The 141884-nt window shown below is 38.5% G+C and overlaps 13 protein-coding genes, 5 long non-coding RNA genes and 1 pseudogene across 29 annotated transcripts in view; 9 read left to right on the top strand and 10 right to left on the bottom strand.

Annotated features, from left to right (window-relative positions):
- The window catches only part of LOC103413658 (uncharacterized), a 3965-nt gene extending 900 nt beyond the window's left edge, over positions 1-3065 (bottom strand). For 2 of the 4 annotated variants that reach the window (XR_003768592.2, XR_011575542.1), the window contains exons 1-4: positions 2620-3065; positions 1247-1308; positions 395-539; positions 25-116 (exon numbers count right to left, since the gene is read on the bottom strand). Coding sequence is in view for 2 of the 4 variants with exons in the window: in XM_029093107.2 (XP_028948940.1) it covers positions 96-116; positions 395-539; positions 1247-1308; positions 2620-2715 (324 nt within the window). In the remaining 2 variants the exon portion in view is untranslated. Of the gene's footprint in view, positions 117-394; positions 540-1246; positions 1309-2619 lie in introns of all 4 variants that reach the window. The other 2 variants (XM_029093107.2, XM_029093108.2) reach the window with 2 other exon arrangements.
- Positions 3066-17860: 14795 nt separating this feature from the next.
- Positions 17861-18924, bottom strand: LOC139191249 (uncharacterized). Its single transcript, XM_070811827.1, has 2 exons — positions 17940-18924; positions 17861-17874 (listed from the first exon to the last, which is right to left on the bottom strand). The coding sequence occupies exons 1-2, from the start codon at positions 18922-18924 to the stop codon at positions 17861-17863; spliced, it is 999 nt and encodes a 332-aa protein (XP_070667928.1).
- Positions 18925-35664: 16740 nt separating this feature from the next.
- On the bottom strand, positions 35665-36346 carry LOC139191311 (uncharacterized). Its single transcript, XR_011575315.1, has 2 exons — positions 36206-36346; positions 35665-36023 (listed from the first exon to the last, which is right to left on the bottom strand). It is a non-coding gene; the product is annotated as an uncharacterized lncRNA (long non-coding RNA).
- On the top strand, positions 36017-38069 carry LOC103449927 (cytochrome P450 71AP13). The gene is made up of 2 exons (XM_008389254.4): positions 36017-37152; positions 37278-38069. Exons 1-2 carry the CDS (start codon positions 36250-36252, stop codon positions 37887-37889), a joined length of 1515 nt encoding a protein of 504 aa, XP_008387476.2. The 5' UTR covers positions 36017-36249; the 3' UTR covers positions 37890-38069.
- Positions 38034-39790, bottom strand: LOC103413659 (uncharacterized). Of its 9 annotated transcripts, none has more exons than XR_011575311.1 (7): positions 39698-39790; positions 39492-39590; positions 39243-39300; positions 39055-39147; positions 38852-38936; positions 38540-38754; positions 38034-38099 (listed from the first exon to the last, which is right to left on the bottom strand). It is a non-coding gene; the product is annotated as an uncharacterized lncRNA (long non-coding RNA). The 9 variants fall into 9 exon arrangements; XR_011575308.1 differs by having other exon boundaries at positions 39243-39297; XR_011575310.1 differs by lacking the exon at positions 39698-39790 and having other exon boundaries at positions 38852-38898; positions 39492-39695.
- A 7430-nt stretch (positions 39791-47220) lies between these two features.
- LOC139191248 (uncharacterized) lies at positions 47221-48636 on the top strand. Its single transcript, XM_070811826.1, has 3 exons — positions 47221-47523; positions 47835-48331; positions 48465-48636. Exons 1-3 carry the CDS (start codon positions 47221-47223, stop codon positions 48634-48636), a joined length of 972 nt encoding a protein of 323 aa, XP_070667927.1.
- A 4767-nt stretch (positions 48637-53403) lies between these two features.
- On the bottom strand, positions 53404-53796 carry LOC108172928 (uncharacterized mitochondrial protein AtMg00810-like). The gene has a single exon (XM_017331153.2). The coding sequence runs from the start codon at positions 53794-53796 to the stop codon at positions 53404-53406; it is 393 nt and encodes a 130-aa protein (XP_017186642.2).
- A 1729-nt stretch (positions 53797-55525) lies between these two features.
- Positions 55526-57713, top strand: LOC103424467 (cytochrome P450 71AP13-like; annotated as a pseudogene).
- Positions 57714-57983: 270 nt separating this feature from the next.
- LOC139191310 (uncharacterized) lies at positions 57984-59835 on the bottom strand. The gene is made up of 7 exons (XR_011575306.1): positions 59623-59835; positions 59419-59514; positions 58983-59090; positions 58802-58897; positions 58520-58652; positions 58362-58437; positions 57984-58044 (listed from the first exon to the last, which is right to left on the bottom strand). It is a non-coding gene; the product is annotated as an uncharacterized lncRNA (long non-coding RNA).
- Positions 59836-61690: 1855 nt separating this feature from the next.
- On the bottom strand, positions 61691-63496 carry LOC103424492 (uncharacterized). Its single transcript, XM_029092280.2, has one exon. It carries the CDS (start codon positions 63494-63496, stop codon positions 61691-61693), a length of 1806 nt encoding a protein of 601 aa, XP_028948113.2.
- A 22650-nt stretch (positions 63497-86146) lies between these two features.
- LOC139191506 (uncharacterized) lies at positions 86147-87813 on the bottom strand. Its single transcript, XR_011575577.1, has 3 exons — positions 87750-87813; positions 86471-86607; positions 86147-86374 (listed from the first exon to the last, which is right to left on the bottom strand). It is a non-coding gene; the product is annotated as an uncharacterized lncRNA (long non-coding RNA).
- A 12863-nt stretch (positions 87814-100676) lies between these two features.
- Positions 100677-105223, top strand: LOC103431116 (E3 ubiquitin-protein ligase RGLG2-like). The gene is made up of 12 exons (XM_008369265.4): positions 100677-101012; positions 102399-102687; positions 102915-102999; positions 103075-103215; positions 103307-103423; positions 103512-103609; positions 103741-103820; positions 103898-104003; positions 104116-104243; positions 104349-104526; positions 104640-104696; positions 104786-105223. Exons 2-12 carry the CDS (start codon positions 102418-102420, stop codon positions 104864-104866), a joined length of 1341 nt encoding a protein of 446 aa, XP_008367487.1. The 5' UTR covers positions 100677-101012; positions 102399-102417; the 3' UTR covers positions 104867-105223.
- Positions 105224-106194: 971 nt separating this feature from the next.
- On the top strand, positions 106195-108059 carry LOC103431143 (aldehyde oxidase GLOX-like). Its single transcript, XM_008369287.3, has one exon. The coding sequence runs from the start codon at positions 106210-106212 to the stop codon at positions 107902-107904; it is 1695 nt and encodes a 564-aa protein (XP_008367509.3). The 5' UTR covers positions 106195-106209; the 3' UTR covers positions 107905-108059.
- Positions 108060-110653: 2594 nt separating this feature from the next.
- Positions 110654-112589, bottom strand: LOC114821206 (uncharacterized). Its single transcript, XR_003768646.2, has 3 exons — positions 112297-112589; positions 111289-111346; positions 110654-111010 (listed from the first exon to the last, which is right to left on the bottom strand). It is a non-coding gene; the product is annotated as an uncharacterized lncRNA (long non-coding RNA).
- Positions 112590-116095: 3506 nt separating this feature from the next.
- On the top strand, positions 116096-116431 carry LOC114820932 (uncharacterized). The gene has a single exon (XM_029092279.2). It carries the CDS (start codon positions 116096-116098, stop codon positions 116429-116431), a length of 336 nt encoding a protein of 111 aa, XP_028948112.2.
- A 676-nt stretch (positions 116432-117107) lies between these two features.
- LOC103424489 (putative pentatricopeptide repeat-containing protein At5g37570) lies at positions 117108-118865 on the top strand. Its single transcript, XM_008362572.3, has one exon. The coding sequence runs from the start codon at positions 117108-117110 to the stop codon at positions 118863-118865; it is 1758 nt and encodes a 585-aa protein (XP_008360794.3).
- LOC103424465 (28 kDa ribonucleoprotein, chloroplastic-like) lies at positions 117125-121726 on the top strand. The gene is made up of 4 exons (XM_008362549.4): positions 117125-119834; positions 119944-120045; positions 120959-121240; positions 121431-121726. The coding sequence occupies exons 1-4, from the start codon at positions 119394-119396 to the stop codon at positions 121494-121496; spliced, it is 891 nt and encodes a 296-aa protein (XP_008360771.3). The 5' UTR covers positions 117125-119393; the 3' UTR covers positions 121497-121726.
- Positions 121706-123911, bottom strand: LOC103424464 (protein-L-isoaspartate O-methyltransferase 1-like). The gene is made up of 4 exons (XM_008362547.4): positions 123518-123911; positions 122777-123047; positions 122446-122610; positions 121706-122115 (listed from the first exon to the last, which is right to left on the bottom strand). Exons 1-4 carry the CDS (start codon positions 123764-123766, stop codon positions 121865-121867), a joined length of 936 nt encoding a protein of 311 aa, XP_008360769.3. The 5' UTR covers positions 123767-123911; the 3' UTR covers positions 121706-121864.
- An 8959-nt stretch (positions 123912-132870) lies between these two features.
- On the top strand, positions 132871-136348 carry LOC103455060 (protein SIEVE ELEMENT OCCLUSION B-like). Its single transcript, XM_029093097.2, has 7 exons — positions 132871-133172; positions 133294-133398; positions 133601-134058; positions 134142-134251; positions 134348-134490; positions 134589-135068; positions 135477-136348. The coding sequence occupies exons 1-7, from the start codon at positions 132942-132944 to the stop codon at positions 136095-136097; spliced, it is 2148 nt and encodes a 715-aa protein (XP_028948930.2). The 5' UTR covers positions 132871-132941; the 3' UTR covers positions 136098-136348.
- Positions 136349-141884: the final 5536 nt, after the last annotated feature.

The raw sequence follows: 141884 nt of genomic DNA, 5'->3' as shown, positions 1-141884 counted from the left end.
TAAATAACGAAATTTATTTTTTACCAGGGGCGCAACGGCAGGCAACAGAGGAAGAGGCAGTGGGGTTTTGAGGGGGAGGATAATCGAATCGATTCCTAATCGAAAATCTTTGCTATCTGAATAAGAAAAAAACAACAGATTCAAATCAAGGACAAGCAAACCAAATTCAACCGATTAAAAAATCCGGGAAAATTTACCAAACCAACATTTCAAGAATAGAAAATTCCACAGAAAAGCCCCCAATATTTATCTTTTCTAATCCAATTCCTATGTTAAAACCGACCCGTGACAGTAAGAATCCACACGAACAAGCATTTGATCAACTCGGGGCACAACTCAGCAGTAAGCTAACATATCTGTTAAATTTAACGCGAAGAGCAAGAAATACACTCACAGTTTCAGTGGACGAAGCTTGCGATGCCGTGAGATTGCTGCAATTAGGGCTTAATAGATCCTGCTTTCGATTCGGGTTTGTCGAAAAGGAACGAGAATCGCTAGGGTTTTTTGTGGAAGCTTGAAGAGGGTGTGCAAGAGAGAATCTGAAAGTGTGAGGAAAGCAGGAGGAGAAAGGAGGGCAATGTTGGCAAATTGAAAAATTCATTAATGAATTACTGTTCACCTATGTTTTTTACAATAAGCTGTTTTTTCAAGCTGCTTTTTGCAGCTTCAAGTTTTTGGCTTTTTTTTCATCTTAAATATGTCAAATAAAGTTGATATAGAGTGTTTACTAAACATCAAAAACTCTTCCAACTTTCTTTGATACCCACTTTTTTAAAAATACCTTAATACCAAACCAGGGCTAAGGGGTGGTTTGGGAGTGAGGTGCTTAAAACAAAGCACCCATAAAAAAAAGCTGTGAGGGTTTTAGATGTTTGGTAAATTGAAAAAAAAAAGGCTTATTTTGAAGCTGCTGTGGGAATAAGCTGAAATCAAAGGAAAAAGCTGAAGCTGCTATTTGCAGCTTTGGAAAACTGGTTTTTTTTCAAAGCACACAGAGCTACAGTGCTCCTTTAATGAAAAGACTCACTATCAGACTGCTTTTTTTTCTTTCCAAAAGCACTTTTACAAAAAAGTTTACCAAACACTCTGCTGATTTATTTCACAGCCGCTTATTCTCACAGCACAGTCGTTTATTCTCACAGCAGCTTTTTTTCAAAGCACAGTAATACCAAATCAGCCCTAAATCATGCCTTTCATGTATGCATTTCTAATAGTAAAATATGCATTTTAGAAGAGGTTCACTCACAGATACTCCGTCATTGAAAAGCTGTGAAATAAGAGGGACGGAAACGCCGCTAATAATCGCACCTAAGCACATAAAGGGTCCAATTAATAAAACTCTACCATAACAATTGAATTTCAAAAAATGGACGTCAAGATAGAGAATGCACAAAGTAAAATAGAAAATGGACACCAAGAATTTACATAGTTCGGCAATTTATGCCTACAGTCACGGAACAACGATCAATCTTCACTATATGAAAATAACGAGTACAACAAGAGTAGTCTTACCAAGTCAAAGACAAGGCTTGTTGGATACAAGAAAGTATAACACACACTTTCTATCACTCTAAACTTCACTCACACAATGTGTAGTGGAACACTCTCATTCTCACTCTTGGAGTGGAACTCTAGCTTTGGACTTGATCCTTTGCTACTCACTTCTTTCTTGATTGGTTACATCACTATAACATCACACCCATATTTATAGGTGAGAGCTTGGCATTCTACTAGTTTCTAGTTCTTTCTACAAACCTCTAGCTTAGATAATCCTAGACTAACCATCCTACTTTGCATACTAGAATTTTCTAGCATCCATCCTTTATAATGAGCTGGACCTTTAATGTCATTCATCATGGGCTGGACCCATGGTATACCAACACAAGCTTGGAAAGCCTTTTGTCAACTGAGCCTTTTGTCTATAACTATCTGCCTATCCATTTCCAACTGAGTTCGATAGCAATTTGAAAACCTACAAATACAAACGTAAGCTTTTGTAGTGCAGTATTCTAAATTGGTTGCAACAATTCAACCAAAGTTACGTATTACGTGACTCTTAGTTCCTGTTACAGACGGCATATTTTAGAGGAAGAACTTTTAGAGGAAGAATTGTAAAGTTTTAGTTCATTATGCCCCATTTTGGCACAGCTGAAATTATAAAAAAAAAGTAGCTATGAAAAAAAGTGGGGTGTAAAATGTGTTTGATAAATGTAAAAATACGTGCTTCTTTTCAAAGTTCCAGTCAAAATAAGCAGAAAAATAGAAGCAGCATTTTGCTGCTTCTCAAAACCAGCTTTTTTTCAAAGTAGACGGATGACCAGTAAAGTTTAATGAAACTTTCTTAAACCCAGTTATACCCTCTTTCTCCTTCTCTGTGGCTGTATACTTTGAACTGAAACTCAATATCTCAAGAACCTCTCCCCCCCCCCCAAACAACAAAATCCAATTTAAGATTAAAATTTCCATAGATTCAAAACCCAATTACCAAATTCAGCTAAACATAAAAGTAAACCAATATTTGTGGCAATTATTTTTCAGAAATTAAAGACCACCGCCGATAGAAAAAAGTAGCAAAGCGAATGGAGAGAGAAAGAGAGAGAGAAAGAGTTTGACTCTGACCTTGTTGCGTACGGCGGATGATTGAGAAGAACGGGAGGAAATGCTGAAGGGGAGAAGCTTGGAGAGTAAGGGTTGGAGGTTGGAGGTTGGAGTCATCGCAGAGAGCTAGCCGAGTTAGCAATCGGTCCATCATCTCTACTTTCTCTTCATCCGACTTTGTCGCAGACGCCGATGATGCTTCCGCCATTTCTTTCACATCCCCTTTTTTCTTTTTCTTTTTTTCTGGGTTTTTTCAAAATTGATTGGATGGATTGGCTTATTGGAATCCGATCATGGAGTTGGAGAGATTCGGAAGCTCAGAATTTCTTGCTCTCTCTCTCGAGGGTTGGCGGTTTTGGTGATTGGGAAGGGGAGAGAACAGATGGTTGGAGGGGAGGGATTTGGATCTTGAGCTGTGAAATCCGCCGGAGATTTTGGTGATTGGGAAGGGGAGAGAACAGAGGGTTGGAGGGGAGGGAATTGGATCCTGAGCTGTGACCCAAAAATGATGAAGACTGTAGTTGAAATTATAAATAAAAAATAAAATAAATTAGTTTATCCCATTTAATATTATACCATTTTAGTCATTTAAAATAATCATAACAGTTTTACATAAAGTTTACCAAACACTTGAACATTGTTTTTTTTTTTGTTAAAAACACTTTTACAATAAAAGTTTATCAAACACTTAACTGCTTTATTTTACAGTTGATTTTTTTTTTACAGCAGAAGTAATTTTTTTTTAAAGCACAGTAATATCAAACTAGTCCTATATCTATCCATGATCATCAACAATTTGAAAACTTATATGTCCTATACATCGTCTTGTATTCTTTTTGTTATGATTATTTCACAGAAAATAAAAGATGACATAGAAATCAATAACTTAAGCAAGTCAAAGGAAAAGAAAATAGAAGCAAGGCAAGGAAAATGAAATTTGCGTTGGAATATACAAATGGAGCAATCTATGGCACACCTGCTAAGGAAAAGGACATTTGCGTTGGAATATACAAATATGAACGTAAGCTTTTGTAGTGCATAGTCTAAATTGGCTGCAACAATTCAACCAAAGTTGTTATTACGTGACTCTTATTTCCTCTTACGGACGGCATATTTTAGATGAAGAACTATAAAGTTTTAGATGTCTTACAGATGTCATATACATCGCCTTGTATTCTTTTTGTTATGATTATTTCAAAGAAAATAAAAGATGTTTTCAAGATATTTTATTTGAGTCAGATTCCCTCCAAATTGTGGAGGCTTTGAAGGATCCTTCCCCCAATCTGTCCTTAATTGGTTAGGTTGTTGAGGACATCAAGGCCCTCATCTCCTCAATCATGAAGCTTTATCCACCCACGCTCGATGCCAATCCAATGGAGGCTTGCTCGTGTCGATATCACATCTAGTCATGCTAGTGAATGGTTGGTTTCCCCCTCCGATTGTAATCGTTGATTTACTTGTCGAGGATTCTGTTCTGCCTTAATTGGCTTTTGTAACCCTTCGAAGTATATCTATCTACTATCGTTTCTCTCAACAAACAAAAAATGTAAGTCAAAGGAAAAGAAAACAGAAGCAAGGTAAGGAAAATGAAATTTGCGTTGGGATAACTATGGCACATCTGCTAAGGAAACGCCACCTACCCTACTAAGTAGGTTTATATAAACACACAAATCAGCCACCAGTTCCATTACTAGTGCCCAGGATTGCGGCCCAAGATGTGGAAATAGGTGTTACAAAATTAAAGTCAAGATACACGTTATGATCAATGAATGGCAAATTGGAAGAGATCCCAAACTATATGAACAACCAGAGGAGTTTGAGCCAGAAAGGTTCTCGAATAGTGAGATAGATTATAAAGAGAATGACTTTCAGTTAATTCCATTTGGTGCTGGTAGGAGGTTTGTCCGGGAATCCAATTTGCCATGGCAGTCAATATGATTGCCTTGGCAAATATCGTGCACAAGTTTGACTAGGCCTGGTGGAGCAAGCGGGGAGGATTTCGACATGACTGAATCTACTGGTTTAACCACACATAAAAAAGATCCTCTAAGAGCTGTTGCTATTCCATATTTATGTTGAAAGATTAAGGCTATAGCCCATATGCTGTATTGAAACAATTGATCAACTTATTTGTCTAATGCTGCTGCCGTAGATGTACCGTTGGAAAAAGACAGCTGCATTATTATGGTAGACAACAAAATTTCGGTGAAAATAAATGTTTACCAACACATTAAATCATGAATCAAGCCACAAATCAAGTCTTGATTCTTCCATCAATTAATCAAGCCCGCAATCAAGACCAAATTCATCTGTAGGCAAGGTTTGGAGAGCCTATAAATACGAGGCTCCAAGACAAAGAAACAACAACAACAACAACAAAGCCTTTTCCCACTAAGTGGGGTCGGCTATGTGAATCCTAGAACGCCATTGCGCTCGGTTTTGTGTCATGTCCTCAGTTAGATCCAAGTACTCTAAGTCTTTTCTTAGGGTCTCTTCCAAAGTTTTCCTAGGTCTTCCTCTACCCCTTCGGCTCAGAACCTCTGTCCCGTAGTCACATCTTCGAACCGGAGCATCAGTAGGCCTTCTTTGCACATGTCCAACCCACTCATTCCTAATCTTATCCTTTCTCAAGAGCCCACACCTCCAACGAAGCATCCTCATCTCCGCTACACCCATTTTGTGTACGTGTTGATGCTTCACCGCCCAACATTCTGTACCATACAGCATCGCCGACCTTATTGCCGTCCTATAAAATTTTTCTCTTGAGCTTCAGTGGCATACGACGGTCACACAACACGCCGGATGCACTCTTCCACTTCATCCATCCTGCTTGTATTCCTTATATTCTGTCTTTGATCGGCTTAGGCGAAGACCTTTAGATTCCAACACTTCTCTCCAAAGGTTAAGCTTCGCATTTACCCCTTCCTGAGTTTCATCTATGAACCATATATCGTCTGCGTAAAGCATACACCGAGGAATAACATCTTGAATATGTCCTGTTAACTCATCCATTACCAATGCAAAAAGGTAAGGACTTAAGGATTGTTGATGCATAAAATCAGTGAGGACTTTGGTACAACAGAAAGTATTAAGTTTGTGACCTTCGCTAGATTGCTCCGGTCATTAGTGTGGATAAGTATGTAAAAGGATAGAGACAGAAGAGCAAACACAAGATGTACGTGGTTCACTCAAATTGGCTACGTCCACGAAGTAGATGAGTTCTCATTAATTGTGAAGGGTTTACACAAGTACATAGGTTCAAGCTCTTCTTTAGTGGGTACAAGTGAATGATTTAGTACAAATGGGCATTAGGAAATATTTTGGGAGAATGATCTCCTTTTATAGAAGAGAGTGTCTAGCCTTGTTCTGACATTGACACGTGTCGTGTTGTGATTGGCTTCCGATGTTGACACGTGTCGCGCTATGATTGGCTTCTGATGTCGACACGTGTCGCTCTGTGATTGGCCTCCTGGTTGGAAGGGAAGCTCCTCGGTTGGGGACTTGCAAGATCCAAGCCGCTGAGTAATCACGAAACTTCTAAGTACCGAAGTGTGGTATCGTCTTCACTTGCCTTATCTGTCTCATAGGTAGATGTGGCATCTTTTATGGAAGTACTCTGGAAGTACTCTTCCTCCGTCCAAGGGTGGTATCTTTAACTGGTAGAGATGCACAAGGTAATGTATCAATTTCACTTGAAGTTTACTTGTAGTTTCAGGCGTGGTCAAGCACGATACAAACCATGTAATAGAAGTCCCCTAAGTCGCCGAGCTAGGGATCTGCTGAAAGAGGTGACAGACAAGGTAAGCAATCAGAGCTCCAAGCAATCAGTCCCAGATCAGAAGTTTGATTTCGAGTTTCGGCTGATTGTTCTCATTCTCCTTATCTTGCAGGCAGCATGAAAGATAAAGAGAAGAAAAGGAAAAGAGATGATATGAGATACTTTTGCTTTTGAAGAAGTAACTTTCCACAGGCTTATTCTTGAACTGGGCTGGAGGGTTTTCTGGTTACCTCCAGAGTATAAAGCTGATTGAAGAATTTGAGGGTCAAAACAAGTCCATCAAATCTAGAGTACGTTCGACCCAGCTGATATGGGATACTTTTGCTGTTGATAAAGTAGTGGAAGTATCGGCACGTGTTCTGTTACGCTTGTCTCCACATGCTTCTTTGTATCCTTCTCACTTGCCTTATCTGTTCCTCAGGCAGATGTGGTATCTAATGCGAATAATATAAGCACACAAATTAAACCCTCTTTTGATAATTGTAGCAAAGTATGTAAGTAGGGATCGTTCTAAACCGGGGATTAGGAGGGCTTGCTAAAACCTCTAAACTGACTCAAAAACAAAAAAAAAACAAAGTTAAAAATGTAAACAAAAGACTTTAAAACAAGAAAGTAAAAGGGGGATTTGGGTTTGGTGAAGTTGAAAGTAAAACAAATAAACTAAAACTTAAATAGATTTTTAGCTAGGCAGATTGTAAAACAAATTTGAGAAATAAGATGATGGATGGATTAGTTAGAGGTCCGTTCTTCACACATGACACACTTGTACATGAATCGATTTCCAATTGCTTTTCAATAAACTATGATGCTCAACACCCCAGATTGACCGTGATGCACAAATTAACCCTCAGATTTTCCTTTACTTATTTAATTGGATGAATGCATGCGACAATCCAAATTATTCTCTAAAAGTCCCCTATATGAATGCATAATAGAGATACAATCAGAGATCATTACGTTCAATGAAAATCATAAGTGTTGACGAGGCAATTGTAACTATGAATGCATGATACGTTTGCCAAGAATTCAATTAACGCGATTGTGACAAGCAACCTTCACTACTTATGAATATAAACTTGTAACAATTAGGTGAAACTCATTTATATTCTAGCATCTAATTTATGTATGAAAACTAAGTATGCATCCTTAATAAACATACAAGAATCAGTTATGAAGAAAATAGATAATTGAATTGCAATCACAACTTATCAAATCACAATTGGAAGAAATCAATTCATATCACAAGCATGTTCATGGCTTCAAACTTCCCCCTAACTAAATAGGGGTTTAGTTCCCCATGTTCACAAAACAAAGATAAACAGAATTATACATTGAAAACAAAAGAAAGAAAACACATAAACGTTCCAACGATCCATGTTGGATAGCAAGCACGTACAAGAACTTTCCTCTTCTTCTTTGCTGCAACACAAGGTTGGAGTGATGTTTTGAAGGGTTGGTTATGTGGAGGAATGGATGGGAAGGAGTTTAGATATGTAGGGAGAGGCAAGGCAAGGCTTGGAGAATGGTTAATTTCTGGATGCCTTCAATGAGGCTGCTGCCATGGGTATTTATAGGGAGAGGATGGACTTGTTTAATTCAATTTTCTGGTGGAAAACAAGTAGGTGACACACGGCATTGAAGTGGAGAATAATGGTGGGTTAGGTCTTGAATCATCCACTCAATTTCTGTGCACAATCTACTTATTTTCTGTTGAGTTGGGGATGAATCATCCACTCAAATGTCATGGTGAGTTAGGCATTGCATCATCTCAAATGTCATGGTGAGTTAGGCATTGCATCATCACTCAAATTTCTGGTGGAAAGCAACAAGGATGCACGACAAGGATATGAATTTCTGTGATTTTAGGGATGAATCATCTACTCAATTTCCTAGTGGGTTAGGTATTGAACAATCACTCAAATTTCTGGTGGAAGTGAGTCAATACCCACGGCATTGATGAATTTCTGGGGTAGGCATGGTTTTGAGTGAAATTTTGGTCAATCCTTCTAGAAACCTATCCCTTCTTGCAACTTGTATTTGTTTCACCAGATTTTTAGCATGTTCCTAGCCTCTTTTGACTTCAAATTCGTCCAAACTCCTTGCTCCATGCATATGCACTTCATTCCAAGCCCAATTTTGCTCCTAAAAGCTCCAAAATGCTCCTTTTTGCATACTTTGACAATAAAACCTGAAATTGCACGAAAATGACTTTAAACACTAAACTAACTAAGGAAAAACAATATAAATGCATGAGAACAAGCCAATTAAGTCGCATAAAAATGCTCCTATCAAATTCCCCCACACTTAGCTTTTGCTAGTCCTCGAGCAAAACAAAGAAATAAAACAAAACAAAACCAACAAACATAACCTAAACCTTCCAATGTTTGCCTTAGGGATTTCCAATGCACATGACATGTTAAAGATTATCATTCCCACAGATTTGAGTGAATTTAACACTTAAGCACATACTTAATCATAGTCACTACTTACTAGTTCACAATTAACCAATTAAAACAATGTTTTGAATGTAGTAACATGCCTTAGAGAATTCCCTCAATCCTTACAAGATATGCACTCTATTTTCACTCAGATTTTCTAACTACACACCCTATACTAGTTATATGTGAGAGAATTGATGTAGATATAAAAACGAATGCTCACATATATGTATCACAAAGAACGCAATTTCCGGAGTTAACAAGCATGTTTAGATATGATCTCATGAATGGAATGCTACTACTTAGATGCGAGAACCAGTGACACCATATGCTCATACCAAATTCAAACTCCACAAATTGAAACACATAACACTCAAGATAGAAGTTAAGGGTTGCAACGGGGCTTGGGGTATTGGTTAACAAAGAAAGGATAGGGAAAACAAACGTTCTTCAAGCATTAGTACGCAAAGTAATGAAATTAAGACTTAGAATTCACTTAGATTGCAGAAATTAACTTTAAAACACAAGGGGAAGACTTAGACAACTCCTTAGGGTCGAATTCATTGTTTTGGACCCTTACTTCAACAAACAATACTTTGGAACACTTTTTCACATCTTTTCAACTCTTTTTTTTTTCATACTTTTCATACTTTTTTCTTTATTTTATTTTATTTTATTTCTTTTTCCACGAATATTTTTTGTTTTTTGTTTTTTTTTTCTTTTCTTTCTACCCGTGCCTATGGCACACAATTGACAAAATAAAAACTTCCCCCACACTTGGTTTCTGCCACAAAGGAATTCAATTTGAATCATGCTTACTATACTTTAAGAACGAGGGTATGGATAGTCCTAATCTAGGCTAGGTGAGGGTAATGTGGGTTAACAAAGAAAAGGCTAAACAAGACTCAATGGGGTTAACACCTACAAAACATAATGACATAGGGATTCACGGCTTTTTGGCTAAGGTGGTGGTCACTACACAACTTTATCTTGAATATGTGTTATGTTAATCAATAACATGCTTTGAATGAAATGGGCATGAGTTCTAGCATTTGGAACTAAATGATGAAACGCCTTCTAAGTAGTAACCAAGCAAAGAATAATGAGATCATGCAACGACTTAGAAAACAATAATGCACAGATTATCAACTCTCCAAATAACGTTTAGGCTCAAGTCTCACAAGGTTGTAGCGTTTGTTTGAGTTCCTTCCTTCAAGCATGTTACAAAAACTAATTTTTCCTTTATGATTGCATGTGAATTCATAAATTATAACCACAACCAAGCATACACCAAAGAGTAAATCAAATGTTCATCCATGTTTATAACTCTCTTTAACAGTCATGTAATTAAAAACCAAATCCTCATCATTGTGTTGGAAGGTACCCTAAGACACAAAATAAACAAAAACGACTCAAAACACTCTTTTTAGGCTTTTCACAACAATTTTTCAAATTTTTATGATATTTTCGGATTTTTGTGTCAAAACACACTAAAACATTCCAAAATAGCTTAAAAACACTTAAAACAGCAAGGAACAACACTAGAAGTAATGGGTGATAAATTCCTACGAATTTCATGCAAAGAATTTCTTCATGCAAAACAATGGTTACCCCCCTACACTTAAATCAAACATTGTCTGATCGGATGATATTTATATATATTTTTACTTCAAATTCACTCGTCTTTTCTTAGTTAGTTCCTTATATTTTTGAGCTATTTACGTTATTTTTGTGTTTTTAGGATTTGTTATGCAAAGAAAATAAAAATAACACAAATGAGTTTTAAATAATAAAAGGAATAAAAAATTCAAGACAGCAGGGCAACAAAACAAGTGGTTGCACTTTTAAGTGCTCCGCTTGAGAAATATAATGATATTGTCACAGCCTTGAAGCTTACAAATTATCCTCGTGTCTTGGAATTTCTTGATAGTGGAACAAATAAAGTCATGGCTACTGTTATAATTCAAAGCATTATGAAAAATACAACTCATGTTTTAACTGCTGAGAAGGTATGGTTAAATCATTGAGAGTCCTTTTCTCCGAGTTTGCTTCTTAATGACATGGAATGCTATTTTTACAGGTTGAGGCATTATTTGAATTAATAAAAGGACTTATTGAGGATTTGGATGGGCCTCTTAATGATGAGGTTGATAAAGAGGATGGAACATGGAATGGCAAAAACAAAAGAAAAGAAAGAAGTTGATGGGAGACACGGACAGCACAAGCAGAGAAAGAAGAATAAGAAAATAAAGTTGATGGGAGACATGGAGTAATGGGAAAGAATAAAGCTTTGAACAGCAATAAAAATAGAAGAGGGCAACGTGAGGAAGGAATAAATAAAAAAAAGATGCTTTGGCAGCTGGAGGGCAGGTCAGGAGATAGAGGGAAGTTAGAGGGCGGAAAAGAATAAAAGAAGGAGAAGTAGATTGGTGTGAGGGGGTCTTGGAGCGGGAGAAGGGAGCTGCCCTTTGGGCAGCTCGCAGAGACGCAGGAAGGAGAGAGGTCAGGGGAGAAGAGAGTGACGCGGGGCAGGGGAAAGCTGCCTTTGGCAGCTGGAGGAAAAGTGGAGTGAGGACGGAGAGACAAGGCAAGTCAGCACGGGAATAGAGACAGCAAGGGCAGTCCAGATCAGGCGTGACAGCTGCTTTGCAGCTGGTCAGAAGGTAGAGCAGGTTAGAAGCGGAGCGGGGGACTGACGAGAGAAGGCTGCCTTTGGGCAGCTTGTGAAGGTCAGCACGCAGGAATAGGCGCAGAAAATAAGGAGGACAGAGTCAGTACAAAGGTGAGGACGGTCCAATACAGCGTGAAAGGAGAACGCAGACAGAGATCTTCACCTCTCTTTCGGTTTAATCTCTCTAAACTTCTATTTTATTTCTATTTTTAATAATGTGTAAATAAACTGATTTTGGCTAGAGGTTAATTCAAAGCCATGAATATATTTGTAATATGAATTGATTACCTTCAGTTGTGATTTCATAAGTTGTGAATTCAATTTACTTATCCGTTCGTATAAAAACTTATTTGTGTATGTTGGTTGAGAGTGCACGCTTAATTTACATGCATGAATTTGATGCTAGAATATAAGTGAATTTCACCTAATCGTTATGAACTTATATTCACAAGTAGTAAAGGTTGCTAGTCACAATCACGTTAAGTAAATTCTTGGCATAAGTTTCATGCAATTCATAGTAACAAGTGCCTCGTCAATGCTTATGATTTTCATAGAACTTAATGATTGTTGCTTGTATCTCTATTATGCAATTCATGTAGGGAACTTGTGGGGAATGTTTTGGGTTGTCGTATGCAATCATCCAATCCATTAACTTAAGGAAAATCTGAGAATTAATTTATGCAATTTATGGTTAATTTGGGGCATTGAGATTTACAATTATTGAAAGAACAACTGAAAATCAATTTAGGTTGCATATGTGTCATGTGTGGAGAAGAACCCTCTAGCTAGTCCGTCATTTATCATTTCACCTTAATTTCATGTTTTTGTCAATTCTGTAATTTAATTAAGTTTAATTTACTTTTCATCAAAACCAAACACCCATCCATTATTAAATTATATTATTTATTTAGTTTTCTTTATTGTTAGTCTTTTAATTTAATTTCCGTCCATTTCAGTTCCTAGTGTTTAATTTAATTGTTTTCATTATTTTGAGTCATTTTAAGTGTGTTTCGAGTTATTAGAGTTTTTAGCCTAGTTTTGTGTCCTTGAGTCTTATTTAATATTTTTAAGTTAATTTAATAGATTAGCAATCCCTCCTAATCCCCGGCCTAGAACGATACCCTACTTACATCTATACTACAATTGTCAAAAAGAGGGTTTAATTTTGTGTGTTAACTTATTTTTCACATCATTGTCCTCAATGTTTCAAGCATAAATTCACACAAACAAACAACGAATAAACATGACAAGTATGGCAAAGTAAAAATTAAACAGAGTAGAGTTTAGGAACGCAAATCTGGTTATGGAGGTAGATGATCTTGCTGCCTTTCCACAGCTTTGATCTTGAACTGGATTGGAATTGTACGGCGAAGCTTTGCTCTTTGGCGATGTTGTTGAAGCTTCTTGAGTTCTTCAACTCAGACTCCTTCTGCTCTCGAGTTGATTGTGCAGGCTCAATTCCTTATTTGTTCTCCAAGCAGATGTGGTAGCTTCTTTAGTTCTTCAACTCAGACTCCTTGTGCTGTGTTGAATGAGCAAGCTGCATTCTTCTCTGCTTGTTTCTTCTGCACGTTGTCTCCACATGCTGCTGGTATCATTTTCGCTTGCCTTATCTGTTCTTCAGGTAGATGTGGCAGCTTCTTTGGAAGTACATCAGCAGTGGAAGATGAGTACTCGAGAGCAATTTCTCCATGTCCTGCAGGTTAGAACAAAGACAAGGAAAAGGACATGGAGAATGCATGATATGAGATACTCTTGCTCTCTACCTTCATGATATGAAATACTTTTGCTCTTGAAGATTTGTTTGCAGAGGTATCCCAGGGGATGAGGAACACTGAGTGACTCGAGAGGGTTTGTTGGAAAGCCATTTCAGAGAGGATGAAAGGTTAAGTGCGGCTGAAAGTTGGGTGAGGCTGCCTCACTTTGAAGTTCAACATTTATAGAATTTTCTTAATGGCTGGGAAGGCATTGTTCCATTACTCGTGTCGGCAAGTCTGGGATAATTTAACAGTAGTTTTCACGTGCATTCTGCTTCTCCAGAAATATTCAACAGATTGCTCGTGATTTACGCAACGCAGATGTGCAGTTTGACAGATACTGACACGTCTCGATAAAGCAGAGGCCTCTTTAATATCCAGAATTTGCGCTTCGAGTTCTGAGCTTCATTGAGGGCAGAGATTGCATGTGACCAGTGCTGACGAGGTTGAGAGAAACAGATGGTTGGAATCGGTGCTTCGACAGACTGCCCGTGATTCTTGCAAAGCTGAGTTGCGTGTGATGGGTGCTGACGAGGCTGAGACAGTTGACGCTCTTCGGTATCTGGAATTGGTGGTTTGTGAGCAAGCCCAACTTTTGAGAAAGCTGGCGCCTCTTCGATCTCCGAATGGCTTTTTCGATTTCTGAGCTCACCTTTTCGATCTCTGAAATCCCATCGCGTGCTGATTTTTATAGAGGTATGCAGGACGTTCAAAGCACTCTTGAATTTCTGCCTGTAAAAACTCCCGTTTTGCACTTCTACGATCTTGACTTGTCCGATCTCCTCTTTCTTTAACACCTCTGAAAAATGTCTGGCCCTTCCGACCGTCGTTTTGACTTGAACCTTGGTGAAGGAGCAGCCCCTCCTTCTCCAGACAACATATGGCGCCCGTCCTTCATATCCCTTACTGGTCCTCTCACCGTTGGGGATTCGGTGATGAAAAATGACATGACCGCTGCAGTGGTGGCCCGGAACCTTGTCACCCCCAGAGATAACAGACTGCTCGCTAGACGGTCTAATGAATTGGCGGTTAAGGAGTCTTTGGCTCTTAGCGTGCAGTGTGCGGGTTCTGTGTCCAACATGGCTCAACGCCTATTTGCTCGAACCCGTCACGTTGAATCGTTGGTGGCTGAAATACAGAGTCTCAAAGAGAAGATTAGAGGACTCAAGCATGAAAATAAACAATTGCACAAGCTTGCACACAATTATGCCACAAACATGAAGAGGAAAATTGACCAGCTGCAGGAAACTGATGATCAGATTTTACTTGATCACCGAAGGTTTGTGGGTTTGTTCCAACAGCATCTGCCTTCGTCTTCTGGGGCGGCACCGCGTAGTGAAGCTTCAACTGATCAACCTCCGATACCTCCTCATTCCGTGGCCCCACCGACTTCTGAGACTCCGCCGACTACTGCGACTCCTCCCAAGCAGCCTTTGTGAAGGCTCCCTCTTGTATTATGCTATGTTTCTTTATTTCCCAGTTTGCTGTTTATTTTCATGAAGTTTAATGTCAAAAATCCCTTGCATATTTGTTAATGTTTCAAAATAGAAAATCATAACCAAAAATAATTAAACAAGCAACAACTCAAAATGACAAAAGTAAATGGAAGGTTTTTAGAAACGCAAAACCGATTGTGAACCGATTCATAGATCTTCTTTATTTGAATACATGGGTTGCCTCCCAAGAAGCGCTTGCTTTAACGTCGTACAGCCGGACGAAGAACCCATTCACTCCTCAATGGAGTCCACGGCATGCAAGGGAATGTCATCCACGGTATGCTCCTCAAAGTTCTCGTAGTACGGCTTCAAACGATGCCCATTCACCTTGAATTCGTGTCCCGTTTTCAAGCTTTGGATTTGGACTGCACCATGAACAAAAACATTAGTAATAACAAAAGGTCCAATCCACTTGGAACGTAACTTACCGGGAAACAAACGTAAACAGGAATTGAACAATAGCACTTTCTGCCCAATTGCGAACGTTTTGCCTCTAATCATCTTATCATGGAATGCCTTGGTCTTTTCCTTGTAAATGCTTGTGTTCTCGTATGCCTCGTGCCGTATCTCATCAAGCTCATTCAATTGGAACTTCCGGTGACTTCCCGATTCATCGAGGTTCATGTTAAACTTCTTGACGGCCCAATGAGCTTTGTGCTCCAACTCAACGGGGAGATGGCACGGTTTACCATAGACAAGCCGAAAGGGGGACATTCCAATGGGTGTCTTGTACGCCGTACGATACGCCCAAAGTGCATCATCTAACCGTAAACTCCAATCCTTCCTCATTGGCCCAACGGTCTTCTCTAGGATTTGCTTGATCTCACGGTTGGAAACCTCGGCTTGGCCATTAGTTTGAGGATGATAAGGCGTAGAAACCTTATGATTGACATTGTATTTCCTCAATAACGCCTCAATGGTCCGGTTGCAAAAGTGTGACCCTCCATCACTAATGATCACTCGTGGCATGCCAAACCTTGCAAAAATGTTAGTTCTAATAAAATCTGCAACCACTTTAGAATCATTAGTTCGGGTGGCCTTTGCTTCCACCCACTTTGACACATAATCAACCGCAAGCAAAATATATATAAAACCATACGAAGAAGGAAAGGGACCCATAAAATCAATACCCCAAACATCGAAAATTTCAACATTTAGGATAGAAACCTGCGGCATTTGGTCCCTAGCACCAATGTTACCCATTCGTTGGCATTTATCACATGTTAAGCAAAAAGTTCTAGCATCCTTAAAAATACTAGGCCAATAAAATCCACATTGTAATACCTTAAGGGCAGTTCTTTGTGTGCCAAAGTGCCCACCACATGCATATGTGTGACAAAAACTTAAAATTGAACGAAATTCAGAATCATGCACACAACGACGAACAATTTGATCCGGGCAAAATTTCCACAAATATGGATCATCCCACACATAAAACCGTGCATCATGCCTAAGTTTATCACGTTGGTGCCTAGTGTAAGTGCTTGGAATTCGTTTTGTCATCAAAAAGTTCACCAAATCAGCATACCAAGGCTCACTAACCTTTATGGACAGCAATTGTTCATCGGGGAATGTCTCCAAAATCGACAAAGCCTCCTCATTATGCACCATTCGGCTCAGGTGGTCAGCCACTACGTTCTCACTTCCCTTCTTGTCACGAATCTCTATGTCGAACTCTTGAAGTAGCAACATCCACCGAATTAGCCGTGGCTTGGCCTCCTTTTTGGTGAGCAAGTACTTCAATGCTGCATGGTCAGTGAAAACAATTACTTTAGTTCCAATTAGATATGATCTAAACTTATCTAAAGCAAAAACAACGGCAAGAAGTTCTTTTTCTGTAGTGGAATAGTTCATCATTCAACGTCCGTGAGGCATAGTAGATGACGTGTGGCTTTTTGTCCTTCCTTTGTCCCAAAACAGCCCCTAAAGCGTAGTCGGACGCATCGCACATAAGCTCGAAAGGTAGGCTCCAATCTGGTGGAACAATGATGGGTGCCGTGGTCAACAACTCCTTGAGTTGATTGAATGATGCCGTGCACTCCTTGGTGAATTCAAACGCCACTTCTTTTTGTAGGAGACGGCAAAGAGGTTGTGCTATCTTCGAAAAATCTTTGATAAACCTACGATAAAATCCTGCATGACCAAGAAACGAACGAACCTCTCTAACCGAAGTCGGAGAGGGTAAGTGACGTACTAGATCTATTTTGGACTTATCCACCTCAATGCCGTTTTCAGAGATAATATGTCCTAAAACTATGCCTTGTTTAACCATGAAATGACATTTTTCCCAATTAAGAACAAGGTTAGTTTCAACGCAACGTTTTAAGATCAAACTTAGATTATGCAAGCAACCATCAAAAGAATCACCAAAGACGCTAAAATCATCCATAAAAACTTCAATTATTTTCTCTACATAATCGGAAAATATGCTCATCATGCATCTTTGAAATGTAGCAGGTGCATTACATAAACCAAAAGGCATGCGACGATATGCAAACGTACCAAATGGACATGTAAAAGTGGTTTTTTCTTGGTCCTCGGGTGCAATGACAATTTGATTATAACCAGAATAACCATCAAGAAAACAATAGAAAGCATAACCCGCTAACCTCTCAAGCATTTGGTCAATGAATGGCAATGGGAAGTGGTCCTTCCTCGTGGTGGCGTTTAGCTTCCTATAGTGGATGCACACCCTCCAACCGGTTTGAATGCGTTGAGGAACAAGCTCATTCTCGGCATTAGTTACCACTGTCACTTCGGATTTCTTTGGTACGCATTGCATGGGTGAAACCCACCTACTATCCGAGATTGGATAGATAACTCCACAATCTAGAAGCTTTATGATCTCCTTTTTCACAACTTCCATCATGGGAGGGTTAAGACGGCGTTGAGCCTCTTGAGATGTTTTAGACCCCTCCTCCAAAAGTATGCGATGCATGCACGTTATTGGGCTAATTCCTTTGATGTCGGCCAATGTCCATCCAATGGCCGTTTTGTACTCCTTTAGCACCCTCACTAACTTGCTCTCTTCTAGTGCCGTGAGTGAGGATGAGATAATGACGGGCAATGTCTCATCTTCTCCCAAGAAAACGTATTTCAAGTGACTAGGCAACGGCTTAAGTTCAAGTGTAGGTGGCTGCACAACTGAGGGAAACAGTTTATTAGTCGAAACTGAACTTAAAATGGGTTTCAAAAACTTACCGGATTGTGATGGCAATGACTCAAGGGCAGCTACCATCTCAATGACTTCCTCACTAGGGGGCACGGCAATGGACTCCTCATTCTTGCCGTGGGGTTCCTTGGTGGCTGTTTCAATGTTTTTCATGTCCATTCCTTGTGCAATGACCAATTCAAGTGCATCGTCCTTCAAATTGTCAAAATGGTCCTGCGCCAAAGAATCAATTACGTCAATAGCAAAACATGAATGATTTTCATTAGGAAACTTCATAGAATCAGAGAGATTGAAATTGATAACTTCCCCATCAAATTCCATCGTCAAAATGCCATTAAATACGTCAATCTTCGTACGAGCAGTTTTCATAAATGGCCTTCCAAGGAGGATGGGCAATGACGGGGCATGGTTCGATTCGTCCATCTCAAGTACATAGAAATCCGCCGGGAATATCAAATGATTAACCTGCACCAAAACATCTTCCAAAACTCCCTTTGGATAGGCATTAGATCTATCGGCCAATTGTATGATTACCCCATCGTTTTTCAACTCTCCTAGGTTCATAGATGCATAAATTGAATATGGCATAACATTTATTGATGCACCTAAGTCTAGCATGGCAGATTCAAACCTAGTATTACCAATGATACAAGGAATCGTAAAACTACCCGGATCTTTGCATTTGGGGGGCAGTTTGCGTTGTAAAATGGCCGACACATTCTCACCTACTTTCACAACTTCCTTGGTCAAAATCCTCTTTCTTGTGGTGCAAAGTTCCTTTAAGAACTTGGCGTACCTCGGGACTTGCTTGATTGCATCCAAAAGGGGAATGTTGACTTGAACTTTCCGGAATGTCTCTAGAATGTCCTTTTCAGCTTCTTCTTTCTTTGTTTGCTTAAACCTATTTGGAAAAGGAGCATTCGAAGGAAAAACGTTAGTAGGAACTGAATTTGACACGTTCTTACCTTCCTTGGACGAATTGGATAGTTTAGGCCTACTTAAAGCTTGCGGCATTGGTGTGTCCACCCTTGCCGTGGCCTTCCCTTGTTCCTCCTCTTCAATTATCAACTCCTCCACCTCGTTAGAACGTGATTTGGAAGGTTGGGGGTCAGATCCTACTTGCTTCCCACTCCGCAAAGTTATGGCTTTTGCAGATTCGAAACCACCCTTTGGATTCACTACGGTTGAGCTAGGCAACTTGCCTTGCTCACGAAACTGCCCCATAAACTCGGCAATTTATCCCACTTGCTTCTCCAACTCATCCACCTTCTTGTCCCTAGTTTGCATGCTCTGCGCCATAGAAGTTAGTAAATTCAAAATCTGATCATTATCAATAGAAGTACCTGACTTCTGGGCAGGTTGTGCTTGGGGTTGAGTTGGTGCAAACGTCTTTTGATAGAAACCCGGAGGTTGTTGCCTAAATCCGTTTTGTTGTTGGCCTTGTTGGGGTTCTCGCCATTTGAAATTTGGATGATCACGCCAACCGGGATTGTAAGTATTGGAAAATGGGTCATTCCTTGGTTGGTATTGGTTGCCAAATCCCACGGCATTGAGGGTCTCCCACCCTCCATTTTCTATCAACTGTGGGCACTTGTCCGTAAGGTGGCCTTGCATGGAACACACGCCACAAGCTGCCACGTTTTGCACTTTTGGACCTTCCACCACCTGAGAAAGCAAAGTAGTAAGGTTAGCCATTTGATTTTGAAGTTCGGTTATGGCACTTACCTCATTGACTTGATGTGGTCGTGGGTTACTCCTTTGTCCAACGCCTTCGTATTGTTGAGCATTCAACGCACGGTTGGAAATTAAAGTCTTTGCTGCCGTGGGGGTCTTGTCCACCAAGGCTCCTCCTGCCGAGGCATCTAGTATTTGACGTTCGATAGGTAGTAGCCCCTCGTAGAAGTATTGCAAAAGAAGTTCCTCCTTCATCTGATGCTGTGGACAAGAAGCAACAAGAGATTTAAAACGTTCATAATAAGTAGGAAAAGATTCACCTTCCTCTTGTTGAATTCCACTTATCCTTTTCCGTAGGAGGATGACTCGAGAAGTTGGGAAAAACTTCTCCAAGAAGGCCCGTTTCATGCTTTCCCATGATGTGACGGTTCCGGGCGCCAATTCGTACAACCAATCATTCGCCTTTTCCAAGAGAGAAAAAGGGAAGGCTTTCATCTTCAAAATACTCCCATCGACATTGACGGGGGTCATGCTCGAACACACCACCTCGAATTCTTTCAAGTGTTTGTTAGGATCTTCCATGGACAACCCATGGTACTTCGGAATGTGGTGTAACAAGCTTGACTTCAATTCAAATTCTTCTGTCTTTCCTCGGGCTGCTGCGGGGTATTGGATGCATAGAGGCGCGGCATTGTCCAATCCCGAGGCTGAAAGTTCTTTGATTGTTCGATTGTCCACCTCCATGTCTTTTTCTGCCTCATTCTTTTCTTCAAATTCGTATTCAGAACTAGAACTAGGTGGACTAGGTTCTGGTACTTTCCTTTTCCTTCTCAAAGTTCATTCAAAATTGTCGTCAAACTCCGATATATGTGCACGAACTGGTTGAGAACTACGAGTCATAAACTAGTACCTGAAATAAACAAAATCAAATAAAATTAAAACTAAAATTAAAACACACAAAAAAAAAGAAATAAAAAGAAACAATGGGGATTTAGCAAAGTTGCTAATCCCCGGCAACGGCGCCAAAATTTTAATGCGAATAATATAAGCACACAAATTAAACCCTCTTTTGATAATTGTAGCAAAGTATGTAAGTAGGGATCGTTCTAAACCGGGGATTAGGAGGGCTTGCTAAAACCTCTAAACTGACTCAAAAACAAAAAAAAAAACAAAGTTAAAAATGTAAACAAAAGACTTTAAAACAAGAAAGTAAAAGGGGGATTTGGGTTTGGTGAAGTTGAAAGTAAAACAAATAAACTAAAACTTAAATAGATTTTTAGCTAGGCAGATTGTAAAACAAATTTGAGAAATAAGATGATGGATGGATTAGTTAGAGGTCCGTTCTTCACACATGACACACTTGTACATGAATCGATTTCCAATTGCTTTTCAATAAACTATGATGCTCAACACCCCAGATTGATCGTGATGCACAAATTAACCCTCAGATTTTCCTTTACTTATTTAATTGGATGAATGCATGCGACAATCCAAATTATTCTCTAAAAGTCCCCTATATGAATGCATAATAGAGATACAATCAGAGATCATTACGTTCAATGAAAATCATAAGTGTTGACGAGGCAATTGTAACTATGAATGCATGATACGTTTGCCAAGAATTCAATTAACGCGATTGTGACAAGCAACCTTCACTACTTATGAATATAAACTTGTAACAATTAGGTGAAACTCATTTATATTCTAGCATCTAATTTATGTATGAAAACTAAGTATGCATCCTTAATAAACATACAAGAATCAGTTATGAAGAAAATAGATAATTGAATTGCAATCACAACTTATCAAATCACAATTGGAAGAAATCAATTCATATCACAAGCATGTTCATGGCTTCAAACTTCCCCCTAACTAAATAGGGGTTTAGTTCCCCATGTTCACAAAACAAAGATAAACAGAATTATACATTGAAAACAAAAGAAAGAAAACACATAAACGTTCCAACGATCCATGTTGGATAGCAAGCACGTACAAGAACTTTCCTCTTCTTCTTTGCTGCAACACAAGGTTGGAGTGATGTTTTGAAGGGTTGGTTATGTGGAGGAATGGATGGGAAGGAGTTTAGATATGTAGGGAGAGGCAAGGCAAGGCTTGGAGAATGGTTAATTTCTGGATGCCTTCAATGAGGCTGCTGCCATGGGTATTTATAGGGAGAGGATGGACTTGTTTAATTCAATTTTCTGGTGGAAAACAAGTAGGTGACACACGGCATTGAAGTGGAGAATAATGGTGGGTTAGGTCTTGAATCATCCACTCAATTTCTGTGCACAATCTACTTATTTTCTGTTGAGTTGGGGATGAATCATCCACTCAAATGTCATGGTGAGTTAGGCATTGCATCATCTCAAATGTCATGGTGAGTTAGGCATTGCATCATCACTCAAATTTCTGGTGGAAAGCAACAAGGATGCACGACAAGGATGTGAATTTCTGTGATTTTAGGGATGAATCATCTACTCAATTTCCTAGTGGGTTAGGTATTGAACAATCACTCAAATTTCTGGTGGAAGTGAGTCAATACCCACGGCATTGATGAATTTCTGGGGTAGGCATGGTTTTTGAGTGAAATTTTGGTCAATCCTTCTAGAAACCTATCCCTTCTTGCAACTTGTATTTGTTTCACCAGATTTTTAGCATGTTCCTAGCCTCTTTTGACTTCAAATTCGTCCAAACTCCTTGCTCCATGCATATGCACTTCATTCCAAGCCCAATTTTGCTCCTAAAAGCTCCAAAATGCTCATTTTTGCATACTTTGACAATAAAACCTGAAATTGCACGAAAATGACTTTAAACACTAAACTAACTAAGGAAAAACAACATAAATGCATGAGAACAAGCCAATTAAGTCGCATAAAAATGCTCCTATCAGTATCTTCTATGGAAGCATAAGATGTTGAAGATGAGTACTCGAGAGCCATGCCAGGTAAGTAATCAGGTAAGGGGTTCCAGGCAGTCAGTTCCTGACTGGAAGCTTGATTCCAAGTGCTGACTGATTGCTCTCTTTCTCCTTGTCTTGCAGGTAAGAACAAGGCCAAAGGAAAAGACAGGGAAAAAGCATGATATGGGATACTATTGCTTTTAACCCTGATGATATGAGATATTCTTGCTCTGGTGTAGCTTATTTGCAGAGGTATTATCGGGGAGAAAGAAAGGTGAGTATTTCGAGAGGCTTTGTTGGGAGTGCCCTCTCAGATATGAGGAAGGGTTGAGCATTTTTGCAGGTCTGCCTGTCCGTTGAGGGTGGAGATCAACATATATAGGAGTCTCCCTAACAACAAGTAGTAGTGTTATTCCTTTACCCTTCTTGGTCATAGCACTGTAGTGGGAGCTGCCAGCTTCACGTGTTTTAACTCTGTCAGAGCACTTTGAAAAAGTGGTATATGGTATCTGGAAAGCTGATGTTGCGTGTGAAGATTACAGACAAACTTTATCCAAAGAGATCTGGCTTTCGAAGTTGAGAAAGCGATGCCTCTTCGATTTTCGAACAAGCGATCCTGTCGGGGATCTGGCTCTCGAGATTCGAAGAACAGTGCCTCTTCGATTTTTGAGAAAGCAATCCTGCTGGGAGTCTGGCTCTTGAAATTCGGAAAGTGGTGTCTCTTCGATTTTTGAGAAAGTAATCTTGTTGGGAGTCTGGCTCTCGAGATTCGGAGGGCGGTGCCTCTTCGAATTTGGAGCAAGCAATCTTGTTGGGAGTGTTTTCTCGAATGTGAGTAAAGGTTGGGCATTTTTGCTAGTCTACATTGCCACGGAGCACAGAGGTTGACACAGGTTCTTTCCAATTATCTAGCAGTGGTGCTGTTTCTTTACCCTTGTGGGTAATAATATGGTAGCTAAACCTTCAAAATTTATGTGTCTAAACTTTGTTAGTGCTGTTTCTTTGCTATTTTTTACCCTTCTTGGTCATAGCGATGTAGTGGGAGCTGCAAGCTTCACGTGTCTAAACTTTGTCAGAGATCTTTGGCAAAGTTATTTGTGGTACCTATGAGCTGATGTTCCGTGTGGAAAGTGGATGATTGAACAGTAAGATTCACGTGCTTTCTACTTCACCAGAAATCTTCGACAGATTGCCCGTAATTTTCGCAAAGCTGAGTGTGCATGTAACAAGTGCTGACAAGGCTGAGAAAGCAGGTGCCTCTTCGATTTCTGAAGCTCCGTCAAGTGCAGATTTTTATAGAGGCTGGCATTAAGTTCCAAAGCACACTTGAATCTCCACCAGTAGAAGCTCCCTTCTTGCACTTCTAAGATCTTGATTTGTTCGACCTCTTTTCTCTTCAACACCTTTGAAAATGTATGGCCCTTCCGACCGTCGTTTTGACTTGAACCTTGGTGAAGAGGCAGCCGCTCCTTCTCCAGACAACATATGGCACCTATCCTTCTTATCCCCTACTGGTCCTCTTACCGTTGGGGATTCCGTGATGAACAATGATATGACCGCTGCGGTGGTGGCCAGGAACATTATCACTCCCAAAGATAACAGACTTCTTTCCAAACGGTCTGATGAGTTGGCTGTTAAGGATTCTTTGGCTCTCAGTGTTCAATGTGCAGGTTCTGTGTCAAATATGGCCCAACGCCTATTTACTCGAACCCGCCAAGTTGAATCATTGGCAGCTGAAGTGATGAGTCTTAAGTAGGAGATTAGAGGGCTCAAACATGAGAATAAACAGTTGCACAGGCTCGCACATGACTATGCTACAAACATGAAGAGGAAGCTTGACCAGGTGAAGGAATCTGATGGTCAGATTTTACTTGATCATCAGAGGTTTGTGGGGTTGTTCCAAAGGCATTTATTGCCTTCGTCTTCTGGGGCTGTACCGCGTAATGAAGCTCCAAATGATCAGCCTCTGATGCCTCTTCCTTCTAGGGTTCTGTTTAGTACTGAGGCTCCGAGTGATCACCCTCCGGTGCCTTCTCTTTTTGGGGCTCTACCGACTGCTGGGACTTCTCCTAAGCAACCTTTGTGAAGACCCCCTCTTGTTTGTTTATTTTGACTCATGTATATGTACATATTAGTAACTTATCGAAGATATCAATAAATAAGCTTTGTTTCATTTCAACGTATTGTGTTAAATACACCAAAGCCTTTAACACTAAGTTCTTTGAATTTTTCTTTTGTTGAAGCTTGTATGTTGAAGCTTTGTGAGTGAAGCATGTAGGTTAAGGTAGTGTTCCCTTAATTTCTCGAGTGAGGAAAACTTCTCAGTTGGAGACTTGAAAAATTTAAGTCACTGAGTAGGGTCGGCTATATGACTCTTAGAACGCCATTGTGCTCGGTCATGTGTCATGTCCTCCGTTAGATCCAAGTACTCTAAGTCTTTTCTTAAAGTCTCTTCCAAAGTTTTCCTAGGTCTTCCTCTACCCCTTCGGCCCTGAACCTCTATCCCGTAGTCGCATCTTCTAACTGGAGCGTCAGTAGGCCTTCTTTGCACATGTCCAAACCACCGTAAACGATTTTCTCTCAGCTTTCCTACAATTTCGGCTACTCCTACTTTACCTCGAATATCCTCATTCCTAATCTTATCCTTTCTCGTGTGCCCACACATCCAACGAAGCATCCTCATCTCTGCTACACCCATTTTGTGTACGTGTTGATGCTTCACCGCCCAACATTCTGTGTCATACAGCATCGCCGGCCTTATTGCCATCCTATAAAATTTTCCCTTCAGCTTCAGTGGCATACGGCGGTCACACAACATGCCAGATGCACTCTTCCACTTCATCCATCGAGCTTGTATTCTATGGTTGAGATATCCATCTAATCTTCAAGACAAAGAAAGAAGCCAAAAAATCATTCTCACACTCAGATGCTAAAGCTCCCAAACTCTCAAATTCCCAAACACTTACAAGATTTAAAAAGTTATCTGCATTCTTTGCCACACTTGTGAAGAACCACCAAGCATCCATACAAGCTCCAATTTTTTGTTGTCTTCTCCCCAAGAAGATTAAAACTGGTGAACTAGCTAACTTATCTCTTGAAGAAAATAAAACGTTAAATTAGTGTTTGTTTCTTTAGCTGACAAGAATCTGTAAGACTGATCTTGACTATGGTGAACCAGGAAGATTAAATAAAACGTTAAATTAGTGTTTGTTTCTTTAGCTGACAAGAATCTGCAGGCCTGATCTTGACTATGGTGAACCAGGAAGATTTTTGTTGATGTTCCCAAATTTCTTTAAATTGACGTGCTGGAAATAAAACAAAATTGACTCATGACTTGATGGATCCAAATTTGCCCAACTATTCAAAGAATATAGCAAAAGGTAGTCAGTAATTTTTTGTTTTCTTGTGGGTTGAGGTTATGCGTGCACACGTAGATGATAATGTTATCTTTCTGACTTTATTCGCCCTGCAGCTACAAAAGGAGATATGTGAATAGTTCTATACTATCCAACCGAACTTTTGAACTCTCGGCAGATGTTTGCCGAAGAGGTAGAAAACTCAAAACAAAACATCAGTATTCGGAAATGATTAACCGAAAGGTAGGCAATTGTTCAACGCCTTTCTACCGAACATGAGTGAACTGTTTGGCACAAAAGTTTTGTCCAACAACTTAAAGACTTTCATTGGCAGAGGAAGATGTTGGATTAATGGCTGAATTATAGTGGGCCACCTATTTGACCCAATAACCCATTTAAAGGGCATTTTTTCTTTTACCCATGTGGAAGTCATAGGTTGACTCCTAGGGTTTAATTGGTAGCATCAGCTGCCTTTAGTTGTAGCAGAAAACAAATAGCAGCACAGAGAAGAAAAGAGCCACTGCCGTAGCCCCATTTCAGAGAAGGAGGAGTTGTTGCTCCTCTCATTGGTTAGCTATCACTCCATCAAAGTTGTATTTGTTGTATTAGCTTTGAGCTTTTTATAGAGAATAAATTATTCACAATATTTCCTTTTCTATTTGTTTCTTTAGTGAGTGAGAGTTATTGGGTGTATTGGGGCTTTGGGTTGTGAGATTGCCAACACTTTGTAAACTCTTATTTGATTGATAGTGGATTATTGGGTGAGCTCCTACTGCTCCAAGGACTTACTCCAGTTACACTGACTGTTGAGAAACCTCGTTAAAATCTTGGTGTCTTTTATATTTTGTTCCTGCATTCCATTTGATATATTTCTTGTGGGTTAGCTTAACTTGGTTCCAATTGGTTTGGTGCTTTCCTAGCACAACAATTGGTATCAAAGCACTAGTTGCTCTTAGGTACCGTCTAGTTGCTAAAGATATCAGACGGATAAGATGAGTATCCTTTTGGAAGCAGCTACGAGTTTGCAAGAACTACGGTGCAAAATGCAAAGTTCAAAGTGGAAAAGTTTGATGGCACAAACAACTTCGGGATGTAGCAATGTGAGGTCAAGAATGTGTTGGCTCAACAAGATCTACTTGCCGCTTTTGGAGATATGCCGGAAGCTATGTCGAATTTGGAATGAGAGAAGTTAAATTTGTGGATTTGCTCCACAATTCGGTTGTGCCTTGCAAAAACTCAAAAATATTTTGTGATGCGGGAGACATTGGCAAATGTGTTGTGGTAGAAATTAGAAAACAAGTACATGACGAAGAGTGCGGAGAACCGGCTACACTTGAGGAAAAAGCTCTACCGTTTCCAATACAAAGAAGGTACAAAAATGATTAGACACCTTGATGTTTTTAATAAGTTGATTGCCGATTTAATGAATTTAGATGAGGATATTAAGGATGAAGATAAGGTTTTAATATTGTTGAATTCCTTGCTGGACTCTTATGAGCATTTTCTTACCATTATTATGCATGGTAAAGAAACTGTGAAATTTGAGAATGTGTCAAATGCCTTGATGAATTATGAAATGAGACGTAGAGATAAGAATCATGATAGTATCTCTGAATCTTTATTTGTTAGAGGTAGATCATCAGAAAGGAGATCTTTCTCTAGTAAGAAAAAATCACTTTCTCGACCTATGGGAACTTCTAAAGGTAGAAAAAGTTTGGAAATGGATGAATGTACTTTTTGTCATAATAAAGGCCATTGGAAGAAAGATTGTCCTAGGTTGAGGACCAAAGGTAAAGTGAGTTCTGAAGCTAATGTTGCTGAGCTTGAAAATGATTTTTCTGATTTTGCTTTAACCGTTTCCTCATCATTTGATTGTGCTACTAAGTGGGTATTAAATACAGGTTGTACTCATCATATGACTCCTCACAAGGATTGGTTTTCAAGCTTGAAAGAGTTTGATGGGGGTGTTGTTTTCATGGGAGATGACAATCCTTGTACAACAAAAGGGATCGGTACAGTTCGTTTGAAGTTGCATGATGGCATGGTTAAAGAGTTGACTGGCGTTCGGTATGTACCGAATTTGAAGAAAAATCTTATTTCTTTGGGCACTTTAGAATTTAAGGGCTTCATGTTTCATTCAGATAGGCAGACATTGAAAGTTACTTATGGTGCACTTGTTGTGATGAAAGCTTCTCGATGTGGTCATTTGTATCAATTGCAAGGAAGCACCGTGACAGGTGAAGCGTTTGTAGTCTCAGAAAATATGGGCACATTTGATTCAGATACTACTAGACTGTGGCATATGAGATTAGGCCATGGTGGTGAAAGAGCTCTACAAGGGCTTGTTAAACAAGGTCTTCTAAAAGGTGTCACGACTTGTAAGCTTGATTTCTGCGAGCATTTTGTCTTGAGGAAGCAAATTAGAGTGAAGTTTGGTACTGCAGTATATCAAACGAATGGCATTCTTGATTATGTGCATTCAGATGTTTGGGGTCCTACAAAGACTCCCTCTTTGAGTGGTAGACATTGTTTCGTGACCTTTGTTGATGATTATTCTAGAAGGTCTTGGTTCTACACTATGAAGCACAAGAGTGAGGTGTTGAGCATTTTCTTGAGTTGGAAGAAAATGGTTGAGAACTAGACTGAGAGAAAGATTAAGATTTTGAGATCGGATAATGGTGGTGAATACACATCTGACCCTTTCTTTAAAGTTTGCAAAGAGGAAAGGATTGTGAGGCATTTCAGTGTTCGGGGAACTCCACAACAAAATGGAGTTGCAGAAAAATTGAATCGAACCTTGCTTGAGAAGGTTAGATGTATGTTGTCTCAGTCGGGTTTAAGCAAGACATTTTGGGCAGAGGCAGTTACTTATGCATGTCACATCATCAACCAGTTACCCTCAGCTATTGTTTAGGGTAAGACACCAATGGAGGTATGGACTGAAAAACCTTCTAATGATTATGATTATATTCATATTTTTGGTTCACTTGCTTATTTTCATGTAACTGAAAATAAACTTGATCCTGGAGCCAAAAATGAAGAAACTTGTCATCAGTAGAGATGTGACATTTGATGAAGAAAGTATGTTCAAAGACTCTGAGAAGAATGTGAAAGATGTCCAACAGGTGGAGCTTGAGAAAATTGCCTCTAGTACTTCAAATCCTATTTCCACTGATGTTGAAGCCACTACAAGTGAAGAAGTGGGAGACGAAGAGGATGTTGAAGAAGTTGAAGTTGAAGACTCTTTTCTAGATGAAGAGTAAGCTTCACCTCAAGAGTTTATTGCCAAGAACAGAGGAAAGAGAAATATTACCAAGCCAGCTCAGTATAGTGACTATGTTTCTTTTGCTCTTCCTATTATCACTGACGAGATTCCATCCAATTTTGAGGAAGCTATTGAGAGTGAAGAAAAGGAGAAATGGTGCAATGTCATGGGTGATGAGATGAATTCTCTCTTGAAGAATAAGACTTGGGAGTTAGCTAAATTGCCTAAGGGTAAGAAAGCTATCGGTTGCAAATGGGTATATGCCATGAAGGAAGGTGTTGATGAGAAAAGCAATGTGAGATTCAAAGCAAGATTAGTTGCTAAAGGGTATGCATAAAAGGAGGGCATTGACTACAATGACATCTTTTCTCCGGTTGTGAAGCACTCCTCAATTCGTATTATATTATTAGCTCTTGTTACACAATATGATCTTGAGCTTGTGCAACTCGATGTGAAGATGGCTTTCCTATATGGTGATTTTAATGAAGAGATCTATATGTGTCAACCTGATGGGTACAAAGTGAAAGGGAAGGAGAATTTGTTTTGCAAGTTGAAGAAATCACTTTATGGCTTGAAGCAATCTCCAAGACAATGGTATTTGAGGTTTGATAAATTTATGAGAGACCAAAATTATTCTAGAAGTCAATATGATCATTGTGTGTACTTCAAGAAGTTGCAATATGTGTCTTTTATTTATTTGTTGATATATGTTGATGATATGTTGATTGCATTAAAGAATGTCGAAGAGATTGAGAAATTGAAGAAACAAATGAAGAATGGGTTCGAGATGAAAGATCTTGGTGAAGCGAAGAAGATCCTTGGCATGAAGATGACTAGAAATAGAGAGAAGGGTTTGGTATGCTTGAATCAAAGACAATACCTTGAGAAGTTGATTCGGAAGTTTGGAGTTCATGATTTAACCAAACCGGTTAGTACCCATTTGGCTCCTCATTTTAAATTGAGTTCTCTACAATGTCCTAAAACTGATAAAGAAAAGCTGCAAATGAAAAATATGCCATATGCAAATTTGGTTGGTAGTTTGATGTACGCAATGGTGTGCTCTAGACCGGATATTGCTCATGCAGTTGGTATGGTGAGTCGATATATGCATAATCTAGGTAAAGAGCATTGGTATCCAACTAAATGGATATTAAGTTATCTCCATGGTACTCGAGATGTCGGTTTATGCTTTGAGAGGGATGGCTCTGGTATTGGTCACTTTGCAGTTGGTTATGTTGATTCAGATTATGCAGGTGATTTGGATAAAAGGAAGTCTACTACAGGCTATGTGTTTACTATGGCTAAAGGGCCAGTTTGTTGGAGGTCCATTTTGCAGTCATATGTTGCCTTGTCTACCACAAAGGCTGAATATATGGTAGCTGCAGAAGCTATAAAGGAGGCCATTTAGATACATGGACTGATTAGAGAATTGGGGGTTGATCAGAAGCAGGTGGAGTTGCATTGTGATAGTCAGAGTTCCATTTATTTGGCTAAGTATCAGGTTCATCATGCGAGGACCAAGCACATATATGTGAGTTATCATTTTGTTCGTGAAGTTGTTGGTGAAAGGGATATTATTCTCCAGAAGATTCCAACTAAAGACAACCCCGCTGATATGTGGACTAAGGTTGTTGGTGTAGCCAAGTTTGTTCATTGCTTGAACTTGGAGTTTTGGAGCATTTCCCTCGGCATGAGTTGTTCTCTTGCTAGTATTTGGGAGTGGTTTTGTATTGATTGTTGATTATGTTGTGTTGGCTCGTCATGGCTCTTTCGGAATTTGGCCAAGGTGGAGACTGTTGGATTAATGGCCAAATTATAGTGGGCCACCTATTTGACCCAATAGCCCATTTAAAGGGCCTTTTTTCTTTGACCCATGTGGAAGTCATGAGGTGACTCATAGGGTTTAATTGGCAGCAACAGCTGCTTTTAGTTGCAGTAGAAAACAAAGAACAGCACAGAGAAGAAAATAGTCACTGCCGCAGCCCCATTTCAGAGAAGGAGGAGTTGTTGCTCCTCTCATTGGTTAGCTATCACTTCATCAAAGTTGTATTTGTTGTATTAGCTTTGAGCTTTGTATAAAGAGGAAATTATTCACAATATTTCCTTCTCTATTTGTTTCTTTACTGAGTGAGAGTTATTGGATGTATTGGGGCTTTGGGTTGTGAGATTGCCAACACTTTGTAAACTCTCATTTGGTTGATAGTGGATTATTGGGTGAGCTCCCACTGCTCCGAGGACGTACTCCAGTTACACTGACTGTTGAGGAACCTCGTTAAAAACTTGGTGTCTTTTATATTTTGTTCTTGCATTCCATTTGATATATTTCTTGTGGGTTAGCTTGACTTGGTTCCAATTGGTTTGGTGCTTTCCCAGCAGTCTTCTGAGAAACAGAAACTAGACTTTGATCTAAACATTATACGGATCGTAATGTAATTGCTCCACCTATTATGGACGAAGTTGCAGTCGGTTTTAAGATACGAGTTCTCGACGGTGTAACCACGTACAACTTCAAATAGTCTCTCTGATCAAACAACATGATTAGTAGACGTTCTATTTTTAGTTTGGAAGGTTGGGCGTGTGGAGATGTCGGTGATATCTGCTTCAGAGGCCAAAATACGGAGATTTGTAAGATCATGAAATATGAAACCTACTTACGAGTATCTAAAGAGTATCCAAATCTGAAATCTTTGTATGTTTACAAATCCAAGCAAAAATAAAAGTCCAAAGTTTCATAAAATTCGTCGACGTCTGATTTTTCTACAATCTTGTGAAATGAATCCAAGATCTCTGTCACAAGTAATGGAGTTACAAGGCAATGCCAACTAGTTGAAAAGTTTTGATGTTCCTATTGTCTTGGAAATGATGTGGTTAAGAAAAATCAATGAAAGCTACAACTTACACATTTACAGGGTTATGATAACATACTCACTCTTCCTCCTTTACGTTGTTTCCTTATGTGATGATCCTATCCGCTCGGTACCTAGGATTCAGATGTTTATTTGAACAACAAACACAGACACAATTTCTATAAGTTTCCTAGTAGAGATTCAGGAAGAAGAATAAGATGCTAAGATATCTCCTACAAATGCTAGACTAAATGAAACCTCTGACTTTTTACAATTGGTCCTCTGCCTGGGAATTCAGTTTGCAATATCTGTTACTCGTGCACAAGTTCAACTGGGCATTGCCTGGTGGAGCAAATGGGGAGGGTTTAGACATGACTGAATCCAGTGTATCCTCTCAAAGCTGTAGCTATTCCATATTCATAATTGCCTATGTACGTGTAATGGCCTTCATATTTCATGTCTAAGGCTCAACGCCTACTATTGTCGCCTATTATGTTAGCATTGTCTGTCGCTATTGCCAAAATAACATAGCACAACATGCAGTGCCAAATATTATGAATGTGAATGTAGGTTTATTGAATTGGTTTTTTTGGAATTTTATGTGTTTTGCTTTGGGAATTTTAACTCAGGGTATTTCCTAGAAGGGTTTGTTATCCATGGCCGCGCGTTTTGCTGAAAAGTCAAGTTCAATCATATGTTCATGAGAACATGACAACAAGAAAATGACAGCTTTGTTATCTCATTGACTAGAGTAGAGTAGGGAAGATAATTTAGGTAGGGACCGTAGGGTTAGGTTTTGAGTGCTTTCATTAGAAGATTGCGGGGTACCTACAGTAACAACAATGGTATACCTTTCCTAAATTTTAGAGAGGGTAAAACTCAAAACCAAAACCAGCAAAACCACCTAGCACTTGGTCAATTGGTATTTCTCTTACTAACGTTGGAAGAAGTCCCCAGTTGAAATCTCTCATACCCCATAGATTGAAAAACGAAACAATAAAAGAAACACTAAAGAGGGGGAAACACCTGCACAATCTTCCTTTTACTGAATGAAAGCGTTGCATTTGTAATTGAAAATGGTGTAACAGAAAGAATTTAAGAAACCACTTACAGTTTATGTGTAAAAGGGAAAGCTCCCTTGTTGACACAAATTGGCTGCATCTAGGGTGGGACGAACATCACACAGTATTCATTATTCCGAACCTTGATTGTCATCTCGTGTACGCTAAGTGTCTCTACCAGAAAGGACAATTAATGGACTAAGAACTTTGAACTCGCATTGTAAACCAAGTCTTAGATCATATAGAGAGAACGTGCGCTAGTTGACATCCCCCAATCCCAATATCCCTTAGTTGACATGCCCCGATCCCAATATCCCCAAATATCAGGATAGGCACATGTTGGCCAACACCCGAGGGTGGTGAAGCCATTTAAAACATGCATACAACTAAAATAAGTAATCAGGAAGAGATACATTAATGTAGAACCGTGTTTAGAGCATACAACTACTCAAGAATACTATGAAAGAATTATTATAAAAAGGTATGAACAAAGGAATGGGTCCTACCTTAAGAAGACTTGAAGATCCCTATGCGGAATTGCCCTAACGCCGGTACTATATGCCTCAATTCTAATTCCTGAGGGGGCGCAAAAATAGAAAAGGTGAGGGGACCATAGATTTATAGTAATACTAATAATACGAAAACCGATTTCTTTCTAAACATACTAACCCCCTGTTTTGAAAACACATATAGTACTGCATATAGTAAGTTTTCTGAAAACTCTAGCATGCCATGAAATCGTTCGTAAAACAATGCTCATTAATGGTGCTATCGTCACCCGAAGGCAAATCCATAAATCTCACCAATATTGTACTCTCTAGGGGTATCATAGTCGCCCGAAGGCAATACCTATCCATCACCTGAAGGTGAAGTTGTACGACACTAGTTTCGCCAATAAAGCTGAGGGTATATCATAAATATCCTCAATTGTGTCATATGGCCATAGACGTTTACATACCCGTGTTGTGTGGATGTGTTGTATGATAACCCGCTAAATAAGCACCGAAAACATGCCTCAAAAATCTCATATCAACTTTGGAGCTCAAAAGCTTAAAGCCTCATCTCATAAATCCATGATAACTCATATTCATAAATCCATAAAATAAATCATATTTGTAATCCATAGAATTTCATAAACGAAAACCCAATATTCCATAACCTTTAGAAAAATGTAAATTCGATAAATCATAAATATTTTATAAAAGCAATTAAAATAAATCATAAATTCTCCGTAAACCATAAATATAGAAATCCATAAAACATAATAGGAAACATATTCGAATCATGAAATATGAAATGCATGCAAACCTAATATTTTATAAAAACATGCAATTAAGAAAGGGTCCACTTACAGATATTTTGTTGCCCGGGAGCCGCTTGAGTTAGCGAAGATAAAGTCACTTCCCATCGATGCACCTAATCACATATAACGGCCATTTAGTAAAACTCTGCTAAAACGATAGAATTTGGGAAAACGAACAGCGGATTTGGATTCGGCACGTCGAAAAACCTAATGAAGGACTTCGAGTTCCCTTACGCGCTGCCGCACTCGCCGCCACGGGACGGCGGCCCGATGGTCACGTGCCACCCCACATGCCACGCACCGAGTTGGGTCGCCGGAAAGTTGGCTGAAGGGTAGCGGACCCACGTGCCAACCGTGGAAACTGGGTTCTGGCTCGGGTCGGGTCGAATTCGGTCGAATCTGGGCTTGGGTTTGAAGGGTTGGACCGGGTTTGCTAGGTTAGGCCGAGTTAGGGTTAATGGGCCAAGGGTTTTAGGGCCTGGGTTACTAGGTTAAGGGATTGGGCCTAGACAATGGTTGAGTGCAGATTGGGTTGTGGGTCGAGTCGACCCAATTTCAGGTTGGATTCCATGAAGAAGAAAGCCGAAGCTTCTCAAGCTCCGATCAACCTCAAATCTTAACTAAAAATAGCAATCTAATATATCAAAATGAAACCTGAGAAACAAGGCGTCGGAATATACCTTTGGTTTCCTCGATAGTGGAAGGAGTTTGCCGGAAAATGGCTTGGAAGGCACGGGTCCTCGCGGGAAACTGGAGAAAGTTTCTCCCGAAGTGTTTTCTGCATCCACACGCATGATTAACTCCTAAACTACCTTAATCCAATACTAAACACAATCTATGGGGTTCCAGGGGTTTACCTTGGTCAAAGATTCAAGAAGCTTGCGGGAGTATGGCGAGGTGTTGTCGATGTGCTCCCTTGTACAAAGAGAAGCTAGATGAAGAGAGAGGGAGCTGAGTGAATTTGAGGGAAAAAAGAGTGATGGTGATGAGGTCATTGTTGTTGTTGTTTGTTTGCATGTGTGTGTGTGTGTCGTGCTCAAGAATGAAGAAGGAGAGAGTTGCAGAAAAGAAAGGTGAGGGAGAGTTCAAGAGTGTCCCAGAGCTTGAGGGAGGGAAGGACATAGGGAAGACGTGGGGTGTGGGCCCTACGGGTCATCAGAAAATAATAAAATAAGACAAATATCCCACCCCAAAATCTAGAACAGTGAATTGACTATTTTGCCCCTCAACTTAGAAATTCTGTAAAATATTCACCGTAACTCCAAATCCGATTCGCTTGCACCCACACGCTCATAGCAATGAGTACTACAAGGATATGACAAGAAAACAGATTTTACGTGACATGACATAGCGGTCAACAAAAGTCAACGTTTTTACCTCGATGGGTATTTTTGTAAATTCACATTTTAAAATTATAAGAACCGTAATATTTAGGGATGGGTCGTTACACTATTGCACACCAAATGTATTTATTTTGATGTGACTATATCGATGAATGCTGAATCATTCAAATCTCACACTATCACAGAAGCCGGTATTTCCTGAGAGAAGTTGCCCTGTGGAATACTTTGTTTCCCCGTTACCATTCCATATGCGTGTGGTAATTAGTATGTTCCTGTACTGAGATTATGATAAGTACTAACTGTTACGTCATTGCTAGAGGCATGCTTACTTTCAGGACCACATTGTATCACCATCCGTAACTATCACTGCAAACAGAAAAGAAGATAAGGATTTTTTTGGCATATTTGTTAGAAAACAAGGTGGAAAATATGAATGGTACAAAATAATTGAGGTGGCTTCCTTGCCGATTGATGACTACTAGGTGCTAGTGCCACCAAAAGCAAGTGTCCGTCTATTTAAATTGATTACTGCAACAGGGGGGCCATACCAGAAGCTAAAGAAAAACTCCGAGGCACTGAATTTTGGTTTCCAATGGCTCTTCTTCAATTGCTAAAGGAACCCTCTTTGCTTCTTGCATTCAGTTTCCTCATATTGTTGCTCAAGTTTTTCTTTAAGGATAAGTCAGGGAAAAGAAAACTCAAACTTCCACCAAGCCCTCCGAAGCTGCCTGTCATCGGTAACCTTCACCAGCTCAGAAACAAACCTCACATATCTCTTTGCGGCTTGGCAGAGAAGTATGGTCCACTAATTTACTTACAACTTGGTGAGGTCCCTACTGTGGTGGTTTCATCGGCTAGAGTAGCCAAGGAAGTACTGAAAACCCATGACCTTGCGCTATCAAGCCGTCCACAAATCTTTTCTGCCAAACACCTCTTCTATAATTGTACAGATGTTGCCTTCTCCCCTTACAGCGCTTATTGGAGGCATATCCGTAAAATTTGCATACTTGAGCTACTAAGTGCCAAACGTGTGCAATCTTATAGCCATGTTAGAGAAGAAGAAGTTGCTCGTCTGGTTTGTCGGGTTGCAGAATCTTATCCCGGCACCACCAATCTGAGCAAGATACTTGGATTGTATGCAAATGATGTTCTCTGTCGAGTAGCATTTGGAAGGGGTTTTTCAGAAGGTGGAGACTATGATCGGCATGGGTTCCAAAAGATGCTCGAGGAATACCAGGAATTGCTTGGAGGATTTTCTATTGGAGATTTCTTCCCTTCCATGGAGTTCATACACAGCTTAACAGGAATGAAATCGAGACTTCAAGAGACCTTCCGGCGCTTTGATGAACTTTTCGACCAGATGGTGACTGATCATCTCAATCCCAACAGAGAAAAAGAGAAGCACAAGGATCTCGTAGATGTTTTACTTGACATACAGAAAAGTGAATCTGCTGAAATACCTCTCACCATGGATAATGTCAAGGCTATTATCTTGGTCGGTGTAGACTCATGGTTGCTTAAATATATATTCAATAGCCGAGATATCCCTTATTACTTTAAATATGAATTCCACTTAGCTGTTTGCAAAGAAGCTAACAATAGGAACTGCTGCTGCTGCAGGACATGTTTGCTGCAGGAACTGACACAACTTTCATCACCCTTGATTGGGGAATGGCAGAGCTTTTGATGAACCCCAAAGTACTGGGAAGAGCGCAAGCAGAAGTACGAGGAATTGTTGGAGAAAGAAGGGTCGTGTTAGAGAGTGATCTGCCTCAGCTGGACTACCTGAAAGCTGTCATCAAAGAGATATTTAGATTGCATCCACCTGCTCCAGTACTACTCCCTAGAGAATCCATGGAAGATGTAAGCATTGATGGGTATGATATTCCAGCCAAAACAAGAATTTTTGTCAATGCCTGGGCAATAGGGAGGGACCCAGAATCTTGGGAAAATCCAGAAACGTTTGAACCAGAAAGATTCATAGGTAGCACTATAGACTTCAAGGGGCAGCATTATGAGCTTTTACCTTTTGGGGCTGGTAGAAGAATTTGTCCAGCTATTACGTTTGGAACAGCAACCACTGAGCTTGCTCTAGCTCAACTTCTGCATAGCTTTGATTGGGCGCTTCCTCCGGGTACTACATCTAAAGATTTGGACCTGGCAGAAGTTTTTGGTATCACAATGCACAGGATAGCCAATCTGTTTGTTGTCGCCAGACCACGGTTTCCCTGAGACAAGAAATCATAAATAAACAACATGATAATCTATGTATCATCCAACTGCCTCTGATTTCATATAAGAGACAAGAAGATTCACGCATTGTCTTTAGCCAATATCTCAGATGCAGACTCCTAAAGTAAATGGAATAAATTGTACTTGCCTTTTTTCTCTATGAGACATGATTTTCCTTCCCGTTTTCCCCTCCTTTACCCTGATTGGTGTCTAAATGCAATGTCAAGGTTGGTTTCAAAGAACAATTATAATTTCATAGCTTCACAAGGGTAAAATCAAAATCTACATAGTAAGTGGTTCCATAATTTATGCAGTTGAGAGCACAGCTTTAAAGGCAATGCAAGGAAGAACAAGATGGTTCCCTGCTTGCCGCGGCATGCATAAGAATTTATTCAAGTTCTGTGCAATCTATATTGATTCATAAAAGAAAATAATTAATAGTAGAATTCACAGGACGTATACATTGCTAGGCCATAAAACCATTACGAGAGGAAAAACAACTAGTACTAGGCTAGAACTTGTTTTACAAGGCATAACTGCCTTACAAAATTTGCTGGCTCAGTCATGCTTTTCAATGAATAGATCCACTTCATTGAAAAGCATGGAACCCTAATGAGAACGGAGTGATATATGGTTGATATGGAGGATACAAGCTTCTTTCTGAGGCACTGTGGCTTCCAAAATTGTTATCCTTGGAAAATCTATTATTTCTGGTGAACCAGTACTGCAAAATGTTGTATCTTGATATACAATCAAGTACTTCAAGCACAAGTGTTTAACCTCAGAGTGACCTTGTATCCTGAAGATAATGTCCAAATTGCTGAGCACCAAGAAACAAGGTATCGGCAAGGAGAATGACTCTGACCTGTGCCAAAAAAATCGTTCAAATTGAAATTAGATGCTTGAAAGTTAGGTGACTAAAAAGCAGGCCGTTTTGTAAACATGTTGAAGATAATAAGTACCAGCCGGGCAGAGAACACTAATCGGTAACTCCAACCTTCTTTGGCAGCTGCAGCAGGGCAGAAATAAATGTACTTTCTGATAAATCTGTATAAGAACTGTCTTCAAATTGTATTCTAATATGCATCAGAAATAAAAGTTCGGTGTGCATCACTACGACGTAGTTACCAATGATAACGAAAAGTGAGCAAGACCAGATAGTTACCCAAGGAATTCTAAAAGCCCACCAATTCCAGCAAACTTAAATGGCAGAGGGCCTTCTCTGGCAAGATCCTGCTCCCACATAAGATGAGACTCACTACATTAACAGACTTTTTCAGTTTGGTTCACAACAAAAGCACCGAAAAAGAAAATATGCAAAAAAGAATATCTAAACACTAAAACCAAGACTACCTCTTCTTCAGCAGCCTCTACCTCCTTGAACCCAGAAAAGGTTTTTCTGACATACCTGCTATCAGACAATATTTTCAAATTTAGCATGCGCAGAACAAATTATACAACCTCTAAAAACAAAATAGTTGAACTAAAAGAATTTTACTTTCTTTTCTCAAATTCCCATTAAGTAGCTCACTTAAACACAATTTACACAAAAAGTCGTTTTGTTTTTCTGTCTTCGAATTTCGTAGGAATCGAGCAACATACCAGAGCTTCCCATCTCTTTTTGGCAGCAGCCATATCCCTCATTTGCTTCAACTCGTAATCTTCACTGTCACCCTGCATCCGAGTGGCAGTACTCCTCCGCTGATCAACATCAACAACAAGAACAATCCACATTAGAAAACACTAAAAACATTAAATAAAACAAACCTAAAAATTACAACATGAAAAAAAGTGGAGAATTTACATACAAAATGGTAAGTTAACATCAACAACAAGAACAACCCACATTATAAGAATTACAATAAACCCAACAACTAGAACATGAAAAAGGTGGAGAATTTACATACAAAATGGTAACTTCTGTAAGAGGGTGTGGATAGAGTTGATGAGATTATGATTGCATAGGATTATGACAAGTGTTTATGTATTATTGGTAGTGGTCTTAGTTAGTTAGTAGAGAGGTGTTTTACTAATGTATAAATACCAACTGTTGTAATTATTCTACACAAGTTGAATGAAGGAGAATATTTAGTTTTAGCAAACTTTCCCTCTCTACTTTCTCTCGCTTGTTTACTTAGCTCTCAATTACATTGTTGTCAGGTATCTTTGCCGAGAGTGGCTCACGCCTTCGGTTGACGATCCTTCATGCTTTCACTACTCATCTCCGTTTGTGATCGGTAGTTGGTGACATCTCCGGTCATTAGTTTTTCGCCTTCTTCGGTTGCGTATTGGTTTTTTGCTTACTAGTCGTACTGGATTGTCAGTGATTTGTTGATGGTTTTTTCGTCAATTGAATTGTTGGGTTCTTGATCACCTTCAAGCATCAGGTTTTGTTGATTCTTTCATTTCTTTCTGCTCAACGTTTTTGATCTGTGCATTGTTTACGATTCTCTGAAATCTGTAACCCTAAGATTTGGGGGTTTCTTGTTTCGTATTCATAAGACTGTTGATTCTGCAATTACTGGCTTGTCGTTGTTTCTGGTGGGTTCATTTGCATTTGTGTGTTGATCTTGAGTATTAAAATTGTCTCAAGATTGTTGCAGTTTTACATACAAATCCCGAAATTGTCAAGTACCGGTCAACTTCATACCTTCAAGGATCCACTGAGGGGTTCATGCTGAGGCACCCCTGCCGAAGCATAAGAGTTTCCCTCCAACCAGAAGGCTAATCACAGCACGACACATGTCAACATCTTTACCTCAACTTGGGGAAAAAGATGATAGGGAGAAAAGGAGATTTAAAACCAACCAGCCAGAGGAAGCAGTGATGGACAAACCTGCGGATCCCTTCTCAGAGGCCCCAGTAAATATGATCAGTATTGCATGGGCTGAGAAGGGAAAAGAAAAGGTCACAAGGGAAGTAAAAAAAGGAAGACTGGCTGATAGATCTATAAAAGGAGTGATCAAATTGCCCGAACATCCAAAAGCAGCCATAATCAAAGGGATGGTTCTGTGCAGTAAATGCCAATGCGAGTGTGAGCTCGAAATACTACCCGCAGGAGTCCTCATGGATCATGAGCTAATCAGGAGGAAAAAAGAAGAAGAAAGAAATGAGGCTCGTGAAAAAGTCGGACGGACCGCAGGAAGAGATACCTCCCGAAGTGTTCTTCAGCGGTTAGGAGGCGATTCCCAACCGAGAGCTTTATCAGAGATATTTGGCAATCATAAAGTTTCTAAGGAGGCAGAAAATAAAGATGCCAAAAAGCCGAAAGAGAGGGGTATAGAGCGTTCTCAGTACGGTCATATGGGAAGATAAGTCAAGAGGAATGATAGGATAACAAATCCTGTCAAAAAAGATAACCCTACCCGCCTCGGGCGAAAATGGTACATGGTTGGGAAAAATGGACAGCCCGTTAAACAAATGGGAGCCTCCATGGTCAGAAGGGTCCAAAGGCAACACAAAGCCTACATGAACTCCTTAAAGACCCCTGCGACGTCTGAAGCATCCAAGAATTAAAAGTTAGAAAAAAACGTCATCTGAGGGAAGTAGTCAGTTCCGCTGGAGGAGTAAAAAAGAGGTGGAAAAGGCTAATAGCAAGACAGAAGGCAAGGGAGACCATGTACCACAAAGCCTACATCCTGGGAAATATAGGATCTTGAAGAGAGCTCAAGAAGATATGATCATGGTGCCAACTCCGGAATGGAAGACAGAGCCTAGTTGCTTTGGAACTGTTTCGCCTGAAAGAAAACCACCTTCTCTATCATTAGTGGATCCTTTCGGTGAGGTTCCAAAGCAAACACCATGTTCAGGCATGAATCAACATGAGGGGGCACTAGAACCACTGCTTCCAGCATATACGATGGCTTGGTTAGACGAGTTCATGGATCAGATTGGGAGCAAGAAGGAAGAACTGCCAGAGTATAGCAATTTTCATATCAACATGGCGTATGTGCTATCCGCCATGTTTGGTGCCAAACCTAATCAGCCCGCCACTATGGAAGGTGACTACATAACAACTGAGCCAATGATGGCCCATGTCAATGTGGAGATAGCTGAAGAGGGAGAATCAGGAAAAGCTTAATCATCTGAAGCATCCAAGGATGGTCCTTTAAGGATCTATACAGACAAAATGGTGTTCAGCCGCCCGAACATTTCGCTTGCTAATCATTTTAAGCCCATATATGTTACAGCTCATTTGGAAGGGGTGCCCTTCAAAAGGATTTTAATTGATGGAGGAGAGGCTGTTAATGTACTACTGGCCAAGCAAATGAAAAATTTGGGGAGAGGCACATAAGATCTTATTCCTACAGACCTCACAATTTCAAGCTTCTCGGGCGCCATCACCAAGACTCATGGGATATTGCCTTTAGAAGTGGATTTGGGGTTTAAACAGATCATGCTGGCATTCTTTGTGGTAGATTGCACTTCCACCTATGGAGCCTTACTTGGAAGGGATTGGATCCACCAAAGTCTTGCCATACCCTCCACTCTTCATCAGCAAGTGGCTGTTTATCATGAGGCAGGAACGGAGGGACCAGGCTTTTAGGAGATGGTAGAGGCCGAATCACAGCCATTTCTTCCCACAGCCAATGTTGCTGAAGCAAGTTTCTACAATCCCAACGTAGGTCGGTCGTACCCAGTGCACAAGGCTCCCGCTTTACGCAGGGTCTGGGAGAGGTGAATGTCGGCTAGCCTTACCCCCATTTATGGAGAGGCTGCTCCCAAGGTGTAGGAATTCTGAAATGTTCAGGAGCAGATAAGAACGGTCGCCCTACCAAGGTGACGGCCCAAAAGTTTCTAGAACAAGGAATGCTCATTACTAGAGAAGAGTGGGATAGACCTTGTATCGTCCCAACACCCCTACACCATCAATGACAGAACAAAAGAGGAAGGGTCACGTAATGGCAGTCAGGTCCCTGATCAAAAGACTGTTGGTGTATGGGAAATGAAGAAAGCAAGAAATGGAGCTCTTAGACAAAGAAGAGTAGGATTGGCAGCTAGGAGCTTCAACCAGCCAGGATGAAAGCATGAAGGAATCTTGTAGAGAAGAATTGGAGAAGGCCATCCAAATGGCCGAGTGCATATATGACCTAGATGGGCCAGACAGCTTGGCCGAGAGCTTAGAGTTAGTCGAATTTTTGTGTGCAGAACCTGATAAGCCATCACCAGAAGTTCAGGATCCTCTAGAAGTTATTGATCTAGGGACAGAGGAAGATCCAAGACCAATACAAATCAGTGGTTTATTAGAGACTAATGATCGGGCAAAGATTATCTGTCTTTTGCAAGAATTTAAAGATTGTTTTGCTTGGCATTATACTGAGATGCCAGGTTTAGATTCAACCTTGGTGGAACACAGAATGCCCATCAAGGAGGGATATAAACCTGTTAAGCAAGCACCGCGAAGGATGTCAAAGGAGATAGAAGAAAAAGTCAAAGAAGAATTTGAGAGGCTAGTAAAAGCTGGATTTATCAGGCCAGCCAAATATGTAGAGTGGTTAGCCAACATTGTACCCATTTTAAAGGCCATAACAAAAGCAGTACGATGTTATGTTGATTACAGAAATATTAATGGCGCTACACCAAAAGATGAGTATCCCATGCCTATGGCAGATCTATGCATAGATGCAGTAGCAAAACACAAAGTCTTATCTTTTATGGATGGAAATGCCAGGTATAATTAGATAAAGATGGCTCCGGAGGATATACATAAAACAGCTTTTAGGTGTCCTGGGCATGTGGGGGCATATGAATATCTGGTCATGCCATTCGGGCTCAAGAACGCTGGTGTGACCTACCAAAGGGCAATGAATGCCATCTTTCATGATCTGATTGGCCATAACATGGAGGTGTATATTGATGACATTGTGGTGAAATCCAAAACAGAAGAGCAACATCTGGTAGACCTCAGGCAAGCATTAACAAGAATGAGGATCCACAAATTGAAGATGAATCCAAAGAAATGCGCGTTTGGAGTAAGAGCAGGCAACTTCTTGGGATTTCTGGTTCATCAAAGAGGTGTAGAAGTGGAAAAAACAAATCTCGAGCAATAATGGAGTCGCCTTCACCCACTAACAAAGTGCAACTTCAGAAGCTGCTAGGCAAAATTAATTTCTTGAGAAGATTCATTGCCAATTTAGCAAGCAAGATCCAGCCGCTAACTCATTTGCTAAGACTGAAGGATAAAGAAAATTTTGAATGGGGACCACCACACCAAAAGGCTTTCGACAGCATTAAAGCCTATTTGACTTCTTGATCGGATCATATTTATATATATTTTTACTTCGAATTCACTCGTCTTTTCTTAGTTAGTTCCTTATATTTTTGAGCTATTTACGTTATTTTTGTGTTTATAGGATTTGTTATGCAAAGAAAATAAAAATAGAACAAGTGAAATTTTATGTAATAAATTCGTCAAAACTGTCTGTGTAGATCAGCCTTTAAATAAAATTAAAAAAATATATATAATAATAAATAAATAATAATAATGATGTTTGAATGTTTTGTAAAAGAATGAGAGGGCACGGACAGAGTGGAAAGGGGCTGGTGGAAAGAATAAGAAAATAAAAGATGGAATATAAACCAGAGTGGAGAGAGAGCACTGAGAAGTGCGGAGGTAGAAAAATAAAGATTGGAGAGAGGTCAAAGGCATACGGGCAGACTTGCGGGAAAAAGGAGAAAGCACTGCATAGTGGGGTTGGCAGCGTGAGAATAAAAGAAAGAGAGGAGTGCGGGAGACACAGAAGAAGTGGGCTATCTTGACAAATGGAGAACAGGTCAGAAAAGAAAATGGGATGGAATAAAAAATAAAAAGAAGGTGCGGGATATAACGAGGAGAAGGCAGCATAAGAAAGGGGGGGCGTGCAGAAAGCGGAGAAAAGAGAGGGGCTGCCCTTTGGGCAGCTCGCAGAGACGCAGGGGGAGAGAAGTGACACGTACAGGGAGGTGAGGATAGCTGGCAGCGTGAAAGGCTGCCTTGGCAGCTGAGAGCAAAAGCGCGGGGAGCAGCACGGAAGGAAGTCAGGGGGACTGAGGGCAGAAGCAGTGTGAGCCTCGGGGAGGAGAAGAAGAGAATCAGCAAGCTGCCTTATCTGTCGGTTAAATCTTTCCAAACTTATGTTTTATTTTTGTTTTAATAATGTGTAACTAATTTATTTTGGCTAGAGGTTAATTCAAAGCCATGAATATATTTGTAATATGAATTGATTACCTTCAGTTGTGATTTATGAGTTGTGATTTAATTTGCTTAACTGCTTGATTTATAACTTATTTTTGTATGTCGATTAAGGATGCATACTTAATTTACATGCATGAATTTGATGCTAGAATATAAGTGAATTTCACCTAATCGTTATGAACTTATATTCACAAGTAGTAAAGGTTGCTAGTCACAATCACGTTAAGTAAATTCTTGGCATAAGTTTCATGCAAATCATAGTAACGAGTGCCTCGTCAATGCTTATGTTTTTCATAGAACTTAATGATTCTTGCTTGTATCTCTATTATGCAATTCATGTAGGGAACTTGTAGGGAATGTTTTGGGTTGTCGTATGCAATCATCCAACCCAATAACTTGTGGAAAAACTGAGGGTTAATTAGTGCAATTCACGGTTAATTTGGGGCGTTGAGATTTACAATTTATTGAAAGAACAACTGAAAAATCAATTTAGGTTGCATATGTGTCATGTGTGGAGAAGAACCCTCTAGCTAGTCCGTCATCTATCCTTTTACCTTAATTTTATGTTTTTGTCAATTCTGTAATTTAATTAAGTTTAATTTACTTTTCATCAAAACCAAACACCCATCCATTATTAAATTATATTATTTAGTTAGTTTTCTTTATTGTTAGTCTTTTAATTTAATTTCCGTCCATTTCAGTTCCTAGTGTTTAATTTAATTGTTTTCATTATTTTGAGTCATTTTAAGTGTGTTTCGAGTTATTAGAGTTTTTTCGCCTAGTTTTGTGTCCTTGAGTCTTATTTAATATTTTTAAATTAATTTAGAATAGATTAGCAATCCCTCCTAATCCCCGGCCTAGAACGATACCCTACTTACAACTATACTACAACTGTCAAAAAGAGGGTTTAATTTGTGTGTCAAGTAATTCTCGCATCACTTCTCCACCAGTATTGGTGCCACCTCAAAGGGGAAAACCCTTAAAGCTGTATATTTCTGCTTCAGAGAAATCAATCGGGAGTTTGCTAGCTCAAAACAATGAAGGCAGGAAGGAGCAGGCGGTGTACTACCTCAGTAGAATTCTGACCGAGGTAGAAACAAGATATTCCCCAGTAGAGAGATTGTGCTTAGCTCTGTATTTTACTGCCAGTAAGCTGAGGCATTACATGTTACCTTGTCACGTGCACATCATCGCCAAGACAGATGTGATAAAGTACATGTTGTCAAAGCCAATGCTAACAGGAAGGATTGGGAAGTGGATTCTAGCATTATCAGAATTCATCTTTCAGTATGTACCCCAAATGGCAGTTAAAGGCCAAGCAATTGCTGACTTCTTGGCGGAGCATCAAGAGTCTCAAGATGAGATAATCAATATCCCGGGAACCCTGGAAGTTACTAGTGTTTTGATCCCGCCAAGCAAAGGTATCTCGTGCAAAGATGAGTGGGTCCAGCAAGAGATAAGAAGAGTAACTGGTCTATGGATTACTCCTTGGAAGCTATATTTTGATGATTCCTACACTCAGAGGCTTCAGGAGCTGGGATTGTAATTATCAACCCTCAAGGGGTGTATCATTATTACTCATTTCTCCTAGATTACCAAGGGAACACCAATAATCGGGCAGAGTATGAGGCCTTAATAATTGGTTTGGAAATCTTGATGGATCTGGAGGCAATGGAGGTAGAGGTCTTTGGCAATTCAGAGTTAGTAATAAACTAGCTAAATGGGAAGTTCAAGTGCAGACATATTACCATGACGGGGTATTACTTGGTGGCCACGTAATTGCTGAGTTATTGGGATTCTGAGATATCAGTTAATCATATTCCCAGAAGATCCAACCTAGCGGCCAATGAGATGGCACAATTAGCCTCAGGCATGCCAATACAGGAAAGAAAATATGGGTTGGATGTCGAGATTTAAAGAAGAAACCTTCCTTCTATCTTGGAAAGAGGATTTAGTCTGGATGTAATGGTTCTAGAAACTGAGATAGAAGATTGGAGGTCGCCCATCGTCCATCATTTAAAAGATCCCTATTCACCTACAAGCAAGAAGAATAGACAGCAAGTAACTAAGTATGTTTTATGGGCAAATGACCTGCTAAGGAAAACTCCAGACATGTTATTATTGAAATGCTTAGGCCAAGAGGAATCTATGAGAGTAATGGCCGAAGTACATGAAGGAGTTTGCGAAGCACATCAGGCTGGAACGAAGATGAGGTGGTTACTTAGAAGGTATGGTTATTTCTGGCCCGATATGGAAAGAGATTGCAAGTCATATGTCCGAGGCTGTGAAGAATGTCAAAGGCACGGTCCTCTCCAACATGTACCCTCAGTACCTTTAAATCCAGTGGTCAAGCCTTGGCCCTTCAGAGGATGGGCAATTGACTTCATCGGGCAGATCTATCCAGCTTCTAGCAAGGGGCACATTTTCATAATTGTAGCAATGGATTACTTCACCAAATGGGTAGAGGCCTCGGCCGTAAAATCCATAACCTCAGCTGCAGTAAAATAAAATTTCGAGACCAAGATTCTGTATAGATTTGGGGTGCCCGAAATCATAGTAACGGATCGTGGGCCATCTTTTATTTCAAAAGAAGTTGAAGAGTTTGCAAGCAAATACAAAATAAAGATGATCCAATCCAGTTCTTACTATCCACAGTCAAATGGCCAGGCAGAATCCAATAACAATATTTTGGTAAACATTATCAAAAGAATGGTGATAGATAGTCTGGAAATGTGGCATGAAAAGCTGGGGAATACTTTGTGGGCATACAGAACTTCCAAGAGGGCAAGAACAGGGACAACTCCTTATGCACTTTCGGGCAAGATGCAGTGCTTTCCATGGAGATCAATGTAAGTTCTGTCAGAATTCAAAATCAGTTTGGGTTACACAGTGAAGAGTATATCGAAGCCATGTGTCAAGGGATTGAAGACTTAGATGTAGCCCGAATTGAAGCCTTGAACCAGATTCAGGAAGGGAAGAAAGCTGTTGCCCGAGCTTATAAGAAAAAGGTGAAGATAAAGTCTTTCAAGGAAGGAGATTTGGTGTGGAAAACAGTCCTTCCTCTAGGAGCTCAACTTAGGGGCTTCGGAAAATGGAACCCGACATGGGAAGGTCCTTTCATGATTAGTCGAGTATTAGACAAAGGAGGATACTACTTGGCGGACCTCGAAGGAAATTGGCAGAAACATCCCATCAATGTTAAATTCTTGAAAAAGTATTGTCCTATATTATGGGATGTTAGAGATTGTTATATTGAAGATGATGCAAAGTAAAGCAGGCTTCGGGATACCAAAGTATAGTGTATGTTCATCAATCATTCAAGAAGACACAAAGACACAAAGACACAAAGCTGCTAAAATAATGTTTATTTCATTTCGACAAATTGGTGAAATTTACAACAGATTCAATTCTAATGTGCTACGTTCGATTCCTTCTGGATGCAATGGTGTCTCAGCTGGTTTTCCGATGTCTTTATGGATAGAATCTGATCAGGTGATCAGGTTGTGCGGCCAAAATGAGCTTGGTAGAAGATCCTCAGGCAGAGTCATCACCATACATGATGGTAAAGCCTGACTTATCATAGCAGCGAGCAAGAAGGCAAGCCTTTATAAGGAAACCGCCTAACCAAGGGTGTTGGGGATAGCGGGGTGTTTGACCAAAGGTGTTGGAGATGGTAGTTATCTGATGAAAACTCTTTTTCTTACGAAAAGGAAGTTTTAGAAAACCCCACTTGAATCCTGAAAAGCTCATTTCACAGTTTTGGGAAGAAAACCAAGGAGGCAGAAACGCTCAAGGTTGATGACAGATGAGGTTGAAGATAATTTGAGCCGAAATTTATAGAATATCAGAAGGTAGTTCAAGAGTCGTGAGAAGATCAAGAGACTCCAGGTTGCGTTAATCTCAACTAGAAGACACAAGTTCCAAGAACAAGGGTCCTGGCGCATGCAGCTATTCAATCAATATTGGTGCCTGGAATTCCAGCCTGAATATTGATTGAAGGGGGCACTGTTTGGGTTAAAACTTGAATTTTGGGCTCAAGAAGGAGTTGCCCCAAAAGGAGGTCTGGAAAGGGGAAAAGCCCGAAGCCCAGCCAAAGCCCAGAAGGCAGAAAAGGCCTTTCCCGACTAGGTGCAGATCATTTGCACCACTTGCTCACCTGCCTAGAGACCAAGTGGTATAGACCAGCCAGCTAATCAGCCCAAAAGCACTTTACAGTGGCAGTACAAGTAAATAGCTGATGAGTCACTACCCTTCAAGCTGCATTTGGGCAAGATTACTGCTACAGGAGGCCAAGCCGAAGTGTCTATAAAAGAAGAAAGAGAAATCAGAGATAAGGACACTCAATCAAACAAACAAATACAAGCACAAACTCTGCTCAAAGCCAGATTTGCCATCAAACGAAAGCTATAGTCAGCCCAAGCCTTCATCCCTTTCGGGATAAACCCTTACCAAAAGCCTTTGTAATAACTCTGCTACCTTGTCCTAAGCTTGCTGTAGTATCGATTTCTTTCTGTAAACTCATCTCCCTACCCCCCTTTCTAAAGCTCTCAAACCCTTTGATAAACCACAAAGATAGGAAGTTGCAAGACGATCAGCCTTGCCCGACCCTCTTTGTTTTTGTCTTTTCATTCATTAGCCTAGCAATATGTTGTATACTTCCAGTTGTATTCAAGTTATTTCTAGTAAGATGACGATTAAAAGACTCTTTCAGTTCTTGAATCCGATTTGAATATGTCTTCACAGTTCAAACCAGATCTAAGTTCTACGCTCTCGGGCATGTAAGATTGATCATTCAAAAGTCCTTGGCCTCAAGGCATAAAAAAGAACCTTAGGTAGACTTAACCCATCCACGACAAGCTTTGATAACAAGAAGTCCGAAGTTACTTGGGGTGCAAGTAATCGACCTATCTCTTAGTTTTATTTCTATTATATTATGATTATAGTATAACGTTTGAGTATATAAGGAATTCTGATGGGAAGCCTCAAGGCCTATATCTAAGGCCCTACAAGGCACCTATTTGGGTTCATTCTGCTATGCGGGCTCGGATAATCAGGAGTATAATGGTTATAACACTTCTGCAAACAATAAAACAGACATCGTATATTCGAGTACTGGGTTAGTTCTTGATCGGAAGCCTCAAGGCCTACACCTAAGGCCCCACAAAGGCACCTGTCATAACTAACACAGCCTCTCGGGTATATGTACAACTAAAATTCAACATCTATTTTACATCTGCCATGCTAAAGATGGCAGTGGCATGCCTGAGCACTTAAAAGTTAATCTTGATTGTGAGCCTCAAGGCCTATACCTAAGGCCCCACAAAGGCATCTTTCAAAGTTAACTCTGTCCTTCTCTTTCAGCCTTGTCCGACAAGCCCGCCAGTAAAGCAGAAGCCCGACAGAAAGCATCAACCGGCGTCAACCTCTCGGGGAGTTGTGTGCTCGTCGACTAGGAGACTTCCCCAACGGAAATTCCAGCCACGAACATTTACTATTATGTCCGAAAATCAAGCCTTATATGCAGCTCCTAATCCATTATCATCATTTCAAAAAAAGATGAAGAAAGAGAACGTCACATATGCATGCATTGATTGATATGGTGAGGGGACAAATTGCAACTTTGTATCTCAAAGAATTTTGTTATGGCTAAACTTTGTCCGACATTAAACGCATGCAACAGGACCAATCATGAGTATGTCATGTGAAAGGCTTGCGTGTGAAACAAGGGGATCCAGACCCAAGCAATTGCTTGGGTAAACAGCATTTCCGCCCATGGAAATTTGCTATGGCTTAAACTTTAAATCCATTCCAAATTTCCCTTCACCTATCTCCTCCAAGCCATGGCTGGTATAGCTTTGGCAGCAACCTTGGCGATTTTGGCCCCACGCCCAGATTTACTATGTTACGTCAACCATAATTTTATTTATTTATTTATTCATTTTATGTCGGGCGTCGCTATATGCGTCTGACGGAGAGGGTGGTGCGACAAGAAATTGCATGTAGGGCAGGCCACAACGGTCGACTAAGCTCCCAACAGCCAGTTTAAAGACTTTATTACACATGGCGCATTTGCATCGTCTGATTTAGATCTCGACTTTAATCCAACAATTTTTATATTTTCAATGATAATAAATTAAAAAATTGTAAAAAGATAGAAAGAAAATGGGAAAATGTTTAAAAGAGAGAAGAAAAAAAATAGAAAAATAAAAAATTCCAAAGACTCTTTCCAAATATTTTTTATAAATAGTAAATACCAATTCATATTCTTTACTTCCCACACATTTACTCTATGCACTATTCATATCCTTATTTTCTACATTCCTATTTTGTTTGTGCTTACAAAAATGGCATCAAAGGTTGAGTCAAAACCAGAATTGCATGGTCGACCGCTGAAGATGCTTTCTTGTTCTTTCAAATCTCAAATCTCAAATGTTGTGTGCAAGGTAATGTATAACAAATTGTCTCGGAAGAGAGCAGATTTATTTTTTCATATTACTTAAAATAGATACATCACACACCCTTATCCATCTATCCATCTATGAGCATATGAACTGAGCACAGAAAATAAGTAAAGACGAATATGTGCCCATTCTTTTTGCAAGTTGACTACAACTATCTGCCTATGATAGCCTATCCCTTTGCAACTGAGTTCAATAGCAATTTTGACACATCCGACCCTGATATTCTCCAAACACAAGATAGGCACATGCTGGCCAACACCCAATGGTGATGAAGCCATATTTGGATGCATGAGAAATAATAAATATAAACAATACTTATAAATTTAAATACAATGATTATGAAATTATGGAACGTGTTTAGAGCTTACAACTAATCCTGGACACTAAAAAGGAATAATATAAAATTGAATGAACAAAGAGATGGGTCCTACACCGAGAGGACTCGAAGATGCAGATGCGGGAGTGCCTTGACACCAGGATTATACATCTCGAATCTAAGTCCTAAGGGGGTGCAAAACAAAACACGAGTGGACCAAGTTGATATATAAGTAGTAATATAACAGTTAATCTTTAACGTACTAACCCCCAGGTTTACAAAACTCATATAGTATAATAAGTAATAGGTTTTTCCAAAAACCCTAACTTGCCATAAAACTTTATAAAACATATATCATATATAGTGCTTAATAATGTTATCATAATCAGCCAAAATCACCAACCTACACCCGACCATATCCATATATACGTATCTCTCCGTTGAAGCCACCAACCCACGCCTGGCCTTAACCATATCCTATATCTCCCGGTCGAAGCCAAAATCAATATCTTCCAGCCGAAGCCATCTACAACTGCCCAGTCGTAGCCAATATAAATATCTTCCACCCATAGGCATATAGAACCCTTCATTTGCCCGAAGGCCTTCATTTGTCTGTAGGCTCCTACAGCACCCACCCGAAAGCATATATAGAAGTATCATTTGCCCGTAGGCAGTAACATTCAAATAACCACTAAGTAAGTACATAAAGACATTAACATAATATTTCTAATATCTATATAATCTTAATCGGAGTTCAGTAGCTAGAACCTTATATCGTAAAACCTATTCGTAGTATATAGTCAGCAATCATATATACTACGAAGAACGTAAAATCGATAAAGCATGAATATCATAAAGCGTAAATCCAATTTACTCATAAACGTTTCATAAAACGTAACTATTAAGGGCTGGTTTGGTATTGTTATGCTTTGAAAAAAACTGCATCTGCTGTGCTGTGAGAATAAGCTGTTAATATGTAAGAAGATATACCAGAGAGAAATATCAAGAACTAGAGAGAGAAATTACAATGAGAGAGAGAGAGATGAATGTACTGTTATATTGATTTTCTTACTTTGGAAGTCATTACGCTTAGGTTTATATAGAAGTCACAATACATGTAACTGACTAACTAACTAAGTATACAATCTATTGACAAGTGTTAACATCTCATAATACTAATATACCCTAACATCCCCCCTCAATCTCATGTGGGGATGCACCAAGCATGAGATTGTTACAATGAGACTGAAACAAAGGAGAACTAAGCCATTTAGTTAAAATGTCGGCGAACTGCTCCCTGGAAGAGACAAACTGAACCATGAGTCATTGTTTGGCAACCCGTTCTCGCACAAAATGAACATCGATCTCAATGTACTTTGTGCATTGATGTTGAACAGGATTAAAAGACAATGCGATGGTAGACAAGTTGTCACAGAAGAGCACAGGAGTTGCAGGAAGTTTGATGTGCAGAAAATCAAGAAGTTGTTGTATCCAATCAAGTTCTGCAGAAGTTGAAGACATAGCCCTATATTCAACCTCAGTAGAGGATCGGGACACTGTATTCTACTTCTTGGAGGACCAGGAAATGGGATTTCCACCCAAAAACACAACTAAGCCAGTTGTAGACCGTCGATCATTAGGATCGCCCGCCCAATCAGCATCACTAAAAGCTTTTAAATGCAAATCACGAGCAAAATAGGATATACCAAAGGACATTGTACCTTTTAAATAGCGCATGATCCTCTTGACTGCAATGTAGTGGGAGACCATAGGAGCTTGCATAAACTGACACACTTGATGCACAGCAAAAGCAATATCTAGCCTGGTAAAAGTCAGATACTGCAACGCACCAACTATATTGCGATAAGCTGCAGGATTGTTGAAAGGAGAACTATTATCCTTGAGTAATCGATTGTATGGCAAGCATGGTGTATCACAAGGCTTGCAATCAACCATTTCAGCCTTCTGCAATAAATCTTGGATGTTGTTAGGTTGATATAATAGGTATATTTTGTATCTCTTTTACCTATTAATTTAGTCATGGTTTGATATAAAACAGTTGGATTTGATGTATTTTGTGTGACTTTTATAGAAGTTATTTTTTCGGAGAAAACTGGATTTTTTAGAAGAATTACAAGGAAAGCACGAAAGAATAACGAAGTGGACTGATGCTATGTGAGAGTGGTGCTGGAATTTGGGCTTTATCAAATTAAGTCCAATTTGGGCTTCATAAAAACTGGCGTTGGACTATTCCAAAGAGGAGAAGGTTTTTAATCCCCTTATCAAGAAGGTTGCAGCACAAATAAAAGAGGAGGGGGATTTTAAAGGAAAAAAAGGGCACATTAAAAGAGGGAAGAATCCTGCAGCCGCAAGAGGAGGAAAGGGGGAGATATAACGCATACTCACAACCTTCCAGTGGGGGACTCTCGACAGAAGGTTGCAGTTTTGGGGTTTATCGCGCACGGTTCCAGAATTGGGGTTTTCGGTTTTCTTTATGTCATTGAATTCATCCATGTTTGTCATTAGTTTAATCATGAACTAAGTCCTTTTGCTAGGACTAGGGTGTACTCTTATCATGAACATCTAGCTATTGTTATTTCATATAGATCTCGGTTGTTTTCCATGTTGAGTAATTGTTATTGTGCTTTATCGTTATCAAATAACTGGCCATTATTTGTGTGAAGAACTAAGTTGTGACTGACAGGTTGAGTTTAGTAGATTGCTTCTCTTAACAATTACCATGAATTACATAATTGAGTAGACATACGGATTATGATTTGTGTAGCATTGTGAAATTATCCATTTAGCGTAAAAGGTTTTGATTATCTACATCTGTGGCTAGACATAGCATGGGTAGATAGTTAGAAACACGGTTAGTATATTCTGAAATGAAATATTGACGAATCAAGGGATAATTGCCAGCAACATGGGAAAAATTTGAGTTTAATATGAATAATAGGATTAGATGGGATGGAGAATGAGGAACCTGATGTCCTAGTGCTTCCATATATTAATCTTCCATAATTCATTCACTTTTACTTCTTGTTCGATAAATTGTTATTTCACTTTCGTTTGGTTTCTTGCATATTTGAATTTGTCATCGTAATCCTTCTTTTATTTACGTTTAGTTTGGAGTTAATCTCAATAGGGTTTACCTTGGTCAGAGATTCAAGAAGCTTACTGGAGTACGACGAGGTGATGTCCATGTGCTCCCTTGTACAAAAAGAAGTCAGACGAAGAGAGAGAGAGAGAAAGAGTTGAGGGAATTTGAGGGAAAAAAAGAGTGATGGTGGTGAGGTCGTTGATGTTGTTGTATGTTTGCATATGTGTGTGTGTGTGGTGCTCAGGAATGGAGAATGAGAGAGTTAGGTGAGGAAGAGTTCAAGAGTGTCCCAAAGCTTAAGGGAGGGAAAGACACAGGGAAGAACTAGGGTGTGGGCCCCACAGGTCATCAGAAAATAATAAAATAAGACAAATATCCCACCCGAAAATCTAGAACAATGAATTGACTATTTTGCCCCTCAACTGCGAAATTCCGTAAAATATTCATCATAACTCCAAATCCGATTAGCTTGCGCCCACACGCTCCTAGCAACGAGTGCTACAAGGATATGCCAAGAAAACAAATCTTACTTGACACGACACAACGATCAACAAAAGTCAAGGTTTTTGCCTCAAAGGGCATTTTCGTAAATTCATATTTTAAAATTATAAAAACCGTAATATTTAGGGATGGGTCGTTACGCTAATGCACACCAAATGTATTTATTCTGATGTGACTATATCGATGAACACTGAATCATTCAAATCTCTCACTATCACAGAAGTCAGTATTTCCTCAGGGAAGTTGCCGTGTGGAATACTTTGTTTCCTGAGATAAGTTGCCGTGTGGAATACTTTGTTTCCCCGTTACTTTTCCATATGTGTGTGGTAATTAGTATGTGCCTGCACTGAGATTATGATACTAACTGTAACGTCATCGCTAGAGGCATGCTTATGAAACCATGTGACATAACAAAGAAGTATCAAAGATCCTTGAGATTCTATCTGTGGAGCTCAATTATAGTTCTGCATGTTTCTCTATCTGCCACTTACTTTCACGACCACATTGTATCATCATCCGTAACTGTCACTGCCAAACAGAAAAGAAGATAAGGATTTTTTTGGCATATTTGTTAGAAAACAAGGTGGAAAATCCGAATGGTACAAAATAATTGAGGCGGCTTCCTTGCCGACTGATGACTACTAGGTGCCGGTGCAACCAAAAGCAAGTCTCAGTCTATTTACATTGATTACTGCAACAGGGGAGCCATACCAGAAGCTAAAGAAAAACTCCGAGGCACTGAATTTTGGTTTACAATGGCTCCTCTTCAATTGCTAAAGGAACCCTCTTTGGTTCTTGCATTCAGTTTCCTCATATTGTTGCTCAAGTTTTTCCTTAAGGATAAGTCAGGGAAAAGAAAACTCAAACTTCCACCAAGCCCTCCGAAGCTGCCTGTCATCGGTAACCTTCACCAGCTCAGAAACAAACCTCACATATCTCTTCGCCGCTTGGCAGAGAAGTACGGTCCACTAATTTACTTACAACTTGGTGAGATCCCAACTGTGGTGGTTTCATCGGCTAGAGTAGCCAAGGAAGTACTGAAAACCCATGACCTCGCGTTATCAAGCCGTCCACAAATCTTTTCTGCCAAACACCTCTTCTATAATTGCACAGATGTTGTCTTCTCCCCTTACAGCGCTTATTGGAGGCATATCCGTAAGATTTGCATACTTGAGCTACTAAATGCCAAACGTGTGCAATCTTATAGCCATGTTAGAGAAGAAGAAGTTGCTCGTCTGGTTTGTCGAGTTGCAGAGTCTTATCCCGGCACCTCCAATCTGACCAAGATACTTGGATTGTATGCAAATGATGTTCTCTGTCGAGTAGCATTTGGAAGGGGTTTTTCAGAAGGTGGAGACTATGATCGGCATGGGTTCCAAAAGATGCTCGAGGAATACCAGGAATTGCTTGGAGGATTTTCTATTGGAGATTTCTTCCCTTCCATGGAGTTTATACATAGCTTAACAGGAATGAAATCGAGACTTCAAGAGACTTTCCGGCGCTTTGATGAACTTTTCGACCAGATGGTGACTGATCATCTCAATCCCAATAGAGAAAAAGAGAAGCACAAGGATCTCGTAGATGTTTTACTTGACGTACAGAAAAGCGAATCTGCTGAAATACCTCTCACCATGGATAATGTCAAGGCTATTATCTTGGTCGGTGTAGACTCATGGATGCTTAAATTTATATTGCATCCACCTGCTCCAGTACTAGTCCCTAGAGAATCCATGGAAGATGTAAGCATCGATGGCTATAATATTCCAGCCAAAACAAGAATTTTTGTCAATGCTGGGCAATAGGGAGGGACCCGGAATCTTGGGAAAATCCAGAAACGTTTCAACCAGAAAGATTCATAGGTAGCACTATAGACTTCAAGGGGCAGCATTATGAGCTTTTACCTTTTGGGGCTGGTAGAAGAGGTTGTCCAGCTATTACGTTCGGAACAGCAACCATTGAGCTTGCTCTAGCTCAACTTCTGCATAGCTTTGATTGGGAACTTCCTCCGGGTACTACCGCTAAAGATTTGGACCTGGCAGAAGTTTTTGGTATCACAATGCACAGGATAGACAATCTGATTGTTGTCGCCAGACCACGGTTTCCCTGAGACAAGAAATCATCAATAAACAACATGATAATTATGTATCATCGAACTGCATCAGATTTCATGTAAGAGACAAGAAGATTCACGCATTGTCTTTAGCCAATATCTCAGAAGCAAACTCCTAATGTAAATGGAATTAATTATACTTACCTTTTTTCTCTGTGAGATATGATTTTCCTTCCATTTTCCTCTCCCTTACCCTGATTGGTGTCTAAATACAATGTCAAAGTCGGTTTCAAAGAACAATTATAATTTCAAAGAACAATTATAATTACATAGTCAAGGTCGGTTTCAAGTGATTCACATTGTCTTCTTTTCTTCCATGTATTTAGACCATAGTTTAAGGTAGAATTAAAAGTTACAAACTATTATATATTCGAGCTGGAGACAAAAAATTCAACCTGGATTGAAAACACGGGTCTGATCTCTAGAACTTTGCCAAAGAAATCACGCCTGAATTAAAATTTCTCCCTTTTAATCCTTTGACAGTCTCCTCCTAATTTATATTGTCACTTTGTGAGGAGAAGATAGCAACTGATTATAAATCTTCATAATTTTGGGAGAACATCTTCACTATAGTTTTCTAAAAGTCTTCCAGTATTTTTAGTCAATTATGAAAGTGAGGCGTCCATGTATGGATTTGCTATGCAAGCTAAATAGCATGATATAACTACATATATGTCGCAATTACAACCCCGATCATGTCGATAATATGAAAACCAAAATAGAATTGTCATAGAAGAACTTCCAATGTCTCATTATAAACCAGTTAACTTATAACTGATACTACAATCTTTGTAACACAAAAAGTACCTCAATCACTTCTGACATGCAATGATAATATCTGTATCTTCTGGAAACCTCTCAACTAAGTTTGGCCAAGAACTGGCTGTTGAAACAACAAACAATGATATGCAATTTATCACACGAACAAAGCAAATCACAAGAATAATATGGGTTTTCTGACATACCTGTTATAAGACAACATAGGCACACCACTCCACCAACCCCCTAATGAAATATTGTTTCACATTTAGGAGTTTAACCACCACAAGGTTCAAAGCAATGACAGGTTACAGTTCAGACGTCATTTTAGTAGTTTCCCTACAACATATTACGAAGATAATATAATACGCTTGACTACTGATTCAAAACCTATTTATTTGTTTCCAAAAACTAGAATATAAAGCACATAAGCAATGCAAAACTAGATAGCAGTCAAAAAGGACAGGACAGCAAGAATTGAATCATACCCATTGTGAACTCATAAACTTTCTGGTAAGAGTTCCAGCATCGAATTTGTTACCAACATCAATTAATCGAATCCAGATTGAGCCTTTAACCCATGCCTATAAAACAGGGGAAAGAAGAGAGTAATTCAAGCATAATAACACAGAATACTTCAGAGAAGAAAAAACACATTAAGCCGTGTACCTTTTTGTGTTCTGTAGAGGGGCGAACATCGAGAAGGGTTTTGTTAGATAGCTGAATCGCATACCCGGCTTCCTTTGGTGTTAAAGCTTTAATCTTTCCTTCCCTAACCTGTACTAACCGGTTAAAACTCCAAACGTAACACAGTTTAACATATCCTAATGGCTCAATAAAGTTACAAATCCCAAGTTCAAATCCCTCTCCCGTCGTTTAGATTACTTTTGTGTAGACTATCGCTCAAATAGACAATAAAATCAACAAGTCCCAGAAGTTCAAACTTAGCATATGCAGAACAAATCATACAACCTCCAAAAACAGAACTAAAAGAATGTTACTTTCTTTTCTCAAATTCCCATTAAGTAGCTCACTTAAACACATTTACATAAAAAATCGTTTTGTTTTTTCGGTCTTCGAATTTCATAGGAATCGAGCAACATACCAGAGCTTCCTATCTCTTTTTGGCAGCAGCCATATCCCTCATTTGCTTCAACTCGTAATCTTCACTGTCACCCTGCATCCGAGTGGCACTCCTCTGCTGATCAACATCAAGAACAAGAACAACCCACATTAGAAAACACTAAAAAAAATTAAAATAGAACAAACCGAATAATTACACCATGAAAAAAGTGGAGAATTTACATACAAAATGGTAACTTCTGTAAGAGGGTGTGAGTTTTAGGGAAGAGGAAGGTGAAATGCTTGAAAAATGTGTTCTTTGACATGGTGATTTGGTGGCTTTTCCTTTCTGAGAACTGGAGTACCAAATGCTGTGGGTGTTGAGAGAAGGAAATTCCAGAGCTTTCATTGCCGAAGAGCTTTACGAAACTGAGTGAGAAACCGATGGGGAAATTGGAGAAAGTTTTCGGATTTGGGTTTTCAGCTAAAGTGTCGGTTGTTGCCAGGGAGAGTCCACTAGTGGTGTGAAACGCTGCGTTTCAAGGACAAAATAATGAAATACATGGATACATGGATACATGGGATTTTTTTTTTTTTTAGAAAACATGGGATATGTTTTTTAGTTTACAAGTATTAATCAAATCACCATTTCGACGGTCAGTTAGTTAGTAATATATTAAATACGTATATTTAAAAATAATTGTACATGTAAATATTGTAACCAATTTTAATATTTGGGTACACATTGATGATAATGTATTCTTGAGAATTGTTATTGGCATTAGACGGGAAGGGGAATAAGTGGAATTGAATTCCCACCATACTGCATCGATATAATTGTTTTTTGCAACTACGGTAAATCATAATTTGTTACCTTATAAATTCAATATTTAGTTCATATTTTTTTATATCATTGGAAATTATTAAATGAGTTTCCATGCAATTAGGCCATCCTCATTTAGAACATACAAATTTTTTTTTAAATGCAACCATATGATTTACAGTGACAATTTAATGAAGATATTGACAGATTTTTTATGAAATGACCAGAATAATGGAAATTATTAAATGAGTTTCCATGCAATTAGGCCATCCTCATTTAGAACATACAAATTTTTTTTTGAAATGCAACCATATGATTTACAGGGACAATTTAATGAAGATATTGACAGATTTACACTTCTATTGATTTTTATTGTCAGGAACTAAAATAAGGAGTTATGCCAATTTAAAAAATCATTTTAGTTAAAAAACCTTTTAAAAAAAATTGAAAATGGGATTCATTCAACAAAGAGGGTTTCAAAATGGAAGGATAATAGCAGTGACCTCACTAAAACCTCGCCATAAATTAAACCTCTAAAGGGAAAATCCGGTCAAGGAAATAGCACCACCACCCCCCATACAATCAAAAGCACAAACAATGAGATGGATTAAGCAGCTCCAGTATTGTTCGAGGTGGTTTCTGGAGCTTTATGAAATTTACCTCCTCAAATAATATAGGAGGTGCTTAAATTTGAAGATAACTGAATTTGAACACAAGAAAAGTTTGTTGGGTACAAGTTACAACACGTTTTCTATTTTCCAAATCAAAACCAATAATAAAGGAAGCAGCAGAATTTCAATGTTAATAAACTTATAAGCATCCTCTTAGAGTGCATTTGCACAGTTTTTAGCATCTCTGCAGTTAATTTCTTAGTTTGAAATCGCATTGCGTGAGAGGTTCTGCTATGCAATATCGTGTTATGTAGCGGTTTCGAATAAGTTATTCGAGACTTGCATAGCGTAAATAGTACTGAATATCATTATCTTAGACTTTACTCATAAATACACTAGACTAACTCATTATAATCATTGTCCTCATCAAGAATATCATCAACATGCATCATCACCGTCACTACCACGTCTTTCATTTTCCTCTTTTTCAATTTGTTGCAAAATATCTTTTAGTAGTGTAGTCATTTTCAGTGTAAGGATGGATGTGATGATTGTCATCTGCTAAAGGAACATCAAACAAATTCGGTACGGCATATTGCGCAATATTGTGCATTCTCGTGTAAAAATCAAATGTTATGTGAGACTATTGTGATATTTCTACGTTGTATTACAAAATCTCTTACACAATGCGATATAACGAGTTATATTGCCCACTATCGCGCACCTTTTTAAACTATGGTTAATATTGCCACTATTTATTGATAATCATGTAAAATTTAGATAATATGAATTAAAAACTAATTAAAATCAAGCCTCCCTCATACCATCCCCTCTAGAAGAAAAAAAAATAATTAAAATGGATGATGGATGATCGTCTTAGATCAGTCCACTACAGCCAGCTTTTGATATTTTTCTTCAGAGATGGCTGCTTCCATGACATGCTCTGGGCCAATTTCCCCTTCATTCTCCAATAACAACTTGAGCAAATTTTCAGAGAAGCCACTCAACATAGTCATCCCCCGTTGTGTCCAAGGCATCCCTATCTTCTCTGGTTCCGAATCGAAGCAATCATCTGACATAAACCAAATCACTATGTGTGGCACCGCATCGCCGTACCCTTTTGCCTCAAACTTCCTCTTTATTTCATTGTAATCATCTTCCCATAAGGAATAAGCTTCATGGCTAAATTCTTGCTTGCTGAACACAAACACCTTCTTGACCATCTGCTCTGGCCGCAAATTCTCATTCACTGCCAGTTCCAAAATCGAGTCAAACGCTTTCTCAATAACAAGTTCGTCTTCTCCCGTGACCTCGAAATCCATCATCGTCACAAACTTGGACTTGGACTTTAGATCATGGCCTTGTATCGTTTGTAGAGTTGAGTGCCAACTGACCACCTTTCCGTTCCATGGCCCTTGGGTCAATTCAGACACCAAAAGTCCCAAAGCCAGCGAGACCTCAGTTGCCTTTCCCCTTATGAATTTTATGCAGTTGTCACATACAGCCAAACAGTTTTTCATCTTGCCTTGTTTTTTCATGTTCTCCACCATTGTTTTCCATTGAAGCTCAGCCACTTCCCCAACATTGGGATGATCCGCAAAGGCCATGATCTGGGGTGGAAGCAAAGCACCGGGTTCAATCTTGGACTTGTCCGCTTTCACCTCCTCCAAATACGTCTCAACCTCGCAGAGCTTTCCTTGCTTTTTGGGGCGTCCACATCTGCTGGCCTTGTCCAGGGGATCCAAAACCTCCTTCCTGAGCCGGTTTTCAATTTTTTCAGCGTATTGAGCGTCATCAATACCTTGATATTCTGGATATGATTCTCGGGGAAAAAACTTCCTTGCAATGCTTTCACATATCAAAGTGGCATTGATGGTTTTGGCGTCCATGGAGTTGGAAGAAAGGCAACAGTCAGCAGCGTCAGTCATCTCAAAGCCCAATGAGTACCGTTCATCATCATCAATATCCGATTGCTTAAAACTTCGCTTCAATATTTCCATATCAGACTTCAAATGTTCCACGTAAACATCTGTAACCCTATCATGTAACAACTTGTAATTCGGGTCACGCTCATACCTTTCGATAGCCATCTTGGTCAATTCTGCTAGGGTGGCATCATCCTCTTCTTCCTCCCCCCTCCTCCTTTCTCTGCCTTGTAGAAGAAAGTACAAAATCTCGACAGGATCAATAAAACATCCGAATGACACGGCAATAGAAGGGATGTTGCACATTAGGGTCTTCGGGTGATTGTGGTGGAGCCAATGCGCTGCCGTGTCAAATGCTTCCATATAGAACATTTCATCTCGTAGATTACAAATGAGTTTGAGAGTAGTTAGGGGATTGCGGGACCAGGCCAGCGGCAGCAGTTGCTTCAGATAAATACAGGTGGCCTCCACTTCGGCTGGGCTGGCTTTCTCCGGCTTAATCACATTGAAAAAGAGATCAACACAGGGGTTTCCGGTACTAAGCAAGCCGGTAATCAAGCCAATCAATGGGATTGGGTTTATTAATCGTGTCTTTGTTTTCGAGTTGTCGAAATTGAAATTGGCTGCGGAGAAAGTGTGAGTGGGTAATTTGAGCTCTGGAGGTGGAGGATCAACAAGAGTTGTAACAAATCTTTTTGCGAGTTGTGAAATTTTATTGCCATGATTTTGGTATGCTCTCACTACCGAGAGTAGTTTAGCCATTTTCAAAGCTTTGGTGATAAAAATATGAATAGGGTTCTACTCATATAGCAGCAAAAGTTCATTACTTGATCCTCACGTTACCAGTATTTAATATGACATATAGCAGCAAAACCTCCATATATAATGTAGGAGTATTTCTTTGAACCTAATTTTTAGGAATTTGTGTTGGCGGAGAGAATCATCTAAGATGATCTGCAAATTTAAATAAGGAAAAATTAGTATTCGATCTTTAGTTACTAATGTTCATTGACTGAAACTTTATTAGCTTTCATATTTTGACCCAAGTCCCTAGCATTCATGTAATAATAAATTTACATGTCAGTTACATAATTTTTTAAAATAAAAATTAATAATTGATTTAGAATTTTAATACTCACACCTTTACTAAACTCCTAACTAATTTTCAATTCCAAACATTTCTAAAATAAATAAAAAAGTTATAATAAGTTTGTACCCATTAGCTTTTTAAAAAAAAATGTTTTCAATTTTTTAATCTCATAAGTACCCCTTCATGTAATTTTTTCAAATTTTTAATCTTAAAATGTACTCATTCTTAAATATACCAATTTGTTATATGAAGCAATCCATTAACCATTCACGATAACTTAGAAAATCTGTATGCTAACATACTTTTCTTAATCGTGTTACCTTTTAGTTAATATTAATTGTTGATGCACAAAACCCGAGGGGTCTTGGAACAACGTAAATCCGACCGTGAATTTGCAAGAAAGTAAATAACACAAGATGTATCGTGGTTCACCCCCAATGTTTGGGCTACGTCCACACTGATATTGTATTTCTCTGAGATGATTGTGAGGGAGAGAGAGAGCCTCTGTAATGAGAGTGAGGCTTCTGAGGGTGAGAGTCAGGCCTAAGAAATGGCCTTCCTTAATGGGGAGAGTGAGGGGTCATTTTATAGAATAAGAGCTCCTCACTTATTACATATTTGCCCCTACCTTTATTACATAATTACATTTGAGTCCACCAAGTATTTATACAAAATCTAAATACGGAGGCCCTAAGTATGGTACAAACAATAGTCCCCCAAGTCTTCAGTCAAGAGAGTCTTTTGGCTGGAGACTTGAAATTCAATCCATGTGTGGGCCGAAGTAATTAGATGTCGTCTAGGACTGATACTCAATATAAGGCGGTGCCTAATCTGAAATGATGCTCAACCATAAGTAGCACATGTTGCGAGGCTGCTTTACTTGTGGCTTATGTTGCCTTGGTTGGCTCGGCTTGTGGCGTTTGAGATGAGGGAGTCATTTTTATAGAATAAGGGCTCGCTCCTTAATACATAAATGATGGGCTAGAGTTGATGCTCGCGGCGAAGCGGTTGCTCAGCTGGCAACGATACTCTCTAATGAAGGTGAAGGTGTCCCTTTTATAAAATAAGGGCTCTCTCCTCAGTACATGAATAATGGGTTAGGAGTGATGCTAGCAGCGAGGTGGTTGCTCAGCTGGCGGCGGTGCTCTCTAATGAAGGTGAGGGAGTCCCTTTTATAAAATAAGGGCTTGCTCCTCAGTACATGAATAATGGGTTAGGAGTGATGCTCGCGGTGAGGCAGTTGCTCAGCTGGCGGCGATGCTCTCTAATGAAGGTGAGGGAGTCCCTTTTATAAAATAAGGGTTCGTTCCTCATACATAAATAATGGGCTAAGTCCCCCGTATTTTTCATGAAGCCCAGTTGAGGCCCAATATATGGTACATAATGTAGTCCCCTAAGTCTTCGGTCAATAGGGTCTATTGGCTGGAGACTTCAAATTGAATCCATGTATGGGCCGAAGTGGCGGTTGTTCGGAGGCGGTATTTGTATACCCTGCACTGAAGCTTTGTAGGTGAAAGTTTGCAAGCTGGAGCTTTGTAAATGAAGCTTTTGAAGCAGGAGCTCTCGAAGCTGGAGCTTTGTAAATGAAGCTTTTTGAAGCTGGAGCTCTCGAAGCTGGAGCTCTGTAAATAAAGCTTTTGAAGCTGATTGACATGAGTGATGCTCATGAAAGTTTATGTTGATTGACATGAGTGATGCTCATGGATGTTGACATGAGTGATGCTCATGAATGTTGACATGAATGATGGTCATGAATGTTTATGTATGATTGACATGAGTGATGCTCATGAATATTTATGTATGAATACATGAGTAATGCTCATGTATGATTTCGAAGTACTGGATGTACTTTTGATCACTTGGTTGGTGATAATAGCGGCAGGGTGCCGAATAAATTTGGAGTATTAGGCGTACTTTTGATCACTTGGTTGGTGATAATAGTGGCAGGGTGCCGAATAAATTTGGAGTACTGGGCGTACTTTTGATCACCTGGTTGGTGGTAATAGCGGCAGACTATCGAATAATTTTTTGTAGTACTGGACGTACTTTTGATCACCTAATTAGTGATAATAGCGGCAGGGTGCTGAATAAATTTGGAGTATTGAGCGTACTTTTAATCACCTGGTTGGTGGTAATAGCGGCAGACTGCCAAATAATTTTTTATAATACTGGACGTACTTTTGATCACCTGATTGGTGATAATGGGTACTGGACGTACTTTTGATCACCTGGTTGGTGATAATAAAGGGCTTGGCTCTTTTTGGGCATATGGGTTGTTGATGCATAAAACCGAATGTCTTGGAACAACGTAAATCCAACTGTGAATCTGCAAGAAATGTAAATAACACAAGATGTATCGTGGTTCACCCCAATGTTTAGACTGAAGGAAAAATTTTGTCTTAGCTAAGAACAAGTAAGAACATTTGAATACATATGCAAACTATTAACACTTTAAAGTAGGCATGCATTAAAAAACAATTCATAAAACCCATGACCTTCAAAGCCTAGTATATGGTGAACCAAAAGACTCTTTAACAACATTAAAGAGAAGTAAAGATTTAGAGTTTCTTTACCCTTGAAGCTCATCCTTGTTTACACAAGGGATTCACCCAAGTGGATGGCCTTCAAGTCACCTCCTAGCTCCTTGGATATTGCTTGTGATTTCCTTCTCCTTTTGTGCTCCTTTGGACTTTGTGGATGTAAGGAAAGGATCTCCAAAACACCAAAAGTTTGGTGTCTCTAAGTCTCCACACCAAGGGTTAAGTGTGAAGATGAAATGGATGACTTAGGGAAGAAGAGATTGCTAGATTAATCTCCCTAAGTGGCCGGCCTCTTTGTAGAGAGAAAGAGAGAAAATGTTTCACCTCTTTGCCTCAAAGAAAACCTTTATGAGAAAATAGCTATAAAGTTGCTTTTATAACACTTTTCTTTGGTGAGTGGCAAACTTGCAATTAAGCAAACTTTCACCATCTCCTCACCATGGCCGGCCTATATGTTGTGATTGGGCTTATTGCCCATTTTGTTTTAGTTGTCATACAACTTAAACATAATGGGCCTTATGGACCAAAACACTTTTGGGCCCCGAAACCCAAAACCAACTTAAAAGCCCAATACGAACCTTTCGTATAATTAATTAACTAATTAATTAATCTTGACCATTCTTCAATTAAACCATTTAATTGCATATCCATTTCATTTAATTTCTTCACTATCGCCCTTACTCGGTGTACGATCCATTAGGTTCCAATTAGCGAGGTAGTGGGCGATTGTTACTCTTAACGATCGATTGTGAATTGAAACCACATTTCAATTCTCCCTTTATGATTAGTGTTTGCTAGTCATTAGGGCTTCCACAAACCATAAGTGACACCTAGCAGTATGTCATGGTTACCCAAGCTAAGTAGAATTGGTTGGAGAACCTATCCAGTTACAACTACAATGCAATACGGTCCTTCTCTAATACAATACTCTTAATCACATTGTTTAAGTGATAGTTTGTTTCATGTCTACTATCCAATGTGATACTTTTCTATATGATTCCTTTGAATATGAATTGGAACAAACTTCCTAAGTCATATTCATTTGCTTTGGCCAAAGACTTACGAATCATATCTTAGAGTATTCTCCTTCCACCATGGAAGGTTAGAGATCCCTTGTTGTGCATTCATATACCTACATGACTAGATAGCTTGACCCCAACAATGCCGTGGACACTCCGATGGAATGCCGTTGACATGATCAAAGATCAAGAACCAAATGATTAGACATCTATGATGCCTCAGGTCAAAGGACTACTTTGCATATTGCAACTTTCGAGTTCTTACATGACATGTATGTTCGAACTCTCTTTCGATCGTTGTTCAGTGTACTCGATTACTCTTTCGAGCACCTATGTGTTTGTCTTAGTGTCCAACACCAAATGACTTGAGACTAGTCATACTCAAGCTTGAGTCGACATAACACATACTAACCTTAGCGGATTGTCAATACCCAATTGGCAATCCTATGGCTAGGAACGTTTTAGGAATGAACATGAGAGAATGGTCTCGATAATCTAACTCACTTAGATCACTTGTCTCTTAGATCAAATACATCCCTTGGATTCCCTTATTACTTAAACACATGATACAATAAATAGTGATCAACAATAAGCTTTGCCCTTCATTAAACATATAAAAGTTTAATTCATTAAGTATTCCAAAAGGCTATTACATCAAATGAGTGGCTTTGTAGGCATACTTCCAACATAGACTACGTCCACACTGATATTTGTATTTCTCTATTTGTGAGGGAGAGAGATGGAGAGAGCTTCTGAAGGTGGGAGAGCCCTTCCATGGCCTAAGAATTGGCCTCTGAGGGTGAGAGTGAGGCATTTCCAATTGTGAGGGTGATGAGTCTTTTTTATAGAATAAAGGCTCCTCACTTATTACATATTTGCTCATTCCTTTATTACACAATTACATTTGAGTCCCCCCAAGTATTTATACGAGATCTAAATACGGAGGCCCTAAGTATGGTACAAACAATAGTCCCCCAAGTCTTCAGTCAAGAGAGTCTTTTGGCTGAAGACTTGAAATTCAGTCCATGTGTGGGCCGAAGTAATTAGATGTCGTCTAGGACTGATACTTGATATAAGGCGGTGCCCAATCTGAAATGATGCTCAACCAGAAGTAGCACATGTTGCAAGGCTGCTCTGCTTGTGGCTTATGTTGCCTTGGTTGGCTCGCCTTGTGGCGTTGGAGGTGAGAGAGTCCTTTTTATAGAATAAGGGCTCGCTCCTTAATACATAAATGATTGGCTAAAGTTGATGCTCGCGGCGAAGCTGTTGCTCAGCTGGCAACGATGCTCTCTGATGAAGGTGAGGGAGTCCCTTTTATAAAATAAGGGCTCGCTCCTCAGTACATGAATAATGGGGTGTTCTCTAATGAAAGTGAGGGAGTCCCTTTTATAGAATAAGGGATCGCTCCTCAGTACATGAATAATGGGCTAAGTCCCCCAAGTATTTTTCATGAGGTCCAGTTGAGGCCCAATATATGGTGTATAGTGTAGTCCCTCAAGTCTTCGGTCAATAGAGTCTGTTGGCTAGAGACTCAAATTGAATCCATGTAGGGGCCGAAGTGGCGGTTGTTCAAAGGCGGCATTTGTATACCCTACACTGAAGCCTTATAGGTGAAGCTTTGCAAGTGAAGCTTTGCAGCTGGAGCTTTTGTAAATGAAGCTTTTGAAGTTGGAGCTCTGTAAATGAAGCTTTTGAAGCTAGAGCTCTGTAAATGAAGATTTTGAAGCTAGAGCTTTTGTAAATGAAGTTTTTGAAGCTAGAGCTCTGTAAATGAAGCTTTTGAAGCTAGAACTCTGTAAATGAAGCTTTTAAAGCTAGAGCTCTGTAAATGAAGCTTTTGAAGCTGATTGACATGAGTGATGCTCATGAATGTTTATGTTGACTGACATGAGTGATGCTCATGAATGTTGACATGAATGATGCTCATGAATGTTTATGTATGATTGATATGAGTGATGCTTATGAATGTTTATGTATGATTGACATGAGTAATGCTCATGTATAATTTGAAGTACTGGGCGTACTTTTGATCACCTGGTTGGTGATAATAGTGGCAGGTTGCCGAATAATTTTGGAGTACTGGGCGTACTTTTGATCACCTGGTTGGTGATAATAGAGGCAGTGTGCCGAATAATTTTGGAGTACTGGGCGTACTTTTAATCACCTGGTTGGTGATAATAGAGGGCCTGGCTCTTTTGGGCATATAGGCATTCGCCCTCCACATAACATTCCAGCCCATTATTTTAGGCTTGCCGTTTTTTTTTTTAACCCTCTGATGGGGTTTATACAGATTGTCTCCGAAAAATAAATCGCATCATTCAAAAACAAGAAAAGTAAATCACATCATTCTGGTGGGGTGTTTATTCCTTGCTTTTACAGTGTGGGTGTTTATTCCTTGCTTTTGCTTTTCTCTTTTCCACCGCACCTTTCTTTTGCTTTTGTGTTTTCTCTGCAACTTTAAAGCTTGCCTCGTTTGTACCGACGAATAGGACTCATTGGTGACAGCTTGCACCACCCTCTTTTTCTTTTGTCGTTCTCTTTTCCACCGCACCTTTCTCTTTTACTTTTGCTTTTTACTTTAATTATTCTGTTGCTGCTCCTTTAGCACCGGCTTGATCATGGCTTCTTCCTCCTCATTCTCTTTAACAGAAACAACTGCAGCAGCAACAGGAGGAGCACCAAAACCGCCATCAGCAATGCCGCAATTATCATCCTCTGGAAACCGAACAACAACAACGGGGCAAACACAGTGGTGTCCACAATGATCGATGATGTTTCCCAACCTGCCGTCGTTCCTACGCTTGGCAGCGCCAACCCCTCGCCAACCCCAGTCTGACCTTCTTCCGAGTTCCTTCCGAGTTGACCTGTTCTCCTCATCATCACTTGCTCTTTGAACTCGTTTTCTTCTTCTCTCCTCCTGATCATAAACTTCGTAGGTGCTCTTTCTGATGTTCTCATAGATGTTTTCAATGAAAATCCTATTCTGGGTTCGGGTTGATTGACCAAATTTTCTCGCGGGTCGCCCGTAAGTCGTATGGGGTTTGGGATCTGAATCCATGGCAGAAAAGAGCTGACCACCGAGCCGTGCACCGCCACCTGGGCTGACGGACTGCTCTGTTATGGCGACTTGAACGTCGGGCTTCTTACTGAGCTCATAGGTACATGAGAGCCCGGCGGAGCCAGCACCGACTACGATGATGCCAGTGTCAGCGTAGGTGATCATGTCAGTCATGTAACGCCTGGTCATCTCCCTCGAGACGATGGATTCCTTTATGGGGTCAAACTTGAAGGCGCTCAAGTCGTACGAAAGGTTCAAGCCGTTGGCGAACATAGAGACGGAAGGGCCTCCGTTACTGTGTTGGAAATGTGCCCTAAAACCAATCATGTGATGATACTTTACGGACATTTCACATGTTAAACTAATCTAGTTTAATATCAAGGGCAAAGATTATTGTTTTAAGCCATCTCATATAAATGTTATATGCTTAAACGATAAGTCCAAGGAATATGTAATTAGGAGAATGTAATTTAAACAAGTTAGATTTATGAGACCATTCTCTTTCGTATACATATCCTAAACGTTCCTGATCATAGGATTGCCAACTGGGCATTGACAGTCCGTTAAGATCAGTACGTGATGTGTCTTCTCTCATGGAGAGTGACTGGTCTCGAGTCATTGGTGTGATTGACACCAAGACAAGCATGTAGGTGCTCAATAGCGAATGAGTCCACTGAACACGATCAACGAGGAGTCCTCATACTCATGTCACATGAGAACTCATGGTTGGGATAATGCATAGTAGTCCTTTGACCTGAGGCATCATAGTTGTCGTGTGGTTAAGTCCTTAATCTTTGACTATGTCAAAGTCACTCCATTCGAGGGTGTCCACGGCATAGTTGGGGTTAAGCCACTTAGCCATGGAGGCAAGTGAATGCGCAACAAGGGATCTCTAACCTTCAAACTGTTTGAGGGAGAATACTCTATGATATGATTAAGAATCTCTAACCAGGGTATGAATGAGATTTAGGAAGTCATTCCAAATCACATTCAAGGTAATCATATAAGTAAATGAATCACATTGGATAGTAGACATGATTAAACTATCAATCCAAACAATGTGGTCAAGAGTATTGTATTAGAGAAAGACCGTATTGCATTGTAATCCTAAACTGAATAGGTTCCCCACCTCTTCTGATTAGCTTGGGTAACCATGACATACTGCTAGGTGTCACTCATGGTTTGTGGAAGCCCTAAACGTGTATAATCACTAAAGGGAGAATTGAAAGTAAGTTTCAATTCACAATCGATTTGAAAGAGTTCTAATCGCCCACTGCCTCGCTAAAAGGAACCTAATGGATCGTACACCGTGTAAGGTAGAGATTGAAGAAACAATGGAGATGAGTAAGAATAATTAAATGGTTTAATTATTTATGACAAGGATTAATTAATATGGTAATTAATCAAACGAATAAAGTTCGTTAAAGACCTCGGGTTAGTTTTGGGCCTTAAGGCCCAATGGGCTTCGAACGTCAAGCCCATTGACTTAAGTTGTATGACAACTTAATGACTAATAATTCACAAAGGCCCAAATAGCCCAATAAAACCCTATGGCCGGCCATATTGATAAAGGAGTGGGTTTTGGACTTATTACAAGTTTGCCACTCCAATGAATGTAGGTATAAATATGACTTTATAGCCAAAATTCATTTAGGGTTTCTTTTGGGAGAAAAGATGAGAACAAAAGCTCTCTTTACTCTCTAAGAGGCCGGCCACCCTAGAGGAACATAGCTAGCAATCTTACTTCCTCTAGGTCACTCATTTCTTCATCAATCCTTCCTTGGTGTGGAGACTTAAAGGTTCTCAACTTTGAAAACTTGGAGAAACCAATTCTTCCATCCAAATCCATGGAGCTAAAAAGCAAGGAATGAAGGCCCTATCTCTTGGGTGATTATCCTTTGCTTATGCAAAGAGGAATCAACAAAGGTATAAATTTCTCAACTCACTTTGTTTTGAGTTGAGTCTTGGTTCACCTAACTACTAGGCTTTGAATTTAATGGGTAATGTTTTGTTTTGAGTGCATGCAAGCATGATTCCGCCTTTAATTTGTTAATTGCATGCTATAGATGTTGCTCAAATGAACATGTTTTTCACAAAATTTCCTTCATACTGGCAGGGGCCGCCTTGGTTGACTGAAGGCAAACCATGGGAGCACCATGGAAAGGGAGTCGATGAGGGAGGGCTTCTGGAGCTTGGTGGTGAAGCTGGAGTCACAACACTTGGCGCAGATAGCGAAGCCGAGTCGGCCTCTGTGGTCTGATACTTGGTCTCCATTGTGAAGTCACGGCCCAGGATTATGGAAGTACCTGGTTTGTGGCTGCAGTATACTAATATGAGGGGGAGAGAGAAAGAGATAGACAAAGAGAGAGGTTCTGTCTCGGTGGATTTGCAGATTTGGGTCCTTATCTCCCCCAAATATCCGGGTCGTCCTCTACCATTCTGTAGGTGTTTGGTTTCTTGGATTTTGCAGATTTTGCAAATCCACGGCGGAGGTAAAAAATGAAAGAGAACCAACACAGCTTTCCGTGTCGTTTCCCACAGACGGCGCCAAATGTTGATGCAAAAAACCAGAGGTCTTGGAAAAACGTAAATCCGACCGTAAATCTGCAAGAAATGTAAATAACACAAGATGTATCGTGGTTCACCCCAATATTTGGGCTACGTCTACATTGATATTTGTATTTCTCTGTTTGTGAGGGAGAGAGATGGAGAGAGCTTCTGAGGGTGAGAGAGCCCTTCCATGGCCTAAGAATTGGCTTCTGAGGGTGAGAGTAAGGCCTCTCCAATTGTGAGGGTGAGGAGTCCCTTTTATAGAATTAGGGCTCCTTACTTATTACATATTTGCTTCTTCCTTTATTACATAATTACATTTGAGTCCCTCAAGTATTTATACGAGATCTAAATAAGAAAGCCCTAAGTATGGTATAAACATGGGTCTTCGCCCTCCACATAACTTTCCAGCCCTTTTTTAAATATTGGGCATATGGCTCTTTTTTATTTATGTTTTTTTTTACCCTCTGATGGGGTTATACAGATATCTGCGAAAGATAAGAAAAATAAATTACATCATTCAAAACAAAGGTTTCAACACAAAAGCTTCGACAGTTGCTGATCGTTGGCACGTTGCTTTTGCTTTTGCTTTTCTTTTCTGCTTTGCTTTTGCTTTCGTTTTCTGCTTTGCTTTTACTTTCCCACCGCACTCTCTCTGTCTCTTCACCTGACAGACAAAATGAATCATAATAATAGGAAGATTTTTTGCTTTTCTTCTTTCCTCTTTTCCATTTTCTTTTCACCTTTCTTTTCTGCTTTTCTCTCTGTCTCTGTTCTGAACTTTGGTCGTAAACTGCATTTTGGGAGGCTCAAAAGGGTACGCATCTGGCAATGCGATGTCGATCTGGAAAGTGCCGCCCTCCTAAGGAGTACCAAATGGGCCGGGAATTGTTCCGATTAAACGGGCAAGAATGGCTTCGCTTTTGGGGATGACTTTGATGCCAGAGCACTCGATGTCTCTGCTGCATTCCTGAAGCTCCTTCTGAACCCTAGCAAAGTCTACCATCTTTGTTGCTTTTCCTGTACAGTGTGGATCCAGTTTGTGAAGGTAATAACTTCGGAGCCGGAAAATGCGAGGTAGGAGTGAGGTGATTTGTCCATGACAAGGCAGGCGAGTGAAACGAGATTCTTAACCGTGGTTAATCCCAAAACGGCGCCGCATCCTGGATTCCATCTCAACTGTCCCTTTCGCAGTGAGAGTTGATGCACGGCCAGAGTTGAAGAAAGGATCGGTTTCTAATTCCCTAACGACAAGCTTGATGACATCAATAGCGGCTAGATCGGAGCGAAGAGCAGAGATGCCGAGATTGAGGCAGCGGGTGAAGAGTTGTTTGGCCTGCTCTTGACGCTCCATGGCAGCGCGGGTTCCTAGTCATTGGGATTAGCAGTGACGACATCCGTGTGACAGCCAACGAAGGACAAGATCTTCCTAAGAACAATTCCCGGGTACTCCACAATAACGTTGCCTCCGCCGGGGGAGTAGGTCACGTGTTTGGGCCTATAGTGGTGTTATGGTGAAGCAAGGAATCGAAGACGTGCTTGACGGCTAGGTGCTCTTGATGGATCAGCTTGGGTGGGTTGTTCTGGAGATACTTGGACTCCCCAATAAGCTTGGAGATGGGGGATATGAAGGACTCCTTGTCCAGGTCGCCTACTATTCTCTTTACATCGGTGGATAAAGCTATGGCTGCCTTTTCCTTTCTTGGATATGATATCTTCGAAAGCTCCGCCATACTTTAGTTCATCGGATCTGAGGTTTCCCATCCCCCCCATTCGGTTTTCTGCTCCATTCAAGGCTCTTACAACATAACACAAACTGTTGCAGGAAGACGCCGTTGCAGGAGTCGGATGCCGACGCCGTTGCAGGAGTCGAAGGCCGACGCCGAAGCTGCGGTGGTTGGCTGGGCGAGCAAGAAGGGCATGATCGTGAGGATAATAAGAAAATTAAAGGCCATGATTGGAGGCCAGTTCCTGGAGCCCGAGTCCATGGCTTTTGGTTTTCTTGGGGTTCTCCAAAGTTTTGGATTTTTAGGTTTCTTAAAACGCAAGAACTCATGCTTGAGAAGCTTGACATGGTGATCATCCCAGCGCTCAAAAGAACGTTCATCTACCTTGAAAAAGTGGGGAGTTGTTTTCCTGAAGGGTTGCCTTTCCTCAGGATACGATTTTCCCAGTGTTGCTACTAGTGCCTTCTCAACAACTCCAAGTCCTGAGAAAGCCTTAGTGAGAGTTTTCCACTCAGGAGTAAGAGCCATCGTTTGTGTGTGATTCTGTTGGTGTTTAGTTCTTGGGTTTCTGCAAATTTTGCAGATTCACGGTGTGTTGGAAATGTGCCCTAAATCCAATCATATGATGATACTTTACGGACATTTCACATGTTAAACTAATCTAGTTTAACTATAAAAGGCAAAGATTATTGTTTGAGCCGTCTCATATAAATGTTATATGCTTAAACGATAAAGTCCAAGGAATATGTGATTGGGAGAATGTAATCTAATAAAGTTAGATTCATGAGACCATTCTTTCGTAGACACATCCTAAATGTTCCTGATCATAGGATTGCCAATTGGGCATTGACGGTCCGTCAAGATCGGTACGTGCTATGTCTTCTCTCAGGGAGAGTGACTAGTCTCGAGTCATTGGTGTGTGTGACATCAAGACAAGTACGTAAGTGCTCAGTAGAGAATGAGTTCACTGAACGCGATCAACGAAGAGTTCTCATACTCATGTCACATGAGAACTCATGGTTGGGATAATGCAAAGTAGTCCTTTGACCTGAGGCATCACAGTTGTCTTGTGGTTAAGTCCTTGATCTTTGATTATGTCAAACGTCATTCCATTGGAGTGTCCACGGCATCGTTGGGGTTAAGCCACTTAGTCATGGAGGCAAGTGAATGCGCAACAAGGGATCTCTAACCTTCAAACTGTTTGAGGGAGAATACTCTATGATATGATTAAGAATCTTTGGCCAAAGTATGAATGAGATTTAGGAAAACGTTCCAAATCACATTCAAGGTAATCATATAAGCACACGAATCACATTGGATAGTAGACATGAATAAATAAACTATCAAACCAAACAATGTGGTTAAGAGTATTGTATTAGAGAAAGACCGTATTGCATTTGTAATCCCAAACTGAATAGGTTTTCTCTACCTCTTCTGATTAGCTTGGGTAACCATGATATGCTGCAAGGTGTCACTCATGGTTTGTGGAAGCCCTAAACGTGTGTAATCACTAAAGGGAGAATTGAAAGTAAGTTTCAATTCACAATCGATGTAAAATGGTTTTAATCGCCCACTGCCTCGCTAAAAGGAACCTAATGGATCGCACACCGTGTAAGGAGGAGATTGGAGAAACAATGAAGATGAGTAAGAATGATTGAATGGTTTAATCATTTATTTATGGAAAGGATTAATTAATATGTTAATTAATCAAACGAATAAGTTCGTTAAAGACCTCGGGATAGTTTTGGACATTAAGGCCCAATGGGCTTTGAACGTCAAGCCCATTGACTTAAGTTGTATGACAACTTAATGAATAATGATTCACAAAGGCCTAATTAGCCCAAAAATACCCTAGGGCCGGCCATGATGCTAAGGGTAGTGAACTTGGACTTATTTACAAGTTTGCCACTCAAATGAATAAAGGTATAAATATGACTTTATAGCCTAAAATTCATAAGGGTTTGTTTTGGAGAAAATTGGAGAGAACATGTCTCTCCATTTCTCTCTAAAGAGGTCGGCCACCTTGGGGGTGCATCTTGCAATCCCACTACTCCAAGGTCACTCATTTCTTCTCCAATCTCTCCTTGGTGAAGAGACTTAGAGGTTCTCAATTTTGGGAACTTGGAGAAACCTATTCTTCCATCCAAATCCATAGATTTAAGATGCAAGGAATGAAGGCCCTCTCTTTGGGTGATTAGCCTTTGCTTATGCAAAGAGGAATCTACAAAGGTATAAATTTCAACTCACTTTGTTTTGAGTTGAGTTTTGGTTCACCAATCTACTAGGCTTTGAATTTCATGGGTAATGTTTTGTTTTTAAGTGCATGCAAGCATGATTCCGCCTTTAATTGTTAATTGCATGCTTATTGATGTTGCTTAAATGAACATGTTTTCACAAAATAATCCTTCAAGTGGTATCAGAGCCTAGGTCTAGTAGTTGGTGAATCCTTTTGGGTTTTGTGGTTCATAGTTTGTGATTTAAAAGTTGTAATTGTTACAAGCTTTATTCTTGTTTCTTTGAATGTAAATTTTGTTAGAAAATTTGCCATCTCAAATGTTGTAGATGTAGTTCATATGAGCATGAATATTGGAGCTAAAATTTGGTGCCATGTTTTTGGGAATTTTCGGCCAAATACAAAGGGTGATTTTTTGGGTTCTTGTTTGACTTGTTAAAAGTGTTTTAAAGTGACTTTTGGAACCCCCTATGTACCCTAGTTTGGTTATATGTTATTTCCCTAAAGTTTAAATGGTTTTGGGATGTTTTTTGATGAAAAATGTTCATGGAGCTCTTATGGGTTTTCATGGATGTTCTTCATTGTTCTTGACATTTTTGCCAAGAACAAAAAGGTTTGATGTTTTGATTCAAAGTTTTGGTTAATTTCATAAAGTCTTTGTTTTGTGTTGATTGATGTGAATTTTCTATCACCAAAACATTTATTTTGAAAGGTGATAGAAATTGTGATGGGTGTGTAAGACTTACACAACTTACACACCTTACACACCTTACACACCACATGCATGGTTTTATGATTCACAACAACCAAATTCCACTTGCAAGGCTTTATGACTTAGTTGAAAAAATTTCCAAATTTTGTGGCTTCAATTTTTTCCCTTCCTCTCTCCTAAAACCGGCCCTCCCTCAAGTGGGAGTACTTTTGGGGCTTTTATGCAATTACATAAAGTTTTGATACTTTTGTGTATTTGCACTTTGGCCCAAAAGTTTACGTTTTTACGTTTAGGTCCAAAAACGCTAAAGGACAAATTGTTTTGCTCCTTTAATGAAGTTTTTGCATTGATTAAATTTTGGGTTCTAGTGTAATTACATGAAGTAGTGGACTTTTGTGTCTTTACAAAGTGACCCCAAAAGTTTTGCAATATAGCCCAAAAGTTGAGGTTATTTGCTTTATGGCCCAAAAGTTGTGGTTATTGCATATTGGCCCAAATTAAGTAGAGAACAAAATTGTTTTGTCTCTTTAAATGAGAATTGGATTTTCATTTTGTTTAGCTCCATTTAAATCAATTTTATGGATACAAAAACCAAATGAAAATGTTGCATTCAATTTAATTAGTTAAAGTGTTAATTAATTAAAGGGTGATTATGAACCTAAGCCTAATATAATTGAGCTATGTGAAAGGCCGTTTCAAATTTGTTTGAACCATGGGAATGTGTAGATTAGATTTTGGTTGTAATTTGATTTGATCAAATGTTGTAAAAGGGCATAAGCTCTTCTTTACTTTAAAGTAATTTGTTTTATGCAAATGTTGTAATAAGCATAAGCTCACCTTTACTTTGAAGTACTTCTTTCTTGCTTTATATGATATGCATGAAAATGAAGTAGTTGGGTCCAACGCCCCTAAGACAACACGCCTTAATTTGATTAAACGCGTAACTAAAATCAATCACCATCCCTAGACCGAGATTCAACACAAGGCTCGTGTTGAATCTAAACAAAGGTTCATAGTCATCCTAAGGCCCTAAGGCAACTATATAGTCCATCAAATGAATGCAAATGTTATGTTAGTAGTATCATATACTCTTACTTTAAAAACCGTTTTATAAGCATAGTGGGAGTATAATATACAACTAAAACAATCATATGGACCAATAGTTGTAATAGGACCAAAATTGTTTTAATAGAGATTAAAATGTATGTTTATATGTGATGAGACCTAAAACCCTCAACCAAACCATTATTAAGTTGATAAGCGTGAGAGTGCTTTGAACACTCTTTCGTGGCCTTCCACCGTGGTAGGCTCCGATCGTATGTGACTCGTACACCGGCTTCACCCTATAATGGGGGAGTACAAAGTGCGTGCTTACACTCAGGAGGAGTTCTATATACATACATGATGAAGTGAGGTAGGCAACGAGTTTAGCCAACATGATATAATTATGAGGCTCTGCTTGAACCCCTACACGAACTAGGCATGGTGGGAATGACTTAACTAAGTGCAATGACGCCAACATGATATAATTCTGAGGCATCATTCTCTAGAGGCTAAATTAGATGGGTACTTGCAAGAGATGCAAATGAGTAAGCGTACTCTCTCATTATTATTAACGCTAGCCAACATGATATAATTCTGAGGTGGGCTTGGTAATAGTGAGTCTCCCATACCCTACTAAGAGTTTCCTCCAAAACTCTCGAATTCCAATGAGGGATATGGAATTTGCCAAAAATAGTGGGTGGTGCTATTTGATTTAAAGACCCAAATCAAATGGCTTAAAATCAATCAATTTATATTCGTTATATATTTGTTTACCAATATATTTGCAAACGCTATCCAACACTTGACAAATAAAAGCCGAAAGCTTTAGTTTCCGTACTTGGTACTACAAAACCATAAATTGTCTTTAATGGCTTGTAGATGTACCTAAGTAGTCTCTTCCTCACAATCTTCCTATTGATAATGTATCATTAGAAGAATATGTTAGATAAAGTCTTTCATAAAGAGGACAACACTTTTAATGTCATAATTCTTCAATTACAATTTGTTGTATGAAGAAATAGGAGTTGCTTTGAACAACCCTTAATCAATGCAAACATTAGTGCTTGTTTCTTTGTTACATGAACAAGGAACTTAGGAAGAAAGCACAAGGGCATGGACACTTTATGTGCCATGATTCTTCACTTACAATTTGTTGTATGAAGAAATAAGAGTTGCCTTGTACAACTCTTGAAAGTTTGTAATTATGTTTAGAACATAATGGTTGGTTGACAAAAATAGTCCATTAACATGGACTTATGATGATTTTGAATCATTGAGTGTTGAAGTGATAAAACACTTAACGAGACGGAAACTAGGCAAGGACTTCACCTAAGTGTCCCTATCCTAATGGTTCACTAAGTTTATTGTAAACTATGTAGTGAACAATAACCACATGCTCTCCAAAATGTTTGATGTGTACAACACAATTGAAATAAGTTTCAAGAGAGATAGTGGGAGTTTAGGGACCATGACTATTGTAGTCAAAGGAGAAGTCAAATGTAGAAGATAAAATTAACTCCAAGGGAACAAACTTTCTTAATGAAAGGATGGACGTTGGAAGGGGTATTTGCAAGAAATGTCTTGCAAGTGTCAAGAACACACCTTTCGAAGGTGTTGTAAATTGTTCTTGAATAGTTCAAAACAGTTGGTTCTTCTACTTGAATGCTTGATTCCGTATTAGTAACTATGTTTTACAATCGTTGTAAAAGTGTGACTAATAAGAAGTAGAAGATATATGAGAGAAGGAAAAGGTGCTTCACATTCGGAACGTGAATAAAATATAGATCTTTGCGAAAGCAGATAGTACTTACTTCCTCATATGAACTACCAAAGAAATTGGAAAAACCAAAGATTGTCTTTACATTCCAATTTTAAGGAATTTAATTCCGTCACTATAGTAGAGATGGATGAATGTTTTGTTTGACAAAACATTGTTCTTTATTAATCAATGATTGGATTATGGTAATCTAATTGATTGTCTCTATAGTAGAGATGATATGGTAGTGTTAACTGTTTAGAATATAATGATGCTTAAAACCCAAAAGGTTGCAAGGTAGTGACTAATCCCAACTCAGTTGTGATACCTCTAAAACATAAGTTACAAGTTGGTGAAAGATGGATGCTTTGGATCGTTAGATCCGGATCCAATACCTTCTTGTTAAAATTGTATAGAGGCGAAATGTTCGAATCTTTATTCTTTTGGAAAGAAGAAAGAATCACAAAGTTGTTGAGGTTAATTCACTTAGATGTTAGTGGCACTTGTCCACAACATAATACTACTCATGTTGTATGACATTCACCGAAGATCACTCTCGGTTGGACTATAGTTTATTTTGAATAAACACAAGTCCGAATAATTTGCAAAAGGTTTCAAAGAATTCAAGAAATGTAAGTTGATGAGTAAGACGTCTAAAGTATTTACCTCCTTAGATTTGATCCAAGGAAAAGAAACACTTTAGATGAGTCTCCTTGAAAGATATCAAGGAAAGAAGCTTCATAAGATAATGGATTTCTCCATTAGGAGAAGAACGAACTCGAATAAGATTTAGTTCGTTAGATATTATCTATTACCCATATATATAGGATATATACTTCTAAAACAATATGATTGTAAATTAGAAGATCTTCCAATATTTTCATGACTCCATAAGATGTAGTTGGAAAGAAAGACAAATCTTAAAACATGTTAAGATTTGGGGTTGTGTGCCAATAAGCAATATTTGTTTGAGAATTATCTTAAGGATATCCTTAAATTAACTTTTGGATATCACTTCTATAAACCAACTAACAAATGTTGTTTTGTTGGGTAGTTCATTGTAATCCTACAATGTGATTTGCCTAAGAGCAAATGAATGAGGGATAGAACTCAAAGAATGGTTCTTTGAGAGACAAGATAATAATCAACAAATATAACAACCTAGTTCCTATACCAAAAGCTCCAAGGTAGTCGATAAGGATTTATAAACCGTCTCAGTTGAATGGTTTTTTGAACTTTATGACTAAGTCATAGAGTTGCACCTCTTAATTCGAAAGAACTAAGAATGAAAATCCTTATGACTACAATGAGTGTATATATATGATATATACTCAAGGAAATGGTAAAGTACCACTTGACTCGAAATAATGAAACCTTCATAGCTAATTGGTAGCTTAAGGTGACTACAATCAAAGAGAATGGTTGACTTTGAAGGAACCATTTTTGACGTAGTCTTAGTTTCAATTAATTCGAAGATTGCTAGCTACAACTAAATGGTGATTCAATGTTTGGACATAATATGGGTTTCCGAAACCATTATTAAGATAGTCTTGATAATATATGTCTAAAACTATAAATCACAAGACATGTAAGTTGTAGAGATCCATCCATCATGAATCTTAGCAAGCTAGCGGGAGCTATAAGCGTCTTATGAGAGAAAGGTCAAATCGTTTGATTTCTCATAAAGATGTAAATGAATCTTTTGTTTACTAGGTTTACAAAAGATTAGTGGGAGTTAATCATATTCCTAAATTTGTATATATATATATATATATATATATATGTGATATATATGAATATATATGTGATATATATGAATATATATATGATATATTAATTTTGGAAATGAAAAGAATACTTCTTCGTTAAAGTTATGACTTTAAACGTTCTATAAAGATAGAATGTATGTGGGAGACATAGTCTATATACATGGGATGGAAATTTATAATGATATATTTCATGATATAATTGGATTATATCAATCCCTGATAATAGACAATGGATGCAAGGAAGTTTCTCATATGATGATAAACTTCAATTAGAAGGACAACTCTAGTGAGACTAAGAAGTTGCTCTTCTCAAAGAGAACGTACTCTTTGACTCCCAAAGAAATAATGCGTAAATAGAATCCTTTATGCATACGCATAAAGGGGATTTATGTATTTCATATTGTATGAAAAATATTGATATGAGTTGTACCTAGAACGGTACAAGACGATATCAGTGTAAGCCCAGGATCAGAACCATGGCAACTGTCAAGTGAGTCCTTAAGTATTTAAGAAATACTGAAGGATAGATTCCTCAAAGATCGAGGAAGAATTAGAGTAACGTAATGGAAGCGTAAATGTATTAGATTATGAATCTAATCCATCATTGGATGTTTCTTCATTATGAATGAAGAGATAAACGGATATCTCTTTATTATGACTAAAGAGATATTTGGATGGAAACATTAAAGTAATGACTTTAGTGTGTTCCATTATGAATGCAAAATATATTGCCATAAAGAAGTTTGCAACAATGTTGTTTGGATGGGAAAGTTCATTTATGAACTCTCTATTCGGTTCCAACCAGAAAGTGTATGACACTAATGGGGCGATAGCTCAAGCCAGGGAATCAAGGTCTCATCAAGATCCGAACTCATATGAGAGACCGAACCACATGATTGAGAATCATGTATAATGGTGACGTCGTTATTCTCAAGGTTGCTTCTATGGATAACATATAGATATCCATTGCCTAGGCCTACTACTCAGCCATTTATGAAATGACTACATAAGAGGTATCATCACTGATGACCAAGCTGATTGGCTCTAGTGCAAGTGGGAGATTGTTGGAAATGTGCCCTAAATCCAATCATATGATGATACTTTACGGACATTTCACATGTTAAACTAATCTAGTTTAACTATAAAAGGCAAAGATTATTGTTTGAGCCGTCTCATATAAATGTTATATGCTTAAACGATAAAGTCCAAGGAATATGTGATTGGGAGAATGTAATCTAATGAAGTTAGATTCATGAGACCATTCTTTCGTAGACACATCCTAAATGTTCCTGATCATAGGATTGCCAATTGGGCATTGACGGTCCGTCAAGATCGGTACGTGCTATGTCTTCTCTCAGGGAGAGTGACTAGTCTCGAGTCATTGGTGTGTGTGACATCAAGACAAGTACGTAAGTGCTCAGTAGAGAATGAGTTCACTGAACGCGATCAACGAAGAGTTCTCATACTCATGTCACATGAGAACTCATGGTTGGGATAATGCAAAGTAGTCCTTTGACCTGAGGCATCACAGTTGTCTTGTGGTTAAGTCCTTGATCTTTGATTATGTCAAACGTCATTCCATTGGAGTGTCCACGGCATCGTTGGGGTTAAGCCACTTAGTCATGGAGGCAAGTGAATGCGCAACAAGGGATCTCTAACCTTCAAACTGTTTGAGGGAGAATACTCTATGATATGATTAAGAATCTTTGGCCAAAGTATGAATGAGATTTAGGAAAACGTTCCAAATCACATTCAAGGTAATCATATAAGCACACGAATCACATTGGATAGTAGACATGAATAAATAAATTATCAAACCAAACAATGTGGTCAAGAGTATTGTATTAGAGAAAGACCGTATTGCATTTGTAATCCCAAACTGAATAGGTTTTCTCTACCTCTTCTGATTAGCTTGGGTAACCATGATATGCTGCAAGGTGTCACTCATGGTTTGTGGAAGCCCTAAACGTGTGTAATCACTAAAGGGAGAATTGAAAGTAAGTTTCAATTCACAATCGATGTAAAATGGTTTTAATCGCCCACTGCCTCGCTAAAAGGAACCTAATGGATCGCACACCGTGTAAGGAGGAGATTGGAGAAACAATGGAGATGAGTAAGAATGATTGAATGGTTTAATCATTTATTTATGGAAAGGATTAATTAATATGTTAATTAATCAAACGAATAAGTTCGTTAAAGACCTCGGGATAGTTTTGGACATTAAGGCCCAATGGGCTTTGAACGTCAAGCCCATTGACTTAAGTTGTATGACAACTTAATGAATAATGATTCACAAAGGCCTAATTAGCCCAAAAATACTCTAGGGCCGGCCATGATGCTAAGGGTAGTGAACTTGGACTTATTTACAAGTTTGCCACTCAAATGAATAAAGGTATAAATATGACTTTATAGCCTAAAATTCATAAGGGTTTGTTTTGGAGAAAATTGGAGAGAACATGTCTCTCCATTTCTCTCTAAAGAGGCCGGCCACCTTGGGGGTGCATCTTGCAATCCCACTACTCCAAGGTCACTCATTTCTTCTCCAATCTCTCCTTGGTGAAGAGACTTAGAGGTTCTCAATTTTGGGAACTTGGAGAAACCTATTCTTCCATCCAAATCCATAGATTTAAGATGCAAGGAATGAAGGCCCTCTCTTTGGGTGATTAGCCTTTGCTTATGCAAAGAGGAATCTACAAAGGTATAAATTTCAACTCACTTTGTTTTGAGTTGAGTTTTGGTTCACCAATCTACTAGGCTTTGAATTTCATGGGTAATGTTTTGTTTTTAAGTGCATGCAAGCATGATTCCGCCTTTAATTGTTAATTGCATGCTTATTGATGTTGCTTAAATGAACATGTTTTCACAAAATAATCCTTCACGGTGGAGGTGCAAAATGAGAGAGAACCGACACAGCTTTTCGTGTCGTTTCCTACAGACGGCGCCAAATGTTGATGCACAAAACGAGAGAGGTCTTAGAACAACGTAAATCCGACAGTAAATCTGCAAGAAAGTAAATAACACAAGATGTATCGTGGTTCACCCCAATGTTTGGGCTATGTCCACACTGATATTGTATTTCTCGGATAGGATTGTGAAGGAATGAGAGAGCCTCTGTAATGAGAGTGAGGCTTCTGAGGGTGAGAGTCAGACCTAAGAATTGGCCTCCCTTAATAAGGAGAGTGAGGGGTCCTTTTATAGAATAAGAGCTCCTCACTTATTACATATTTGCCCCTTCCTTTATTACATAATTACATTTGAGTCCCCTGAGTATTTATACGAGATCTAAATACAGAGGCCCTAAGTATGGTACAAACATTAATTTTATTGAAAAAAAAAGGGCATATATGCTACAAAAAAATAAGCCTCAATATGTGCATGTCAGTCCGCTACAGCTAGTTTCTAATACTCTTCTTTGGAGATGGCTGCTTCCATGAAATGCACCAGGCCAATTTCCCCATCATTTTCCGATAACAACTTGAGCAAATTCTCGGAGAATCCAATCAAAATAGTCATCCTTGGTTGCGTCCATGGCAATCGTATATTTTCCGCTTCAAATTCAAGATCTGACGTAAACCAAACTAGAAACCACTATGGTGGCACCGCATCGCCATACCCCTTCTCCTCAAACTTCCTCTTTAGTTTCGCATAATCCTCTTCCCGTTAAGGATAAGCCCTGTGGAAAATGTCTTTCTTGCTGAACACAAACATCTTATTGATTATCTGTTCAGGCTACAAATTCTCCATTACCGCCACTTCTAGAATAAAATCAAAAACCTTTTTTTACATCAAGGTGGAAACAATCTTGGACTTGTCCGCTTTCACCTGCCCCAAATATGTCTCAAACTTACAGGGTTATCCTTGACAAATTCCAATAAGGCTGACCTTCTCCAAGTGAATCAAAACGACCTCCTTTAAACGGTCTTCTATTTTTTCAGCGTAATTCACCTCATCAACAGCTTGATATTCCAGTTATATGATTCTTGGGTGAGAAACTTCCTAGAAATGCTTTAACGGAGCAAAGTGGCATTGATGGCTTCGGCCTCCATGAAGTTGGTGGAAAGGCAATAGTCTGCAACATTGCTTAACTAAGAGGACAAGCAGTACCGAACATCATCATCAATATCGGATTGCTTCAATTTCCCCTTCAATATTTCCATGTCAGACTTTCAAGTGTTCCACTTAAACTTCAGTAACCCTATCATATAACAACTTATACATAATTTGGGTCAAGCTTGTACCTCTCAATAGCCATCTTGGCCATTTCTGCTTGGGTTTCTCTTGACTACTGCAACTACCAGCATCAACCTCTTCTTCCTCCTCCCTTGACACGCCCTGATCCCAATATCCCCAACATACTAGGATGGGCACATATTGGCTGTCACCCGAGGGTAACGAAGCCATTTTAAACATGCATACGAATTAAAATATGTAATTGGAAAGAGATATACTAATGCAGAATCGTATTCAGAGCATACAACTAAGGAAAAATAATGTGAAAGAATTATTATAGAAAGGTACGAACCAAGGAATGAAATGCACAAGAAAGAGGCTCGAAAATGCCTAAGCGGAAGTGCCCTAACCTCGAGATCGTGTGCATTGACTCTAACTCTTGAGAGGGCGCAAAACAGAAAAGGTGAATGGACCAAAGTTTATAATAAAAGTACTAAAAGTAGAAAATCGTTTTCTTTATGAACACACTAACTCCCTATTTTGAAAACACATATATAGTACTACATAGTAAGTTTTCTGAAAACCCTAGCATGCCATGAAATCATTCGTAAAACAAGTACCAGTAAAACCATGCTCAATAACGATCATCGCCAGAAGGCAAATCCATGAATCTCATCAATATTGTACTCTTTAGGGGTATCATAGTCACCAAAGGCAGTACATGTCCATCACTCGAAGGTGAAGTTGTACGACACTAGGTTACGCTAGTGAAGAAACATGGTAGGCCCCATCACCCAATGGTAAATCTGTACGACTCTGGGTTACGCCGGAGAAAAAAATCTATACATCACACACCGACACTAGTGAAGCTATCCGACATTGCTTTCGGAAGTGAAGCTTGGGGTATAACATATATCATATCTCACTTTTCCTCATCAATTGTCATCTATACCAGTGTTGTGTGGATGTGCTGTATGATAACCCGCTAGATAAGCACCGAAAACATACCTTTAAAATCTCATATCAAATCATTGGAGCTCAAAAGCTCAAACCTCGTCTCATAAATCCATAGTAACTCATATTCGTAAATCCATGGAATCTCATATTCGTAAACCCGCAAAATAAATCATATTCGAAATCCATAGAAATTCATATGCGAAATTCCAATATTTCATAACCTTTAGTAAAACTTAAATTGGATAAATCATAAATATTCCGTAAAAGTAATTTAAAGAATTCATAAATTCTCCGTAAAACATATTATAAAACATGCACAATCATGAAATATGAAATGCATGCTAGGCTAATATTTTATAAAACATGTAAGTTAAGAAGGGGTCCACTCACAAATATTTTGTTGTTCGGGAACCGGTCAAGCTAGAGAGGATGACGTTGCTTCCCGCCAATGCACCTGATGCGAAATATAAGCACACACAAATTAAACCCTCTTTTTGACAATTGTAGCAAAGTATGTAAGTAGGGATCGTTCTAAACCGGGGATTAGGAGGGCTTGCTAAAACCTCTAAACTGACTCAAAAACAAAAAGAAACAAAGTTAAAAATGTAAACAAAAGATTTTAAAACAAGAAAGTAAAAGGGGGATTTGAGTTTGGTGAAGTTGAAAGTAAAAACGAATAAACTAAAAACTTAAATAGATTTTAAACAAATTTGGGTTGAATGGATAATGGAAGGCTAGCTAAGGGGTTCTTCTCCACACATGTCTTGCTTGCCTACAAAATGATTTCCAATTGCTCTTCGATAAGTTATGAATACTCAACGCCCCAAATTAACCGTGAATTGCATTAATTAACTCTCAGTTTTTCAACAAGTTATTAGATTGGATGATTGCATACGACAACCCAAAACATTCCCTACAAGTTCCCTACATGAATTGCATAATAGAGATACAAGCAAGAATCATTAAGTTCTATGAAAAACATAAGCATTGACGAGGCACTCGTTACTATGATTTGCATGAAACTTATGCCAAGAATTTACTTAACGTGATTGTGACTAGCAACCTTCACTACTTGTGAATATAAGTTCATAACGATTAGGTGAAACTCCCTTATATTCTAGCATCAAATTCATGCATGAAAATTAAGCATGCACTCTCAACCAACATACACAAATTAGTTTTTATACGAACGGATAAGTAAATTGAATTCACAATTCAAGAAACGCAATTGGAAGTAATCAAATCATATAGCAAGCATAAACATGGTTTTGAATCCCCCCCCTAGCCAAGGGGGGTTTAGTTCCTCATTATTACATAACAAAGATAAACAAATTTAACCATTGAAAAACAAAGGGAAGAAAGCACCTAAACGTTCCAACGATCCATGTTGGATAGCAAGCGCGTCCAAGGACTTTTCTCCTTCTCCTTGCCGCCCCAACAAGGTTGGAATGATGTTGAAGGGTTGGTTATTTGGAGGAATGGATGGGAAGGGGTTTAGATATGTAGGAGAGGCAAGGAAAGGCTTGGAGAATGGTTAATTTCTGGATGATTTGAATGAGGTTGCTGCCATGGTATTTATAGGAAGAGGATGGACATGTTTAATGCAAAAATCTGGTGGAATGAAGTAGGTAAGGCATGGCAAGGTGGAGAATTGTTGGTGAGGGTAGGTTTTGAGTCATCCACTCACATGTCATGGTGAGTTAAGCATTGCATCATCCACTCAAATGTCATGGTGAGTTAAGCATTACATCATCCACTCAAATGTCATAGTGAGATAGGCATTGCATCATCACTAAAAAAATCTGGTGGAAGTAAAACAAAGGGAAGGCCACGGCATTGATGAATTTTATGGGGTATGCATGGTTTTGAGTAAAGTTTTGGCCAATCCTTCTAGAAATTTATCCCTTCTTGCAACTTGTATTTGTTTCACCAGATTTTTAGCATGTTCCTAGCCTCTTTTGTCTTCAAATTCGTCCATCCATCTTGCTCATATCATATGTAATCCATTACAAGCTCAAAACTGCTCCAAAATGCACCAAAATGCACTTTCTTGCTACCTTAGCCCTTTGGACCTACAAACACACGAAAATGGCTTAAAGTACTAAAATAACTAAGAACTAATAACGTAAATGCAAGAAAACTAGTTAACTAAGTCGCATAAATATGCGTCTATCAAATTCCCCCACACTTAGCTATTGCTAGTCCTCGAGCAAAATAAAACAAATAAAACATAAGAACAAAACAAAACCTAAACCTTCCAACAATTACCTTAGGGATTTTCAATGCAACATGACATGCAAAAGATCATCATAACCACATATTTTTTTTTTGCCTTCCCTACCCTTGAGCACATACTTAATCAAAGTCACCACATACTAGTTCACATATAACCAATTAAAACGATGTTTTGAATGTAGTAACATGCCTTAGAGAATTTGCTCAATTCCTTACAAGATACACTCTTATTTTCACTATGATTTTCTGACTACTTACCCTACACTAGATGTATGTGAGAAGATTGATGTAAACATGAAAACGAACACTCACATATGTTTATAGCAAAGAAAGCAATTTCTGGAGTTATTAAGCATGTATAGATATGATCTCATGACTGGAATGCTACTACTTAGATGCGAGAACCAGGGACACCATATGCTCGTACCAATCCCAAACTCCACATATTGAAACACATAACACTCAAGATTGAAGTTAAGGGTTGTAACGGGGTTAGGGGTGATTGGCTAACAATGAAAGGTAAGGAAACAAACGTTTTTAAAGCATAATAAGCAAAGTAATGAAATTGATGCCTAGAATTCCCTTTGAATGCAACAACTAACTTTAAACACAATGGGGTTATTCATTCAACTTTTTAGGGCCGATTTCAACTACAAACAACACTTGTGAGCCTTTCCTCACTTATTTCAAACTCTTTTTCTTTTCTTTTTTTTTTTCTTTTTCTTTTCTAACCCGTGCCTTATTACTTTCTTTTGGCACACAAAACACAAAAATCTCATTCCCCCACACTTGTTTTCTGCATAAGGACAATCAAAAGGAATTCATTTTAAGTCATGCTTCATTATGCTTTAAAAACAAGGGTATGGATAGTCCTAATCTAGGCTAGGTAAGGGAAATGTGGTTTAACAAAGAAAACAGGCTAAACAAGGCTCAACGGGGTTAAACTTAAACAAATATGCACGGGATAAGCTTTTTGGCTCTAGTTCACTACACAACTTCATCTTGAATATGTGTTATGCAAATCAATGTCATGCTTTGAATGGAACGGGCATAAGTTCTAGTATTTGGAACTAAATGATGAAACGCCTTCTAAGTAGCAACCAAGCAAAGAATGATGAGATCATGCAACGACTTTAGAAAACAAAAATGCACAGATTAATAACTCTCCAAAGAACGTATTAGGCTCAAGTCTCTCAAGGTTGTAGTGTTAGTTTGAGTTCCTTCCTTCAAGCATGTTACAAAAACTGATTTTTTTTCTTTGTGATTACATGTGAATTCGTAAACTATAACTATAACCAAGCATAAATCAAGAGCATATCAAACTTCCATCCATGTTTATAACTTTCTTTAACAGTCATGCAATTAAAAACCAAATCCTCATTATTTGTGTTGGAAGGTACCCTAAGACACAAACAAACACACAAAAAAAACTCTTTTTGGCTTTTTCAAAACAATTTTTTTCAAATTTTTGTCAAATTTTCGGATTTTTATGTCAAAACATACTAACATGCTTAAAAACACACTAAAAACACTTAAAACAGCAAGAAACAACATTGTAAGTGATAGGTGAATAAAATCCCACGAAAATCATGCAACAGCAACTTGTTTACCCCCCACACTTAAATCTAACATTGTCCTCAATGTTTCAAACATAAACTCACACAAAAGCAAACAAACAAACAACGAGGAAACATGATAAACATGGCAAAGTAAAAGCAACAGAGATGAGGGTTAAAGAACGCAAACACCTGGTTTTGGAGTCGGAAATTCCTAGGTCTTCTTTATTTCCATGGGTTGCCTCCATCACTAATGAGAACTCTAGGCATGCCAAACCTAGCAAAGATATTAGTTTTCACAAAATCTGCAACAACCTTTGAATCGTTAGTCCGGGTGGCTTTGGCTTCCACCCATTTGGAAACATAATCAACAGCTAGCAAGATATAAGTGAAACCAAAAGATGGAGGGAAAGGACCCATGAAATCTATACCCCAATGTCAGAAAACACTATAATGCAAATAAAAATAAAATAAATAAATAATAAGAAACAAAATAAAGCAATTGGACTGAAAACTTCCCTAGTTTGCAGTAAAACCAAGCGATGACCCTCCAAGCTAAAATTCTGCAATCAACTTCAAGGGTGGAAATAACCAAAAGTTCCTGCAAAGAAAAGAAATAATTCAGTTTAGTAACACAAGAAAATATAAAAAAAATTGCAAACGAAAAATTGAAAATCACGATAAAAGACAATGAATAGAACTAATAAGTGATCATTGGTTGTGCTTGTTGACTTTCCACAGCTTTCCTCTTGAACAGGGTGACACTTAGCTTTTTACTTGCAAGTGATGATTTGATGATATTGTACGGCGAAGCTTTGCTCTTTGGTGATGTTGCAGTTCCTTATTTGTTCTCCAAGCAGATGTGGCAGCTTCTCTAGTTCTTCAGCTCGGACTCCTTCCGCTGGGATGATTGTGCAAGCTGCATTCTTCTCTGCTTGTTTCTTCTGTACGTTGTCTCCACATGCTGTTGGTATCATTTTCGCTTGCCTTATCTGTTCTTCAGGTAGATGTGGCAGCTTCTTTGGAAGTACATCAGCAGTGGAAGACGAGTACTCGAGAGCAATTTCTCCATGTCCTGCAGGTTAGAACAAAGACAAGGAAAAGGACATGGAGAATGCATGATATGAGATACTCTTGCTTTCAACCTTTATGATATGAAATACTTTTGCTCTGGATGGGTTGTTTGCAGGGGTATCCCAGGGAATGAGGAATACAGTGTGACTCGAGAGGGTTCTTTGGGAATGCATTCTCGGAGATGAAGAAGTGCTGAGAGGGTGTGCCTTTGCTGTGGAAGGCGAAGGTAAATACTTATAGGACTTTTCTTCACAACCGGAACTATTCTCTCATTCATTGTCGGCAGCCGGTTGATGGATGAATAATACAAATTACGCGCTTTCTGACAAAGCTGCCCGTAATTTCCGCAAAGCTGCCAGTTGCATGTGACGAGTGACAACACGTCTGGACAAATTGATCTTTTGAAATCCGGGGTTCGGCTCGTGGTTTCTGAGCAAGCCCAGCCTTTAAGAAATGAAACGCCTCTTTTGAGAAAAGAATCCGACTTTTGAGAAAGGAGCCCCGACTCTTCGATTTGCGAGAGGACGCTTCTTCGATTTCTGAGGAGCGCCTCTTTGATTTCTTCTTTTTATAGAGGCGTTAATTTTGTTCCACAACACACTTGAGCTCCCTCCTGTAAACACTCCCTCCTGTAAACTTCCAAAATCTTAATCAGTCCGACTCTCTTCTTTCTTCACCACCTTCAGAAAATGTATGGCCCTTCCGATCGTCGTTTTGACTTGAACATTGGTGAAGAGGCAGCTCCGCCTTCACCAGACAACATATGGCGCCCATCTTTCATATCCCCTACTGGTCCTCTTACCGTTGGGGATTCGGTGATGAAAAATGACATGACCGCTGCGGTGGTGGCCCGGAACCTTGTCACCCCCAGAGATAACAGACTGCTCGCTAGACGATCTGATGAATTGGCGGTTAAGGAGTCTCTGGCTCTTAGCGTGCAGTGTGCGGGTTCTGTGTCCAACATGGCCCAACGCCTATATGCTCGAACCCGTCACGTTGAATCGTTGGTGGTTGATCATCGGAGGTTTGTGGGTTTGTTCCAACAGCATCTGCCTTCGTCTTCTGGAGCAGCATCGCGTAGTGAAGCTCCAACTGATCAACCTCTGTTGCCTCCCCCTTCTGTGGCCCCGCCGACTGTTGAAGCACCGCCGACTACTGAAGCACCACCTGACTAATGAATGCTATTAGTTTACACATCATTGTAAAATATTTTTACTTTAATGTTTTTATTTTTTATTTTTTTTTTTTTTTTATTATTATTTTTTTTTTTTTTTTTTTTTTTAGGTGTGTTTTTTTTTGTTTTTTTTTTTGTTTTTTTTAATCAATGTAAAATATGTAAATCAATGTAAAAAAAACTTTGTTTATTTATTTTTTTTTTTTTTGTGTTTTTTATTTTTATTTTTTTTTGTTTTAAATGTAAATTAATGTAAAAAGACTTTGGTTAACCTTCCCCCACACTTAAACTAAATAACACAAACTCACATAAATCAACCAAATAACACAACTAACTAAACAAAACAAAATGAAAGCAGTAAAGATAAGGGTGTAAGAATGCAAATCTGATTGGGTTAGCGATTCCAAAGTCTCCCTTCGTTGAATGCTTGGGTTGCCTCCCAAGAAGCACTTGATTTAACGTCTTTAGCCGGACGAATCTTTCCTTTAAATTCCCCTCGGCTCCAAAGCATGGAATTTATCTTTTAATGGGAGGTGATACTTGAAATGATTCGGCAATGGTTTAAATTCAAGAGTGGGTGCCTGAATCATCAAAATCAGAAACATGTTAGTATAAATTAAAATTGAAATTGGAGAAGATGGCTTACTTTCTTTTTCCGACACAAACTCAATGACAAACACCACATCTTTGAACATTTCCGGGATTTTGAACTTGGCCAGGTTTACTATGATGGTTGTGGCTTGTCCCGTGTCATCAAACTCAACTGCTTTGGGCTTGATTGTCTCATGCACAACCTTTTGGATGTATTCTTGATATGCTTCAACCACTTCATTCTCTTGAATCCCTTTTCTTGGTGTGCAAGGTTCTTTGAACGTTTCAATACCATCGGGAACTTGTTTTGGTGCACCAAGAATTTGGATATCACTTTGCACTTTTAGAAGAGCTTCCACAATGTCTTTTTCACTCTCTTTGATATTTGGAATCAAAAACCTGCAAGGACAAAGGACATTCGGTGGAATAATGTTAGAATGAAGTGAATTTAAAACTTCCTCACCTGAGTTGGATGACATAGGGATTTGAGGAGCTTGCAGCAAGAATTCTTCTAAACTGCCCAGGTCGTCCTCCTCCTCTTCTGCTTGCAGCAGCAATTCATCCATGTTCGGGCTGTGTTTGGATGGTTCTGGGACAGCTTCATCCTTCATAGCACTTCCCAAAGTGATAGCCTCGTGGATTTCAAAATCTTCCTTCGAATTTTCAACAGTTGAGTTGGAGAGTTCACTTTGCTCTTGAATTTGTACCATGAATTCCATAATCTCTCCCATTTGACTCTTCAATTTATCCAACTTCTTGTCTTGATTTTGTTGGTCCTGCGTCAAAGAGGTTAGTACTTGAAGAATTTGATCACTATCCATGGACATACTTGAATTTGATTGGAATTGTTGTGGGGTATGCGGTGGTGGCTGTATAGGTGTGGTGTAGAACTCCTCATATGGCTGCCAATATGCATCTTGTTGAGCCTCCTTAGCTTGATTTTGTGAGCCCTGCACCAAACAATTTAATTCATTAAGAATTTGATTATAATTTATTGACGAACCTGAGTTTGATTGAGCATATTGCATAGGTTTTGAATAGAACTCCTCCTCTTGCTGCCAATATCCCTCTTGTTGGAATTGTTGAGGTTCCCCCCACATATAATTTGAATGATCTCTCCAAGCCGAATTGTAAGCGTTGGAAAACATGTTGTTGCTTGGTTGATCATAGCCTTGATAACCCCAAGCATCTTCGTTCACAATGAATTGAGGATGTTGATATCCTTGCCCATAGGGCACATCAAATGTAGGGACACTTGGCATTGTGGTCCGTTCGGCATTATGAGTCAATTGAGCAGTGAGCTGTGCCAATTGAGCTTGAATGGTCGCAAGTGCCATGTCTTGCTCCATTTGTACCTAAAATCAAAGAAAGAAAAATAACTCAAATATCAAAAGTAACACAAAACAAGGAAAACAAAACTAAGTCAGAAACTAAAACAAAAACAAACTAAACAAAAAGAAAAGAACCAAGGGATTAGCAAAGTTGCTAATCCCCGGCAACGGCGCCAAAATTTGATGCGAAATATAAGCACACACAAATTAAACCCTCTTTTTAACAATTGTAGCAAAGTATGTAAGTAGGGATCGTTCTAAACCGGGGATTAGGAGGGCTTGCTAAAACCTCTAAACTGACTCAAAAACAAAAAGAAACAAAGTTAAAAATGTAAACAAAAGATTTTAAAACAAGAAAGTAAAAGGGGGATTTGAGTTTGGTGAAGTTGAAAGTAAAAACGAATAAACTAAAAACTTAAATAGATTTTAAACAAATTTGGGTTGAATGGATAATGGAAGGCTAGCTAAGGGGTTCTTCTCCACACATGTCTTGCTTGCCTACAAAATGATTTCCAATTGCTCTTCGATAAGTTATGAATACTCAACGCCCCAAATTAACCGTGAATTGCATTAATTAACTCTCAGTTTTTCAACAAGTTATTAGATTGGATGATTGCATACGACAACCCAAAACATTCCCTACAAGTTCCCTACATGAATTGCATAATAGAGATACAAGCAAGAATCATTAAGTTCTATGAAAAACATAAGCATTGACGAGGCACTCGTTACTATGATTTGCATGAAACTTATGCCAAGAATTTACTTAACGTGATTGTGACTAGCAACCTTCACTACTTGTGAATATAAGTTCATAACGATTAGGTGAAACTCCCTTATATTCTAGCATCAAATTCATGCATGAAAATTAAGCATGCACTCTCAACCAACATACACAAATTAGTTTTTATACGAACGGATAAGTAAATTGAATTCACAATTCAAGAAACGCAATTGGAAGTAATCAAATCATATAGCAAGCATAAACATGGTTTTGAATCCCCCCCCCTAGCCAAGGGGGGTTTAGTTCCTCATTATTACATAACAAAGATAAACAAATTTAACCATTGAAAAACAAAGGGAAGAAAGCACCTAAACGTTCCAACGATCCATGTTGGATAGCAAGCGCGTCCAAGGACTTTTCTCCTTCTCCTTGCCGCCCCAACAAGGTTGGAATGATGTTGAAGGGTTGGTTATTTGGAGGAATGGATGGGAAGGGGTTTAGATATGTAGGAGAGGCAAGGAAAGGCTTGGAGAATGGTTAATTTCTGGATGATTTGAATGAGGTTGCTGCCATGGTATTTATAGGAAGAGGATGGACATGTTTAATGCAAAAATCTGGTGGAATGAAGTAGGTAAGGCATGGCAAGGTGGAGAATTGTTGGTGAGGGTAGGTTTTGAGTCATCCACTCACATGTCATGGTGAGTTAAGCATTGCATCATCCACTCAAATGTCATGGTGAGTTAAGCATTACATCATCCACTCAAATGTCATAGTGAGATAGGCATTGCATCATCACTAAAAAAATCTGGTGGAAGTAAAACAAAGGGAAGGCCACGGCATTGATGAATTTTATGGGGTATGCATGGTTTTGAGTGAAGTTTTGGCCAATCCTTCTAGAAATTTATCCCTTCTTGCAACTTGTATTTGTTTCACCAGATTTTTAGCATGTTCCTAGCCTCTTTTGTCTTCAAATTCGTCCATCCATCTTGCTCATATCATATGTAATCCATTACAAGCTCAAAACTGCTCCAAAATGCACCAAAATGCACTTTCTTGCTACCTTAGCCCTTTGGACCTACAAACACACGAAAATGGCTTAAAGTACTAAAATAACTAAGAACTAATAACGTAAATGCAAGAAAACTAGTTAACTAAGTCGCATAAATATGCGTCTATCAGCACCTAAACACAATTAGGGACCATTTAGTAAAACTATATCTAAACGATAGAATTTGGGAAAACGGACGACGAATTCAGATCCAACACGTCGAATAACCTAAGGAGGGACCTTAAGATTCCCCCACGCACCGCCGCACGAACCGCCATGAGGCGGCAACCCGAAAGGCCACGTGCCATAACATGCGGCAATTTTTGACAAACGGAACCCACAAATTCTGACCAACTCCAAAAATCACCAAATTTTACAGGAATGAAGATCTCAATGAGAGGAACAACTTTCATACATAGGCCGAAGTCCAATTCAGCCAGGAAGTGGCCTAAAAACGCCTTGATCCGTCGAAAACCTTAGATATGGGTGCACTTTGATTCGACGGCAACACGACCTCCAACGCCTCGATCTTGGCTTGGGTTTTGTTCCTGGGGTTGAGATATTGTTTTACATAACTCACAGAAACAGTGGATCGCCGCCGTGGAGCTTCGGAGAAGACGAAGCTCGTTAGTCATGAAATCACCACTAACAATCGTCAAGTTTATATGGAAATTGAAGAGGGATGGTCGGTGAGTCTAGTGGTGGTGGTGAGTGACTCCAACTTGTCAGAAAATGGACCGAAGCGGCGACAGAATAAGCCTCCAAAAACCAGGTCGAAACCGGGTCAAAAGGATCCGGCCCTGGTTGGCTGTTTCTCCCATTTTCTCTTTTCCCTCCTTTCTTTCCTCTCTTATGGGTTCACTCCCCACCTTCCTCTCTGATTGGTTAGCGCCCCTTCTTTTCTTTCCATCACAGCCACACACGTGGCACAACCTCATTACTCCAACAAAATCTGGAGCCTTCTAAATGATGGTTAAATGACCAATTCACCCCCTATCTTTGTTGGCCTATAACTTCTTCGTTATAACACCAAATTACGTTCCATTTACAACCACGCGTTTGTCACGCTGAGTACTATAAGAATATGTCAAGAAAACGGATCTTACCTGACACGACAATTCGGTCAACAAAAGTCAACACATTTTCCTCGAAGGGCATTTTTATAATTTCACATTTTAAAATTATAAAATTCGAAATATTTGGGGACGGGTCGTTACATCCCTCCTCCTCTCTCGGCATTTTGGAAGGAAGTACAAAATCTGGATAGGATCAATAAAATACCTAAACGACAAGGCAATAGAAGAGATGTTTTGCAATAGGGTCTTGGGGTGGTTGTGGTGAAGCCAATACGCCGCCATGTCAAACACTTCTATAAGGTCTTTTCTGTATTGTAGGTGACAGATAACAAATGAAAAATGTTCACCCATAAATGACTTTGTGAGGATTTTGGGAATTCGTGAATCGTGTCTGTTTATCGTACATCGTGAGATCAAAAATAATTTTAAATTTTTTTATTTAAAATTGAATACAAATAATGCCTGATGAAAATTGACCGCACGATTCACGAACGCCCAAGATCCTCACAAAGAGGATCAAGAGAGGATCCTATGAAAGTCTCACCACTCTGATTAGATGGTGACAAGTACAACTCTTCTATTAGATATTCATATGTATCCCAAAAGTATTTTTTTTAGTCACATTTTTCATATCATATTTGTATCATTTTTCTAATAAAGATGAGACTCACATGATGCAAGAAGAAGCAAGGACAAGGGATAGATAACCTGGAATCACTCAACCAGGGGCAACGGAGCTCGGTCGACGTTACTAATCGTGTATTCACTCATGATCAAACCAAATGCTTGATTTTAGAAGGAGAAACAACTCACTTCGATTGCACTAAGCAAATATGTTTTTTTAATAAAACAAGTCTCCTATCCAAGGGCTTCTAATACATCAATATTTAAAGGAATTGATGACAAAGGAACATAAATAGACTACAACTTCTTAATGGAATTGGATCTTATCCGGATCCATTTTATGGGGATCTTAGGGATTCCCACATCTTAGTCATTCAACGTGTATCTTGTGGTCAGAAATTATTTGACTTTTTTATTTAAAATTAAACACAAATAGTATCTAATGAAAACTAACCGCACGATGTACGTTGAACGACTAGGATGTGAGGAATCCTAGGATCCCCACAAAGTGGATCCGGAGAGAATCTTCTTCCCTTCCTAATAAACTCTCTAAAAATGACTTAACAAGTTCCTATGTCATTAAATATAAATTAAAATGCCTTTATTACTTACATTTCCAATGTCAATGAGAAGATTTCAATTTGCTTTTCCTTAAGCCTTGGCTCCCGCATCATCACATATGTCGGTGGATCTTATCTCTGTTAGAGAAGTGATATAAACATAGTATACAAAATATGATAAATGTAGCAGTACTCTATATCCTGTTAGGTTTCATGCCAAGACGAAACCCCTAGAAGGAAAACAAACCCTTTATCATGTGCATAACATGTGCTTCCAAAGTTTCCCCACTAGCAAGTGGTTGATGAATGAAGAAATAACTGGGAAAGAACGGTCCCATCTAATCAAATTATTGGAAATGTTATTTTACTTAAATCCTAACTCAAGCTTTTTTGTTAAAAAAAAAAAACACAAACAAACAAACAAACTCAAGCTTTATTTTCAGCATAATCTTGATGCAGGCATATCATCAGAATTTGTCATGAAAAACCTCTTTGTTTAATTTATTTTTCTTAGAAAAAAGTTAGGAAAATGATTATAGAGATCAATTTTATAAGCAATGTGAACAAGGCATGTGTCTTTAGTCGCACTTTGAGCCAAAAAAATTTAAGGAAATTATTATTGACATTTTAAAATTTTCATTTTCATTCTAAACTATTTATATTTAAAAAGAAAATACATTTGTGAGAAGTGCAAAATGTAATTTTTTTAGTGCCAATAACAATTCTCTTTTTAATACCATTATTTTACATATATCGTACAAAAAAAAATATTCATTCATCATAATCTCGACGGAAGAAAAGGAAAAAACAAAAAGTTACCCTTATTCCCCTAAATCCAATTCGATGTGCCTCAAGTTCCTACTGTTGTGGAGATGATTGTTATTAGAAATGTCTCATTGCATTTTCGTCTTAACTCGGTTTACATTGAGACATTACATGATTATCATATTTAACCATCATTTCATTCTTAACCAAGTATATATGAAAATAAAAAATAAAAACACACACATAAAAATAAAAAATAAAAAACTAGATGAATTTGAGATCTTAAGGATCAAATATTCACCAACAAGTCTTAACAACAATAATAGGTTTTTTTTTTCTTAAGAAATCTTCAGTTGTACGAGATAAATTTAATTGAATCAACTTAACAACAATACGGCTTCAAGAACATCAAATAGCTAAATTTAAGTGCCACGTAACACAACATAACATCCAATTGTTGACCAATTCAATATCCTAAGAACAAAAATCAAATACGAGATCTCAGATAATGAATCACTTAAACTACAAATCTCTTATACGAATTCAGGAAATGCATCCATCACATGTGCACAAAAAAGCAACCAAGTGAATTCGGTGGGCAACGCTACCAGCCAAAACACAAAAGGAAAAACACTGCAAGGAACCTTTTTTATCTAGAAGGAAACTACGTAGGAACCTTCACCAGTAAACTACGAACGCAAGTGTCGACCTGTCTGTCTATCATAGACTCAAAGACTTACACTCTTCAGTCGTTGCAAACTTGTAAGAACAACAAACGTTTGCCCAGTTACCACTTCAGCCCACAGACTTCTCCGCCCCCTGACTTACAACAACCTCGTCAACTCGGATATGTTCCAAAACATCATCTTCCTCTCGAAAAATGTCGGTCTGAGAGGTACCAATTCTTCTTCTTTTTCCTGCCATTTTTGTAATTTTTTTAAGTCTTTTTTTCTTTTTATTTTTTTATTTTTTTATTTTTTTATTTTTATGATTTGGGTTTTTGTGTCTTTCTCTGAATTGGAATGTGGGTTGTGAAAAAGTTTGGATCTTGATTGATAATTATCATGAATTGGAAAAAGAAATTGATTATTTGTTTATAGGGTGCTAAAAGATGTATTTGATTTGTTGCATTTTATTTTTGGCTTGAAATTGTGCTGATGTCTTCTGGTTTGTGTTCAATTTCACTAATTCAAATATGAAATCGTTTTAATTTTGACGGCATTATCGAATTCGGACCGATTCTTTGTCTGTGAATGAAGCTTGGAAATTGGAATGGATGGCCCTGGTTGTGTTAATTGTTTTGTTCAGTTTTCTTGAGATTATTTTAATTATAATTTTAATAATTCTGTTTCTTGGGTTATATGATAGGCTTTTTAGCAAAATAGTCTTTGAGATTGGTATAACTCTTCTTTTTGTTCCTTGACAATGAAAATCAATAAAAGTGGTTTTTGAATTTGTACACTATAAATCATTTTGGTCATTCTGTGAAAAATTTGTCAATATTCTCGTTAAATAGAGGGGTTGGTTTGACAAAAAATACCTTTAAAAAAGTGATCACGTAGTCGTCCAAGTGAAAATTTAACGAGAATATTGATAGCTTTTTCACGGAAAAACCAAAATGATTTACTATGGACAAACTCAGGAACCACGTTTATCGATTTTCATTGTCAGGGACAAAAACGAGGAGTTATGGGATCATTTTGAATAAAAAACCTTATATGATATGTTCATATTTGAATCGAACGGGATAATTGATTTAGTTAATTGGCTTTTTAGCCAAAATGGTCTTTGAGATTTTCATAACACATAACTTTGGTCCCTAAGATTGTTCACCATCCATTATTTTGGTCATTCCATTAAAAAAACTTCGTTAAGTGGTCTTGAGCTTTTTAATGGAAGGATCAAAATGATGGATGGTTGACAATCTCAAGGACCAAAGTTATGTGTTATGCAAATCTCAAATACCAAAATTATATGTTATGCAAATCTCAGGGATCGAAGTTATGTGTTATACCCTCAACTTAATGGAGTTTTTTAACGGAATGACCAAAATAATGGATGGTGGACAATCTCAGGGACCACTTCTATTGATTTTAAATCTCAAGGACTAAAGTTATGTATTATGCAAATCTCAAGGAGCATTTTGACTAAAAAGCCTAGCTAATTTCCCGTAAAGTGATCTTTAGTGATTGTTAGATGAAAAGAACGAGCATTTCAAAGTGTGAACTCAATCGGAGGTTGATTTGTAACAATTATTAGTTCATGTTTGTTGAATGTGCAGTGTTCTAGTAGAATAACTGATGGGTGGGAAGAGTTCAAAACGTTCAACTTCGAGACATCCTTCTTTTGGGACCGCATCACGTTCTTGGAGTCATCAGAGTTATCAAGAGGCACCATATGCACAGCCACCATTGATACCATCATATGCACCGCCAAGCCAGGACTACCGGCCACAGCAGTATTATGCACCTCCACCTCAAAGCCATGGCAGTGCTTGGCCAACAGGGTCGAATACAGGGTCGGGTACAAAGTTTGGGAGAATAAATGATGATTACAATAGCCTGGACCAGGTAAAATGCAAGATTTTATAGTAATTGAACTGATACAATTGCCGAACATTTCTTGAAAAGAAGTGCAGCCAATTTCTCTTGTCGTGGACAACTTTCTTTTAGTCACAATGTACTCAATGGTTATACTGATGGCATCTCTCTTTGAAGCAAATATGATGTGAAATCATTGTAACTGCTTATGTTACTTGAGTAATTATCATGACATTCTCACTTTTGTCTTTCGATAGGTCACAGATGCATTGGCGCGTGCTGGTCTTGAGTCATCCAATCTTATTGTTGGCATTGATTTCACAAAAAGCAACGAGTGGACAGGTTTGCCCTGGTCTCGGAGCTTAGAAGTCTTTTCTTAAGTTATAGTGAAACATTCTTGACTTACTTTTCTATCAGGTGCAAGGTCATTTCATCGGAAAAGCTTGCATCACATTGGAGAAGAGCAAAATCCCTATGAACAGGGAATAGCAATTATAGGGAAAACATTGTCTTCCTTTGATGAAGATAACTTGATTCCCTGTTTCGGATTTGGAGATGGTATTTCATCTAACAGTTGTCTTACTCTTCAGATTTAGCTTGTCGAGTTTTTGGCAATAGAGATTTTACATGATTTTTGTATATTTTGCAGCATCTACCCATGACCAAGAAGTTTTCAGTTTCTACCCGGATGAGGGATCTTATTGCAATGGTTTTGAAGAAGTATTGAGACGATATAGAGAATTAGTCCCTCAGCTACGACTTGCCGGTTGCAATTTGTTTCACTTCCTTTTCCCTTTTATTTTCCTGGTTGGTTATTCGCTTATGGAGATTCATACCCTTTTTTCTTGTGGCAGGGCCCACATCCTTTGCCCCTATTATTGAAATGGGCATCACTATTGTTGAGCAAAGTGGCGGTCAGTACCATGTGTTGGTGATAATAGCTGATGGGCAGGTATATTGCTTCTCGTCTCTATCTTATAGTTATACCGGTGTGAAAAATTCTGATCGAGCAGAAGTGATTTGCATAGCAATATGATTGTGCACTCAACTATTTTGTATAATGGAGACTACAAATTGTCACAGGTGACCAGAAGTGTTGATACCGGGCGTGGCCAGTTAAGCCCGCAGGAAAGGAAAACTGTTGAAGCAATTGTTAAAGCGAGGTAAATCTTAGAATGTTTGTTTCCTCGGTCTTATTCTTTTCACCAATAGATTTCATGATTTTCCTGTTATATTGTAGCGAGTATCCCTTATCAATTATACTAGTTGGAGTTGGAGATGGACCATGGGATATGATGAAAGAATTTGATGACAACATCCCTGCTCGGACCTTCGATAACTTTCAGGCAAGTATTTTTAGGGATAGAGGGTATCATCTTGATAGAGTATGTATGCCTTATTATCTATTATCTCTTCAAACTTTAATTGAAAGGTGCTGTTTTCTTTTGTCCTCTGTAGTTTGTGAATTTTACGGAAATTATGGCAAAGAATATGGACCGTTCGAGAAAAGAAGCAGAATTTGCTCTTGCAGCACTGATGGAAATACCTTCCCAGTATAAAGCAACACTAGAACTTAATATATTAGGGTAATAATCTAACTTAAGTCTAATGGGCTTTGAGGATTTGCTATTGCAGCTTTGGGTGACATAAGTTCATTTGCAAATCATCGTTTCGTTTCATTGCTTATACAGCGCCACAAGAGGGAAGGCTATAGATAGGGTACCTCTGCCCCCACCTCATTATGGTTCGTCTTCTTTTAGCTCCCCAAAAACTTCACGATCAAGTAGTTTTCGTCCAAGTGCACCTTCTAGGCAACGTGATGAGTTTGTTAGCACAGCACATCCTGCCGGTTCAACTTCTGACAATAATGTAATTGCCCTCTTTCTACTTCTTTTTATGAGGAGGCTTAATATGTTATGGCACGGACAGCAAAATCTCATCAGTATGACAAGTTTAGACTTATATTTTTGTGATTCTTGCAGGTCTGTCCCATTTGCCTAACCGATCCGAAGAATATGGCATTTGGTTGTGGACATCAGGTAATGATTTATTCGTCTTTTACACCTTATGGAATTGGATGAAAGTTTGAACAACGAATAACTGAGTTGGATATGAATATTGTTTGCAGACATGCTGTGACTGTGGACAAGATCTGGACTTATGTCCCATATGCAGAACCAGCATAATCACCCGAATAAAGCTCTATTAGATGTTGACATGAAATTTGGACCGCTGCAACTTCAACTCCAAGTTCATTTCCATTCCTTGCAATGTCTTCCATCAAGAGGAACTGAGTCCCTTGTACATATCTTCCCTTTTGCTGGATGAAGGATGTCGACATTTGGAGATATTGGTCGGACTTGGACGCCCACAGCTAGAATTGCTCCTATGGCGACTTCTGTGTTTGAATTTTTGTTTCATGTCATTGTTTTCGCGTCTACTTATTACCACTTTCGTCCAATTAAATTCAACATATAACTGCTTGTATGCCTCATATATGTACACAAGACATTTTGTAATCAGTAAGTTTCTCCTTATCAGCTATGGCATGTCGTTTCGAGACCAACTGATGAATCGGCGTCATGTCGTTTCTATGTCCAACACAAACATAAAAATGACATGTCGTGCACCTACTGACGCTGGAATTTGGTACTTAAATTTCAATTTTTCTTGCTGGAGTTGCTGTAAATTAAAAAAATAAATAAATTACCTACATTTTGCCCAAGTTTGTGGTATCACCCAAAGGCTCACTCTTCATAAGCAATAAACATGGAGAATTCATAGGATAAGATGACTTATTTTCTGGGAAGACAAATACTGTCATGAGAAACTTTTGAGTGTGGTTGTCACTCTAGTTATGGTGTTTTTAATTCACGTGTTATGATATGAATAGATGAAAATGTTGGTGTTTTCCAACTTAAGTTATAACTGAGATCAATGAGTCCTCATAGCAACACATGATGTTACTAATTCATGTGTTATGATATGACGGAACGTTAGGATTGATACTTTTCCAACTTAGTTTTAACGTATATCAATAATGAATAAAATATGTGTTTATAGCCCATGTGAAATCGTAACACCAAGTGTGATAGTCACACGAAAAACTCTTGATCGCATGGAGATCAAATTTTTTGCACTCACAACCCTCTGTGGTCTCTGTGATTTGTCTCGTTGACACATGGTCATTTATTTAAACTCCACTTAGCAATATTAACTCTTCAATTTATCTTCTCAATTAAAAAATTAAAAACTAAAGATAAATTAAGTCAAAATGACACATTTCACTCAAATAAATAAATCATAGAAAGGTCACAAAGAATTTTAAGTGCATAAGATTTGAAGTCGAACGCATGAAGAACGAATAAGTTGTACATTACATAACCAAACGCCCCATATTAAGCTCCAAAACTTTCACATAAAGAATGTGTTTCAAAAAATTCTGCTACTCTTTGGGGGAGTGAGCAGACTAAATTTTAGCCAACTAGCCTATATATTTAAGACTGCACTCTTTCACATCAATCAAACGCAAAGAAACACTCATACTCTCTCATGGCGCACCACAATCACTTCCCTTTTGTGATAAAATCCATGATCGCTGCTTTGTTCTTCATACTGCATTGTATCATGTTTAGCGGTACGGTTGCAGGAAGCCGGAAAGGGCAATGGCAACAGCTACTAAACAACACCGGTGTGGTGGCCATGCATATGGCATTGACACACCACAACACTGTCATCATGTTTGATCAAACAGAAGCAGGCCCTTCGGGGTACAGGCTTCGAACGCGCCACAACGGAAACAGATGCACAGATAACCGTGATGACGTAGCAGACTCGTCGTGCTATGCTCACTCCGTGGAGTACGACATTTCTAGCAACAAAGTTAGGCCTCTGAGGCTGTACACTGATACCTGGTGCTCCTCAGGGTCTTTCTTGAGCAACGGGACACTTCTGCAGACAGGCGGATATGGGAGTGGCACGCGAAGAATTCGATACTATAGACCTTGTGGTAATGGAAAATGTAATTGGAGGCAGTCAGAAAGATCGTTATCTAAGGATCGTTGGTACGCTTCAAATCAATTGCTCCCGGAACATGATAGGGTTATTGTGGTTGGTGGAAGAAGGACATTTACGTACGAATTTGTTCCAAAAATGTCATCCAATGAAGGCTCTCATGAGCTTTCGTTCTTGCACCAAACTTATGACCCAAACGAAGGAGGGAACAACCTCTATCCCTTCCTTCACCTTTCATCAGATGGAAATTTGTTCATCTTTGCCAACCGAAACTCCATTCTTTTCGATTACGAACGCAACAGGGTGATCAAGACCTTCCCACGCATTCCCGGTGATGGCTCAAGGAACTATCCAGGCTCCGGCTCATCAGTGATCCTCCCTCTAGACCATGCAAACAGGTTCGAAAAAGTGGAAGTCATGGTGTGTGGCGGCGCTGCCTCAGGAGCCTACAGAGCAACAAGACAAAACAGGTTCTTGAAAGGCCTGAGCTCTTGTGGAAGAATGGTGATCACAGGGAACAGACACAAGTGGAACATGGAGAACATGCCAGGCCCTCGCCTTCTCAATGACATGCTCATCCTCCCAACCGGAAATGTCCTAATCATCAACGGTGCCAAGCGTGGCTCGGGTGGATGGAACAATGCAAGAAATGCTTCACTCCGGCCTTACCTCTACAAACCAAATAACAAACTAGGCAAAAGGTTCTCGGTCCTCAAGTCGACGAAAATTGCAAGAATGTATCACTCCTCAGCCGTTCTTTTGCCCGATGGGCGGGTTTTAGTTGGTGGTGGAAACCCTCATGACAGGTACACTTTCAGCAATGTGGCCTACCCAACAGAGCTTAGGCTCCAAGCATTTGTCCCACACTACATGAGAAGGAAATACCATACACATAGACCTACTAATGTGACCATACAATATGGTCAAAATAATTACAATGGTGTGAGGTATGGGGAAGAATTTAATGTGACGTTTCTCTTGGAGAGGAAACCAAGCGATGTGGTGGAGTTTACCGCTTACTCGCCGCCTTTCACGACGCACTCCATATCCATGAACCAGAGGCTGCTCAAGCTGAGGTGCAAGAGTCTGGTTAGGGCACAGAGTGGTTTGGTACATGCAGTTGTGGAGGCTCCTCCCTCTGCTAATGTTGCACCCTCTGGCTATTACATGCTTACTGTTGTGAATGGTGGGACTCCTAGCATGTCTGAGTGGGTTAGGTTCATGCATCATTGAGGTCCTTTGTTGATTTTAGTACTGCTACTATATATATATATGATCCCCAAAAATGTTAGATGGGGATGAGAATAATTCATGTTTGCAAAAGAAAGAAGCCATTTTAATGTTTTCTCATGATTATAACCAATGTGTTTTCTATTTTTTTTCCTTTATCTATTTGTTTATTTTAATTCTGTTAAAATTTTACAAACCTGTTTAAAAGTGCTTAAAATAATTAAAATTGCTTTCAAAATTATTTTTTATTATATTTGACAAAAAAAAAAAACGTGTTTTCAAGAAACACTTGCATTTTTATTAAAAAATTTAATATATTTTTAAAAACACTTATGGGCAAAAGTTTTTTTTTTAAAGTATTTTTAAACCAGGCCCATATACATATTAAACCTGCGCACTTTTGCTTAGAGCAACTCCACCCTTGGAGCCATTCCCCTGACAATCTACTATTGAATCCACTCTATTGAACAGTAACTGCCTTTAATGAATAGTAACTACCATTAATGAACAGTAATTACCTTTTGCATCTCCATCCTTGGAGCCCTCCCCCTGGTAATAGGTAATAAAATAGTAGTTTTTTTTGTTTGTTTAAATAATATAAAATATAAAAAAACAGAGAAATGGGGTTGTAGGGCCTCGGGCTGACACAAAAAACAATAAAAAAATGCCTTGGCCCTCGGGCTGCAGGCCTGTCAACTATCCACCCCCCTTGTGCTCGGGCTCCCACTCTCACTCGGGCCCTCCATGGCTGGAGAAGAATCAACAGGCCCTCGAGCCCCTTCCTGCAGCCCGTCCCCCGTCCAAAAACGAAGGCTGGAGTTGCTCTTATAGAAGATAACTAGTAAATTTTACCCTTACACGTTATTGTGCGAGTAAGAATATAATTATAGATTATGTTTTTAACATATAAATATGCAAAGAGTTATAAATACCAAACACAAAATGGAAAAAATATTTTTATAAAGCTGTCTAAGTTTATATAATTTACAGAAAAGACATTATCAAATGCCTTATCATCAGTATACAAAAAATGGTTAACCTAGTATTCCCCCTTGACAGTTAGTGTTTCATTTGCATGACTACTTGAACAAAAAATACTGTAAAAGAGCACATTGTTTACATACACAAAAAGAATGGGGAATTGAAGTGAGGATCTACTATTTACACACACAAAATTATCAACTTATACTTGTTTGTTTTGGATTACAGATGCCAACATTCTTTAAGACATGAGCAAAAGTTTTTACTTGAAGCAGTCACTGCAGAAAAAGAACATTATAGCAGAAGAGTAAGATGAACAAACCAAAGATAAAAACATCAAGGCTTTTATTTGGCATGAACTCGTATAAAAGCAGCTTTTCCTCTCCCTCAAAGCTGCACGCAAAGAGCCGCACCAGGTTTTTGTGTTGGAAGTCTTGCAACGGTTACCACCTCATTTTTGAACTCCTATAAGCCTTGCCATGACTAATCTACACCTACTTTCGTATTGATTTTGTTGTATTGATTCACCAAATGTATGTCTAACCTTTCTTAGCATTTTCAGTTGTTTTAGTGCAATGATGTGCATGAATTAATACAACATAAACTTACATAGTTTGTGAGTGAATCACCTAGAAACTAAGGTATGTGTAGGCATTTATTCACGGAATCAACTAAGGTATGTGTAGGCCTTTATTCACGACGGGTTAAGTAGTTTTGGAATTCTCTTTCGCTTCACATGGAAACCTGCTTTACCGTCTCTAGGCTACTAATAAGTGTGCTCAACGTTCAAATGGTTCTTTGACACGCTACTTAGCTTTTCTGATTATTTAGTTAATTAAGTCCATGATGACAATACTATAATTTCAAAATTGATAGCAAACAACCATTCCTTCAAATGAAAGTAGTTGATGTTAAATTGCAGCAGGAAAAGCAATTAATCTAATAGTGTTCTTATTTGGTTATAAACAAAAACATCATCATCACCACTTTTAACAACACACAGTCCATATTAACAAAAGTATCACCATCACCACTTTAATAACAGTACTTGATATAGTATATATATATAAGACTTATAATGCGTGATATATTAACAAATACCATAGTACAGTTTCTAAACAGAAGCAAAACCAACCAGCCAAAAAAAATTCAATTCAAGTGAACGCTAAAACATAGGATATAACACTCAGATCAATTGATAAAAGGAAAAAGTAAAAAAACTTTATACCTGACAAAAAGAAGCATGAACTCCAGCCACAAATCCTTAAGACATAACCTATTTCCAATAAAATAAAATAAAAATAAAAATGCATGCTCCAACGAAAGAACATCATAGACAGCAAAACACACTACTAGAAATTTGACTTTTACTAACAAAAGTACTTTGTCGGCAAAAATCAAAATTTGTTGGCAAAGAGTCTTCCCCAACGAAAAATTTTGTCAGCCATTTCGTCACGCAAAGCATGTCGGATAAGAGTTTCCCGAATTTTTTTTTGTGTTTCGTCGGCTAAGGTTCAATTTTTCTCAATAAACTATTTTTTGTCGGCATTTACATCTTTCCCAACAAATATTTCATCGGTAAAGAGCTTTTATGCCGGCAAATAATACTTTTTAGCCAACAAATTATGTTCATCATCATGGAAATTTTGTCAGCGCAGTCTTCTCTCCTGACAAAATTAGTATCGTCGGGAAAGACATTTAATTTATATAAAAAAATAACTCTTCAATGCTCAACTATTATATATGCAAATCCAAATACAATACAAAAAAATTGTTAAGAAATAATACTTTATTGATTGATAAATTTCAAATGTACACCTAGAATGCTTATACAAAAGCATGTCACACAATAAAATTATCTCACTGCCATTCCTTAAAGTCGGCTGCCATGTAGCATTATGCAAGAGCTTGTGTCATGAGGAAAGGGGCATTCCCAGCTTCATTTCCACGCAAGAAAATGATCATTCCCAAATTTATATCAAATGGCCTTCAAAAATCCATTAGCACCAAATATGCAGGACCTTGTGTCATGGTGCAAGAGGCGAAGAATTTAGTGGCTTACTGAAGACCATCAGTTGCGACCTCAAACCTTGGATGATATAGCACCATGGTAGAAAATGGGGAAGGGCTACAATAACACCATAGTATTACAATAAACAATGAAAACTTAACCAATTTGTCAACAAGAAAGCATGTAGTTATATCTAATACTTTCCCATTACAAAGGGCTCATCCCTTTCTAAGTTCATATTCCTCCAATCCCAATATACTTGAGACATTATATTGAATGTTAACTCATAAAGTCCTCCTTTACGATAGTCCAAATTGACATTATATTGAATGTTAACATTTAAAAGTTAAGTGCATGCCAAATTTGGGTACTGCAAAACTAGGAAAAGTATTGACCTGATCAACCCGTAGAACAGTGCAGGCAGCATCTGCAGCATAATTGAGAGCAAAGAACCTGTAACAAGCCGACTATTAGTTTATATGTCAACTTGAATGTTCTTTGCCTGCAAACTTTTCATTGGCATAGGTCTAAATGTTTCGAGCCGACGAATTAAATTTTTTGTTGGGCAAAGACTCTTATGCAGACAAAATTTTACTTTATCGACTTTAAGTTTGTCAGCAAAATAATATTTTCTAATAGTGACAACATCACAATTGCAAAGGAAAAACAAAAACTCTAAAGCAAAACAAAACAAAATCGAAAGCAAAAAGCACAATAAAAATGAGGATCAAACATACAAACCCAGAATGAGGACCAAACTTACAAACCCAGATTTGCAAGCAGCAATACAGAAAGAGGAGAAAAAGCAGAAGTCCAAAGAAAAAAAAAAGGAAATATGACGGTAAACGTGCAGGAAGAAAAGAGAAATAAAAGAGAATAGCTTACAAACCCAAATTTATGAGCACCAATACAAAGAGGGGAGAAAACGCAGAAGTCAAAACCAAAAATCAAGACAAATGAGAGAGCAAACGTGAGGGAAAGAAAAAAAAATTTTAAAAGCCAAATGCAAGGATGATCAACACGTGGTCTGCCATGCCCAATATATATATATATATATTTCTCCCACTTCGCATGCCCAAAAAAAAAAATATATATATATTTCTGCCACTTCGCATTTATTATTTCATTTTCAAGGAATGGGTATTTGTTACTATCAAGGAACAAAATGCCAATAATATCGGCGATACATCGCCGATATTATCGGTTTTTCGCCGGACCGATATTTTAATAGGTATCCAAAGGGTTTTCGTCAAAATATCGCGATATTATCGCGAAATTTCGGAACTGTGCAAGTCGGAGACGAACGCCGGAGCTTCTACAGCTCCGGCCGACTGTAAAACAGCCCCCTAGACTCCGATCTAGGTATGAAAATGAAGCCCAAGGGAAGAGGAAGAGATCTATACCATTTTCAAGGCATGCCGTGGTCGGAGCTCGATGGAGTTTCGCCTTGGAACCCACGGTCCACACCAGAAACTGGGTTTTGGTTTTCTCCAAACTTTTGCACTGGTTTCCATGGTGCTACCATCCTTGTCTGCACTAGCAGAGGGAGAATAAGAACGAGGGAGATGAGGGAGTGCTGGTGTGTGTGTGTGTGAGTTCGGGGAAGAACCGAAGAAGGAATGAGAGTTGCAGAGAGAGGGAGAGCATGGGAAAGTGGAGAGAAAGAGAGGACTGAGAGAGGAGAGATGAGAGCCTTGGAGACAAAAATAAGGGGGTGGACCCCTTGGGATCATTAATTAAGATCCAAAAACAATAATTTTTTTAAAAAATAAAAAATAAAAACCTAGAAAGTAAAATTATAAACTAAAGGGAGGGATTTTACATTAAGGCCTTATTCGAAGATGTCAAACTAGAAATATACCAACTGATAGATTACTTTATGAAAAATTGGTAGAATGAGACATAAAGATAAAGTCATCTAACTTGTAAGGCAACTTTCTTGACATAGTATTTTACGTCAATATATAATTTTGAATTTCATAGGAACTCTATGTGGTACTAAGTCACTCATGTATCTTACTATGCAATGTATAAAGTGTAAAATATTGTACTAATTCATTATATATAAATGATTATGGTGTGTTTATACTTCTTTCATTAATTACTACATATTTTCTACACTCACAATATTTGTCAGCTCGCTATATAATCAACTTGATAATGTTAAATCCATCATGTAATGCATTTCCTTCCAATTTTTTGTGATAAACTAATAGATAATTGACTAAATAAATATCCTGCAAAGTTTCAATAAAAATTTTCAAGTTTTTCTTACAATTTCCGTGGTTTTCATGTAATTTTTATCGATATCGATATTATCCCGATATTTCCATCGATATTTTCGTGTTTTCGAACTACCGATATTTCTGATATTACCGATATTTAATACCTTGGTTACTATCACCAGCACCAGGCAACTGCAATGGCAATGACATCTCCCTTTTCCACTGTCTCTCTCTCAAATGGAAGGGGATGGTCAACATGTGGCATAATGTAAATCAAAAGCAACCAAAATATGCTTTCAGCATCACCAATAATATATATATATATATATATGTATGTATGTATGTATGTATATATTTCTGCTACTTTTCATTATCTCTTTTTCAAGGAATGGGTCTTCGTATTTATTATCTCTTTTGTGGGTGGCCTTTATCTTTTGGCTTTTTTTCAAGGGATGTGATATTCACACGCTCATTTTTACTTCTCACATACCTGTCAAAGTTTCAGCCGTTGGATCGGATGAATTGAAGAATATCAAACAGTAAAAATTAACAAGGGATGTGTGAAAAGTAAAAAGGAGCACACCTCTTTTTCAAAGGCTTCGGATGTAGCAAAGAAGGGAGTGCAAGCTGATGAGAGACGCGAGGCCACGAAGGACAAAACAGACTTTTCACTGTAGCAAATTGTAAACAGTACGGGAACCGAAGCAGAAACCAAGGGTATTTCTGCCCTTTCACTATTGGTAAACAGTGCTACCTCTCGCCTAATGAACAGTACATTTCTGCCGAGCTTTAGTAGATATAAATATTGACGTTGGTGCGTTCGCGAGTGGTTGGTTTCAACTTTCTGGGCCATGAAAGTCTATTTCATATAAATTAAGGGTGGGGACGGCTTAGGTTGAGCAGCCCTACGACATTACGTCTAGTTTCAAGCATATATCTTGATTCGTTCGACCTTCTAGATTGGGACGGCTCTTAAATTTTAGGGGTCATGTGTGGGAAGATAATAAACAGACCATTATACAAATATTTTTGCTACAAAACTAATTTATGTGTCTATAGTTGTATTAATAAAGGATATAAATGAAGAATTATTACTTGAGTTATAGTTTAAATCAACAAAAAATATGAAACAAATAAATGAAAACAAAATTTAGAGCAAAGCCGGCATAATCTTACTAAAAACATAAAAATGATTTCTCTTATGCATATGGAGGTAATATTTCTCTTACTCACATGCAAAATCTAGAAAATTTGTTGAAATTTTTTTGCCACAAACCAAGTTGGTACATATGTAAATGATACCATCTTTTAAGGGGCCTTTAGAATTGGGAGTCCTGTGCAAGAGCACCTATTGTACATGCCCAAAACTGCCACTATTCCCAAATAACCATGGGAAATTTTTTGCAAAAGAAAGAAGCCATTTTAATGTATTTCTCATGATTATAACCAAAGGGCTTTCTTTTTTTTTCTTTCCTTTATCTATTTGTTTATTTTAATTCTGTTAAAAATTTACAAACCCGTTTAAAAGTCCTTAAAATAATTAAAAGCGATTTCAAAATTATTTTTTACTATATTTGACAAAAAAATATATATTAAACGTGCTTCCAAGAAGTGACAAAAAAGAATTAAACGTGTTTTCAAGAATCACTTGCATTTTTATTAAAAAAATTAATATATTTTTTAAAGCATTTATGGGCAAATTTTTTTTTTAAGTATTTTTAAAAGGAAAACTAATGAAAATGACTTAAAAACTTTGAGTTTTACCGATAAAGGTAAAATAAAGAGTAAAGTAAAAAGTATCAAGTTTGACATTTTAGTGTAAAAATATGATTTTTCGTTAAAATAAACAGTACCACGAATTTTTCGTTAAAACTCCAATTTTTTAACCAAGCTTATATTAGACCTGCGAAAAAAAATATATATATATATATATATATTAGACCTGCGCACTTATGCTTATCGAAGATGATATTGACGTTGGTGCGTTCGCATGTGGTTGGTTTCAACTTTCTGGGCCATGAAAGTCTATTTCATATAAATTAAGGGTGGGGATGGTTTAGGTTGAGCGGCTCTACGAAATTACGTCTAGTTACAAGCATATATCCTGATTCGTTTGACTTTCTAGATTGGGACGGCTCTTAGATTTTAGGGGTCATGTAAGAAGATAATAAACAGACCATTATACAAATATTTTTGGTGCAAAACTAATTTATGTGTCTACAGTTGTATTAATAAAGGATCTAAATGAAGAATTATTACTTGAGTTATAGTTTAAATCAACAAGAAACATGAAACAAATAGATGAAAACAAAATTTAGAGCAAAGCCGGCATAATCTTACTAAAAACATAAAATGATTTCTCTTATGCATATGAAGGCAATATTTCTCTTATTCACATGCAGAATCTAGAAAAATTGATGATTTTTTTTTGCCACAAACCAAGTTGGTGCATATGTAAATGATACCATCTTTTAGGGGGCCTTTAGAATTGGGAGTCCTGTGCAAGAGCACCTATTGCACATGCCCAAAACGGCCACTATTCCCAAATAACCATGGGAAATTTTTTGTTAGATAGTTATGTATGTTACGTTCTACTATCAATCTGAATATTAGTCTGATAAGTTATTACTTAAACGTGTGGTTGAAATATTATAGTTCGATAACATTGCATACTCTAGACTATTTGACAAAATATTTTTTTTCTTGATTATCATATAAATGGGGCACGAGAAATTCGAACTTAAAATATCATTCAACATTATAAGAGAAATATCACAAAAGATCGTAGCATGATAAAGCCTAGGAAACCTTAAGTTATCACGGAATTTTAACTATCATTACCAAATATTTCAGCTGCATTCATTGCAAACTACTTTCTTTCACTTTAAATTGTACAGAATTAAAGAAACTAAAACAAAAAAGACTGATTTAATTCCTCTCACAACTCCTTCTAGCTCATAACCATTTCCACTTTGAAATGGCTTCAGTCTCGGAACTCGCTTACCATAGACTGAGAAACGAAGGTCTCTTTGATGAAGAAACAGATCAGCAAAACACGGCAATTAAATTCAAGAAGATAAGGGGTTGGTCCAAGATCAGGAAGCTAACCGGAAGGCGGCCGAGGGTTCGGATTCAGGGATTGAGAAGGTTCCTGAGGAGAAAAGCTAGGGTTTTCAGTAGGATTAAAGTTTCGTGGAGCAAAGCTTTGAAGAGACTGAAGCATGGGCAGGCTCACATGAACGACTTGTTTGGTGGGAACTATTTGTTCATGCAGGCAAACCCTCTTCCTTTCGTATGTTCATGGATGGTGTAAAGATGCTTAATTGTCTGCCGACATTTAAGTCATGAAAGTTCTACTGTTTTGCTTTTGATATAAATTTTTTTTTTTTTTGCATCACTTTATTTCGATGTCCTTATGCTTGACATTACATGCTAAGTCAGTTATAGGTTGCAACAAATAACTCTCTTTCCCTTCTTATACATTTTTCTCCTCATTTCTTTTGGTATGAATTGAAGATCCGAGTTTAAACGTTTAAGTTAATCTCCATTAATTTAAATCTTAACATAGTGACGATGTAAGACAAAATAAAGATCCAAGGAGAGAAAATTGAAGAAAATAAAGCGATGTAAAATATGACATTGACTAGAAAGGAAGGAATTCACACTCGAACATCAAGTATGTTGTGAGAAATTGGGACTATGTGTATTGTTGCTACATTACGATATTATTTATGTCTGACAATCTTTATGTAAAATAATTATAAAAAAAAACAATAAAGTTATAGATATACAAATAATGATACTCATAACATAGGCGAAAAATCATATTCACTAAAATAAATCGAGTTCAAATAAGAAATAAAATAAGTGAATTCATCCAAATGAGAAATTTCATGCATGAAATTCTTAACATCCAAGTGAGTTCATGAGGCTCCACACACGGTTAAAAAGACCGAAATACCCTTACGCTATCTTTTTACCGGGAAAGAATGGAGAGAAAAGAGCCGTTAAACCAAAGAACTTCGAAATTTCTGAGAAGTGAGATGAACGCAGCAACGGTCGCCAAAAACCATCCCAACAACAAAGCAGACGGAGCCGCCTCTCTGCTAAAATCCTGCACATCGCTCCGCCACCTCAAACAAATCCACGCCCACATCTTCCGTTCAAACCTCCACGGGAACGCCTCCTTAGTCTCCACACTCATCTCTCTCTACGCCTCTCTCTCCTCCTCGCCTCGTTATACCCACCTCGTCTTCACCTCTTTCCCCAACCCAAATCTATCCCTCTTCAACCATGCTGTCAGAGCTTTCTCTAAGATCTCCGTGCTCTGTTCCGAGGCGGTGAGTTTGTATTCGCAGATGGTCTCGGTTGGGATTAGACCCGATAACTATACGTACCCTTTCGTGCTTAATTCGTGCGCTGCGATGAGTGATCTCTGTGGTGGGATTGAAGTCCATGGACGCATTGTGAAAATGGGTTTTGGGTTTTGTGTTCCGGTTTCGAACGCTTTGATTGATATGTATGGGAAATGTGGGGAGGTGTTGAGGGCGCGGAAGGTGTTTGATGAAATGTGTGAGAGAGATGTTGTTTCTTATAATGCGGTTTTGGGGGCTCATGCGAGAGGTGGGGTGGATATGGAGAGTGCTTCGGTTTTGTTTGAGGGGATGTTAGGAAAAAATGTGATATCTTGGAACGCCATGGTTGTGGGTTATGTAAATAGCGGGGATCTGGTTTCGGCAAGGGCTGTGTTTGATAGGATGCCTGAGAGGAATGCTGTTTCTTGGACTACAATGTTGGTGGGGTATACTAAAAGCGGTCTTATGGATAAGGCTAAGTGTCTCTTTGAAGAAATGCCTGAGCAAGGTTTGATTTGTTGGACGGCTATGATATCAGGGTATTCACAAAATGGGAGGCCAAGTGAAGCGCTTTCACTTTTCCAGAGAATGGAAAAGGCACGAGTAAAGCCAGATGCTTTCACCATGACAGCGGTGATCTCTGCATTGGCACAGTTGGGTCGTGCAGATCTGGCGAACTGGATTGGAACATATGCGGATAGAGAAGGCATAGAACAGAATGAACAAGTGCTTACTGCACTTGTTGACATGCATGCCAAATGTGGGAATATGGAAGAGGCATGCGCCATATTTGAGAAGATCCCCCAAAAAGATGTTTTTTCTTACAGTGCAATAATCACAGGTCTTGCTTCAAATGGTCATGGGGTTAAAGCTCTGGAGATCTTCCTGAGAATGCTGGCAGAAGATATTGAACCTGATCGGGTTACATTTGTTGGGGTATTCACAGCCTGTTGCCATGCAGGACTTGTTGAAGATGGAATGAGGTACTGGGAAAGCATGGTTAAAGATTACAACATTGAGCCTGATGCTGATCACTATACTTGCATAGTTGATATGCTGGGACGAGCTGGGAAACTCAATGAGGCCTGCGATTTGGTCAAAGGAATGCCTATGGGCCCACAGCCAGGAGCATTAGGAGCCCTTCTTGCTGCATGTAGAACATATGGAAATGTAGAGATTGCAGAAAGTGTTGCTGAGAAACTCTTCATTTTAGAACCTGGGAATACTGGAAATTATATGCTACTTTCAAGCATCTATGCGTCGAAAGAACAATGGGATGAAGCTAGGAAAGTGCGGGAAGCAATGAACGGGAGAAATGCGCTTAAGCTTCCTGGGTGCAGTTGGGTTGAAATTAGCAAAGGTCATGCAGCTCAAACGACAAACCAAACTTAGATAGCAATTCTATGGTCGAATTCTGGCATGCTGTTCTCATTGAATTGCATTATAATGCACACTTTATGTTGCTGGTGCCGCCACTGACAGACGTGAATTACGTTGTCAACACGATGGTGTTTCTTCTTAGGGTGTTGAAAACCAGGAAGTCACTTGAGGCCTTTGGTGAAACTTCTAAAATACCAAAACCGCTTACGAGTAAAAGTACTTCTATAGAAACACTCTCAAACGAACCCGAAATCACTTACAAAGTTACAGTATAACATTATGGGGCCCTATTCATGTTGTTTCTATTTCTTTTGAATAGATTGAGTTTTAAATTCAACCCACAATTTCATCACAAAATTGGGCCTTGGGTTTTACAACTTTTGCTTCAACATCCCAAAGCCCATAAAACAAAACCTCCTCTCTCCTCTTTCTTCCCAATAACCTTCTTTCCTTCAAACTCCTCTAGCACCTCTCCCTCCACCCTTATCCTCTCACACCTCCTCCTAAAACCCTTTCACTCCCTCTCCTCTCCCACAGAAAATGGCTATGGCTTCTTCTGCAACTTCCAATCTATTCAAGACCTTATCGATGGCGGATTCATGCGTCTCCCTCCCTTACCTTTCCGCCGCCAAAACCTCCAACCCATTTCTCTCAGTTCCCTCCAAACCCATCAAGCTCCACCTCTCCTACACCCCTTCCTCGCTCTTCTCGCTGCCGCTGTCCCTCGGAAGAAAAACCCACTTCTCCTCTGTCGCCGCCTTTGTGGCCCAGACCTCGGACTGGGGTCAGGAAGACAGCACGCTCACCATTGACGGCGCGGAGGGAAGTGAGGAAGAAGGGGTCTTTGAGGAGAGAGAGGAGGTGTCGAATGTCGATCCTCCGGAGGAGGCCAAGGTGTTTGTTGGGAATTTGCCTTTTGATGTTGATAGTCAGAAATTGGCTGAGCTCTTTGAGAGGGCTGGAATCGTCGAGGTTGCTGAGGTGAGGTTTTGAACTTCTTTGGATTTGTTTTATAAAAAGCTTGTGTCTTTCGGTTTTGATGGTGTTCGGAAATTTGAGGTTTTTTTGTTTGTGTTTTTGTTGTTCGTAGGTTATTTACAACAGGGACACTGATCAGAGTCGTGGGTTTGGATTTGTGACCATGAGCACTGTTGAGGAAGCTGATAAGGCTGTGGAACTGTTCAGTCGTTATGTAAGTCGCTTATAGATTTCGGTTCTCGAAGTTGGTTCTTCTAGTGATGTTGATTTCTATATTGTTATGGCATGAATGTGAAATGAAATAAGACTCGATATATTTCGAGAAAGATATAATCTTTTGATATGATGAAGTAAACTACAATGAAATGATGGATGAACATTGCCTATGTTTGTGGAGGGTAAGTGATAATGAATCGCTTTGGGGGGCAGGTTTAAGTAAAAAATTCAGTGTATTCGTGAGAAATTGGTCATACTTATGTCTATCCTGCAAGGTGATTCGTACATTGTTGATACGAATTTAGGTGTCCTTAGACCAACTCCAATGGGGAGTTGCCAAATGCTAAAATTTGGCGCACAAAAGACAAATTTTGGGTTGCCAAACTGTTTTTCTCCCCCAACCCTGCAGTGCTAAAATTTAGCACCTTAGCTATTTTAAATGTCGAACAAGTAGTTTAGTCTCATTTTTTTTTTCCCGCAAAATGCATAAACTGAAGCCATATGAAGTTGCCAATGTCTATGGCATTACATGTAGCCAAATCAGTTCTGCCATTCTCTTGGCAATTTCTCCCTTGGGTTGGTGTTAAAGCACCTCATACTCATAGAATAGTATTGTTCACTTATTTTATGGTGAATCTATTTGAAACCTTCCAATATGTGCTTTCGTGTATGTCTTGAGAAGTGCTCAGCAGGTTTCCCGGATGTATAATACACTAAAGTATGGTGCTCATAGGCTCCAATCAATGTCTAGCTCGCATGTTCGACTTCTGGCGCTTATGAATAGAGTATTATTCAAGTGTATTGCTCTCAATGTTTCCATACTATTATATCAGTTTTTAATAAAAGGATTATATGGTATGTTTTAAGGGTTCTTTGCTTCTAATTTTTTTGCGGTTTTATGCTTCGAACAGGATTTAAATGGAAGGCTCTTGACTGTCAACAGGGCTGCTCCAAGAGGAACACGCCAAGAACGCCCACCCCGTTCATTTGAATCTGCTTTTAGAATCTATGTCGGTAACCTGCCATGGAATGTGGATACTCCTCAACTGGAGCAGATTTTCAGTGAACATGGTAGCGTTGTGGAGGCTCGAGTAGTCTTTGACAGAGAAACTGGACGATCCCGTGGTTTTGGCTTTGTTACCATGGCCAGTGAAAGCGAAATGAATGATGCCATTGGTGCGCTCGATGGACAGGTATTAAGCGTTCACATTTTCCACCTTCATGTACAGTTTGTTTAGGTAATTCGGATGCATCATGCATGTAAAGATAAACCAAATTCGGAAGTTGTCATGACAGGAGTTAAGTTAATTACGGTTGGTATCGTTTGTTCGATTTTGCTTAGCGACGTAAATACCATCTTACTTGAGTTGGCTTGCGCTGCAGAGTATCGATGGCAGGGCGATCAGAGTAAATGTTGCGGAAGAAAGACAAAGGCGCAGTCCTTATTGACGCAGCCGGGATGAAACCTAAGTTCCGTTTTGGTTCATTTTTCTTCAGATGAGTTATATGTTAGCCGGTTTTCAGCGAGGATTTTTTGTGGTTCCTACTTGTGGGATTATTGTTCGAGTCCGAAACGATACGTAGTGTCCAAGTTTTGACTCCATTAATTTTGGGGAACAGCTGTTGTGGTTACCATTTTGTTATGAAGCATGGAGCAATTGAAACGCATTATATTTTCATTTGTATTGCATGACACTGAAATCATTTCATCTCAAGAACTAAAGATTTAAAGCAAAACCGTCGCGACGGGTAAATATAGTACAAACAACAGGCAAAAGTTTATCTGTACACAGATCGTGGCTATGACGTATAGCACCTCAAGAACCTCGCAGCTGAGCATCTCGGCTTGTGAGAGGAACATACCGAACAGAAGTTCCAGTCCGGACGCTGATTGAACCATCCAAGCCCTTGTCCACAACCTTCAGATCCTGGAATATGTTTCCCACCGGAATCACCATTCTGCCTCCCGGCCTCAATTGGTCAATAAGTGGTTGCGGGATTTCTGGTGCAGCTGCGCCGACATGGATGGCATCATAAGGAGCAAATTCCGGCCAACCTTGCCGTCCATCTGCAAGAATAATTGTTGAATCAATAAAACGAGTAGTTAACACTCCGCACGAGTAAAATCATGTCTTAAGATGATGCATATTTTTCCCTTTTTCTGGAAAAAAAGACTGCATTGCGAGTGGTAACACTCGATACATCATGTGCATAGCAGCCAAACTTTGGCAACAAATTGGATGAAACGCTTGTGTTTTGTTTCCGGTGCATAAACACACTAGTAATCTACAGCTGAGCAATTTTTCTCGTTACAAATTGACAAGATGGAGTGAAGTTTTGTTTTTCCTTTTACTTGGTTTCAATTCCAATGGTGTGACCCTGGGTTTCAGAAACATACCACCGAGATGCACAGAAAGGGAACCTTCTTTCAATAATTTTCCGGCAGCACTTTTTTCAATATTCGTAATTGAAGAAGAAACCAACTCAGGAATGTGCTCTACACCAACTGCACGGCCTTGCGGCCCAACCATCAACCCAAAACACGCCGTCAAGTATCCCGTCCCTGCAAAACAAAATACATGAAAGGAAGTGTCAGGATCTCTATGACCGCCTTCAACATGAAGCATATCAATTGCAAACTATTCCGGTTTCCATGGCATTCAAACGTCAAAACGTGAATTTCATTTACGCGAATGTGTTATCTGCAAACATGTAATAGACAATCTTGCCTGAGCCAACATCCAAAGCACGCATTCCGGGTTGCAGATTCTCTTCCAACAACTGAAGGCACATTGCATGCATATGAGGTGCAGAAATGGTGGCATTATAACCTATTGACATGGGGGAATCAACATACGGCGGGGTCCCATTAGGCACGAACAAAGCCCTGTCAATAGTCTCCATCACTTCAGCAACCCTTTTGGATTTAATCACTCCATAACTCTTCAGATGATCCACCATCCCCTTGTTCCTATTAATGCTACTCCCGGAGCAGTGTCGCTGCAAATTAAACAAAACAAGTGCGAAAAGAAAAACCCGATTTCGGTGTTGTTTCCACTGTCAAAAGATTCAAAACTAAAAAAATGATTCAAATCAAACACAAACAAGAAGAACCCACATCGGAAATAGGTTGAAAATCCAAATCCTACCATCATTAATCAGATTGCAAACACAAACAAGCAACAAAGCGATTCGAATCGAAGACTAAAATGATCAAAAATCCACAATATTTGGGAATAAAAACTACAAGAATTAGATAATACCACGATTAAAAATCCATAAAAACCAGCTTATTACCAATAACAAATTAAATTTTGCTCTAATGGGTTGACAAAAAAGTATAAGAAACTAATCAATACAAACAAAAAGATTGATTTTTTATACGGTCATAAGCTGAAACGACAAAAACCCAGAAACTCAAATGCTCTGTTTACAGAGAAGGGGAGAGAGAGAGAGAGAGAGAGAGATACCTCCATTCCGCGGAAGGGAGAGTTACGGTTCCCCGTGAGGAAATTAGGGTTTTGGAGGAGGGGCCAGGAGGACAGAGCGGTGGTTGGAAGGAGCGCGAACGTGTGACGACGACTATGGCGATGAGAGAGAGCGGTGAAGGTTAAGCGGTGTTGCACAGTGTGCGCTGGATAGCGGGAACCATAAGCTAAGTGGCCTATACTTCTTGTTGCTCTTGCTGCTGCAGGGGATAAAAAAAGACTGCTTTTCATTTGCCACGCTCTCTCTCTCTCTCTCTCTCTCTCTCTCTCTCTCTCTCTCTAGCTCTCTAGCTCTTTCTTCTCTCTTCTTTCACCGCCAAGAATCCACTTTACACGTGTGTTCCGACCCTGCTTCTTTCAATAGAAAGGATACTCTTCGGATCCCTTCCACCAAATTCACTCAATCACTTAATTCGGATTCTTGAAATTTGATTCAACTGCTAAAATTTAAAGGATCATTCTATTTGTAGCAGTTGGATCAAATTTCAAGAACCGAATTAATTGATTAAGTGGATTTGGGAAAAGGGATCACCGACTTATGCCCCACAAACATTGGGTCAAGTTTGTTGGGCCATTTTGTTTGTTAGATTTTGGGCTGGATTTGTTAAAGCCCCAGATGTAGAAATGATTTGTTGGGCCAAAAGTTTGATATACTAGTCCAAGGAAAGCTTGATCCGAACTCGGATTCGAGTTCGGATCCAGTGAAGCGCTAACCCGTTCGGAATCTCTTCAACCGGCAACGAGGCTTAACAAACAAACAAAGCAACTTGAGGTCAGGGTTAAATCTTGATCGAACGAAAATGCAAATCCCAAAACCGTTACGGACGGGCAATACAACAACGAAAATGCACTCGGCCCAACTTTAGTCGGGTCAAAAAATTGAGCTTGGGCCAGTTTGGTCCAGCCCAATTTTCATCATCCTCTATTGCAAGCCTAGCTAGTTTGGTTCTTGGGCCAACCCATATGCTAACCCAAGCCCATGTCTTTATATGGTGGTCCATGGTAGGCGGTGCCCAATTTTATTTCATGCTTTGGGGTAGGCCTGGCAATTCCTGACACGACCCGATAACCCGACACGACACGACACGAAATTAACAGGTGTTCGGGTCGACACGATAACGAAACGGGTCGTTATCGGGTAACCCGATAAGCACCTGTTAAGATAACGAGTTTGTTCGGCTATACACGTGGGTAACACGATACACGATAAGCAGAATATTAATTTAATAACCTATAACCCTAAAAAAAGACTATAATAATTATATATATATATTAATTTAACAATTTTATACCCCTAAAAACTATAATAATTATATATATATATGTATATATATATTAAATTAACTATAATAATTATAATAATTATATATACTATAATAATTATACCCAAAATATTAACTATAATAATTTTATATATATATATATATATATTAAATTTTATACCCCTAAAAACTATAATAATTATACATACAAAATAAATAGATTTAAATCTACTTAATAAATAAATATATATATATATACACACACACACCATTGAACTTCATGGGATACGAATTATACGAAACTAATTTCAACGATCCAACCGTCAAACATGTTTGTATATACTTCGAGATCGCATACGCCAAAAATTGCAAAAAAACAAACATTCAGAGAGCAAGTAACGGGACAAAACGTTTTTACGGTTATAAACGAAAAATCACGATTTAACGGTCATTTTAACTCCGATTTTGATTATTTTTTACAACCACACTCCTTGACCCTATATGAATACAATGATTGAATTCGATCTTCAATTTAAAATATTTACACTAGTGGATACCACAAAATCTTATGTTATACTTAATAAAAGTATGAATAAACTCTTAAGTATTAGTGAATCTATTGTTTTGATGGGATACTCATTCTACAAAACTAGTTTCAATGATCCAACCGTCAAACATGTTTGTATATACTTTGAGATCGCATACGCCAAAAATTGCAAAAAACAAACATTCAGAGATCAAGTAATGGGACAAAAGTTTTCGACGGTTATAAACGAAAAATCACTATTTAACGGTTATTTTAACTCCGATTTTGATGATTTTTTACAACTACACTCCTTGACCCTATATGAATACAAGTAATGAATTCGATCTTCAATTTAAAATATTTACACTAGTGGATACCACAAAATCTTATGTTATACTTAATAAAAGTATGAATAAACTATTAAGTATTAGTGAATCTATTGTTTTGATGGGATACTCATTCTACAAAACTAGTTTCAAAGATCCAACCGTCAAACATGTTTGTATATACTTCGAGATCGCATACGTCAAAAATTACAAAAAAAAAAACATTCAAAGATCAATTAACGGGACAAAACTTTTCGACGGTTATAAAAAGAAAAATCACGATTTAACGGTCATTTTAACTCTGATTTTGATGATTTTTTGCAGCTACACTCCTTGACCTTATATAAATACAATGATTGAATTCGATCTTCAATTTAAAATATTTACACTAGTGGATACCACAAAATCTTATATTATACTTAATAAAAGTATGAATAAACTATTAAGTATTAGTGAATCTATTGTTTTGATGGGATACTCATTCTACGAAACTAGTTTCAATGATCCAACCGTCAAACATGTTTATATATACTTCGAGATCGCATACACCAAAAATTGTAAAAAACAAACATTCAGAGATCAAGTAACGGGACAAAACATTTCGACGGTTATAAACGAAAAATCACGATTTAACGGTTAATTTAACTCCGATTTTGATGATTTTTTACAACTACACTCCTTGACCCTATATGAATACAATGATTGAATTCGATCTTCAATTTAAAATATTTACACTAGTGGATACCACAAAATCTTATGTTATACTTAATAAAAGTATGAATAAACTCTTAAGTATTAGTGAATCTATTGTTTTGATGGGATACTCATTCTACGAAACTAGTTTCAATGATCCAACCGTCAAACATGTTTGTATATATTTCGAGATCGCATACGCCAAAAATTGCAAAAAACAAACATTCAGAGAGCAAGTAACGGGACAAAACTTTTCGACGGTTATAAACGAAAAATCACGATTTAACGGTTAATTTAACTCCGATTTTGATGATTTTTTACAACTACACTCCTTGACCTTATATGAATACAATGATTGAATTCGATCTTCAATTTAAAATATTTACACTAGTGGATACCACAAAATCTTATGTTATACTTAATAAAAGTATGAATAAACTATTAAGTATTAGTGAATCTATTGTTTTGATGGGATACTCATTCTACGAAACTAGTTTCAAAGATCCAACCGTCAAACATGTTTGTATATACTTCGAGATCACATAAGTCAAAAATTACAAAAAACAAACATTCAGATATCAATTAACGGGACAAAACTTTTCGACGGTTATAAAAAGAAAAATCACGATTTAACGGTCATTTTAACTCTGATTTTGATGATTTTTTGCAGCTACACTCCTTGACCTTATATGAATACAATGATTGAATTCGATCTTCAATTTAAAATATTTACACTAGTGGAAACCACAAAATCTTATATTATACTTAATAAAAGTATGAATAAACTATTACGTATTAGTGAATCTATTGTTTTGATGAGATACTCATTCTACGAAACTAGTTTCAAAGATCCAACTGTCAAACATGTTTGTATATACTTCAAGATCGCATACGTCAAAAATTACAAAAAACAAACATTCAGAGATCAAATAACGGGACAAAACTTTTCGACGGTTATAAACGAAAAATCACGATTTAACGGTCATTTTGAGTCTGATTTTGATGTTTTTTTACAACCACACTCATTGACCCTATATGAATACAATGATTGAATTTGATCTTCAATTTAAAATATTTACAGTAGTGGATACCACAAAATCTTATATTATACTTAATAAAAGTATGAATAAACTATTAAGTATTAGTGAATCTATTGTTTTGATGGGATACTCATTCTACGAAACTAGTTTCAATGATCCAACCGTCAAACATGTTTATATATACTTCGAGATCGCATACACCAAAAATTGTAAAAAACAAACATTCAGAGATCAAGTAACGGGACAAAACATTTCGACGGTTATAAACGAAAAATCACGATTTAACGGTTAATTTAACTCCGATTTTGATGATTTTTTACAACTACACTCCTTGACCCTATATGAATACAATGATTGAATTCGATCTTCAATTTAAAATATTTACACTAGTGGATACCACAAAATCTTATGTTATACTTAATAAAAGTATGAATAAACTCTTAAGTATTAGTGAATCTATTGTTTTGATGGGATACTCATTCTACAAAACTAGTTTCAATGATCCAACCGTCAAACATGTTTGTATATACTTTGAGATCGCATACGCCAAAAATTGCAAAAAACAAACATTCAGAGATCAAGTAATGGGACAAAAGTTTTCGACGGTTATAAACGAAAAATCACTATTTAACGGTTATTTTAACTCCGATTTTGATGATTTTTTACAACTACACTCCTTGACCCTATATGAATACAAGTAATGAATTCGATCTTCAATTTAAAATATTTACACTAGTGGATACCACAAAATCTTATGTTATACTTAATAAAAGTATGAATAAACTATTAAGTATTAGTGAATCTATTGTTTTGATGGGATACTCATTCTACAAAACTAGTTTCAAAGATCCAACCGTCAAACATGTTTGTATATACTTCGAGATCGCATACGTCAAAAATTACAAAAAAAAAACATTCAGAGATCAATTAATGGGACAAAACGTTTCGACGGTTATAAAAAGAAAAATCACGATTTAACGGTCATTTTAACTCTGATTTTGATGATTTTTTGCAGCTACACTCCTTGACCTTATATAAATACAATGATTGAATTCGATCTTCAATTTAAAATATTTACACTAGTGGATACCACAAAATCTTATATTATACTTAATAAAAGTATGAATAAACTATTAAGTATTAGTGAATCTATTGTTTTGATGGGATTCTCATTCTACGAAACTAGTTTCAATGATCCAACCGTCAAACATGTTTATATATACTTCGAGATCGCATACACCAAAAATTGTAAAAAACAAACATTCAGAGATCAAGTAACGGGACAAAACATTTCGACGGTTATAAACGAAAAATCACGATTTAACGGTTAATTTAACTCCGATTTTGATGATTTTTTACAACTACACTCCTTGACCCTATATGAATACAATGATTGAATTCGATCTTCAATTTAAAATATTTACACTAGTGGATACCACAAAATCTTATGTTATACTTAATAAAAGTATGAATAAACTCTTAAGTATTAGTGAATCTATTGTTTTGATGGGATACTCATTCTACGAAACTAGTTTCAATGATCCAACCGTCAAACATGTTTGTATATATTTCGAGATCGCATACGCCAAAAATTGCAAAAAACAAACATTCAGAGAGCAAGTAACGGGACAAAACTTTTCGACGGTTATAAACGAAAAATCACGATTTAACGGTTAATTTAACTCCGATTTTGATGATTTTTTACAACTACACTCCTTGACCTTATATGAATACAATGATTGAATTCGATCTTCAATTTAAAATATTTACACTAGTGGATACCACAAAATCTTATGTTATACTTAATAAAAGTATGAATAAACTATTAAGTATTAGTGAATCTATTGTTTTGATGGGATACTCATTCTACGAAACTAGTTTCAAAGATCCAACCGTCAAACATGTTTGTATATACTTCGAGATCACATAAGTCAAAAATTACAAAAAACAAACATTCAGATATCAATTAACGGGACAAAACTTTTCGACGGTTATAAAAAGAAAAATCACGATTTAACGGTCATTTTAACTCTGATTTTGATGATTTTTTTGCAGCTACACTCCTTGACCTTATATGAATACAATGATTGAATTCGATCTTCAATTTAAAATATTTACACTAGTGGAAACCACAAAATCTTATATTATACTTAATAAAAGTATGAATAAACTATTACGTATTAGTGAATCTATTGTTTTGATGAGATACTCATTCTACGAAACTAGTTTCAAAGATCCAACTGTCAAACATGTTTGTATATACTTCAAGATCGCATACGTCAAAAATTACAAAAAACAAACATTCAGAGATCAAATAACGGGACAAAACTTTTCGACGGTTATAAACGAAAAATCACGATTTAACGGTCATTTTGAGTCTGATTTTGATGTTTTTTTACAACCACACTCATTGACCCTATATGAATACAATGATTGAATTTGATCTTCAATTTAAAATATTTACAGTAGTGGATACCACAAAATCTTATATTATACTTAATAAAAGTATGAATAAACTATTAAGTATTAGTGAATCTATTGTTTTGATGGGATACTCATTCTACGAAACTAGTTTCAATGATCCAACCGTCAAACATGTTTATATATACTTCGAGATTGCATACGCCAAAAATTGCATAAAAACAAACATTCAGATATCAAGTAAAGGGACAAAAGGTTTCGACGGTTATAAACGAAAAATCACGATTTAACGGTCATTTTAACTCCGATTTTGATGATTTTTTACAACTACACTCCTTGACCTTATATGAATACAATGATTGAATTCGATCTTCAATTTAAAATATTTACACTAGTGGAAACCACAAAATCTTATGTTATACTTAATAAAAGTATGAATAAACTCTTAAGTATTAGTGAATCTATTGTTTTGATGGGATACTCATTCTACGAAACTAGTTTCAATGATCCAACCGTCAAACATGTTTGTATATATTTCGAGATCGCATACGCCAAAAATTGCAAAAAACAAACATTCAGAGAGCACGTAACGGGACAAAACTTTTCGACGGTTATAAACGTAAAATCACGATTTAACGGTTAATTTAACTCCGATTTTGATGATTTTTTACAACTACACTCCTTGACCTTATATGAATACAATGATTGAATTCGATCTTCAATTTAAAATATTTACACTAGTGGATACCACAAAATCTTATGTTTATACTTAATAAAAGTATGGTATAGTACTATTGTTTTATTTTTTTTCATAATTATTTTGGTAAACTTCTCATAATTTGAATGATTTTTAATGTTTGGTTTTTCTATGCTTAGTTTATGCAGAAGATAGTTATGACGTGGAAAACCTTACTGAAAGCATCATCAACATAACTCTTGAAGGCAATAGATCAAGCCAAAGTTCCAATGCAATTTCATGATGATCGATGTAAATCGAGGATTTTGTAAATTGAGGTTTAAACTTTTGAGAAAGATTTCACAACCTTGAAAACAAAAACTGTTTCATTTTGCATATCCTTGCACATTTAAAATTTGTAATAGATTAGTAGTGTATGTATTATTTTTTTATTAGGCTCTTATTTTCGAGTGTAGATGTAGTACTTAAACGACAAATGTGTTTTAATGTTTTGAAATAATATTTATGTGGCAATGTGTGGTATGTGCAAATTTAAGAAAAAAAATATATTTTTCTTAACGGGTCATAACGGGTCATAACGGGTCGGGTCACTTTACCCGTTGGGTAAAGTGACACGACCTGTTAAGGACCCGTTAAGATAACGGGTGTGACACGACACGACCCGTTAAGATAACATGTGTTACACGAAAACGACACGAACACGACTGACACGACCCGTTTGCCAGGCCTACTTTGGGGGATCAAACAAGCATGTATACTGTAGAGCACACGTGATTTGTGTGGTAAAGTTTTCCAATTACCAAATGCCAAGGTAGAATCTCTCTTTTTCTCTCGTCCATTTTGCTCCCTTGCACTGCATCCTACAATAGGAAAAGTGAATTAAGAAAAAAACTCAAGCATTTAGTCTAGCTTTTGTTCTTGCTACCTCCTTACGTGTCGGTTTAAACCGTGATAAGAGGAATTTTAGAAGATGAGAGCAACTTATATGATACAGGTGCATCTTAATTATGTTGTACTGTACACAGTAGTATTGGTGAAATATCGATATTGATATAGGTTGTCTTCGATGGAAATGATGAAAACTTGTCCAAAAACATAAATCTAAAATGAAACTTTAAGGAATATCATATGGCGACACGTTAGGAATATCGACATATTTTAGCCAAAATTTAAGAGTTTCTTCGACATGTAGTGAAGTTTAGAGTTCACCCCCCCTCTTCATATCTTTGTCTCATTTTCCGACCGTATTGAGAAATTTCAATCATTGTCCGTACCATATCATTGTAGCATTGTTACGAATCGCCAGTGACTGACAGTGCACCCGTACTATCAAAATCCTCCTCCTAGTATAGTCATAGGGGGTGTGCTATCCACACACCCCTTTTTACTTCTCACACACCCCTTGTTAATTTATGTCCGTTGATCTTCTTCAATTCATCCGATCCGACGGCCGAAAATCAAAAAGGTGTGAGAGAAGTAAAAAGGGATGTGTGGATATTACACCTCTCAATCACCTCAACTGTATGTGTCCCTTGCTTTTCTCTTTCATTCAGAAATGCCTCTTCACATAGTTCCTTTCTTCAAGACCGTACATAATTGGTTTGGGATGGAAGCTTACAGTTCACTGCCATATGCTTCACACAAGTATAAAAAAATAATAAAGTATGCAAAAAAGACTACCAATGGGAGCAGATTTTTCTGCAATTTATCTAATTAGAGTATAATTTCCCAAAAGAAAGAAAAGAAAAAGGGAGAAAAAGAAAAGAAGGTGAATTAATTGAGAATGCTAATGTTTACTTGGATGCTTGGCAAAAGTTTGATTTCCCAAGTTTATGGTTCTTTCTTAGGAATCAATCGACTAAGATTTGGAAATTAAATTAATTAAAGTTCGCTAATCGTTAATGTTAGCCCTAAAATGACTAAGGTATACGCATTGACATGACATATATTTACAAGAAACATTTCGAGTTTTGAAGTCGAAGCAACGCTTCTGACCGTGACCTTCATACATATCAACAATTAACGACCGTCCATGCGTATTTGATGCAAAATTTAAATTTTTTCCTCCCTTGAAATGTCGCCTCTATGTGCTTATTTGGTGTTTTGGAGCACATCAGATTCATACGTATCAACGATTGACTATTGTCCATTCATATTTACTCGAGTTTGGATCTTTCATTTCTTGGAGTGGTCGACATTATTCACCTATTAGCTCTATTTCTAAATATACCTTTCGACAGAAAACCTCAGATTCAAGATAATGCAGCATATTTGCCTGTCTTTTAGACTCTAATTGCAAGCAAGGTACCTGTTCGTAAGGCTTTAAGTTTTATTCCATCATCTTCTTGTTATATAAAGGCTCAGTTTCTTGAAACCGTAAAGCCACTCGATCCCAAAGTTTTACACTCTCCCTTAAGCATTTTAATTCAAAGTTCTGAAAAATGGCAAGCCGCCAACATCAGCTGACAGCTCCGACGCAGATTCAGTATTCGAATCGGAGGGATAAAAGAACATCATCCTCATCACTATCTGATGATAGTTCATTGGTGAGGCAAATCCGGGACACTCATATTCCAGGAAGATCCGATCACAGCGTCAATGTCAACCAAATTCTCCAAGTTGTCGAGGAAATATTTCATCGCGCTTCTCATGGCCATGCCGGCGTTTTACTTGTATTCCCTTTCCCCGTTCTCTTTATTTTGTGCTAGTTTTTGCCTAGTTGCATGAGAACACTTCATATATTGCAGTAGCTCTGCTTGTTTCGGTCACGAAATTGCTTTACTTGTGGTGCAGGGTACTCGAGAACATTTAGAGACTGCGGAGGACAAGACCACATTGTCAAGTGCAGATGTCGTGTTCCATGGATTGTCTTATCTCATACAAAAGATCTACTGCGAGGTTTTCGTTAAGCATAGAATTTTTTTTTTTACTAAAGCTAAGAACTTTTACGCAACGCATATCATAGTTATTTGAGTACAGTTAAATTTTGATTTCGATATATTAAATTCTCTGCTCAGCATTGGAAAAAAATTACTTTGTTCTATTACATTCTTTGATGCAATATACAAATCGTAAGCGTGGTGCATCCATGTACTGGCAGATAAGTTGCCAATGTTCAGGCGGCCCTGATGCCCACGCGAGTGCAATCGAGTTACTCAGGACCCTTTCGAGCTACCCATGGGAAGCGAAAGTGGTGCTGACCCTAGCTGCATTTTCTGTGTGCTATGGAGAGTTCTGGCTGGTGGCTCAGCTTTGCACTACCGATCCATTAGCCAAGTCCGTGGCAATCTTGAAGCAACTCTCGGACATTGTAGAGCATGCTGCCTCAGTAAAACCTCAACTTGAGGCAATCGACACCCTCATCAAGGCGATTCTCAATGTCACCAAGCGCATTGTGGAGTACGGCGAGATGGTCAAGATGCAGTCTCGCTACGTTTCAGAAGACACACCACCGCTGTCAATTGCCTTGGCGCATATTCCTGCTGCTACTTATTGGGTCATTCGAGGCATACTGGCTAGTGCCTCCCACATTGCCATCCTTACTGGCAGTAGGCGCGAGTAAGCCATTCGAAAACATATTTCATCGCATCCATTTCGAGCTATGCCTAAGCTAATAGCAGCTCCTTTCCACTAATTTTTAGGTACGTTGCATCAACCACAGAGGTATGGGAACTTTCGAGCTTGGCTCATAAGCTGAACAACATACACGATCACCTCTCGAACGAACTTGAAAATTGTCGCCGACACATTGGTAAGTTCTTGAATTTTCACCTCTAGAACTATTGACATGTATCTCTTGCAACTTAATGTAACAAAGTACTGAACATAATTTGCTGTGGGGATCCAGTGACGAAGAGGTATGATGAAGAATATGAGAATCTGAGACGCCTCTTCCAAAGCCTCCATCTCGACAACGTGAAGAATTTACGCGCACTGATTTCACACAAAGATGAATTTCAACCTATCCAAATCGGCACATTGAAGTCAAGGGTAAATGTCTACTTGTATCTTGTATTCCCACTCTTACATTCTGACCAACCAAACCAACCCTCAAATTTATTCATGTATCCTTCCATTGGCAAAAACAGTTTAGCCTTGAAGTGTTGAGGAGAAAGCATGTGTTGCTGGTAATTACAGATCTTAGTCTGAGCAACGAAGAGATTTTAGTCCTTGATCATATCTACAAAGATCAGCAGAAAAGGCCGGAAATTGAGTGCGAGTTTGTTTGGCTTCCCATAGTGGACACAAATGTTTGGGACGAAGCAAAGCGCTTTAGATTCGAGGACTTGAAGTCAAGGATGCAGTGGTATGCAGTGTATGACCCTCTAATCATCGAACCTCCGGTGGTCAAGTTCGTCAGAAATGATTGGCAATTTGACAAGAAGATGATCGTAGTGGCATTGGATCCACAAGGGAGGGTGTCCTCTCTGAATGCCACCCACATGCTGTGGATTTGGGGCAATGTAGCATACCCTTTCACCGATGAGAGAGAGCAAGTCCTGTGGAATGCAGAGAGCTGGAGGCTTGAGCTCGTTGCCAATGGCATTGATCAAAGCATCCTAGAAGGGGTAAGTAGAACTCATGTTACTAATCTATCATTCAGGTTGATCATCTGTCAACATAACATGTTAGACTATCAAACAAGATAACAAATTAACGTACTTAAAAACAATTATAATGTTTAATGTGCATAAACAACCGTATAAATCAAAAAGAAAAAGTGCATATACAAGCATGATAGTACAACACAACAACAAACAAAGAAACGTGATATGTGACATGTTAAAATATTCTGTCGCGAATAGCACCTGAATAAGAATCCATATAAATCTGTGATTCTAATTGATTATCTGATAGTATAACGACTATCATGTCAGACTATCTGATAAGATAACATCGTCACGTTCTCAAAACTATCTACTCATTAAGAATTTTGAAGGGATTTAAAACTAACATGGAATTGCTTGCTTTGTCAGATAGAAGGAGGGAGATACATATGCTTGTATGGAAGCGATGACTTAGATTGGATTCGAAAGTTCACAAACAGAGCGAAAAATGTTGCAAAACTCGCCGGCATCTCCTTGGACTTAGTTTACGTAGGAAGAAGCACATCCACCAAGGAGAGGATAAGGAAAGTGAACAAGGTCATCGAAACAGAGAACCTCAGTCGATACTGGCCTGAATACGTGTCAACCTGGTTCTTCTGGTCCCGAATGGACAGCATGCGTTGCTCAAGGGCGAAACAGCGCAAGACTCTAGAGAACGATGGCATACTGAAGGAGGTTATGACATTGCTTAGCTATGACGGAAGTGACCAAGGTTGGGTTATGGTGTGGAGAGGCTCAAATGAGACGGCTAGGGCCAACGGACACCTCACTCTACTCACTTTGGATGACTTTGATGCGTGGAAAACCGCAGCTGCAGACTCAGGCTTCGTCCCAACACTCAAAGGTGAACTGCTACGCCGTCACACGCCTCAACACTGCACTCGTTTGGTCATCCCAGGGTTCGGTACTGACATACCGGACAAAATAGCTTGCGCTGAGTGCGGCCGCGAGATGGAGAAGTTCTTCATGTTCCGCTGCTGTCTCGATTGAGACATGTTTACTTAAGCATGATAATGTTGTTGTTAATCATGTTTTATTACATTACTTATGGTGCTCTTTCACCAGAGAGCTATATGTTTTGGCATGCATTAAAAATAAATGTTTGTGTGTACTTGTGAAAAATCGCTAGGACTCTATAAGCACCAAGTTTTGGGCTGCTGAGTCTTTAGCTAATTGGGTTGCTATAAACCCTAATTGAATGTGGAATAATAGTGCTTGAAATATTTTCAGTACTTAAATTACTCTATTTCTTATCTATATTATTTGCCTCTTCAAGTCTAACTGTCTATTGCAGGCCTATTTTGTAGCCAACTTCTAAGGTTAACAAACAATTTGACCATCAATATATAATCATATACAATCGGATTGTCAACGATGAGGCCACGTTTGTTTGGTCGGAATCTCAAACGAAAATGTGAATTTATTTCTCGTTCCAGCAAAACCAGACGTTTGGTTCAATTTTAATGATTGGGAAAGAAATGCAACTATGAATTAATTGTATAAGAGAAAGCCGCACAATTTAGATTCCTCTTACTATATAGAAGGGCGAAGCGCTACGAAAGAGAAAACGTTATCACTATACAAAATGAAGTAGCGGCTCGTACTTTAAAGCGAGAGAGTATTCCAGCTAAAATAGCAATAGGATATAGGAGAGACTAGGGAATGATTGGCCTTAGCGATTCATCACTCCTTGTGTCATAGCTAACCAAGAGTGAGCTTATTCAAGCACATCTCTCTTTCTTAGTTTCACGCTGCCCTAAAGATGAAAGTAAGTCTTTTAGCAAGCATATATAAACAGGTGTTTAGTGTATAAACAATTCTGCAGTGACCGCACCAAAGACACATACGGTGGAGGTTAGTTGAATAATGTTGAGTGGCATTCAAAACCTGTCTTGAAGTGAATGAATTAGAAAGAAGGATTCCGTTACTCATGACTAATACACCTGGTTGGAGATAGCACAAGGCTTTGCTGGGAATATAGTAACTCGAGATGATTTTAGTATGTTGCTAGGCCAGTTGCAGAATTCAGGCAGTGAATGAGATATCAAAGCTTTGGAGCTCAAAATTTTCTAAGCGTCAAGATGGGGGAGGGGGTTAAACCGGGGGTCAAATTATTTAAATAAAAGGGGAAATAGAAGTTAGGGTATCTCTTTTTCCAATTTTGGTCTTGATTAGTTTACAAGATTGAATGACAATTCTCCCCTGGACCCTCGATTTGATTGTTTTCCAAGAGTGCTGGCTGAGTGTGTAAGCCATGTATCAAGTCAGATTCCGCCACACAATTAAATAGAGATGCTAACAGATAGATATACCCTAAAAAAAGAAGAAAAACTCTCATGCATGTGTAAGATTAGATTAATACATAACTTGTTCACTAAAACCAAATAACCACTAACCTGTAGAAACCATGTCGGCTAGAATGCGATCGAGATAGGCTTCTTCTGCAACTCGTCAATCTCAGAATGCAATTGCTCAATACTATGGGGCGTGAGGCTCTTTTATTGCGTGTCAATTGAGAGTGCAGGGACCCTATATTTATACCTTATGCAATGGTGTTCAACTAGGAGACTTCCCATAATGTTAGTCCTAATTGAACTCAACCTTATCATGCAATCCCAAGTATCCATATCAGATAATATAACAGTAGTATAGTTTATCAGGATTGTTTAGCTACATTCCTTATCGTACACACCTTTTGGTAGCTTACAAACAAAGTCATACTCGAACTCTATAACCTCAAACCTTAGATACATGTATTAACAAGTGTGCAGCTCTCATGAGACTTACATTCTCCCACTAGAGCCAACACTTGTTAATCATAGTAATACTGAAGAGAGATTATACTTAAGTGGCCATGAGTTTAGAGTTGAACATAAACCTGAAAATCCAGTTTCTGTCATTGCAGAGTATTCATAAAGAACTATAAGGAATTATATGCTCATCTCCAGAACAGCATCCCCATAATCACTTCATGAAACCATACCATACATGAAACTCCAACAAGACATGGAAATATGTAAATGTGACTGTACATATATATTTAAACACATTTGACATGTGGTCCTCCTTATGACTACCAACGTAGGCTTTCTTCATGCTTCATAAGAAACCTCAATGGTTGTTAATCTTTAAACAATAACTCAGATTGATATTCATGTATTAAAACATATCATTATAACTAATGCTGTATGCTTTAAGGGAACTTTGAACAACCAACAGCAACATCTTTATTAGTTATAAATATAACCTTATTCTCAATGCATAAATCTAAACATGCTAAATTAGAACTTAACAAATTGAACAAACACGACTCCCACTATTCCACAGCTTCAAAACCTGCTAGCACACCCATTTTAGCAACATGCCCTTTGAACACTGCAGCTGGCACCGGCTTATTCAAAGGATCTGCAATCATAGAACCAGTTGCCAAGTAATCAATCTTAACAAGTCCTGCCATTACCTTTTCTCGAGCAATGAGATATTTAATCTCCAAATTCCTTGTTGCAGTTGACCTTTTGTTGTTCTTAGAGAAAAAGATGGCTGCATTGTTATCACAGAATATCTGAATAGGCCTTTGAATTGAGTCTACCACTCTCAATCCTGTAATAAAATTTTTCATCCATATTGCCTGATTGACTGTTTCACAACATGACAAGTACTCAGCAACCATAGTTGAGGCTGCAACTATATCTTGTTTAGAACTTTTCCACGACACAGCTCCTCCTGCCATAGTGAAGACAAAACCCGAAGTTGATTTTAAATCATCAGGACATCCTGCAAAGTCAGCATCACTATAACCTTCCAAAACCAAACGTTCAGTTTTCTTGTAAATGAGCATGTGAGATTTAGTTCTTTGAAGGTATCTCATAACCCTTTTCCCTGCATTCCAATGTGCTTCTCCAGGGTTGGACTGAAATCTCCCTAGAACACTAATGGTAAATGCAAGGTCAGGCCTTGTACAGACCTGAACATACATCAAACTTCCCACTAATGAAGCATATGGTTTGTCCTTCATGTTCTCCCTTTCAATCTCGTTTCTTGGACTTTGTTCTTTGCTCAGTTTATCACCCTTCGAAATTGGCATTTCTGTGGTTCCACATGATGCCATATTGAATCTTTTTAACACTTTCTCTATGTACCCTTTCTGCGATAGTCCCAGAAGTCCTCTCTCTCTATCTCTTTTGATTTCAATTCCCAAGACATACGAAGCTTCACCCAAATCTTTCATTTCAAACTTGCACTGCAAGAAAGACTTAGTTTCATCCAATAGGCTAGAACAATTTGCTGCTAAAAGAATATCATCCACATAGAGCACTAATATGATATAAGTGCTCCCACTGACTTTCAAATATATACAAGCATCAGATGGATTTTCTGTAAACCCATGCTCCTTAACAACATGATGAAACTTCAAATACCACTGCCTAGATGCCTGTTTTAAACCGTAAATTGATTTATTCAGTTTACATACCATATTTTCCTTCCCTTCTTCTTTGAAGCCCTCAGGTTGTACCATATAAATATCCTCCTCTAATTCACCATTTAAGAAGGCTGTTTTTACATCCATTTGATGTAAAAACAAATCATAGTGTGCTACCATTGCCATGATGACTCTGAATGCATCTTTAGTAGACACTGGACTAAATGTTTCTTTGTAGTCAATGCCCTCTTTCTGTGTAAAACCCTTGGCAACAAGCCTTGCTTTGTGTCTTTCCACATTTCCATTTGAGTCTCTTTTGGTTTTAAAAACCCATTTACAACCTATGGGTTTTATTCCTTCTTTTAACTCTACCAAGCCCCAAACTTTGTTTTCCTCCATCGAGGACAACTCACTCCTCATTGCATCCATCCACTTATCTGCATGAATGTTTGAGGTTGCTTCTTTGTAACTCCCAGGATCATTAAACTCTGACATATTAAAGTCTAATTCTGCCATATATACAAAATCTGAACAGAAAGTGGATTTTCTTACCCTACCCGATTTCCTCACAAGCGGTGCAACCTCACCAATACCCATACCATCGTGTCGGTGTTCATTGCCATTCACCTCAACCATCTCCACGTGCTCTCCATAAACATTTGCATGCTGCTCTAGTCGGTGCTCCAGTCGGTGCTCTTGACGGTGCTCTTGTCGGTTCACATGGCTGCCATTTGCAGCTGCATTTTCCACGTGCCCTTCCTCATTCTCTTCATGTTGTTCATCATTTAATAATGCCTCAATTTCATTACCATTCACTAGTGCGTGGTTGCTGCCATGTTGAATTAAATAATCATCATTTCCCATGCTATGGTCCACGTGATTTGGAAGTTCAACCACTGACTTGGGTACAGTTTGTTGTTGGTCATATTCAGCCCATATATCTCCTTGTTCTTCAAAAACAAATTCTTCTGTCCTCGAACAGTTTTCAGCATCCATCCCTAGTTCCATAAATATTGCTTTGCCAGTCTCAACAATTTTCATGTCATGATTGGGACAATAAAACCTAAAACCTTTAGACCTCTCAGCATATCCCACGAAATAACAAGAGAGTGTCTTAGGATCGAGCTTCTTGCCATTAGGGTTGTAAACCTTAGCTTCAGCCTTGCATCCCCAGATATGTAAATGATTAAGGCTAGGTCGCCTACCTGTCCACAATTCAAAAGGTGTATTCACAACTGCTTTGGATGGCACTCTGTTAATAATGTAGTTAGCAGTCTTGACTGCTTCTCCCCACAAAAAATTTGGCAAGTTCACCTTGCACATCATGCTTCTAACCATGTCCATAAGGGTTCTGTTTCTTCTCTCCGAGACTCCATTCTGCTCAGGTGTACCAGGAGTGGTATACTGTGCTACAATGCCATGATCTTGAAGATACAATGCAAATGGTCCTGGTTGCCTGCCAGTTTGACTTTGCTTACCATAGTACTCACCTCCTCTATCAGACCTAACCACTTTGATCTTCCTTTCCAATTGGTTTTCAGTTTCAGTTTTAAAAATTTTAAAGACTTCAAGAGCTTTTGACTTCTCAGGGATTAAATATATACAACAGAAACGTGAAAAATCATCTATAAATGTTATAAAGTACTTGTTTCCATCGATTGTTTTTGTAGGAAAGGGGCCACAAATATCTGTATGAATGATCTCTAAAAGTTGTTTGCTTCTAGTTGATCCTTCTTTTCTTGAATTAGTCATTTTTCCCTTGATGCATTCTATACAAAGTTCGAAATCATTAAAATTCAAGGGTGGTAAAATTTCACTTTTGATCAAGAGTTCCATTCTCGGTTTTGAAACATGTCCGAGTCTTTTATGCCAAAGATGGGATGACTGTTGTGGTTTTTCATGGTTCTTTTCAACATTAAAAATCACGTTTTCAACTCTTAATTTGAACTGAAACATCCCGTCACATATAGAACCAGTGCCAATGTGAGAAGAATTGTAAAAGATGTTGAAGCCAATTTTATTTAATGTAAAATAATAACCTAGCAAAACAAGTTTTGAAACCGACACTAATTTCCTCCTCATGGAAGGTACATAAGCAACATTTTCCAAATCCAAATGAAAACCAAATTCTAACTTAAGTCTAACAGTTCCTAAAGCTTTGACTTCAACCCTTCTTCCATTGCCCACCAAGACCTTCACTTCATCTTTATTTGGTGTTCTCCTTATTGTGAAGTCCTGCAATGAATTCGTAACATGAATAGAAGAGCCAGAGTCAAGCCACAATGCATTACTAGGTATGTCAACTGAATTAGACTCAAAACAAACGAAAACATTTTTACCTTTTTTCACTTCTTGCT

Source organism: Malus domestica, chromosome 14, assembly GCF_042453785.1.
Source record: "Malus domestica chromosome 14, GDT2T_hap1".
Taxonomy (NCBI): Eukaryota; Viridiplantae; Streptophyta; class Magnoliopsida; order Rosales; family Rosaceae; genus Malus; species Malus domestica.
The sequence above is the reverse complement of the archived record's forward strand: the minus strand, read 5'-3'. Positions and strand labels throughout refer to the sequence as shown.

What these genes read in the sequence shown, in the direction of transcription:
- LOC139191249 (XM_070811827.1), bottom strand. Translation starts at nt 18,924, where the DNA reads ATGCCGCAAGCTTTAAGTAGGCCTAAACTATCCAATTCGTCCAAGGAA.
- LOC103449927 (XM_008389254.4), top strand. Translation starts at nt 36,250, where the DNA reads ATGGCTCTTCTTCAATTGCTAAAGGAACCCTCTTTGCTTCTTGCATTC. An exon ending in ATGTCAAGGCTATTATCTTG is followed by an intron (nt 37,153 to 37,277) that starts GTCGGTGTAGAC and finishes CTGCTGCTGCAG; the next exon opens with GACATGTTTGCTGCAGGAAC.
- LOC139191248 (XM_070811826.1), top strand. Translation starts at nt 47,221, where the DNA reads ATGGCCGAAGTACATGAAGGAGTTTGCGAAGCACATCAGGCTGGAACG. An exon ending in TGGATTACTTCACCAAATGG is followed by an intron (nt 47,524 to 47,834) that starts GTAGAGGCCTCG and finishes GTGGGCATACAG; the next exon opens with AACTTCCAAGAGGGCAAGAA. An exon ending in TATATTGAAGATGATGCAAA is followed by an intron (nt 48,332 to 48,464) that starts GTAAAGCAGGCT and finishes AATTTACAACAG; the next exon opens with ATTCAATTCTAATGTGCTAC.
- LOC108172928 (XM_017331153.2), bottom strand. Translation starts at nt 53,796, where the DNA reads ATGGTTGATTGCAAGCCTTGTGATACACCATGCTTGCCATACAATCGA.
- LOC103424492 (XM_029092280.2), bottom strand. Translation starts at nt 63,496, where the DNA reads ATGGCTAAACTACTCTCGGTAGTGAGAGCATACCAAAATCATGGCAAT.
- LOC103431116 (XM_008369265.4), top strand. Translation starts at nt 102,418, where the DNA reads ATGGGTGGGAAGAGTTCAAAACGTTCAACTTCGAGACATCCTTCTTTT. An exon ending in AAAAAGCAACGAGTGGACAG is followed by an intron (nt 103,000 to 103,074) that starts GTTTGCCCTGGT and finishes CTTTTCTATCAG; the next exon opens with GTGCAAGGTCATTTCATCGG. An exon ending in CATTTGGTTGTGGACATCAG is followed by an intron (nt 104,697 to 104,785) that starts GTAATGATTTAT and finishes TATTGTTTGCAG; the next exon opens with ACATGCTGTGACTGTGGACA.
- LOC103431143 (XM_008369287.3), top strand. Translation starts at nt 106,210, where the DNA reads ATGGCGCACCACAATCACTTCCCTTTTGTGATAAAATCCATGATCGCT.
- LOC114820932 (XM_029092279.2), top strand. Translation starts at nt 116,096, where the DNA reads ATGGCTTCAGTCTCGGAACTCGCTTACCATAGACTGAGAAACGAAGGT.
- LOC103424489 (XM_008362572.3), top strand. Translation starts at nt 117,108, where the DNA reads ATGGAGAGAAAAGAGCCGTTAAACCAAAGAACTTCGAAATTTCTGAGA.
- LOC103424465 (XM_008362549.4), top strand. Translation starts at nt 119,394, where the DNA reads ATGGCTATGGCTTCTTCTGCAACTTCCAATCTATTCAAGACCTTATCG. An exon ending in GAATCGTCGAGGTTGCTGAG is followed by an intron (nt 119,835 to 119,943) that starts GTGAGGTTTTGA and finishes TGTTGTTCGTAG; the next exon opens with GTTATTTACAACAGGGACAC. An exon ending in TTGGTGCGCTCGATGGACAG is followed by an intron (nt 121,241 to 121,430) that starts GTATTAAGCGTT and finishes CTTGCGCTGCAG; the next exon opens with AGTATCGATGGCAGGGCGAT.
- LOC103424464 (XM_008362547.4), bottom strand. Translation starts at nt 123,766, where the DNA reads ATGAAAAGCAGTCTTTTTTTATCCCCTGCAGCAGCAAGAGCAACAAGA. An exon ending in CTCCCTTCCGCGGAATGGAG is followed by an intron (nt 123,048 to 123,517) that starts GTATCTCTCTCT and finishes TTTAATTTGCAG; the next exon opens with CGACACTGCTCCGGGAGTAG. An exon ending in CCTTTCTGTGCATCTCGGTG is followed by an intron (nt 122,116 to 122,445) that starts GTATGTTTCTGA and finishes TTATTCTTGCAG; the next exon opens with ATGGACGGCAAGGTTGGCCG.
- LOC103455060 (XM_029093097.2), top strand. Translation starts at nt 132,942, where the DNA reads ATGGCAAGCCGCCAACATCAGCTGACAGCTCCGACGCAGATTCAGTAT. An exon ending in GCCATGCCGGCGTTTTACTT is followed by an intron (nt 133,173 to 133,293) that starts GTATTCCCTTTC and finishes CTTGTGGTGCAG; the next exon opens with GGTACTCGAGAACATTTAGA. An exon ending in AAATTGTCGCCGACACATTG is followed by an intron (nt 134,252 to 134,347) that starts GTAAGTTCTTGA and finishes GTGGGGATCCAG; the next exon opens with TGACGAAGAGGTATGATGAA.